Below are 144,179 nucleotides of genomic sequence, written 5' to 3' on the forward strand. Positions count from 1 at the left end.
AGCTTCCTGTGACTGAGAAGCAATTAGATAAGTGTAGCGTGAGTTTAAAAAAAATTGTTTCTCACACTAACACATGATGTCAACACAATCACATTTGGATGATCAACTTCCACTCAAGCAGACGGACGCACTTTGCCATTTATTAGGCCCATAGAGCCAAATTGTCGATGAAAATTTTCCAAAAAGCAAACTTTCTTTGCGCTGCAGAATTTCTCGTCCAGTGTGAATGGAACAACTTATCCCGGTTAAGTTTGGGTGAGGTAGGGTACAACCTAGACTGTTTGCTAAACAATTGCAGAGCGCATATAGACAAACAACCATTGATACTCACATTCACACCTATGGACAACATCAATGAACCTATCATGCATGTTTTGGGGAGTTAAGCCAGAGAACCCAACACACACACACAAACATGGAGAGAACATACAAACTTCATGCAGGAAGGCCTGAGCTAAGATTCTAACCCAGAACCTCTAGTCTGTAAATCAACCAAATTAAGCAGCTGCCAAAACAATACAACCATTTTCCACAAAATATCAGAAAGAAGTTGGGGTAAGAGCCCTGGAGGAAGCCATGAAATATTGTTGCAGATCTCGAAAAAACTTTGATTATGACTTTCCGCCATTGAAGTCACTATAGTGTGATTTCTACAGTAACAATGCCACATAAGAATGTAGGTGACCCCGGGGAGATGTTAATGAGGAAGCCGGTTGCTAACTAAGAAGGGTGGACAAACAAATGCTTTCCCCCCCGCTTTTGTTGATACAGTGGAAATTATACAGCTAAAGGGCCTTGAAGTTGTTCAATTTAGAATTTGATCCAAGGTTTACTTTTGGCTTTTGTTGTGATAATCGTAGAAACGGAAATGAAAAACTACGTCTTTAGTAATCTTTTTTTTAAATTTTACTCATTGTTATATCTATGATGATTAAGAATGTTGAAATTTTATTCTTTAAATTCCTTAAATTTTTACTCATTTTAACCTCTACCATACTCTTATCAACAATTTCTATATACTCTTAAACACCTCTTAAACACTTAAACATACAGTAATGCTCAATAGGACTGTACACTATGTACTTTATTAAATGTTTTTCTTTTTTTCCTTAGGTTTTTGTTTTTGTTTACAGTTTTAATGTTTTAGGCTATGAGGTGTTTATTTTAACCCCCCCCCCCCCCCCCCAAAAAAAAGAATCATTACAGCAGACACTCATAATTATGCGCGATATGAATATGAAAAACAAATCCACAATGCACTGAATCCGCAATAGTTGAACCGTGATATAGCCAGGGAACACTGTATTGCCGTCTTTTTCTTAATGCTTGTGCTCATTAGGATTGCGGGGCGAGCAGGAACTTGTCCTTGTGGACTTTGGACAATAGGTGGGGTACATCCTAACCCTCTGAAATGAAAAGCATGTTTTTGGAATATGCCAGAAACCCAGAGTACCCAGAGAAAACCTACACGAGCACAGGCAGAACATGGAAACTCCTCACAGCAAGGCCATAGCCAAGATTCAAATCCAGAATGCAGAACAATGAAGCAGACTTGCTAATCATCAGGCCATCGTTTCCACCATTTCCATTATTTCCTATAGGAACAATGGCATCTAATTTCAAAGAAAGTTGTAAATCTGTCGGTGTCCCAAAACCGCCTAAAAGGTTCCACTACAGTTCAGTTTTTATATTAGTTACCATGGTAGCAATAATGCCCATACGACCACGGTCTGTCAAGAGGGGTGGGCGATGGGCATATATTAGTGGGTCAAAATGAAGTAAACTTGAGGTTAGACTCGGGCAAAAAACTTGAACAAAGAGCCATTGTGAAGTCAAAGCATGCACTGAGCCTCAAGTGTAGGTTCATGGTAGGTCAGCGTGTGATTGACAGACCATCAGATATGCCTCTGCTGGGGCACATCGGGACCACCGCTATCTTGCCTTTACCCTTCTCACTCTACCTCTCTAGTGACTCCTCAGTGGCCCGAGCCTGTTTCATAGTGTCCGCTACAGGCAACCTTCAGAGCCGACGTTTAGGGAGCGAGACCGGACAGAGAGATATAGAGGAAGAGATCCAGGGTGTGGAACAAAACAGGATAGGTGAAAAATCCAATAGAGATTTGAACGCCGGCCAGAAAAAAACATCAAGAGTTACCAAGTAAAAACACATTATGTACCTCACAGAAAGCGAACACCTCTGCAATGCACTAAATGAAATCATGCATCCAGGTTACATTACATGGTGTCTCCATCTTTAGCTCCTGAGTTTTTACACCACCACTAACATCTGGTATGGTCTCACCATGAGACTTGATATAGAAGATATGAGTTAATAACAAAATAAATGACTTATCACAGCAAAAAAAAAAAAAAAGTGGTAGACAATAATTTACAGCAGTCGGGGGTGGCAATAGGAGATCAATAAGGAAAATTAAGAAATTCTATCATTTTGCAGCACGGTGGAGCAGTGCTTAGCACGTCTGTGCTTGAATCTCGGCTCCAGCCCACCTCCACATTCCCAAAACCTGTCTATAGGTATAAATTTGAAGGTGGATGGTTGTTCTATCTGTTCCCTTGCGAATGAATGGTTACCGGTCCAGGGTTTACCCCACCTCTCCCCCAAAGCTAGCTGGTACGGGCTCATGCATAACCCTCATGAGGAAAAGCACTACAAAATGGATATATTATATTCTTTACCCTACTGTCAGTTTACCTGTGGCCAGATCGCAACAGTCCTCATTTATCCGAGCCAAGTGAGAAAAATATATGCAGCACAACAGTTAATTAAATAAAAAAGGCCTATACAACTCATGTATCGAACAAGGGGAGGTGTATACTATACATACACGTAATTCTCATCCATTCATCCATCCATCCATCTTTAGTACTGCTTATTCTCACAAGGGTCACAGGATTGCTGGAGTCTATCCCAGCTAACTTCGGAGGAGAGGCCGGATACAACCTGGACTGGTCAACAGCCAATCTTAGGGCACATATAGACAAACAAATATTTACACTTATATTTACACTTACATTTACTATTACCCTGTCACACGAGATAGCCAGAGCCAGATTTGAACATCAAACCACAGAAATGTGAGGCGGATGTGCTGAATACACCACGTATAATTCTGCAACGTATCAATTGCACAGTCATCCACTTTGGCAAGGAGATTGTTTTTATGATAAACACCCACACTCACCATCCACATATAAAGTACAACCTCCCGATCTAAAAATAGCAAAGATAATTACACTTGCGAGCAGCAATGAATAGGCCTTCACACCTAAATGCCCTTTGGGAACATATAGGTGGCTATGGCTATTTTGAAGGGACAGACTTAAGCTATGCACAATGTGTTGTGTTCACTAATACACTGAAATATAGAATGCACAGTATGATAAAATGTATAAAACACAATAGATTGATTAAAAACAAATCACTAGTGTTAAAAATGTGCTAACAGCTATATAGTACATACTAGAGTATAACTGGGTGTTAAAAGAAATTATTTTAACTTGAAGTCTGGCAGGACTATTAAACTGCTAACTACAGTAAATTTAAATCCAGGTACCCCTCAGTATACCTCTGTGCTCAACTGGACATAGTGTATTTTCTACTAAAGCTATTATAAACTGTTTAAACAAGAAATCAGAGAGAAATAAGTGCTGGTTTTCATGTCTGTTTTATTTTTGCCTGTATTTTCTTTCATATCGCAAGATATATCTCAAGGTTAGAAAAATCCCAATGCCATTTTTTTTCCCAATATCGTTCAGCCCTAGCTGGAAGGAAATCGCAGCATCAAGGAGTGGAGCCGCAGCGCTATTGAAGGTGAGTCATCAATCATTTCTGTCATGCTACATCTTAAAACACAAAGTGTTCACAATTTAGTTTCCCCTAGCTCTCTCGTTTATGTAGTTAAAATTTGCTAGCAATGGAACAGAATCTCGAGGAAAAATTAGTTTTTGAATTGGAAAAGCCCAAAATGATCCTAAATTACATAATTCAAACCAAAACGTCAGACCTCCCATGTCTTTTCGGGTGTGTGTTTTTCAGGCATTTTTGTTGCTCTACCTATGATAGATATGGCTACCAAATTTCTTTTTGCACTGTGAAACTGGCTTTGGGAGCTTACTTTTCTTATTATTTTGGGTAGCATGACTGAGGCAATTTTTGAGGTTCCTGCCTGCATTCACAAATAAAATAAACTTTTCTCCAAAATGAACACGCCTGCAAGATTTGGTGAGCTTTCAAAATGACGACTTATTCGGCCTGACAATAATAACTACTAATAAGTATAAAATAAATAATTTCAAGAGCAACTTCATACCACATGCTTGAGCCCTACCGATGCCCATTTTTGATTGACACTTTCAAAGTGTATTACTGTTGAGCTACATGACGAGGACAAACCATCAGGAACACCTTACAGCATAATGCACTGGAGTTCTGCACTTGTGGTATGTGGCATTGCACTCCCACTTGAGCTAATTCATGCAGACACAGCATACAAAACATTGCCATTTCATTGCTGCCAAGGTTTTAAAAGCAAGCTGGGTCAAAACTAGGGCTAACCCGGCAGGACATTAGGAGCAGCTGAGCTAAATGAGCAGGAGGGAGCACATTACCATACACGCTGTCCTACTGCTCACTGGAGACTGCTAAAATACATGGTCAGTAGGTTCACAGTCAATATAAAGGTCAGTAACGATGTAAAGCCAAAGAAATAAACTTCTAGGTGTTGTACTACCACTAGAGTTGTTATTTTAATGAGCCTTTCATGGTGGTAATTTGGACAAAAATAACTATTAGGAGAGGTGCAGTATTACACCAATAATAAAAAACTGAACCTATTTAGAAAGAAACCATTAGCGAGGATCTGCTGCAGGGACATGAATTTATTTTCATTGTCAATACGGCAACAATACCCCCACAATAATAATAGTTCCATATTTCTGGTCATCATCCTCATGAACTAGGAAATAGCCTTCCAACTAACAATTGGACAAAGAAACACATATCAGAGCCTCGGCCACATATTTTTTTTATTCTTTTGTTAACGGTTCAGCTTTGGTGAAGGTCTGACCTCTTCTGAGTGAGATTCTACTAATATATTATTCGTATCACGGTCGTTAACATTGCTCAGAAAAAAATAGTAATCTAATTGAGGTTCAAGACACTTCAAACAACTCAAACTACAAATGACAAATTTCTTTGGTCTTAATATACATTTCATTGGCCTTAATGGTTCCTTTAATGATTTAATTATTTAATTCCATCCATCCATCCATTTTCTGAACCGCTCATCCTCACTCGGGTGGCGGTTGTGCTCGCGCCTATCTAAGCTGACTTCGGGCAAGAGGCCCACACTGAACACATATAGACAAAGAACAACTCGTGATCACGAAGCAACTTATGTTTAGTTTAAGTGTGACAGCGACTGCTGTGTTAGTATACCGCATTCAGAGTGTTGACACTGTACAATCTCTCCTCCTCGTGAGGAATTAACTATAAATAAAACATTTGTGTTCCCCAGTGTTGATAACAATAATATACAGTTTATTGTATTTTCTGTCTGGGGCGTTAAAAATGTTACTATTTTACTTACAGTTCCAATTAAAGTGTTTACGTTACGCAATAAGAAATGTGTGTTAAAACCATGACCCTGTGTACATCAATAAGGTTCCTTCATTGTCAAATAGTCATAATAAATAATATTTAAACTTCAGGTATCTTGGATCATTCAAAAATCAAAGGTGAGCCAGCGCTCTAAAAGGAAACTACACAATGTAGCTTGCGCATAAATAACTGATTATCTAATTAATACTGTATTTTTGTTATGTATTTTAGCCATTGTTATAGGATGGGTTTGGTTTCGACACCCTTCTTCTTTATGCTTGTTGGAAATAGATTTTAAATTTTTGTGTTTTGGTTTCTGCCAAATGGATATCCATCGATCCATTTTCAACACCGCTTATTCTGGTTAGGGTCGCAGGACGCTGGAGCCTATCCCAGCTGACTTCGGGCGAAAGGCAGACTACACCTTGAATTGGTCGCCAGTCAGTCGCAGGGCACATATAGACACGGACAACCATTCGCAGTTCACACTGAGTGGGAACTGAACCCACGCTGCCTGCACCAAAGTCAGGCGAGTGTACCACTACACCATCAGTGAGCCAAATGGATATGTCAGGGCTAACTACAATCCATGCAACAACAGAAGCTGTGCAATAACGGCTGTTTTTGTGTGCAGCCAAAATTTTGGAGTGCGCAGTGGTACAAAGAAGTTACATAACCAGCCTGAAGTAGATAAGTGGAGAAAAACATCTAAATGTGTGATTTGGTATCATATATGCACTAATTTGTGTATGACATTTACAAAAAAGTGTCTGTCACCATGTGGAATTAAAGATCAGCCCATGATCTGCATTATTCTCACACAGCAGTCTGTGTGCACCAGCCAGCGACAGCAACATGTTTCTAAAAATAACTTAAAGATATATTGTTGCTCAGCCTTCACCGTCTGCAGTGATGTGAGTCACAGAGCATTCTGCTGAAACATTCTCATTCTCAAATAGCTGTTTCCTTTATGACCCAGAATGACGCGGTTCTGTTCTGAAAGGGATGTTGAATGGCATCCTAATAGCAGCCAAGTAAATAAATTAAATGGCTCCTTCTCTGACGGTGCACTTTAAAAGACTTTCAATCACACCAACAAGAGTTGATAGTCAGGGTGTCAGTAAACTGTTGTTTGAAGATTGTCCCTTGTGATAATCCTTGATTGTTGTATTGATTGTATTGTTGTAAGCATCTGGCTACAAACCTTTTACTGTAGCTGGAATGAGGTAATTGTGTCTGCATTGCACAAGGAAAACAAAAATGCACAGTAATTGTGTCTACTGACAATAATAATAATAATTGGATTCCAAAATCCACTACAGAAAATACAAATAGAAATAGAATAAATCCTTAACAACAATCATGTTCTGTGTTTGCATTCACCACATAGACAGATCGACAGTATCCTTGAGTGAAAATACAATCTTTTTTTTTTTTTTTCTTTATGGGAGCTCATGCAGGCGGCACGGTGGTCGACTGGTTAGAGCGTCTACCTCACAGTTCTGAGGACTGGGGTTCAATCCCCGGCCCCGCCTGTGCAGAGTTTGCATGTTCTCCCCGTGCCTGCGTGGGTTTTTTCAAGGTGCTCCAGTTTCTTCCCACATCCCAAAAACATGCATGGTAGGTTAATTGACAACTCTAAATAGCCCGTAGGAATGTGAGTGTGAATGGTTGTTTGTTTGTATGAGCCCTGTGATTGGCTGGCAACCAGTTCAGGGTGTACCCCGCCTCCTGCCCGATGATAGCTGGGATAGGCTCCAGCATGCCCGTGACCCTAGTGAGGAGAAGTGGCTCAGAAAATGGATGGAGCTTGTGCACTTCACAGTGCACACTCATTTTTTAGACATGTGGTTCAACAAATAGCCCAACCCCTTGTTGTCATGGAAACAAAATCCATACATTTGCTCAGCACTCAAGAGGTGTGGGCGGGGGGTGAGCAGTGGTTGTCCTATTCAAAAGTTGTCACACAGGAATTTAGTATGTAATTGTATGAAAAGTTAGAATAATAACTATATACTTCAATAACCTTTGTTATCATTGTGTGATACAATGAAGCAATACATCTCAGAGCTGCAAAGTATCAAATCAAAACAACATTGCAAATAAAGTAAATAGAAGCTATTAATGTGTTTTGTGTTTACACAGGTTTTGGTAAGAACTGGAATTGGAAAAATCCAAACGTAAGAAACACTTTCCACTAATATGGGCAATGTAGCACATAAGCAATACATTCTGGAAAAAAAAAAAAAAGATATATATGTATAGATTTTTGTTTTTTTACATAATTTCAAAGGCATTTGATTTTCATGACTTTTTTTGTCAGTTTGTCTAAACTTTTATGAAACCTAAAAACCTAAAAACCTAAAAAAAGTCAGTTTACTACTAATTTCATGCACCTTCCACAAAATTCTACTTTTTTTAAAAGCACTGTGGCAGTATTTTCATCACCATTCAATGGCAATGTCATGATCCATTAGATTTGCAATACAAATCCTATTAAACAAATTACTTTAATATTTTGGCATCTATGTTATGTATACACCTGGAGCACCTATTACCCCGTATAACCCTCTAACTACCTTCCCTGCTAATTGCACCACTATTGTTATTTGGCATTCATATGTAATCCATACTCTCTGCATCAGTGACTTTGGACTCAGTTGCGGTTTATTTTCGATAAAGCCGGGACACTGAGGAGCGTGGCAACAATACAACATAAATGTTGAAGCTGAAAGCAAAACTGGCTGTAATCTACCTTTGGGAGGGGAGATTATACATGCTTCACATCAAGCAGAAAAAATTCAACAAAAAGACGCTGTGAAAGCGGCCGGCTACATTTCAGCTCTAAACTTAGAGGATAGGTTAGCTGCTGGCAGCCACTTCACAGAGATCAGTTTTGCACGCAGAAGTGCAGAGAATTGGGATGACTGAATATTTATGTCAAAACAACAAAAGGCATTTTTTTAGCACCATTTGAACATTTAACATTATAATTCGTTAGCCATTAAACATACTGTAAGAAGCAACATGACTTTATAGAGAAACATTATATCAAATTGCAAAAATAATTAGCAACATTGCTATGACCTTCAATACTAGCATAAACTAATAAAAGTGCATGACAGAAGGCCCAAAAAGGGATTGATTAAGTAGTTTGTGTCCCTCTACAGGTTCACAAAAGGGTTTTTGATGACCTACATATAAACAATTTCAGTTGTACAGTATTCACATGGTAAATGGTTATTTTGCTGCAAGAACATCCAAGCTGTCGTGCTCTGAACACAACATGAAGTGCATAAAACCACTGTGAACTTGCAAGAGGTCACCGTGTCCCAGATTTGGGAAAAACACAGCATGCTATCTTGCAGGATCGAATTCAAGGAGATATTTGGCAAGAAAATATTGTGTTAAGTAGGACAAGCTGCAGCATATAAAGAGGACCAGAGGTGTTACTTTACATGAGCTTGATCGAGAGACCCTTAAAAACACTGCATAATGTTACTAGACAGGACGATCTTAAATTAAACTCACTAAATATGAAAATTACAATGTGATGCTAAAAAGTGGTACGGTATTGCATTAGACTTGCAACCAAAGCCCAACGATACCGATGAGGATAAGAAAATTACAATAAATAACAGTTTTGCAAAAAAGAGTGAGATTATGGACAGAATTTAAAAAGCTTCGACAATAAATAATGCAGATGATGACCACAATGTATCCCACTGGACATTGTCCAATTTCTTAAGATACTTTATATGTATATCGGCCAATCCAACAAATCAATGCCATTTGCATCCCCAGTAAATGAAATGTATAAATGCATGATAAAGTTAATTGTAAAATATATTGTCTTAGGAAGCAAATTCTAAGCAATTAAATTGGCCACTGCCTAATCAATCCATAGGGATAAAAAGTCATAACTTCATCAACATTTGAACATGATCCAACTGAAATTATAATAATAATTAATAAAGCAAAATTATATTGAAATGTATCCCCAGTGAGAGTAATTGATGCCATGGCATTGCCTACACTAATCACATGACTTTAAATTCCTTCGAGCAAGCGCCACAAGAGCACAGTTGTCAAACTCAAGGCCTGGGGGCCTGATCCAGCCCACCACATCATTTCATGTGGTCCTGGAAAGCAAATCATGCGTGTCATCTTCAGTGACTCTTGCTAAAATCTGTACCAAAATTTCAAATTGTCATATGTAAATAATGTAATAAATAATAACGTTGAGATATTTCAAGCATTTCTATCTTAGCACTGTCTCTCAAGCAAGTTCTACAAAAATTTAAATATATTATCCCCATAAAGTTCCTCACTTGGTCTTATATATAGTGTGTATGTTGAAATCAATCTGTCCAGTTACTCTTTTTAAAGAGTAAAAGTCAAGCATAAAGAGTATAGATCTCGTCCTCATCGGATAAAAATCATTTTAAAAAGTGTGTCTTGTTTTCGCCTCCACTATTGTTTGTGGGTTCAGCTTGCAAGGTTACCTCACACCATGTTGAATGCCAGCCTGATTCTCGTATCTAACAGTGCTTACAGTAGATCATTGTGCTGTCACAACTTGACACTAACAAAGTGGGGCTGTGACAGCATATGTGTGGGCTGTAAAACTGGGCTTATAGTGAAGCTGGGCATATGTGTTATCAGTCACATTAATATAGATCATTTGTAGCTTATGCTCTCTACCAACCCATCACTCATTGATTTTTATCCAAAGATGACACATCATATCATCCCAGCCAGAACTTGCATGTGCCATTCTGCCCATGCAAGCAATACGCTTGGTGAACGATTAATATTGGGAGTTTTTGGGCAGACGAGCTAGAAAATGAGCCACGGTAATAGCAGAGCTGTCACAAGCCACAATGCACCTAATCGGTTTGATTAAAGAATGAAAAGCCTGGATGATTTGGATCAGACCTTCTGTCATTTATACTTATGCACACCGGCGCCAGATGCTTTTGTTTACTTCGGATATATTAATGAGGTTTGACTACCATTAATCAGGTATCCTTGTGGAGTTGTAAAAAAGCCCCTCTGCTGTTTGTCTGTGTCTTGAACCCATACAAAAGAAGCTTCATGGAGGTGAGTGCATGAGAGCACAGGTGCACCTTTAATATGGGGACGTGCCAATTTGGCTCATATGTGGCCGGTGACTATTGAAGCAAAGAAATTGAATTTGACATCTCTCTCTTGCTGTCTGTGTTCGTGCATCAGACTAACAAAAAATAAAATGAGCAACAGACTGTTGCAATGATATTAACTGTTTTCCCTGCATTGTCAGAATGCATGTTTGTTTTTATTAAGAACAAACAACTAATGCATGGTATTAATAAAAAAAATGTGTCCTGAGAATGTAGTAAGCAGCTAAAGACTTAAAATGTAATATTATGGAGAATAAAGTTGTATTTTTTTTTGGAGGGGGGAAATAATAATGATTGATATTAGAGTCAAAACTTCATAACACATGTTTAAATAGAATTTTTAACATTACAGGTTGATGACCTGACTTCTCTGTCTTTTTTTCTCTGCAGCGCATTTACATCATTGCTTCAGACGTTGCAATATCAAGTATCAGTATTTGGTATTGGTAAGTACAGAAAAAGTGGCATCAGTACATCCCTCATAATAATGCACGACCCTCCTTTAATAATTAGTAGAATATAGACTAACTAACCTTTAAATCAACAGGAGGTTTTGAGAAAAAATAATTTTGGATTTGTATTTATCACCCAGCACATGTATCATTTCCACCATTTTTCTGAAGGCCTTAAAAAGCTGTCACAAACATAAGTTTCTTTGTGCCTCACTTTACTGCATTTTTGCCAAATTCCCAACATAGCCTAAACTATTTCAATTACTAAAGTGTGTCTTCTGTTTACCCTGCGCAAACACATTCATTTGCTGAGGTAGCCGGAGAATGCAAATGCTAAAAAGTGCTGTATTGTATATTCAATCTTGCAAGATGCCACTCTTCATACTTTATTTACAGGGAGAGCGCTAGTTTACTTTGAGCGGTGCTGCATGTTTAATGAAGCATCTGTCGGGCACTTTAAGATGATTTACCTCCCCTCATTTGCAACCAATAAACACGTGGCGGGGGTTCAAATCAAGCGCAACCTCATCTCGCATGCATAACACACTTATTGTACTGTAGGTGGCGACAGCTGCAGTTACTTTTGTTTTCCCATTTCCAATGCTTTAAAAAATGGTGCAATTGTGACTAAATGAGTTTGTGAGTTGTTACGCTTATGGAATAGACATAGCAACCGCCTCGTGGGACAATAAAAGCAATAGTCTGTCAAGTGAACTGCATGTATGCCTAGAACAATAAATGTTGTAAGTAGAAATTGAGCTAACACACCGTACGAAGACGACTATGCCAACACCTGCTTGTTTAGCGTGCACCTGCCTCTCTCTATGGTGCCTTTGTCTTTTTATTTTCTATTTTTTTAGTTTGCGGGCTTTCAGGTTTTGCTCTTCTGAAAAAACAAAAATAATCTAAATTATCTAGCACAAAATGTATTCTCTTAAGGAAAGCATTACCATGAGGGTTTTTTTTAACAATTTATGAGCAGACTATAAGCTATATATTTCCTTATTTATTTCCCTGCTCAACGTTTGATATTCTATGCATCATTCTATCCATGTAAACGTTGCATATAGAAAGCAGGAAAGTTAATTTCTAATATATATCGTAAGTATATGCTCCCTCCAGCCATTAACACACTCCCTCAAGAGCCACTGTAGAGGTTACACCTAATCAAAGTGGCAGCATTTGTATATTTTACAGCAGTAGGGCTAATATGGTAAGGGGCAATGCAAGAATATGTTACAGAGCTGCAATACTTTTTCAAAGTTGTTGAAAGTGCATTTATTCCAAAGTGGAGTCATTTACATTTCTATCCATACCAACCTTACTGATCAGCTTAAGCAACATAACTGTTATCAAACTCATAGACATGTAGACATATTGGCGGCACGTTAGCACATCTGCTTCACAGTTCTGAGGACCCAGGTTCAAATCTGACCTCGCCTGTGTGGAGTTTGCATGTTCTCCCCGTGTCTACGTGGGTTTTCTCAGGGTACTCCGGTTTCCTCCCACATCCCAAAAACATGGATGGTAGGTTAATTGAAGACTTTAAATTGCCAGAGGGTGTGAATGTGAGTGCGAATGGTTGTTTGTTTATAAGTGCCCTGCGATTGGTTGGCGACCAGCTCAGGATGTCCCCCGCCTCTCGCCCAAATATAGCTGGGATAGGCTCCAGCATGCCCGTGACCCTAGTGAGGATAAGCGACACGGAAAATGAATGAATGAATGTAGACATATTACACAAAACATAGTATACAGAATAAAAAACAATCATCCCGCTGTTTGTAAAATGCTTTCCCCCTAATTGGAACAATACAATGCAGTGCACTACAACACTAATCAAAATAGTAAACAAATTGTAAAATCAAAAATACTTGAGCATTATTTAAGCATTATTATCTTTATAAAGGTAAACAGATTGGATCTAATTAGATTGTGCTGGTGTACATATCATGTCGTGTCCATCCATCCATCCATTTTCTTCCGCTTATCCGAGGTCGGGTTGTAGGGGCAGCAGCTTTAGCAGGGACACCCAGACTTCCCTCTCCCACTTCCTCCATCTCTTCTGTGGGGATCCCGAGGTGCTCCGAGGCCAGCTGGGAGACGTAGTCTCTCCAGCGTGTCCTGGGCTGTCCCCGGGGTCTCCTCCCGGTTGGACCCGCCCAGAACACCTCACCAGGTAGGCGTCCGGGTAGCATCCGAATCAGATGCCCCAGCCACCTCATCTGGCTCCTCTCGATGTGGAGGAGCAGCAGCTCTACTCTGAGCTCCTCCCGGATGACCCAGCTTCTCACCCCTTCTCTAAGGGAGGCCCCCGACTCATTTCGGCCGCTTGTATCCGGGATTTTGTTCTTTTGGTCATGGCCCACAGCATACATGTTTTTAGAAAGCCAAAGTACCCGGATAAAACCCACAAAGGCATGGGGGAAACATGCAAACTCCACACAAGAAGGCGAGGGCCAAAATTCAAACCGTGAACCTCAGAACTGTGAGACAGACATGCTAACCACTAGTCCACCACCCTGCCCTTTAAATTGTTTCTTATGGGAACATTTGCTTTGACATCATCGGCATGAAAGGCTCCACTCTAGAAAAAAAAAACGATAAAGAACTGCCCATGGTGAAAAAAAAAGGCTGCATGTGGAGTGAATAGGGGGGCTCAGGGGCTTGAGAGCATTAATGCATTCAGTGTTCAGGATCTCCAATGACCATGAGACAAACATTAACTCTCTCTCTCTCTCTTTCATATTTATGATGTGGTGGCGGTCACACAGTTTGGTATAAGCCACAGGGGACCAAGGTTTGATTCCTACCATGGCTCAAAGGTATTTCATATTAGAAATGTGACTTGGGTCAGAGGAGAGATCCCAGTTCGCTTTGTAAGCACTCCCAGTGTGTGGCAAAACTCAGATACACAATTTCTTTACTGGCATATTTTGCTTGGTTGTAACTTAAGTGAGTGTGATAAATAAATCGAAAAAAAAAAAACTAATATCTGGCTACAAAACAGATCGAACAATGAAAGTTCATTATGATGTACGATGAGTGTCCATCCATTCCAGTTTTTGTCAATTGCTAAGACACATTTCTTGAAACTCTCCATTGATTTCTCTAAACTGTAAAAAAAATAAATAAAATTTCAAGCTACATTCAGACTCAGTGCTCAAAACCAAAAATTGTTGTTAAATCAGACCCCAAGTCAATCAAAATGAAAAACACCACTGAACAGTCATTATACACAACATAGAACAAAGGAAAACACGATGATCCGATCATAAAGCTGCATGAAATCTTTATTGCTCAAAATGGGAATGCTTTTTGCACAAAAAAAAAAAAAAACATCTGTTTTGCACTTGTCATTAAAAAAAATAGGAAACAGTATCATAGGCCTACAAGTATAATGGAAAATCGTTGTGTAGAAACACCTTGATGTGTACAGCACTGTATAGATTCATACTGTAAACATGTTTTGTACATAAGGGAAAAAAGCAATTGTCTTCATGTCTCTGAATCTTCAGAATATGGTGGACACTATGGTGGAATCTACTTGGGATGCGCTGCATTCTGCGTCTCTCATTATCAAACCGTGTACATGGTCTACGAATGATGCCTGTATTTCATCTATAAGAGTAATTGTTCTTCGTCTTGTAGTGTAACTCTTCTCTCTCCTCGACCACCTCCTACTTTTACTCTGACTCTGTGATTGTCTCTAATCCTTAGTTAAATTTCAACAACCAGGGCTCCCTGAACTGGCTTATATTGGTTTCTTCACATCAAGAGCCACAAGATTGGTCAGTTTACTGTATGTTAAGACATCTGTGCTATAATTTAGTTTCACTTTTGCTACCTGTGCTGACCATTATGCAATGCAAGTGCATCTGAGGGCAACTCCCCGCCATACAAAGAGATGTATCACTTCAATATACTTGTTGGATGCCAATGTATGATGCTCCTACTGAGATAGAGCTTTGGCACCATCAACCGTATGAACTTTAAATGTCTGCAATGTCTATATTTAACACAAGACATTGATATTTACAGATATCATATTTCTATAAATAAATTATATATATGTATTTAACTTTTGTCCAAAAACACCAGCCATAAAGAAAACATCATTTTAGCAAGTTCAGCTTCAAACAACCTGTTCAACTAATCTGATTTCCGGGTTTGGTCACGTGACCTTTCGCATATAACTAGCAGATTGCTGGTGATAGGTTCCGCAAAAATTTTTAACAAAAATCGGAGAATTTGACTAGTGCACCACCATTATTACTGTACAGTTATTATTATGTAAGAAAAAAAGGAACTGTTTCTGGTCCTGATTGGTAATATGGGTAACATGTGCCGCTAAAGGAACTGTCCAGGGTGCTGATGGAAGCATAAACTCATTCAGCGTGTTCAGCCTCTCCAGTCCAGTCAAATGCTCTCGAGAACCATATATGACCCAGGGGTTGAAGGTTTCTCACCTTTGCACAAGCGCAGTTAATGCAAGAATATAAATTGTCCAGATCTAATAGTGACATTTGTCTGTGCAATATGGTCTCAAATACTTCCTACACCTTCAGTCAACCAAGGTATATATTATTATTTCTTGTAGCATGCGGCTAATGATGCTGTGGATGGAGCGTGTGTGTGTGCGTGGTGAAATCACGTGCGTGTAGATCCGCGCTGCAGCAATGTGCCTCTGCTCAGCCCGCAGCCTTCTTCTCAATTTGCATTCACACGGAGGCTGCTTTCACGTCCCACGAGGTGTGTAATTCTAGGGCCCTGCTCGACTATAACGCAAAATAGGAAAGTTTTTTTTTTTTTTAAGGCAGGGGTTTTTGGACTCGCTTTCTCTTAACCCTTCTTATTTGTTTGCTTTGGACAATCTCTCGCCTGGCTGGGCTCCTCGCGTGAAAAAAGCAAAAAAAAAAAGCAAAAAAAAAAGCTGCGCGATGCATCGTGGGCTGGGAAGCCACTAAACAAGACGGACATCTGCACCAGGCGAGGAGACGAGGATGACGAGGGCGGCGACGGCTTCACCAAATTTAGCCTCCAAGTGCTCGACGGCCATGGCTTCCCCTAAGCTGTTCCTCTGGCTCTTCATCGCCCTCAACCTCCCCACCAGGTGAGCGAGCTCGCCTCCGAAACTGTTATTATTCCCTCTCGCAGTAAGCTAGCGTTAGCCTCCGCCTAGCCGACGATGCTACCACCAAATTGTGCTAAATGTCACATCGTCGTTCTCGTTCGTGTTGTTTTCGTCACCCGTAAGACACCCCCACACTGTCCGATAATGTGTTATATGAGTATTATAATGAATTTAAAAGCGAGAGAGAGAGAGAAATGAGCTATTAGAGCCCTCCTGGGGTGTCATAATTAATATTGAAGGGCTATTTTCATGATTCTAGGCTGCTGTTAAAATAGCCCAGGCGAGCTAAAGTGATGCTACATGTAGTGTGCGCTAAGCCGTTTGTAAGGATCAAGTGTATATAAGTCAAAAAGCCCCACGGCTCTTAAGGTTCATACAACAGTGTGTGATGACGGCTACAGAAGAAGTGAGCAGATTGTGGACGACCTTTGAAATAATTATTGTATGTATTTTTACTATTTCAAAATGGCAGACGGTTACATAGAGAAGTAAAGGCACAGCACATATGCGCAAATCTTTCTTGCAGCTCGTACTATGAATTCACTGCACGCTTTTCCATTGCTGATGTGCCTGTTAGAACATTATTTATGATTATCGTTAAACTGGAGAACGACAGAACGGATGGTTAGTCGTCTGTTCCCAGCTGGATAGAGATAAGGGGGAAAAATGGAGTCATAAAAATTACAGGTCATTTCATTAAGTACACATGAACGATACATTCAGTACAAGAGCTGTCGCAAAGATTGCCTTTATGAAGATAGTACAGTTTGTCATGCTCCATTTTTGTGTTTATTCTTGTAGTGAAATGCATTACCGTATTAAGTATGTCCGTCTGTCCGTCATTTATTACAGCGTGCTGCATGAAAACAAACGTTAGAAACGGTTTTGTTATACTCAAATATAAATACAGTACAGCAGTTCCTCAAATAGTGGCCTACACTCAAGTAGAGCCACTTAATTAATTAACGAGCGTCATCCACTTCAAGAAAAAACGGCAGACCTCAAATAGATGTCACGTGATACCACATTACGAGGTTTGCGTAATTTGCGTAAAAGAATACGTGGACATGCGGCACATGAAGGCACGCTTAGTTAGCGCTAAGGATTTTTCGTTTGATTGTTTTATATTTATGGCCTACACATTTTTCATAATATTATGACAGAATATTTACTGTATTCATCAGAATCAGAATCAGAATCATCTAGACTTTACAACGATCTGATCGGCCTGATCGGTATCGGCCGATTTTTAGCTTTTTATGCTGATCGGCTTTAATGTTATAATTCGCCGTTGAGTCAGACTACTGTAATAAAATCTTATATTCCGGACCACCGCATCCCATTTTTTACGATCATTGGGCTTTATCTTGTCAACTCAAATGCGACCTGATACACTCGTTACCATGGTGACGACAACAAGAGTGGCTCGCGCTGACTGTATTATAAGAACAAAATGAGGAAAAACGTGTGCTGGTGGTCACCGGTGCTCAGGAGAGGACGTTCGTTTAAGGCTTGCTTGAGGTATGTTCACGTACTTTTAATACGATACGGCTTGCAAGCAGGCAACAAAACCTTATGTAGCCTAGCAAGCTAGTGCTAGCACAAACGGTTGTGCATAAACATGCTGCCGTTCTGTCGAATCATGCTCTATAATGTTTTGGTGTGTGTGAAGTAATTTAATTACAATAAAGTAATTTAATTACAGTAAGTTAGCACTGTGTTGTAATGTTGGTTTGACCTGACTGATTAGAATACATGACCTGACTAGAGCAATGATTTCCAACCTTTATGGAGCCAAGGAACATATTTTACAATTTAAAAATCTCATGGCACACCAACAAACAAAAATGTCACAAAAAGTGGATACATTAATTACTGTATGTACTTCCTGCCATGTAATAGAAGACCATTCATTTGTTCTGTCTGTCACAATGCCTCACTGGCATAAATAGATGAGGAAGGATACATTATTTATTGTAAATATAATGTTTTGAGCGATTAAGTACACAAGTATATACAGTAAATGAACAGGTCATTTAAAGAGAGACATTGCTCCATCTTGTGATAGGATCGGTGATCGGTTATCGTTCTTTTTAAACTCGCTGGTCGGTGATCAGCCCCAAAAATCCTGATTGTGTAAAGCCTAGTAATTGTGTGAATACTCATGCATTCACACATATGTTATTCTACATTTATTTTTATCTTTATTTTTATTATTCTGCCGTGTTTTTTGACGGCCATTCGCCATTTTACATCCGATTCACTCCGTTCCAACTTTGACATGTTCGAAAAATTCACGCGACACGTGCTACTACTCATCTGAGCCGCAACATTTTCACATTACCCACAATTCCACATTTTACACCCAAATAATTCCCCTTCATTCCCAATGACACTTTCAACAAAATACCTTCACATCATTCTCTTTCACTTTGAAAACAATCAGCTCATTTAGAACTTCTTCAACACACATTTCTGCATTCCTCACATTCCCAGATCACCCACATTCCACATTTTCACCCACATTTTACTGTTAAAACACCCACATTCTCCCCCATTCCACTCTATTCTGCCTTCTTCCCCCCTGCTTCCACATTTCATCACAAATTCAAACCATTCCACTTACTACATGTTTTCCACATTACCCACATTCTGCACTGTGCAACACAAAAATACCCGCATTTTAGCCACAATAAGACAAATTAAAAAATGTTTGTTACAGTTTCCTTATTTCTCAACGGAGTCGCACCATTCCTACTTCTGCGTGTTCAGCCCATTCAAGTGCATTGCAGCATTCACACGCAATTTCTACAGGAATTGCACCTTCTCGTTACCTCTATGATATAGGCTACATTTCCAGCATTCATTCCTCTTAGAAAGGTATTTCACAGTATGTTTATTATTGTGGTTGGCAGTAGTGTAGAACTGCCATGCATCGTACATATGGCTATTATTTCAGTTAACATACTGAGCTACATCGGACTTCATATGACTAAAGTTAAAGTATATTCAACACAGTAATAAATTCATGGGGCCTTGGTTTACGAATGAGTTCCATTCCTATGGCGGTGATGTAACCTGAATTTGTATGAAAGTCAGAACATCTAGAAGTCTTACCACTAACCTATGCCAACGAGATAGTGTAGTCCTAATTACCGTACATATTAATATATATATAAAAAAAAAACACTTCTAGGCCATGACTATAAAACAACCACATGAAAAGTATTGAGTAAGGTGGTAATTGAACACATACATACATACTCGTTCCTTACGCTTTTTTCGTCACCTCGATATGTCGGGATCATGGAAATCTAATTAGACCTGCCAACCTATAAAAATTCACTTCCGGAACAATTTGTCCAAATTTGTCGGAATTTCCATCTTTTCAAATTTTGTCAAGAACATTATCGTGGGACCATCATAATCATTAATAGCTTATGGCTTCAATATTTGTCATTTTAATGTTTTTATTACATCAACCTTGTAATGGTAGACGCAGTTGCCGCCTGAATTAAAATACCAGTATATGAGGTTTTGACATGCCATCATCAAAAATATTTTTCTATGGATTCATTTGCTTTTGCCAATTCTGTTTTAAGCCCTGGTAACAAAAAAAAAAAAGCAAGTCTATTAAATTAGATTAATCAGATCTCAAACATCAAAATTAAAACTCAGCACTCTTTGCTAACAAACAAATAACATTAGTGATAGATTGAATTGGATAGTTTAAGTATGGACAGTAGTTTTGGTTTTTATTTTGTGGAATGTACTTCGAGTAAATCTTCTCTTGCATGCTATTTATATTTCATATTTCTATGTGCTATATCCACAATTGCTGCTAAAATGATGCAAATGTTCCCATGTGGGACAACTAAAGGTTATTTTATTTTACAAATATTTAACAATAATAATAATAATATACTTCTAACCAGCACACGTTCTGAAGTGACGTGTGCAGTGACGTACTAATTATTTACCTGTTCAGACGCAGGGTCCTGTTTGAAGGTGTATTACCGTATTTTATTTTTAGATCTCTAAACATGTATGAATTGGCCTGTTATTTTGTCGTTCAAAGTTGGTCACTCTCCGCAAAAACGTGGTTCCAGCCAGACCTATGTAACAAGTGTACTGTATCAGCAAATCACTTATTTCCATGTTTTGCGACAACATGTAACAATAGCTTAGCAATTAGCATAGCTTTGACATCGTATTCGCCTATCCACTCCTTGTCTTCCCTTCGTGGCACTTGTAAGAAGCATGGTAAGAAGTTTATCTTATTCACTACCATGGAGGCGATGATCAGTGATTTACAATGCGATGAAACCGGACGCAAAGAGAACTTTCGCCTCTGTGGCTTGGCAGCAAGGGTGCGTAATAAAATACCGTGCAGCAAGTAGCTGTTCAATGTGGACATGCCGGTAATGTCAGACGCTTGATTATTATTATTTTTTTCCAATATCCGGAACAATCAGTGTTACGGCTGTAACGAGTTACCGTTTAGTGATTTGCGTAACAAAATACGGCCGTTCCATAACATTTGACAGCTCTGGTGTGGTCAGTAGAGTTTCTAGGATGGTCTAAAATATTTGGTAACGCTTTAGTTAACACACACTACGATCACATTTGTAATGATTAATTTTGTTTTGTTTATTTTGTTTTGTGATATGGGATTTAGGCGGCACGGACAGCACTGGTTGGAGCATCTGCCTCGCAGTTCTGAGGACCGGGGTTCAATCCCCGGCCCCCCCCTGTGTGGAGTTTGCATGTTCTCCCCGTGTCTGCGTGGGTTTTCTCCGGGCACTCCGGTTTCCTCCCACATCCCAAAAACATGCATGGTAGGCTAATTGATGTCTCTAAATTGCCCCTAGGTGTGAATGTGAGTGCAAATGGTTGTTTGTTTATGTGTGCCCTGTGATTGCCTGGCAACCAGTTCAGGGTGTACCCCGCCTCCTGCCCGATGATAGCTGTGATAGGCTCCAGCACTCCCGCGACCCTTGTGAGGATAAGCGGCTCAGAAAATGGATGGATGGATGGATATGGGATTAATTCTGTTAGTGTTGTCACATTGTAATGACAAGTTGTTACTCTAAAAAGTTTTATATTTGAGTAAAATGTGTGCAATTGTGATGAAAATTTGTTTCACCACAGTTGCAAGACGTAATGACATTGTCAAGTAACGATACTTGTTATCGGTAAGTATTCAATTGTATGTACTTATTCTGTGGTAATAGTGTATCCCTGTAAAACGGTATTTAACACAATTATAAATATATGGCCTCATATAGTGGCCTCTGCTGTAATACACAACCCAATTAAATGTTGAGTATGTTGTCCACCACACTAACGCAGTAGGTAACTTATATTTACAGTAAATATTTGACTGAAAAATACTTTAAGGGCATGAATATAAAACAGAAAAAAAACATATGGCAGTAACTGAAAATGTCAGGAGTCAGGACGAACGTTAAACCGAGGACCCTCGATTTTAAGAGGTGTTTAAGTTTCATTTAGGATTATTGTGATTTGCAGTGGCGTACAACTTCACTGTATCGTACTGAGAGGAGTTTGTACTATTTTAACCCTCAGGTTGGTAACACAAAACATGTGTATTGAAGTTTACGTACTACACCACCATTAGTTAAAACAACATTAATAAGCATAATGCTAATACCAGTCTGCCAGTGTCAATCAAAAATGTGCATTGTTTCCTTTGCAAGGGAAGATTTTCATTGGATCTCATTAGATTGTGCAGGCGTACCAAATGCTGTGGCCTGTGGGCGTGGATCAGCTATTGTGCCGATTACTTCCTTGCTGCTGTTATTGTTTGAATGAGTTGTGATTTTCGAGAGCAATTACGAACCATTGCAATGTTTAGTGATTGTACTAGTTAATAAGTTAATTAGTCTAGTGTGGGTAACTATTGTCATGTAATCAAACGGCATGTGTGTTTTCAGTAACAGCATTGAAAATCTGAATCTGTGATACACTGCATGATATGCTTACATAAGACATCTTTTTCGAGGCCCAGGGCCCACTTTCAGTAATATGCTTCTTTGTGACTCATTGGCAGTTACTATATATTGTGATGTCTGTGTGATTGTGATGTCATCACACAGTACGAAACTACACAATGGGCATGTTTCACAGCAAAGTGACCACATGGTCCAATTTGGGAACGCATGAGGTCCTTTTGTGACGCAGACACTAAAGAAGGCATCAGATGTGGTGCTGTGACATTATTGTTGTTTGGAAATCATCTATAAACTGTCATTAATACCAAGAAAATACTACTTCGAACATCTGTTCCAAGACAGTGGTTGATTTTAGATTTGTTTGCATTAGAATCAGTTAGTCATAGTTGGAAATAAAGGAAATGTAATCAATCTGTTATAGTGTGCAACTTTAGAGTAGTGTATTAAAAAAATAAACAATAATACGCTGTATGACCAAAGGGACATTTTGTACTTAGCACAATCTAACATATACAGTGGAATTTCCAGTCAAACCATGATTGTACCATGATTCTGGTTGACATCCAAGACAAATGTTCCCATAGGAAACACTCTAAAGTAATGAAAATGCTTTTGTTCGTCTCCAACTGTCACTGTATTAGTAATTTTAAGTAACATTTTAACATTCCAAACTGTGATACCAGTGTAAAGCAAAGTTAACCACTGTATAATAACATAAAACTAACTTATATCTTACTGTTACTTGGATAACTATGGCAATTGTAGAGCTAATACATAACACTGAATGAAATAGACCCTGCACCTCAATTTATTTTTTAAACAGAGTCCATCTTAAAAAGAAGTAAGCAATGGTGTGATAACGTATCACTTCAGTTGTCCTGCCAGTTTTAGAACAAATATTCCTGGTGTTACATTCAACATTTAAGTGAAAAGTGCCGAAAGATTGTTGGATGTTAAAACGTCAGTAATGACAAGTTGTTTCTCTAAAAATTGTTATCCTTGAGTGAAATGTATGCCACAATCAGGAAAGGTATATTTTGTGTTTTTGTAAAAATATTTGAATAAAATACAGTACAAGACACTATCATCGCAATTGTAAGATGTAATGACATTATAAAGTATTAGCACTTTCTATCAGTGAGTACTCAAATGCAAGAACTGCTTCTCTGTCTAAAAAACATGTCGGTGCATCCCTTGCAGCTATGGTGTAGTCCCATTTATTCTCTTGAATGAGAAACCCAAAAGTGGTCTGTTATTATCACTTGAAAAGTTGTGTCAAGATACACAATTTTGAAACGATTATTATGTCTCCGTAATGATCACTATTGTTATGTCTCAACTCTCAGTATGTAGATGTCAGGTTTCCCATTTCTTCCTTTTCTCAATGTTGAGCATTTGACTGGACCAGAAGGGAGGTAAAGCTGACAGTTTCATTTCAGAGAGTCTGTTGTATTCATCACCAAGGTATTGAGGTCAGTCATTTCAGATTTGAGGGTCAGAAGTGGCCGTGGCGATGATGACCGGCGTTTACGCACCCGAGTTGGCATGGCGATAAAGTCAAAGTGAGACAAGAGGAGGCGCTTGCATGTCACATGCTTTGTTTTCTCACTTGTGTCAGTCCCTGCTGTCTCTGGTCCTCTTAGTTCTGTCTTTGAGTTTAGGAGAAGATGCAAATACAAATACTGAAGATCTCTTTGATAGACCATCTAGACTAGTTTAGGAGAAGATGCAAATACAAATACTGAAGATCTCTTTGATAGACCATCTAGACTAATGTTGTTCTCCACCATCAGAACAAAAATGTTAATTGATTTGAAATTGTATAACAGCAATGCAGAATGCTCAGATGTCATGTCCTAAGTGCTGTTTGCCTGGTATCTGTGGCTTTAATTTTGGCTGTGTGGTAGCATTCTTCAGCAATTCCAACAGATCAATTTCTATAGTGCAAAGTCAAACACAATCCATTCTGTGATGGTGGTTAACGTCTAAGTTCTTTGAATGTAAAACCACACAAAGTTAAACTGTCGCCTTCATAAAATCTTTTTTAACTGTTCAGGCAGTGTTGAACTTTTTACAAATCCCAGAGAATTGACTTTCCTTTCTGGCAGTGTAGTCCTACATCACTACAAACTATATAGTAAACTCTCTCGTATTCTTTATATGCTCTTGTTTTGGATTTCATTATGTTGTGCAGGTGTACTCAATAAAGTGTCAGTTGAATGCATATGATCTGGCTTAAGTTGAACCCATAAATAGTCCAGCTTTCCCTGCCACGGGTCAGTTAAGAGTATAACGGCACTGACCTACTTGAAGTGATGTCTTCGCCAACTTGTGCATGGTCACTCAAGTAGCATTAGATGGATTTCGATTTTTGTTTGTAACTAAAAAGTGACAAATGGCATCGTGTAGGAGGACTGTGGTCACAATGTGACAACCAAAGCGGGGGCTGTTGTTTTGCTGCATGGGCGTAGAACTAATTTCATGTTGAGCAGTGATAAGCACAAAGATTCATTTCAGTTTGGGCCGTTGAATAGCCACAGTCCGAGTGAAACAGGCAAACACATGCTTGTATTCTCTCGCTGAGGAGTTTAATGTAGATGGTGATGTAAGACACTGATATCATGATCTTATAGGTTTACTGATGCTAAACATGGCACTCGCATTGGGTGAGATTAGCTTTGTGTGTTTCAAAGTGCCACATCCAAAGCAAATGCACTTATTTTTGGGTATGCAATGAGAATTACGGAATGCTTTGAACGTGATATTTCACCCCAGCACTGTTCATTGAGTGCAAACACGGACGTGGACATGCATATGCATGAAAAACAAACTTTGGCTCAGGCGTCTCAACGGACCTTCAGGTGCTCAATTAGCAGGCAAGACCACAGATCTGCTTGTGCCGAAGAACACATGGCTCTTCCGTTTGATGTATTTGGAGCTTTTCCATGTACACTAAGATAGTGTACAACCGCTAATGTCGAGCTCCCCTGTGGATGTACACCACTGTGGTTGTACAATTCAGAATTGAACTAACAATATGGTAATTGAAAACAAACATCAATAAACTTGCACAAAACATCCAAGTTTTTACCAGATGTGAGACATCGGTTCCGTAGGCATCAAAGGATTATGTATGCATGCGTTTTTCTTTTTCTTTGGCTTTTCTTGTGACACTCATTCCTAAAAAGAGCCAGCCCTAAAAAGGGGTGCTGAGAGAATAACATGAGAACAAAACAACAAGTCACAAAGTATTTATAGTACAGTATACAGTACGATGACAATAAATAAAGTCGAAAGCATTACATAAAAAAAAAAAAAAAGTTACAGCACATCTGATAAAGCATGACAACAAAAAAAGAATCATATTAAAGGTACACTAGAAGCGTTCTTTCTTAATCAGATATGTTTGAAATTCTTTTAAAAATTATTAACACTTTGGAGCAAGTGCCGAAAAAACTGTCTGACTTACCTGAATCATTATCTTATTTTTGCACTTACAAATCCAAACATAGGCTGCAAGACCCTTCCTTTATACAACTGGACTAAACATTTTTAAAAGGGGCCAACTGAGTAATATAATGAAGATTTAATGTTTCGGCCCGGGTGTCCAAGTGGAAATGGATGCCACATGATGGCTCTTAAGGCAATCCAAGGAAAAGTGCAGGTCAAACTGTTATTCCTGGCTCTCAGCCTCGGAACATAAGAACGCTATCAGATCTGTTACTCTGCCCCCCTTTTTCAATACTTTATTATTTCATCCAGAAGCCTTGTTCCATCTCATCGCCCCCAAAGCCTTGCTAAGAGAAAGCTCAGAGCTTGTTCAAGGTTGCTCTTGTGTGCTGCGGGCCATCTCCCCAATCTCATCCGATGCTTACTGCAGGTGCAACATCTTTGCACTATACTGAAATTCTATTTCTGTTAAATCTGTGTGTGCGCGCGTGAGTGTGTACGCATGTGTATATGTGTTTGTTTGTCAATCTGCCCACATTTTTCTGCTGTGGCCTTGCTATTGTGTTGGCCGTGTGCATTCAATTTGAATATAAACAATGAAAAACAGAACCTCTTGCAAACATGTAATTTATCAACATCATGCCTGTCCATGAAAGAACAATACTTTTATTTATTTATTTATTTTATCTTTTTTATAAACACCTGTGCGGCACGGTGGACGACTGGTTTGAGCGTCAACCTCACAGTTCTGAGGACCCCGGTTCAATCCCCGGTCCAGCCTGTGTGGAGTTTGCATGTTCTCCCTGTGCCTGCGTGGGTTTTCTCCGGGCACTCCGGTTTCCTCCCACATCCCAAAAACATGCATTAATTGGAGACTCTAAATTGCCCGTAGGTGTGAATGTGAGTGCGAATGGTTGTTTGTTTGTATATGCCCTGCAATTGGCTGGCAACCAGTTCGGGGTGTACCCCGCCTCCTGCCCGATGACGGCTGGGATGGGCTCCAGCACGCCCACGACCCTAGTGAGGAGAAGCGGCTCAGAAAATGGATGGATGGATAAACAAACACCTGTGCCTTGGTGACATATGTGGTTAAGGGCTGTTGAGATGTTATTACCTTTTCATTCACCAAGATGAAGAGGTGTATTTGAGAATAAAATTATTCTGTAGGACTCCCAGAAGCCTGGAATGGCACAAAGCATCATTAGGATATAACCAAGATTTCAGCCACATATTCGAATAGAGTCATTTATGTGTACATTATAAATTATACCATTTGGCATCAAACTATAGGGTGCATGGGGCTATTGCAATTGACCAGTGTCCAGTTTAGAGTACTTATATGGTAGCTTTTTGAAACTCTAGAGGTCCTCATACATCATCATAATTATAACCTTCATAAAGAAAATCATAAGAAAGCGATTGTCCTCTTTTAAAAAAATAAAAAATAAAAAAATGAGTTCATGTATTCATCTCCTCTTCGCAGCTCCTTTCAGACTGATGATGACGACGAGGTGGCCAACAAGACGTGGGTGCTGACCCCAAAGGTGTACGAGAGTGATGTCACGCACATCCTCAATGGCCTACTAGACGGATACGACAACAAACTGAGGCCCGACATTGGAGGTAGGCACTGATTTTTCATGGCAGAACCGTTTTAGTCAAATAATCAAACACCCACTTTTAGGCTTCTAGGGACAATTTGGCCCTAGAAGCAGGTACCCAGGAACCTACAATCACACCTAGCTAATCAAGTTGTGATAGGTACTGCAGTATTACAGTATGGTGTAGCGATCATGTATGTATAAATAAGAATTGCAATTAATTTAGGATAAAGTAATAAGCCGGGAGCGACGTTTGCGTTACTTCCGCTTTATCATAAATTTGATTTGATTGTTAAAATCAAACTAATGTCTCGAAAAGGGCACCACGTCAAATTTTTCAAGTTTAACTTTAGGCGAAATGATGACACACCTTTTTAAATCAGTCTCATGATTTGTAGGTTGCTACACTCTATGACATTTTGAGTCCTAGGTTACAGAGATTTACTCAAATTCAGAACACACACAAAATACGACCACGAGTGGGATTTTATGGTATATTTAATGAAACACACAACTACAACAAACAAATAACACAAAGGGTAAACGAAAGAAAGAAAATCAGGCGTACGAAAATGGAAAGGAGGACATCGTGTGTGGTCGCTGGGCTAAACTAAATGAGCGTGTCAGCGTTTAATGCGTTGAGTCAGAGTGAGAGAAGGAAAAGTTGGGATTTCGTATGAAGCTAGTAATTTCCCCACAATTATTACGCACTGATGTTGTACATCATAGTAAGGATTGCAGTGTCGACTCACGAACGCAGATCAGCTGGTCTTTGGGGTGGTCTTCCGTCTGACCTCAGGCGGGAAAGAAGCAGGTTGGGTTGAAGAAAAACCAGATGCACAAAAATAAAAAGAACTAGGAAAGAAAAATTGTTGTCCCATTTGGGATGTGCTCATAACTTCCCTGCCGGTTGACCTGATGGCGGGCTGAGCTCTGGCCCTCAGAGGTTTGCGGGATCCGTCCGGGATGCCGGCAGTTGCTCGTCAAGGCCCCGCCGACCGATCGTGGCTAGGGAAAGCGATCGGAGCCGCATAGTCGACTTCTTCGATCGAAAATGCCGCCAGCTTGATTGCGGTGGGCGTTCGCGTATGTGGTGGTACCAGTAGGTGCCCGAGGACAAAAAGGGAACAAAAGAAAGGGGGAAGGGTGGCCAGAGGCCACCCAGCTGGCGAGCTGCCAGCACAGGTACGAGGAGAAGGAAAAAAGAAGCCTCAACTCAAGTCAACGCAACTCTGAGAAAGGTGTGAGTATAGAGTTAAATACCCCATGGCCGGGGCGTAGGAAGAGTGGGTGGCGACTTGGAGAAGACCACGCCCACCAGCCTTAATGTTGTCTACAAATTTGAGTAAATGGGTTTTAAAATAATATTAATCTCAAACACTCCCAACTTTGTACTCTCACTCATAGAATCATTGTTTAAACTTTGGTTGTGGCAGATCGGTTGCTTATTGTTCAATACAACATTTCGTTCTGTTTGATTTCAAATAATGAACAGCTTTCAAAATCTTGCAGAGGACCTGTCAAAGTGATAATGGGGACACAGACACCAAGGCATACATTTGGAATATTTCTACCGAGTTTGCAAGATATAAAAACGGGCATTTTGTCTTCCGTTAACAAACATCTAAGGCACGTCCACAAGTTCTTCCGCTTGCAGTTCCTCTCAACGCCAGTGAGTGGAGCCTCACGCGCATGGGTGAATATTTAGCACATAGTCTTCCCCAACCATTTGGTCAGGGAAGGGGTCTTTTGAAGACAGGAATCAAGATTTGATGGGAAGCTGCTAATTAGGTTAAGGTCCACTTGACGTACGCCAGGCCCTGTCCTAGTCGCCGTCTCACAGCAGGGCAGCTTGGAGGAGAGGGGGTTCTCAGGTGGTCGCGAGTCTCTGTGGCGCCTCAAAGTTGCGGCGCGGATGTCCGCTACAAAGGTATTTCTTTTTATGCTAAGGGTAGTAATTAGGTTTTACACGATCAGGATTTTTGGGGCCGATCACCGATCAGCGGGTTTAAAAAAACGATAACTGATCACTGATCCGATCACAAGATGGAGGAATGTGTCTATTTAAATGACCTGTTCATTTACTGTATATACTTGTGTACTTAATTGCTCAAATAATTATATTTACAATAAATAATGTATCTTTGTTCCTGTATTTATGCCAGTGAGGCATAGTGACAGACAGAACAAATGAATGGTCTTCTATTAGATGGCAGGAAGTAAATAGAGTCATTAATGTATCCACTTTTTGTGACATTTTTGTTTGTTGGTGTGCCGTGAGATTTTTCAATTTTAAAATATGTTCCTTAGCTCCATAAAGGTTGGAAATCACTGCTCTAGTCAGATTGTGTCTTCTAATCAGTCAGGTCAAACCAACATTAATACATGACAAAAATAATGGGTGCTAACTTACTGTAATTCAATTACTATATTTTTAATTAAATGACTTCACCCACACCGAAACTTTAGAGCATGATTCGACGGAACGGCGGCATGTTTACGTACAACCGTGAATGCTAGCAATAGCTTGCTAGGCTACATAACGTTTTTGTTGCCTGCTTGCGAGCCGTATCGTATTAAAAGTACGTGAACATACCTCAAGCAACCCTTAAACGAACGTCCTCTCCTGTCCTCAGCACCGGTGACCACCAACACACGTTTATCCTCATTTTCTCCTTATAATACAAAGTCGGCGCGTTCCACTCTTGTTGTCATCGCCACGGTAACGAGTGTATCCGGTCGCATTTGAGTTGACAAGATAAAGCCCAATGATTGTAAAAAACGGGATGCGGTGGTATCGGAATACAAGATTTTCTTGCAGTATTCTGACAAAGTGCAATCTTGAAAGAGCTAATTTGTCTTGTAGTCTGATCCGGGGATTATGTGTTGTCTGTCTCAGACGTCTTGTCTGTTCCACACTGCCGACATCAGTCCGACACCACTGTGTTACATCACCTTTTCTTTTAACAACATTCAATAAGGAACTGAGGACACTAATTGTTGAATCTTCGTGGGTGGAATTAGTTCCCGTTCTTGCTTGATGTACAGCTTCAGCTGTTCAACAGTCAGGGGTCTCTGTTGTCGTATTTTACGCTTCATATTGTGCCACACATTTTCAAGGGGAAACAGGTCTGGACTGTAGGTAGGCCAGTCTAGTACCCGCACTCTTTTACTACGAAGCTACGCTGTTGTAACACATGCAGAATGTGGTTTGGCATTGTCTTGCTGAAATAAGCAGGGGCGTCCATGAAAAAGAAGTGGCATATGTTTCTCCAAAACCTTTATGTACCTTTCAGCATTAATGGTGCCTTCATAGATGTGTAAGTTACCCATGCCATTGGGACTAACACAGCCCCGTACCATCACAGATGCTGGCTTTTGAACTTTGTGTCCATAACAGTGGTGGATGGTTCTTTTCCTCTTTGGCACGACGTCCACAATTTCCAAAAACAATTTGAAATTTGGACTCGTCGGACCACAGAATACTTTTCCACTTTGCATCAGTCCATCTTAGATGAGCTCGGCCCAGAGAAGCCGTCGGCGTTTCTGGTTGTTGTTGATAAATGGCTTTTGCTTTACATAGTGGAGTTTCAAGTTGCACTTATGGATGTAGCGCCGAACTGTATTTTCTTACATTGGTTTTCTGAAGTTCTCCTGAGCCCATGTGGTGATATCCTTTATACATTGATGTCGGTTTTTGATGCAGTGCCGCCTGAGGGATCGAAGGTCACGGGCATTCAATGTTGGTTTTCGGCCTTGCCGCTTACATGCAGTGATTTCTCCAGATTCTCTGAACCTTTTGATGACATTATGGACCGCAGATGATGAAATCCCTAAAGTCCTTGCAATTGTATGTTGAGGAACATTGTCCTTAAACTGTTCGACTATTTTCTCACGCACTTGTTCACAAAGAGGTGAACCTCGCCCCATCTTTGCTTGTGAATGACTGAGCAATTCAGGGAAGCTCCTTTTATACCCAATCATGGCACCCACTGGGAAGAAAATTAGCCTGTTCACCTGTGGTATGTTCCAAACAGGTGTTTGATGAGTATTCCTCAACTTTCTCAGTGTATTTTGCCACCTGTCCCAGCCTTTTTAGAACGTGTTGCAGCCATAAAATTCTAAGTTAATGATTATTTGTTAAAAACAATATAGTTTATCAGTTTGAACATTAAATATCTTGTCTTTGTAGTGTATTAAATTAAATATAGGTTGAACAAGATTTGCAAATCATTGTATTCTGTTTTTATTCATGTTTAACACAACGTCCCAACTTAATTGGAATTGGGGTTGTAAATTAACCCTGCACCTGAGATCCCGATCTGTGCATGATCAGGAAAAAAGGACAATGAGCAACGTAATGAAGAAATAAATATTTTCTGAATGTGAATTTGCACATTGAATTGGAGGTGCGCAAGAACATCCTCTTTGGGATGATGTCCTCTGGCGTTAACAACTCGCGAAAGAGGAGTGACTGAGACAGCGTGTGTGCGGCTGTCAATGCTGTGGGGTCGGAACAGCGCACGCACGCTCAACTAAAAAAGAAGTGGTCAGACATTAAGGTGGATGTGAAGCAGAGCACAGCACAGTGTGGCCAAAACAGGCGGAAGAACTGGCGCGGAGGGCCTCACCCCGTTCGAGGAGAGAATCACTGCGATCATGGGTGACACTACTCTTTCGGATGATGGGAGCACATGTGGCTGACTCTAATCACCCCACAAGGTTAATACCATCTATTTCTATAACTCATAACAAATGTGTTCATACAGTAACCTACACTCAGCCCTGTGAGATAAAGGTTCATGCGTAAATGTTGTATGCATGGTATTTGTAATAAATCTTTTGAATTCTAATAGAAGCACATGAAAGAGGATATCAAAAACTTTGACTCCTTTTTGATTACTCAATTTATTATTTTAATACACAGGAGAGGACACGCAAATTACATAATTTACCCCTCTTTTTTTAGGAGAAGAGGGGTAAATTATGTAATTTCAACACATTTCAATCATGTGCAACCGATGTACATGTTCAAATTAAGTAAATTCAAAGGACTCTTTTATGTGCAGTCGCAGCCACGCGCTACATGTTTGGGGATTCGTCCACTGTCCCTGTTGTCTCCTCCAGCATCCCCAGGGTCTCCGACACAATTACGCTCCAACAACCTGCTGCTGCTGCACCCGTGCAGACTGATAAAAAGAGTCCTTTGAATTGACTTAATTTGAACATGTACATTGGTTTGCAAGTGATTAAAATGTGTTAAAATTACATAATTTACCCCTCTACTCCCAAAAAATGTCATTTGAACACATTTTAATCATGTGCAACCAATGTACATGTTCAAATTAAGTCAATTCAAAGGACTATTTTTTTCAGTGCATGTGCTGGAGTCCCAAGAAGCGATTGTAAGGGCAATAGGCAGCATAAATGATTGCCTTGATCAATTAATAGGTGTCCTCACAAGTATCAGTGATTCATTAAATACACTGGTTAACAAATGAATTCTGAGTCCTTGCCTCAATTACATTGTTGAAATCAAATGTTGCCGGGCATTAATTGTTCTTCAGTGCTAATTGTTCATGCCTGTCTGAAGTGCAGATTTATGATAACAGTTTCCCATCATCACCTCTAAGTGTCGCCAAAGCACCAAAAGCTGTAGAAACGTGTGGACGCCAGCCATGCAGTTGGCGTGAGGCACCGCACATTTCCACAGTCATTTCACTCTTGATACATCTGACCTTTGCCGTGAAAAAAAAGAACATACGCCACGTTATTGTGCGTCCGCATCTTTTCTACATGAGGCCCCTGGTGAGGCTGATGGAGGATCTAGCTAGCTCGACCTATGGCCACATCGTAAGTAAACATTTCACTAGCTCGTCACCGATCACCCACTGCTTTACTCATATAAATTCTATTAGCAATACCAGTTGCTAAACATGTCAACAGGAATAAAAAAAAGATTCTGCTGTCACGAAGTCACCTATCGTCATCGTTACAGGTAACTAGTAACTGTATCGCAATACATTTCTGAAGTAACCCACACAACCCTGAGTATGAGGAATATGTAAAACTTTGCATTTCCACAAGCACGACTACCATTAAAGAAAAGATAAATCTGCACAACACAACCAGAAAACCCTCGCCGAGTCATTTAGCAAACACGTACCATATGAAAAAGCAAGCAAACATTGGCAAGACATAAATAATACAAAAATATATCGAGATTTTTTTTTTTGCCCATATCGCCCACTCCTAAAGGCAAGTGTCTTTCTTCCTTCACAATTACAGCTCGGTTAGGACTCTCCTATCCACAAGTATACATACTGTGCATCACCTTGTCATCTAAACGGGTCAGAATAGGCAGCTGCTCAGTACCCTAAAACACATGATTGATGGCCTCCTATATACTGCAATGTACTTTTCTGTATCGTAGCTGGACTGCATACACATGTAAATACATGTAAATAATTTCCTTTCAATAGCTTGTATACGAATGTACACATTTTATAATATCAACAGCAGTGCGAAGAAATGAATGGATTGCCCCAACATGAGCCTCCTGAAGTGCTACTTTGAGCTATTAACATGCAGATTTGCCCAATAAATCTTTAGTCTCAATGAGATGGCAGATATATGATGCTATTTGTCATTCTGTAGGAGCTTTCCAAAGACAGTGTTGTAAATGAATGCTAATAAGCTAGTATGGGGAGAGAGGGAAAAAGAATATGCCACCGCTCTCGAATCCAGTGCTTACGAAAGTGTAAGAACTAATCTTTGAAAAACAAGCAATTGCTTCCTTGTTATATGCATGATGCCATAATCAAACAAACTAAGTACAGTATTAACTATGTTGGGCCTTAGGCATCCAGGGAGGCTTGTTCTATACGATTTGTTGCGTAAGTTGAGCTCTGATTTATCTGAGCTCTGATTTATCTGAAAGACTAAGGTGGTCAATATGTTGGCCAAAATGACGAACACAACCAATCAATCTACGGCTATGGTCACACTGCAGGTCCATTTTATTTTATTTTTTTCAATGTGACATGTATCAGATTTTTTCATGTTAATGTGAACAGTACAAATCCAATATATATTTCATATCCGACCCAGGCCTCTTTCATATGTGGATATAAATCGGATAGGTATCCGACGCAAGTACAGTATGGACGCTCACGGGGCACACACCCGACCTATGCGTCATCAAACGGCGACAAACATGACAATTGTTTGACAAAACAGACACACCACAAAACGGCAACAGTGTACTTAGGAGCAGAAAACAGCCAGTGGCAAAAAGAAAAGAAGAAAATGTTGCTTCCGGATGCCCAAAATCCTTAAAATCGCTAGAAATGTGTTATGGCAAGACCTACCCGAGGGGCCGTATTTACTTCCGTCAACACTCGTGGTTGTGCGCAAGCGTAATGTGACGTCCTGGTTTGTGTGCATGTGTGAGAGGTCAAGGACACAGTAGAAGCCGCAGTTGTTTTTGTAATGTGAACGACTACATAAAAATGCAAAAAAATGCAATACTCGGGAAGAAAAACTTCCAGTAACCAGTCCCCAAAGCCCATATTTTTTGGTCTGTTGTGGGATTTCAAACAGCCACACCAATCCACTTACAGACTGAGCAACTGTAGCTTTGGCATCCCATTAAACAGGTGCACCATCTTGCTTTCACCCCTGAAACGGCTATAACAATTTTGCACGGTGTCAACATCTTTGTGAAATGGTCATATATAGATTTCACCTGGCTGATTTTATTGAAAATTTTATGTACAGTTCGCTGACAGATTTAAAAAAAAAAAAAAACACTCTTGGGTGTGACAGATTTCATGAAGGCCATAATCTTTTTTTTTTCAGACTTTGTCGGTGCTTCTGCTTTAAATTCACGAGCATGTCAGACCTGCTCTGAGTGGCTGCATCAGCCCACACCAACACATGCAGTCGCTTTGCGGCCGGCTGCCACTGCCATCCCCAAGCGTCATCTTCAAACGAGCTCTGATCTCCCTCTCACAAATTTCGCTATTCCAAAGTCTGCTGTCAAAATTTAACAGATACTGGTGGGTTTTAATGAACCGGCTATACTGTCGTCTGAACCGCAAACCACCAATCAAATAACCAGCCATACCACATTGAGCAAAGATTTTCTTACCCAACCATCTACTGCATCAAAATGGTGTGGATTGAATTCAATCCCTAATTACGGCTCAGTCTTCCTTTGAAGTATATTAGGGTGTTTTAGGCTCAGTGGGTCTACAGAAGAGCTAGAGAGGACTTTAATGGCCTTTAAATGTACCCAACCAAATACTCCAAGTGTTGTGTCAGCTCTAGCTTTGTTATTGTACTCACCACCCTCTTTCAGTTGTTGTTTGTTATCTGTTTTGTATGCAAAGCGTCTTTGAGTGTCTAGACAAGCGCTATATAAATTCTATATAATTATTATTATTATTATTGTAAACTTGAAAAACTAAACTTTTACTGAATAAAACAAACAAAAATGTTTCATAAATTGCCTTATCTTTACATACAGCATTTATTTCAAACCGTCTGTGTCCAATATCCAATAATTAAGCTTGTCAACAAATGCAGCTTGTCAACACTGTCCGTTTACAATTTTGTGTTAAAAGAATTAAAACAACTTTGTGTCCCCGTGCCTGCGTGGGTTTTCTCCGGGGACTCCGGTTTCCTCCCACATCCCAAAAACATGCATGAATTGGAGACTTTAAATTGCCCGTAGGTGTGAATGTGAGTGCGAATGGTTGTTTTGTTTGTATGTGCCCTGCGATTGGCTGGCAACCAGTTCAGGGTGTACCCCGCCTCCTGCCCGATGATAGCTGGGATAGGTTCCAGCACGCCCGCGACCCTAGTGAGGAGAAGGGGCTCAGAAAATGGATGGATGGATGGATGGATAGTTTATCTATCCATTATAAGGGTTATAGTCATTGCACTTAGTCTCCAGTGCATATAAAATGCTACTGGGTAAAAAATAGGGAAAGGCAAATTTTAATTTGACTACACAAGTAATGCGTCTGGCCAGTATGTTGGCTGGCCAGCATGTTGGAAAGGGGTTAGTACAGCCGCATCACAGTTCTGAGGTCATTAGTTTCAGGCTGCAGCCCCTCTGTGTGGAGTTTGCATTTTCTCCCTGTGTTTGCGTGGATTTTCTCCCGGTACTGCGGTTTCCTCCCGCATTCCAAAAACATGCATTTTAGGTTAATTGAAGGCTATAAATTGTGAATGGGTGGGAATGTGAGTGTGAATGGTTGTTCATCTACGTGCCCTGCGATTGGCTGGCTACTAGTCCATGGTGTACCTCGCCTGTTGCCCAAAATCAGCTGGGATAGGCTCCAGCACACCTGCGACCCTAATCAGGGTATGTGGTTTGGATGGATGGATGGATGGATGGATGGATGGAATGCTTCTACTATACATGTCTAGTTCAATCTGCCCTCAAGTATTTGCTTTCGAATTGGCTCTTCTTACATAAGAAATGCACATTTATGACCACTCATGACCAGCCCGAGGTAACGTCAATATTTGGTGGACCTACATGACTAATCAATCTTATGCAATGGGGGACATAATTTTCACAGTCACTCATGGACATAAGACACAATATGTGAGAACAGAAGTCACAGAAGACACATGGTGTGCGATCATGCATAACGTTATACACTTGTGTGTCCTGCCATGCACTTGACGTGTCTGCCTGGGAGTGACATGAAAAATGGATTTGAACCTGCAACACTCAATATATCCTGCATGTCGGCCAAGAAAGCAGCCTGTGTCTTAACCTGAACGCTCTTAGACATTACGTTTAGGCAGCCGTACAAGTTCAATAGCACTGTATGGCAACACTGACTCACATCATCTGATGACACTAACATGTCTTGTTTTGTCATGTCTGACATGTCCACAAATCGACAGGCTGCTTGCGTCCATGTGTCTCACTGGGCTGAGCAGATGGAATTTAGTGTTCTGATATACTCAGAATATAAGGTCCACCTATGCATAAAGAGCTGTATGAAACATTCTGAAAATAGTGTTGCATTTTAACACTGTCTGTCAAGTATTACATTTTAAAATGTTTATTATGCAAGGTATAATTTGTAGTGCTTCACAGAACTGCCCATGAATGTTGTTACATATAAAAGGGTGCTTCTGATATTGTGGTTAACTTCATTAGCTAGAGCGGCACATACAAACAGCTCAGTTTACTTAAAGGAGCTACAGGGTCATAATGGTCCAAATTTCACGAACAAGTTGATTTTACATCTTTTTTTTTGCTCAACCAAATGAAACTGGCACTCATTTAAAATATTATCTTTTGGTGTGACGTCAGATGCAGAAGTGGAGACCAAATTTACTGTACAGTCACTGTGGAAAAGGAATGTACTACTGTATACTATAAAGTGGAAGTATGTAGTCATATTTTATATTATTTTCACTGTTGAGCAGAATCCCCCCCATCTCCAAAATGAAAACTTTTCAGGAAATTGAAAAAACAAAACAACACAACAACAACAAAAAACACAACTTGAGACACTGCATAGGTGTGGGAAAAGGACTGTACTACTGTATACTATAAAGTGGCACTATTTAGTCATAGTTTATATATTATCATGATAATTTGTAAGTCAAGAACTATAAAATAAGTGCCAATGTTGACAGCATTAGAAAGTCCCTATATTATTAATTGTTTTCATAACTTTAGTGATTAAACGGGACTTTTGCATAAAAAGCCAAACATAGTTGAACTTATAGAGGGGTGGTGTTAGCGTGATGTATTTTATTTTCAATACGTTCCTTAATTTCTCAGTCAGTAATGCATTAATATGTGCAGGTTTAATAGGTTTCCTCGGAACAGTAACTGACAGTAGTTTCTCAGGTATCTGATGTGCTACAGTATCTCATGCAGCATTCATCTAAAATATTTATGGGGCACGTTCGCCCTAAAAGTGCATCTCTACATGGGAGTAGTGAGGCAAAGACCTGCACCATTCCACATCACGGCTACCTCTTGGGGCTCACGCATGGTGGCACAAGAAGAGGAAGAGAGTGCATGTTGCAGAGGGCAGAAGTCAGGAGTTTAGCTTTTAATAAATACTACTGTTCTCTGACATCGCCAAAATGCTCTTTTTACAATGTGCTCCCATTTTATCATGCTGTACAGTAAATACAAACCAATGCTATGTATCAGGGGGTTCGGTATCAGGGGGTTCGGTCCCTGTACGACCGGAGTCAGAGTTTGGTCCGCATATCCTGCAGTAAGTCGGACTCGTTTCCGGTGAGGGTTGGACTCCGCCAAGGCTGCATTTTGTCACCGATTCTGTTCATAACTTTTATGGACAGAATTTCTAGACGCAGCCGAGGAATAGAGGGGGTACGGTTTGGTGGCCTCAGTATCTCTGCTTTTTGCAGATGATGTGGTTCTGTTGGCTTCATCAAGCCGTGACCTCCAACTCTCAATGGAGCAGTACGCAGCCGAGTGTGAAGCGGCTGTGATGAGAATCAGCACCGCCAAATCTGAGACCATGGTCCTCAGTCGGAAAAGGGTGGAGTGCCCTCTCCAGGTCGGGAATGAGATCCTGCCCCAAGTGGAGGAGTTCAAGTATCTTGGGGTCTTGTTCACGAGTGAGGGAAGAATGGAACGGGAGATCGTCAGGCGGATCGGTGCAGTGTCTGCAGTGATGCAGACTTTGTATCGATCCGTTGTGGTAAAGAAGGAGCTAAGCCGAAAGGCGAAGCTCTCGATTTACCGGTCGATCTACGTTCCTACCCTCACATATGGTCACGAAACGGCCGAAATGAGTTTCCTCCGCAGGGTGTCCGGGCTCTCCCTTAGAGATAGGGTGAGAAGCTCGGTCATCCGGGAGGATCTCAGAGTAGAGCCGCTGCTCCTTCACATCAAGAGGAGCCAGATGAGGTGGCTGGGGCATCTGATTTGGATGCCTCCCGGACGCCTCCCTGGTGAGGTGTTCCGGGCACGTCCCACCGAGAGGAGACCCCGGGGACGACCCAGGACACGCTGGAGAGACTACATCCTTCCGCTGGCCTGGGAACGCCTCGGGATCCCGCCGGAAGAGATGGACAAAGTGGCTGGGGAGAGGGAAGTCTGGGCGTCCCTGCTAAAGCTACTGCCCCCGCGACCCGACCTCGGATAAGCGGTAGAAAATGGATGGATGGATGGATGGAATGCTATGTACTTTAACATTGTTGCTTAAGTAAGTGTAATTACTCATCTTAACAATCGTTGTGCTTTTTCTTGCAGTTAAACCCACAGTGATCCACACTGACATGTTTGTCAACAGCATTGGTCCAGTGAATGCCATCAATATGGTAAGTAACCTCGAATGTGCTGTTAATGTCAGTGCTGTGATTGAACTGTCTAATCTGGTGTTTAGGAAGAATATCAATTACTTAATGTGTGTTCAACTTGTCTCCGCCTTGGGGAGGCGAGAGCCTAATTTTTGGTCTCTGTGCAGCTGGCAGGCATTCAATGTGTTGATCCAGCACACCTTAGTATCACAGCTGCTGGCTTTCATGGCTTTTATTCTCATCTTTATGCCACACAACGACACAGCTTCGGTGTCGCTCAGCGGCTGAAACAGCTGCAGCAGCCTTTGCACCATAAACTACAGTATTTAGTGAGTCTCACTGCAACCAGTTTATAACACCTCATCTGGACAGAGCTGGCTGCCGATTATTAAATAGCATCGTCGCAAAAGGTGTTCATGGATCGTTTGGTAAATTACCAATCATTTCAATCAATATTTTGGAAAAAAATTCCTTAATTTTGATAACCACGAAACAAATGCGTATTGTGCTTGACTGACCATAAGTATTGACATCAAGCAGAGCACAGCTGCTTTAACCAAGGTTGAACTGTTAACAAAGAAAAAAAATCACATAGCACTGTATTTTTGTTGGTTAGTCTGTCCATGGTTAATGCAATGGTTAATGCAGCCCTATGGGGGGCACAAGTCAGTGCAAACTGTAGGCCGGTCCCAAGCCCGGATAAATGCAGAGGGTTGCGTCAGGAAGGGCATCCGGCAAGGGCATCCGGCTTAAAAATTTGCCAAACAAATATGAGCGTACATCCAAAGAATTCCATACCGGATCGGTCATGGATTATGATGATGATTAGGAGAAAGGTTGATATATTGTGTGTCCAGGAGACCAGGTGGAAAGGCAGTAAGGCTAGAAGTTTCGGGGAAGGGTTTAAATTATTTTACCATGGTGTAGATGGGAAGAGAAATGGAGTCGGGGTTATTTTAAAATAAGAGTTGGCTAAGAATGTCTTGGAGGTGAAAAGAGTATCAGATCGAGTGATGAGGCTGAAACTTGAAATTGAGGGTGTTATGTGTAATGTGATTAGTGGCTATGCCCCACAGGTAGGATGCGACCTAGAGGTGAAAGAGAAATTCTGGAAGGAGCTAGACGAAGTAGTTCTGAGCATCCCAGACAGAGAGAGAGTCGTAATTGGTGCAGATTGTAATGGACATGTTGGCGAAGGTAATAGGGGTGATGAAGAAGTGATGGGTAAGTACGGTATCCAGGAAAGGAACTTGGAGGGACAGATGGTGGCTGACTTTGCAACAAGGATGCAAATGGCTGTAGTGAACACTTTTTTTCCAGAAGAGGCATGAACATAGGGTGACCTACAAGAGCGGAGGTAGAAGCACGCAGGTGGATTACATCTTGTGCAGACGATGTAATCTGAAGGAGGTTACCAACCTACCAAGGTAGTGGTAGGGGAGAGTGTGGCTAGACAGCATAGGATGGTGGTGTGTAAGATGACTCTGGTGGTGGGGAGAAATATTAGGAAGACAAAGGCAGAGAAGAGAACCATGTGGTGGAAGCTGAGACAGGACGAGTGCTGTGCAGCTTTTCGGGAAGAGGTGAGACAGGCTCTCGGTGGACGGGAAGAGCTTCCAGAAGACTGGACCACTGCAGCCAAGGTGATCAGAGAGGCAGGCAGGAGAGTACTTAGTGTAACTTCTGGCAAGAAAGGAGAGAAGGAGACTTGGTGGTGGAACCTCACAGTCCAGGAAATCATACAAGGAAAAAGGTTAGCTAAGAAGAAGTGGGACACTGAGAGGACCGAGGAGAGGCGAAAGGAATACATTGAGATGCGACACGGCAAAAGTAGAGGTGGCAAAGGCCAAACAAGAGGCATATGATGACATGTATGGCAGGTTGGACACTAAAGAAGGAGAAAATGATCTATACAGGCTGGCCAGACAGAGGGATAGAGATGGGAATGATGTGCAGCAGGTTAGGGTGATTTAGGATAGAGATGGAAATATGTTGACTGGTCCCAGCAGTGTGCTAGCTAGATGGAAAGAATACTTCGAGGAGTTGATGAATGAGGAAAATGAGAGAGAAGGGAGAGTAGAAGAGGCAAGTGTGGTGGACCAGGAAGTGGCAATGATTAGTAAGGAGAAGTTAGAAACGCATTAAAGAGGATGAAAAATGGAAAGGCAGTTGGTCCTGATGACATTCCTGGGGAGGTATGGAAGCATCTAGGAGAGGTGGCTGTGGAGTTTTTGACCAGCTTGTTCAATAGAATTCTAGCCCGTGAGAAGATGCCTGAGGAATGGTTGAAAAGTGTCGTGCCCATTTTTAAGAACAAAGGTGATGTGCAGAGCTGTGGGAACTATAGAGGAATAAAGTTGATGAGCCACACAATGAAGTTATGGGAAAGAGTAGTGGAGGCTAGACTCAGGACAGAAGTGAGTATTTGCGAGAAACAGTATGGATTCATGCCAAGAAAGTTTATCAGTTTATTTTTGAAAGGGGACAATGCAATTTCATAAAACACATGAAGTACACATGGTTAAAAAAGCCAGAATTAGCCAGAAGGCTAGTTTTCATCTGCAGTCCCCTGGCCATGATGTAAAAAAGCAGTAAAATACATCTACAAGACAATATAATACAGGATACATTATCAAACTATACTATTAATATATAGAATACCACATATATTATATAGAGTAATATATAGAGTACCACAGATGGATTATTTGCCTTAAGGATGTTGATGGAAAAGTCCAGAGAAGGTCAGAAGGAGCTACATTGTGTCTTTGTAGATCGAAGAGAAAGCCTATGACAGAGTACCCAGAGAGGAACTGTGGTACTGCATGCGGAAGTCTGGAGTGGCAGAGAAGTATGTTAGAATAATACAGGACATGTACGAGGGCAGCAGAACAGCGGTGAGGTGTGCTGTAGGTGTGACAGACGAATTTAAGGTGGACGTGGGACTGTATCAGGGATCAGCCCTGAGCCCCTTCCTTTTTGCAGTGGTGATGGATAGGCTGAAAGATGAGGTTAGACTGGAATCCCCGTGGACCATGATGTTTGCAGATGACATTGTGATCTGCAGTGAAAGCAGGGAGCAGCTGGAGGAACAGTTAGAAAGATGGAGGCATGCATTGGAAAGAAGAGCAATGAAGATTAGCCGAAGTAAAACAGAATATATGTGCATGAATGAGAAGGGTGGTGGGGGAAGAGTGAGGCTACAGGGAGAAGAGATATCAAGGGTGGAGGACTTTAAATACTTGGGTCAACCGTCCAGAGGAATGGTGAGTGTGGTCAGGAAGTGAAGAAACGGGTCCAAGCAGGTTGGAACGGGTGGAGGAAGGTGTCAGGTGTGTTATGTGACAGAAGAGTCTCTGCTAGGATGAAGGCCAAAGTTTATAAAACAGTGGTGAGGCCAGCCATGATGTACGGATTAGAGACAGTGGCACTGAAGAGACAACAGGAAGCAGAGTTGGAGGTGGCGGAAATTAAGATGTTGCGTTTCGCTCTCGGAGTGACCAGGTTGGATAAAATTAGAAATGAGCTCATCAGAGGGACAACCAAGGTTCGATGTTCTGGAGACAAAGTTAGAGAGATCAGACTTCGATGGTTTGGACACGTCCAGAGAAATAGTGAGTATATTGGTAGAAGGATGATGAGATTGGAGCTGCCAGGCAAGAGAGCTAGAGGAAGACCAAAGAGAAGGTTGATGGATGTCGTGAGGGAAGACATGATGGTAGTTGGTGTTCGAGAGGAGTATGCAAGAGATAGGCTTACATGGAAAAGGATGACGCGCTGTGGCGACCCCTAACGGGACAAGCCGAAAGGAAAAGAAGAAGTCTGTCCATGGTTCTAGGATGATGTAAGTAAGCGGGAGTCTTTTTTTTATTGTGCAATTGGATGGATATGGATATCTGTACTGTGAAGGGGGCACTTAGAGACCACCCCCACCCTCGATCGTTCTGTGCCAGCCAGTGGGATGATGTAAAAAAATTAAATAAATAAAAAATAAAAAAATAATAATAATAATGCATTCAATTAATTTGATGCTCGCTGTTGATATATTTATGAATGTATTACGTCTGACATCCACCACACATATCTGCAGAGCTCAGAATATGTCTGCCTGTGCCCCAATCATCCATCCGTCTTCCGTACCGCTTATCCTCACAGGGGTCGCAAATTCACCAAAATTGCGTTAAACGAGAAGTCTACCTATTACGCTGGACTTAGACATGGTCCCAGCAGGTGTAATTTAGACCGACTTCCTGCCACCAAATAGTCAATGCGCCAGGCACATTTGTTGCGCCAGTACGCCAAGCTTGTTGCAGACCGATCTGCCAAATTGGCAAAGACACGCAGCGAACCTTGCACTTGCGCAAAAATAAAGATACGCCAGTTTTTGCCCTCCACCGCAGATGCGGCATCCATGAAAATCGAGCTCACTGTCTCAATGGCAGCAGTCACAGTGAGGTATTGATTTGGATGGGTTGTATTATAACTTGCCATTTGTGTTCGCATCAGGGAATCTGTGTGTGTGTGTGTTTGTGTGTGTGTGTGTGAGGGCACTGCGCTGAAACGAAAGGTTGATGGATTGCCTCACATTCATATGTAATCAGCCACGGGGCCTTTTGTTCACACTGTAACATGACAAATGTGGGCGCTTTGTAGGTATTGTGAAGCACAGCGAATAGACAGATGACACGGGGGTACACATCTAAGCACTATTGTGATGTCATAATTCTTAAATATGCAATGGGAATCTAGAAAATATGACAAAAACACTTGCTATCTGAGGATGAGCGCTGTAAAGGATGGGAGGGTCGAAAAGAAGGCTTTGTCGACAGTAAAGCTTCCCTTCCATAATCTTAAATTTGTGAAGCTATAGAAGTGCAGTATGTATGTACTGGTATGCACTTTGAAATTTTTGGGTGTGAATCTGCATTTAATGTAAAGCCTTTTATATTTGCTGAAATTAATGGAAAAATTATCTGATCCAGTTTGCCAGGACTTAGTTTGTGCCAGGACTTCTGAACCTTTTTTTAAAATGTTCAAAAAGGATGCGATTTGTGATAGAGATGGGCATAAGGATCTGTTAAAATGATTGTGCAACTGATGTGTGCCGTAATTTCCCGTGTATAACCTATGTAAAATATGTTTTTACAATGCATGATTTTGCTTCTACCTACATGATCAAAGGATGAAGTATTATCTGTTTTGTTAGTTTTTTCAAAGAAATATTCTGAAGACGTAATACTTTTTTTTTATTTAATTGCTCTTATTTTGAAATTCACAGCCCTACTTTTATTTAGTAAATGAGAAAACACACAGTTGTGCTCATATGTTTGATTACCCAGGCAGAATTTGTAAGATTGGTACAATTCTTTAAAGAAAACATGAAGGGCCAGGGGTCACACATTTAATTTTATTTTAATGGCCGGGCCTGCACCCATGGGGCCCGGCCGGGCACAACTCAAAAGGGTAACGTGGGTCCCCGTTCCCATGGGCTCACTACCTGTGGGAGGGGCCATAGGGGTCGGGTGCAGTGGGAGCTAGCGCTGGCCGAAGGCGGGAACCTTAGCGATCCGATCCCGGGCTACAGAAGCTGGCTCTAGGGACGTGGAATGTCACCTCTCTGGCAGGGAAGCAGCCCGAGCTGGTGTGTGAGGTCGAGAAGTTCCGACTCTATATAGTCGGACTCGCCTCCACGCACAGCTTGGGCTCTGGTACCAGTCCTCTCGAGAAGGGTTGGACTCTCTTCCACTCTGGAGTTGCCCAAGGTGGGAGGCGCCGAGCAGGTGTGGGTATTCTTATTGCTCCCCGGCTCGGCGCCTGTATGTTGGAGTTCACCCTGGTGGACGAGAAGGTAGCCTGCCTCCGCCTTCGGGTGGGGGGACGGGTCCTGACAGTTGTTTGTGCCTATGCACCAAACATCAGTTCAGAGTACCCACCCTTTTTGGAGTCCTTGGAGGGGGTGCTGGAGAGCGCCCCCGCTGGGGACTCCATTGTTCTGCTGGGGGACTTCAATGCTCACGTGGGCAATGACAGTGAGACCGGAAGGGCGTGATTGGGAGGAACGGCCCCCCCCGATCAGAACCCGAGCAGTGTTCTGTTATTGGACTTCTGACTTATCACGGATTGTCCATAACGAACACCATGTTCAAGCATAAGGTTATCCACACGTGCACTTGGCGCCAGGACACCCTAGGTCGCAGTTTGATGATCGACTTTGTGGTCATGTCATCGGACTTGCGGCCGCATGTCCGATGACACCCCTCTCTTCACACTCGGGTGAAGAGAGGGGCGGAGCTGTCAACTGATCACCAACTGGTGGTGAGTTGGCTCCGATGGTGGGGGAAGATACCGGTCCGTCGTGGCAGGCCCAAACGTATTGTGAGGGTCTGCTGGGAACGTCTGGCGGAATCCCCTGTCAGAAGGAGTTTCAACTCCCACCTCCGACAGAACTTTGCTCATGTTCCGGGGGTGGCGGGGGACATCGAGTCCGAGTGGACCATGTTCCGCGCCTCCATCGCTGAGGCGGCCGACCGGAGCTGTGGCTGTAAGGTGGTTGGTGCCTGTCGTGGCGGCAATCCCCGAACTCGTTGGTGGACACCAACGGTGAGGGATGCCGTCAAGCTGAAGAAAGAGTCCTATCAGGCCTTTTTGGCCTGTGGGACTCCTGAGGCAGCTGATGGGTACCGGCTGGCCAAGCGGAATGCAGCTTTGGTGGTCACTGAAGCAAAAACAGCATGGGACGAGTTCGGTGAGGCCATGGAGAATGACTTCAGGATGGCTTCGAGGAAATTCTAATCCACTATCCGGCGTCTCAGGAGGGGGAAGCAGTGCACCATCAACACTGTGTATAGTGGGGATGGGGCGCTGCTGACCTCGACTCGGGACGTTGTGAGCCGGTGGGGCGAACAATTCGAAGACCTCCTCAATTCCTACAATATGCCTTCCCATGAGGGAGCAGAGTCTGGGTTCTCTGACGCGGGCTCTCCTATCTCTGGGGTTGAGGTCACCGAGGTGGTTAAAAAGCTCCTCAGTGGCAAGGCCCCGAGGGTGGATGAGATTCGCCCGGAGTTCTTCAAGGCTCTGGATGTTGTAGGGCTGTCCTGGTTAACACGCCTCTGCAAGATCGCGTGGACATCGGAGACAGTGCCTCTGGATTGGCAGACTGGGGTGGTGGCCCCCCATTTTAAGAAGGGGGACCGGAGGGTGTGTTCCAACTACAGGGGGATCACACTCCTCAGCCTCCCTGGTAAGGTCTATTCAGGAGAGCTGGGTCCATCGGGAAGTTGAATCTCAGAACACTCAGAGAAATTCTCCCATTCGATTAATAATAATTTTGTTTAAGTATTGATCATTGTCGTTGGTATAGCATCACATTATGGAAAATCCAGGTATATCCAAAACTGAGGCCACTTGCTCACCCAGAAAGCAGAGGCACCAGTAATTAAACTTCATGGCAATTGCAGGGAGCTCAAAAGTGAGACAAAAGTCTACTGGGTGAATAGCAATGATGCCTTGTGAAAAAACTGTTTTTTATGGAAGTATTTGAATGGATTTGGGCTTTATAGTTGGGTTCAGCTTTGTCACAAAGTTAATGCCTTTATGACCTCTTGCACACAAGTGCCCCATTTTTCTCCTGCTGTACTTTACTTGAAACCTCAGGGCTCAACCAGTCCAAGTAACTAAATAAGTAAGAAAAGATCGATGGTTGCATCTCAATAGTTGCCTCCACTTTTATTCCCCCATTACGCCCAGGATTCTGTCATCTGGGTTTTCAGTCATCTCATGTCTTTACATTCTTAGCCTGCTCTCAAAAGGACTGAAGGCAAGACACTAGATTTTGGTCTAGCTGGTAATGAGGTTTGATAATACTTGAGCCAAAAAATGAGAGGCATTAGTTGATCATTGGCCCATTCATTTTAAGGTTGAGTGAGTCAAAATGTTCTTTTTCAGCAGTGGGGATTAAAAAAAATCCATTGATTTGAGCACACTTATTCTTGGGTCTAAGAAAAAAAAAAAGACTGACTGACTGATAGCTCACAAAAATCCACCATCAAGAAATTCCAGGCAGGTTAAAGATACCTTCAGTATCCAGAAGTCAAGCTACTACTTTTTGAGACAATCTACCATTTTGTTTTGTTGTCACCAGGAATACACCATCGACATCTTTTTTGCCCAGACCTGGTACGACAGAAGGCTAAAATTCAACAGTACGATGAAGGTTCTACGTCTCAACAGCAACATGGTCGGAAAGATCTGGATCCCAGACACGTTTTTCCGCAACTCGAAGAAGGCCGACGCCCACTGGATCACTACACCCAATCGCATGCTTCGGATCTGGAATGACGGGCGAATTCTCTACACGCTCAGGTAGGAAGTCACGGGTAATCATGGTGAGTTATTAGGTGATCGTAGTGACTTATTAGCTATGTATCATCTCATTTCGATCAATATATGATTAAAATGAATGTTATGGTGTCAAAAATTATTCTCTTAAATACTAGCATCATGTCATCAAATTAGAACATCCATCCATCCATCCATTTTCTGAGCCGCCTCTCCTCACAAGGGTCGCGGGCGTGCTGGAACCTATCCCAACTATCATCGGGCAGGAGGCGGGGTACACCTGAACTGGTTGCCAGCCAATCGCAGCAAATTAGAACAGTGCTTTGAAAAAAATTATGTGATGTTGATTGAGCGTATTATCACTTTTCATAAATGCATCAGATGTTTTCTATCAACACCACAATACATCTTGGGAGATAAAAACAAAAACTAAAGTCCATCCGACTCAATGAAGTCGTGATGGATGTTCCTCTATGCAGAACACTGGCTCGCCACTTCATTAATTTGGAGTAACTCGTAATGCAAGCGCTAGTTAATTAGGATGACCGACAATGATACATGGCAATAGTGTCTGTGCGGATAGGCAAAGTCACTTAAGGTCATTCCCTTATTAACGGTAAGTTTAATGACTTTAATGACTTCAAAGTCCCTCAAGTGTGAAAAGTGGCAACAAGACGCGTGTGCTGCGGTGAAAATAAACATCATTTTGTTTTTGACAAACAGCTCTTTGACATCTGTACTGCTGTGTGAGTGTTTTTTTAAATTTATTTTATTTTATTTATTTTTTGTTAACCAAATTCGTGTTGTGTCTGCAGGTTGACCATCGATGCCGAATGCCAGCTGAAATTGAACAACTTCCCAATGGACGAGCACTCATGTCCCCTGGAGTTTTCAAGCTGTAAGTGTGGACATTTAGTAGCCTGGTCATTGGTCTCATGACTACTTGTCAAATACATTAGTAATGTAAAAGCACTACACAGTATAAGCATCTCAGCAGTCACTATGCAACAGCTAAATGAAAGGCTCAAGGAGTGGTATTGTCCAGTGTTTTATAGTTAGGAGGCTACTTACTAGTTTATGGAAGATGACATAAGGAACTGAGGGCCATTTTGATTTTGAGCTGGACTATACAATTAATAAAATAGTGACTAAAGCAAGTGGCAATACATTCTGCAAACTGAATACTTAGTAATAGTCTAGTTCTGCATCAAAATAATCAATAGACTGGTTTACGTAGAGCATTGTATTCCAGTTAGAAATCGGTTAAAAGCCCAAACCGAATGAAAATGCTCAATATAAAGACCACAGTCGGGAAAAAACAGGCTAAATCCGAAATTCCGTTTCAAAGGGGTGTAATATTCCTTCTCCCAAAAGGATCCAAAGTCATGTATACTGTTTAATTGGAACAGCCAGGCTGTATACAGTCTGCACATGCTCTGTCTTGACTTAAATGTGCAGGGACATCGTCATTTACGCACTTGCAAATAGATCTTCAATCGGAATGATTTCAATTAGAATGACAAAATATTCTGCAGGTAAACCCGGCCAATGTATTTTTCCTTGGGCTATGTGGCATACTGCCATGGATTTAACGTAATCCAGTTAACCAACCCGCCTAATAGCAAATAATTTATAATTTAAAAGTTATAACATTGTCAATGCATCCAGTTGTTAAAATGCAGATTTCATTGTAAAATTTTAAGTTCATCCATATGGAGCTGCAGCTTCGAAGTGATCACGAGTTAGTAGGGATGGACATGTGATTAAATTTCCATGATTTATTAGAAAGAAAATTATCAAAACAAAATTAATTTATTACGGTGGACGAGTGGTTAGTACATCTGCCTCACATTTCTGAGTCCCCAGGTTCAAATCCGGCCTCGCCTATGTGGAGTTTGCATGTTCTCCCCATGCCTGCGTGGGTTTTCTCCGGGTACTCCGGTTTCCTCACACATCCCAAAAACATGTATGGTAGGTTAATTGAGGAGTATAAATTGCCCGTAGGTGTGAATGTGAGTGTGAATGGTTGTTTGTTTTTATGCGATTGGCTGGGGATCAGTTCATGGTGTACCCCGCCTCTCGCCCAAAGATAGCTGGGATAGGCTCCAGCATGTCCGTGACCTGAGTGAGGATAAGCGGTACGGAAAATGAATGAATGAATTCATTGATTAAATTATCTCTCTTGGAATGTTCTGAATTCATGTTTGCTTCCCAGTGTCATATTAGCCAAATAAAGTTCCCCGGAGGATTTGCTATAGCGTGAACGAAGCAATTGATCAAATGGTACGCTCAGTTGATCGAGTTTGATAAGTCTCCAGGGAAAAGCCTTTGTAAATAGCTCCAAAAGCAAAAAGAAACAGAAATCAGTGTGTACCTAAATATGGAACAGACTGTCCTTCATTTAAATTGGATGAAGCCTATGGATTTTTTAAATAAATCTTTTCGCACCTATAATGGACGGTCAGGGCCAGCAAAGCCTTCTCAGTTGGTCTAAACCAGTGATTTCCAACCTTTAGGGAGCCAAGGCACATATTTTGAAATTGAAAAATCTTACGGCACACCGATAAAAATGTCACAAAAAGTACTGTATGTACTTCCTGCCATCGAATAGAAGACCATTTTGTTGTTATGTTTGTCACTATGCATCACTGGCATAAATAGATAATAAAGATACATTATTTCTTGGAAATATATATTTTTTTGAGCAATTAAGTCAAATTTGATAATATCCCACGGCACACCTGAAGAACATTCAAGGCACACTAATGTGCACACTGGTTGAGAATCCCTGGTCTAAACACTATCAGAAGCATTGACCTACATTTGCAAACAAAAGTCTAATATTTGTTCCACATAACTGTATTAGTTCACTCCCAAAAGTTTGTTCTCTTCATTGTTTTTCTTGCCTGCAGAGCTTGTGTCCAATCAGATTTCAGCCCCTATGTGCTGGCATGTGATGGTCCCTTCAGAATCAGTAGTGCTGTTTGATGTAACTTAAACTAGCAGTGAGACTCTTTCTTTAACCAAACAGATTTAAAATTTGTCCTCACAGGGCTGGCAGGCCGTTAAGGACATCCATCCTCTGATTGGTTGGTCAGATTAAAACAGCCAGCTCTGACTAGCAATTAAGTATTATTTTTTTTGTTTAATGTTTGTGTCCTGTTATTACAACCCCAATTCCAATGAAGTTGTGTTAAACATAAATAAAAACAGAATACAATGATTTGCAAATCATGGACCACCTATATTTAATTGAATACACTACAAAGACAAGATATTTAATGTTCAAACTGATAAACTTTATTGTTTTTAGCAAATAATCATTAACTTAGAATTTTGCAACATGTTCCAAAAAAGTTGGGATAGGTGGCAAAAAAGACTGAGAAAGTTGAGGAATGCTCATCAAACACCTGTTTGGAACATCCCACAGGTGAACAGGCTAATTGGGAACAGGTGGTTGCCATGATTGGGTATAAAAGGAGCTTCCCTGAATTGCTCAGTCATTCACAAGTAAACATGGGGGTGAGGTTCACCTCTTTGTGAACAAGTGCATGAGAAAATCGTCGAACAGTTTCAGGACAATGTTCCTCAATGTACAATTGCAAGGAATTTTGGGATTTCATTATCTACGGTCCATAATATCATCAAAAGCTTCAGAGAATCTGGAGAAATCACTGCATCTAAGCGGCAAAGCCGAAAACCAACATTGAATGCCCGTGACCTTCGATCCCTCAGCCGGCACTGCATCAAAAACCGACATCAATGTGTAAAGGATATCACCACATGGGCTCAGGAACACTTCAGAAAACCAATGTCAGTAAATACAGTTTGGCGCTACATCCGTAAGTGCAACTTGAAACTATAATATGCAAAGCAAAAGCCATTTATCAACAACACCCAGAAATGTCGCCGGCTTCTCTGGGCCCGAGCTCATCTAATGCTGACTGATGCAAAGTGGAAAAGTGTTCTGTGGTCCGACAAGTCCACATTTCAAATTTTTTGGGGAAATTGTGGACGTCGTGTCCTCCAGGGCAAAGAGGAAAATAACCATCCGGACTGTTATGGATGCAAAGTTAAAAAACCAGCATCTGTGAGGGTATGGGGTATGTTAGTGCCAATGGCAGGGGTAACTTACACATCTGTGAAGGTACCATTAATGCTGAAAGGTACATACAGGTTTTGGAGAAACATATGCTGTCATCCAAGCAACTTTTTTTTCATGGACACCCGTGCTTATTTCAGCAAGACAATGGCAAACCACATTCTGCACGTGTTACAACAGTGCGGCTTCGTAGTAAAAGAGTGCGGGTACTAGACTGGCCTGCCTGCAGTCCAGACCTGTCTCCCATTGAAAATGTGTGCCGCATTATGAAGCGTAAAATACGTCAACGGAGACCCCGGTTAAAAGAAAAGGTGATGTAACACAGTGGTAAACATGACCCTGTCCCAGCTTTTTTGCAATGTGTTTCATCCATAAAAATTCTAAGTTAATGATTATTTGCTAAAAATAATAAAGTTTATCAGTTTGAGCATTAAATATCTTGTCTTTGTAGTGTATTCAATTAAATATAGATCGAACATGATTTGCAAATCATTGTATTCTGTTTTTATTTATGTTTAAAACAACGTCCCAACTTCAATGGAATTGGGGTTGTAGATAAATATTGATTCTGAACTGTTCCAGATGATATACATTGCATAGTCGTGTGCTGTTACATTGCATTTTTGGATAGTATTGATGGTTCCATCCATTTTTTGAGCCGCTTCTCCTCACTAAGGTCGTGGGCGTGCTGGAGCCTATCCCAGCTATCATCGAGCTGAGGCGGTGTACACCCTGAACTGGTTGTCAGCCAATCGCAGGGCACATACAAACAAACAAACAACCATTCGCACTCACATTCACACTTATGGGCAATTTAGAGTTGTCAATTTACCTACCATACATGTTTTTGGGATGTGGGAGGAAACCGGAGTGCCCGGAGAAAACCCACGCAGGCACGGGGAGAACATACAAACTCCACACAGGCGGGGCCGGGGATTGAACCCCGGTCCTCCGAACTGTGAGGCAGACGCTGTAACCAGTCGTTCACCGTGCCACCCAAACATAAGTATCGATGATATTTGAGAATCAATCTTCTGGTATCCAAGCCATCGACATTTCAGACAATCACTGTCGTAGGTATTTGTGTGTAGTTTCACCTGGAAACACCACTCCATGTTGGGCAAAGCCTACGTGCGGTCACCAGGATCTTGTGAGTATGTGAGATTATGCTGCGAAAAAACCAATTACAGAACGACTGTATAATGTACAGTATATGGCTGTAAAAGAGTCATGTCCACCATTAATATAAGACTACAATACCACGTCAGTGTCCCAATTCACTGCATACTGCTATGGGACTCATACTGTATATTGACCAGGTAAGTTCTTCATTAAAGTAATTTGGAAATGTTTCCAACTAAAGTATTTAGTTCAAATTTTATGTATTGCATGTTTTGAAATCAGCTATATTGTTCCCAAAGATCAAGATCTGCTCCTTTGTTAACAAATAAGCATTTTATATTCAAATCACACTTTTTTTCCCCCTTAACCAAGCCCCCAATGTATCCAGATATTAAGTTAAAGTTATGCTGGTGGTACATTACGAATTTAAATGCAGCATTTGTGAGAAGCAAAAAAACAAAACAAAACAAAATATGTAAACACATGCATACCCGTTGTTATGTTTAGCTTTTTTTTGGGGAAACATTTTTTTTAATTGTCTTTTAGAATAATATAAAATAATTACCTGTTTTGTCAACCACTGCTTGTTGCAAACAAACTTCACAGTGAAATCAGATTTAACTCAAGTCATTGTCAATGTTTATTTTATACGACGTTGTAGTATACCAATTATGAAAGACTACATCATGCATGGTTATGCAGTGCCCCCCCTTGCACGGGGCGCCAGTACACACACACATTCTGTTATTCCATTGGCATATTTGACAACAAACAAGTAAAAAGAAGTGAACAGTAAATCAATCATCATTGCCATCTTAGGAACAGATCGCCTGCCGGGCTGGCTTTAATGTGGCAACTGGGCACATCCACCCATCTCACAGTATCACTGCTGGCTGATATCACTTTACTCATGAAGCTATTTCATCAATTTTACCCTGAGAAAAGTCCATGTGCTGCACTGAGGCCACCAGCCTGAGGGCAGCCTCTGATGGAAATTTTAAGAGAATTGTTATGTGAATGTGATTTTAATTAACCTTGGATTATGTGCAGATGATGTTATGTAATAGGCCTTTTTTTGAGAGTGTTTTGTAAGCTTGCAGACTTAGATATGAAGATCATGAGTACTTTGGCTTTATATTGAATTGGAAGTGAGCAACTCTATAGAGGGAACTCCTGTAAGGGATGAATTGTTTGTTGTGCGCTGTTATAGCACACCTCAGCTAATCCCCTGTGCTTCTCGTCCTTTTCCTCATCTCTCTGCACAGATGGCTACCCCAGGGAGGAGATTGTGTACAAGTGGAAGAGGAGCTCAGTAGAGGTTGGAGACATCCGCTCCTGGAGGCTTTACCAGTTCTCCTTTGTGGGCCTGAGGAACACCTCGGAGATTGTCAGGACCGTCTCAGGTAAGACCATTTCTGAGCAAGCCCTTTCTTTTATATTTACTATTATTTTGTTATTAAAAACTTTGTTTAACAAACCCCAATGCCAAAGAAGTTGGGATGTTGTGTAATACATACATTTGAAAATCCTTTTCAGCCTATATTTAATTGAATACACCCCAAATGTGGGGTGATGTGGTACAGAGGATAAGTATGCCCTCCAACCAGAGGGTCTCCAGTTCGTATCCCCGCCTGAGGGCATGTCGTTGTGTCCCTGGGGAAGACACTTAACCCACATTGCCTATTAATGAATTGGCTGGTTGGTGTTGGTCGAAGGGGCCATAGGTGCAGAATGGCAGCTATGCTTCTGTCAGACTGCCCACGGCAGCTGTGGCTACACAAGTAGGTTATTACCACTAGGGTGTGACTGTTGAATGAGTGAATAATGTGTGCAATTGTAAAGCGTCTTTAAGTGCCTTGAAAAGTGCTATATACATATATAGTGCTATATGCGTTATTATTATTATTACAAAGACAAGGTGGGTCCCCCTTCCCATGGGCTCACCACCTGTGGGAGGGCCCATAGGGGTCGGGTGCAGTGCGAGCTGGGCGGTGGCCGAAGGCGGGGACCTTGGCGATCCAATCCCCGGCTACGTGGAATGTCACCTCTCTGGCAGGGAAGGAGCCCGAGCTGGTGTGTGAGGTCGAGAAGTTCCGACTAGATATAGTCGGACTCGCCTCCACGCACAGCTTGGCCTCTGCTACCAGTCCTATCAAGAGGGGTTGGACTCTCTTCCACTCTGGAGTTGCCCACGGTGAGAGGCGTCGAGCAGGTGTGGGTATTCTTATGGCTCCCCGGCTCGGCGCCTGTACGTTGGGGTTCACCCCGGTGGACGAGAGGGTAGCCTCCCTCCGCCTTCGGGTGGGGGGACGGGTCCTGACTGTTGTTTGTGCCTATGCACCAAACACCAGTTCAGAGTACCCACCCTTTTTGGAGTCCTGCTCCCACTGGTGACTCCATTGTTCTGCTGGGGGACTTCAATGCTCACGTGGGCAATGACAGTGAGACCTGGAAGGGCGTGATTGGGAGGAACGGCCCCCCCGATCAGAACCCGAGCGGTGTTCTGTTATTGGACTTCTGTGCTCATCACAGATTGTCCATAACGAACGATCCCGCCGGAAGAGATGGATGAAGTGGCTGGGGAAAGGGAAGTCTGGGCGTCCCTGCTAAAGCTACTGCCCCCACGACCCGACCTCGGATAAGCGGTAGAAGATGGATGGATGGACAAAGACAAGATATTTAATGTTCAAACAGATCAACTTTTGTTTTGTTGTTGTTTTTTGCAAAGATTCACACATTTTTAATTTGATGCCTGCAACACATTTCAAAAAAGATGGGACAGGGGCATGTTTAACACTGTGTTACATCACCTTTCCTTTTAACAATACTTTAAGTGTTTGGGAACTGAGGACACTAATTGTAGAAGCTTTGTAGGTGGAATTTCTTTACAGTTACTTGGAACAGACTAACAGAGCATTAAATTTTTGGGGGGATAATGAGCCACATTCTACTTTACCAAGTATAAGACAAAGATATTTTTATTCTATCACATGTAGCAGCCTGTTCTGGTAAATTTCCATTTGTTTTTTGTGTTTAAAATTACGGCCTGCAAATATGTGATGCATGTTTATCCAATTTAAGCCTCTGCAGTTCCCCCAAAAATCTTTGCACATATAATTGTCTGTGTATGTGTGCATGTACAGTGGCGTGGAAAGCAGAATCTCAATGTGTTATTGAATATCAGGTAAAGTGATGATTGTTTGGAGGTTAGGAAATTAGATTAAATCTAAAATGTGAGCATACAGTGTGTGCCATAACCCCCTTGCAATTAATTAGTACGAATTTGAGAAAAAAAACACCACAAAAGTTTATATAGAGGTCTGGGAGTAATTTTGCTTTAGCTTATAATGCTAATTGAGTTGAACAGCACTCTTTTATGTGTATTCCCTCAAGAGGTTGATTGCGGTTATGCCTGTCAGATAGTCCAGTGCTACGCATATAATGGCGGTGTACAAAAATTTACAAACCTTAAATCATCAGCTTCTATACATATTTACATCCAGGTTTGGTGATGCAATGGAGCATGCTTAAATTAAGATGTGAGTTGTGAAAAAAAACTTCAAACTTTTCATTTTAATCAAAGCATTTCCAAGTGACATCATGAAAAGGCAATCTGCGTAGGCGGATTAGATGCGGTGAAGACTTCGTGGCATGTCTCTCTGATCTGGTTTGTTATTTCCGCCAACAGCCAAACCGCCATCTGCTCTCTTGTCAGTGCAGAGAACCTTGACTGTGGTTGAGAGACCCCTTGTCTCATTTTGCAGTCACTTTGGGTTTCTGACCTGCTGCCAGTTGAGCGAGCACATCTGCCTGAACGAACAGTCTGTTGAGACAGAGTATGGGCACAAAGTGCACCCTATGCATTTGACGAGAGCTGAAATTATTATTAAAATGTGTATTTTACGGACAGAATGCAAAATGTGTCTGAGTACCAGGTTTTTTCTTTCAGATGAGTATTGAAGGGCAAGTTAAATGTTTAAAGACTTCCTATTCAGGATCTTTGCTGTGTTAAAATGGGTCACGTAAGGCAACTGGAAATAACATTAATCCTAGCAGACAGGCGTGCAGGTGAACTGGCTTCAGCCAGAGGACGTTATTCTGTTTCATTGTCAGAGAAAGCTACCTGACTGTGACCAGATTAGTTCTCAAATAAAAAAGGGATAACAACGAGGCATGCTTTAAAAAAATTGATTTTACAATGAAATAGGTGCTCGGGGTTTGCACGCTATCTGCTGCTCTTGTTGAAGCTTTTAATAAAGGTGGCGTCTGTTTATATTTGCTTCCCCACTTGCCCAGCTCAGCCAGTGTCCAAAGACTTCGTCTCTTGACATGTCACTTCGCATCAAGACTGCCTGCATTGCCTGCTAGCCTATACCTGCATTTATCAACACGCTTGCTCACATTCTCTCAGATTTACAAGGGAAGACAAGCTAACAAATGATAGGGGATGCAAAAAGAATTAGATAAAAGACAAACGATTTAGTCAAAACGTATCCCATTATAAAAACCTTAAAATATACGGAAAGATCATACGTTGTAGTTAGTCACATATCCACCTGCTATTACTGTTGCAAGGTATTGGTTAGCAATATATGGTGTCGTGAAAACTTCGTCGTTGTTGTATGGAGTAATATTACTATTTACGGACGTTGTCAAAGTATTTGATATGACTGCAAGTCCTTTTTTGGGAAGAAGCTAATGTTAACTTTCCTAGTTTATGGAGTGAGCGCAAAATTGTTGTACAGTATATGTACACAACTACATGAGTATTCTTTTAAACCACAGTCAAATGTTGAACAACTGAAGCCATCCCCCTCATAGATTATGTTATGCTAGTGTGTAAATACTGTGCAAAAAGGATGGCATTATAGACTTAAAAAATGGTGGAGCTTTATTTATAGTGCATTAATGTTATGCTTCCATTGCTCAGATCCACAGAGAGATGTCACCATGTCTGTGAGTCATAGTTCCAGCACAAATTAGCTAAAAAATATATATATCTTAGATAGATGTCCTGAAGGCTTTTTCGACCAAGCATTAAGGCTAGCCATGTAATTTCCCAACTGATTGTCTCGTTCGGTAGCTATTCTAGCTTCTCTTTGCAATGAGTCACGTAAAGTTTTAATTTAAGCAGCACGATGGAATGAGAAACCATGTACCGGTACATACATACATAGGTACATATACATACACATCTGTGTGTGGATGAGTTTAAAGTGCGTCATAGAATAATGCATGTTTCAAAGAGTCTATTTGTCTGCTTGTGATGTATGGAAACCTATTCTGAGATTGACCGTCCAAAAGCCATGCCGTGCAGCCCTGTTGTCTGTGTGCGCCCGCCTGTGTGATTCAGCTTGAGTGGAGAAAGCCGCGAGACACATCAGTGGCCCTGTCCCGATTACGGAGCGCCACAGTTTACAGATGATTTGTTGATGGGGCAAATCAGGGGGGTCGTGCATTGAGCTCGAGAAAACAAGCAAACAACTAACCCATGGAAAGAAAATGCATTCCCTCTTATAGCGTGAGCAAGCATATCCTTGTTCTATCTTTAGGCCCTTGTAGATGCAAATAGAGACATAGACCTTAATCCACAAAGACATACTCATACAACTACAGTATTTACAGTTCTGCTGCCACAAGATAACAATAATACCAAAGCCCATATATAATATCCTCCGAGGGTGAAAATGTGTCTATTCATTCGTGTGCAACATCCTGATACAGTTTTACTTCCATCCATCCATTTTCCGAGCCGTTTTCTCCTCATTAGGGTCGCGGGCTTGCTGGAGCCTATCCCAGCTATCATCGGGCAGGAGGCGGGGTACACCCTGAACTGGTTGCCAGCCAATCGCAGGGCACATAAAAACAAACAACCATTCGCACCTATGGGAAATTTAGAGCCTCCAATTCATGCATGTTTTTGGGAAGTGGGAGGAAACCGGAGTGCCCGGAGAAAACCCACGCAGGCACGGGCAGAACATGCAAACTCCACACAGGCAGGGCCGGGGATTGAATCCCGGTCCTCAGAACTGTGAGGCTGACGCTCTATCCAGTCGGCCACCGTGGCGCCACAGTTTTGCTCAAGAACACCAATTTGAATTGGTGTTTGCATGTAATGTTAGTGACTCCACACATTGACACATTTATTAAGCATAACATTTTATTTATTACTGTCAAATGATGTTATTGTGAATGTAATGCAGTTTGCACATTTAGCAGCAATTAAAATTATTTCTATGAAATTTCACCTGATTAAACTGTCATATGTTGTATTTATGTTAGTAGGATGTTATTCAATGTTAGCTTGGATCAAGAGGAAATTATGGATGAGCATATGACACCATTAATCAGTTGATTTTGTGATATTAGTTGTATGGATTAATTGTGTTCGAGTGGATTTATTCGATGCAACCAGCATGGGTTCTGTTGATGTAATTCCTGTAATTTCCACTATTTTGTGGCCTGAAGAAGAACAGAATGACGTCAGCTAAGCCTTACATCTACAAACTCTGACCTCGATAATGGTTTTGATTCAAGAGTTCATAACATTCAGAGAGATTATCGCAACCTATTAAAATATTTGAAAAACAACAGTTAACAGATTAAATGATTGTTAGTTGATTAAGGATTTTTTTTATTTACTTTAAAATCACATTCCTAATCTGATTGATCTCGTTTGACTGATCAGCAATCAATTTCTTCATGGTCTTTGCGGGTGACAGTTTTTTTAGATGCAGTGATAAGTAAACGAATATGAGTAGAATTATTGACACAGAAACAGTTTATCACATACGTAAGGGGGAAAAAAGAGCTTTAAAATGTGTTTTATTGCTTTCCGTTTCCTAACCACTTTCATGATTAAACTAAGCAGCCGTTGGCAACCTTGCCTCCGCAGTTATTTTTTTCCCTTATGTATGTGATGGTTTATTGTTACCGAGACATTGTAGCTCAGATTGATAATACAGTAAAACCTTGCCATAAAGTAGCAGAAGAGTAGCTGGTGTAAAGCTCACATCACAGTGATGAGTCAATCCTGTAACCAACCAAAAAGTATAAAAATTAGACATTGAGAACTGACACATTATACATGTCCTGTGTTGCTTTCATAGACAAGGAACACAATATATCCATCCATCCATTTTCTGAGCCACTTCTCCTCACTAGGGTCGCGGGCGTGCTGGAGCCTATCCCAACTGTCATCGGGGAGAAGGCGGGGTACACCCTGAACTGGTTGCGAGCCAATCGCAGGGCACATACAAACAAACAACCATTCGCACTCACATTCACACCTACGGGTAATTTAGAGTCTCCAATTAATGCATGTTTTTGGGATGTGGGAGGAAGCCGGAGTGCCCGGAGAAAACCCACGCAGGCACGGGGAGAACATGCAAACTCCACACAGGCGGGGCCAGGGATTGAACCCAGGTCCTCAGAACTGTGAGGCTGACGCTCTAACCAATCGTCCACCGTGCTGCCGGAACACAATCTATAAGAGTAAATGAATGACTGTAAAAATATGCTGCAGCTCTTTAATCAGATGATGATCACCCAGTGTTTATTAAGAGAAAGGAGGTCAAAGAGTGCCGAAACAATCCATTAGCCACAGTGAGATGCCACTCCTATAATAGCTGCTCATTCTTAATCTCTTCCTCCAGTCATCCACTCCTCTTCCCTCGCTCTCACTCTCTGCTGGTGACACTTGTGATGGGCAGGATAAATGAATCCTCATTTTGTCAAGTTAAATATTAATTTACGCTGCACGACATCCCCCGACACACATTCCTACCTGCCCTTACCCGATGCAATATTCACATAACATTAAATCTGATTTACAACTCGGAACTTTTCGTTTAAGCATTACTCAAATCATCTGTTTTAAAATGCATTACCGATGTAGCTCTTAATTTTGTCTCGATGAGACAAATCTAGAGAAAGTGGAGTAAAGCCAGCAGAGATGTTGCTTGCTCTAATTTAAATAAGACATTTTGTCCTGTCCCAATAAAATTGCTACATGGTAAAATAGTTGCTAAAGTCCTTGAGGCCCACTTTTATTTCTAAGCTTGCAGTTTTGCTCTGCAGACTTTTAAACAACTGTTGGGCAATTGACAAAAGTCCTTGTACTTGGCTACGGGGTTAATAAATTAATGGAATCGAATGTTCTGTCCCCTCCTGGAAGCCATCACCTTATCGTGGTGGAGGGGTTTGTGTGTCCCAATGATCCTAGGAGTTAAGTTGTCTGGGGCTCCACGCCCCTGGTAGGGTCACCCATGGCAAACAGGTCCTAGGTGAGGGACCAGACAAAGCGCGGCTAAGAGACCCCTATGATGAAAAATATTAATGTATTTAGGTTTCCCTTGCCCGGACGCGGGTCACCGGGGCCCCCCTCTGAAGCCAGGCCTGGAGGTGGGGCTCGAAGGCAAGTGCCTGGTGTCCGGGCCTGTACCCACGGGGCCCGGTCGGGCACAGCCCGAAAGGGTAACGTGGGCCCCCCTTCCCATGGGCTCACTACCTGTGGGAGGGGCCATAGGGGTCGGGTGCAGTGCGAGCTAGCGGTGGCCGAAGGCAGGGACATTGGCGATCCGATGCCCGGCTATAGAAGCAGGCTCCAGGGACGTGGAATGTCACCTCTCTGGCAGGGAAGGAGCCCGAGCTGGTTTGTGAGGTCGAGAAGTTCCGACGAGATATAGTCGGGCTCGCCTCCACACACGGCTTGGGCTCTGGTACCAGTCCTCTTGAGAGAGTTTGGACTCTCTTCCACTCTGGAGTTGCCCACAGTGAGAGGCGCCGAGCAGGTGTGGGTATACTTATTGCCCCCCCAGCTCGGCACCTGTACGTTGGGGTTCACCCCAGTGGACGAGAGTGGAGCCTCTCTCCGCCTTCAGGTGGTGGGACGGGACTGTTGTTTGTGCCCATTTACCAAACAGCAATTCAGAGTACCCACCCTTTTTGGAGTCCTTGGAGGGGGTGGTGGAGAGCGCCCCCGCTCGGGACTCCATCGTTCTGCTGGGGGACTTCAATGTTCACGTGGGCAATGAAAGTGACACTCCTGATCAAAACCTGAGCTGTGTTCTGTTATTGGAATTCTGTGCTCATCACAGATTGTCCATAACGAACACCATTTTCAAGCATAAGGGTGTCCACACGTGCACTTGGCACCAGGACACCCTAGGTTGCAGTTCGATGATCGACTTTGTGGTCGTGTCTTGGACACTCGGGTGAAGAGAGGGGCAGAGCTGTCAACTGATCACCACCAGGTGGTGAATTGGCTCCGATGGTGGGGGAAGATGCCGGTCCGACGTGGCAGGCTCAAACGTATTGTGAGGGTCTTCTGGGAACGTCTGGCAGAATCCCCTGTCAGAAGGAGTTTCAACTCCCACCTCCGACAGAACTTTGCTCATATTCCGGTAGAGGTGGGGGGATATTGAGTCCGAGTGGACCATGTTCCAAGCCTCCATTGCTAAGGCGGCCGACCGGAGCTATGGCCGTAAGGTGGTCAGTGCCCGTCATGGCGACAATCCCCCAACCCGTTGGTGGACACCAACAGTGAGGGATGCCTTCAAGCTAAAGGAGTCCTATATGGGCTTTCTGACCTATGGGACTCCTGAGTCAGCAGATGGGTACCGGCTGGCCAAGCGGAATGCAGCTTTTGTGGTCACTGTACCATCAACACTGTGTATAGTGGGGATGGGGCGCTGCTGACCTCGACTCGGGACGTTGTGAGTCGGTGGGGAGAATACTTCAAAGACCTCCTCAATTCCACCAACACGCCAATCTTTGGGGTTGAGGTCACCGAGGTGGTTAAAAAGCTCATCTGTGGCATTAGATTCGCTCTGGATGCTGTCCTGGTTGACACGCCTCTGCAACATTGCGTGGACATCGGGGACAGTGCCTCTGGATTGGCAAACTGGGGTGGTGGTCCCCCTTTTTAAGAAGGGGGACCGGAGGGTGTGTTACAACTGCAGGGGGATCACACTCCTCAGCCTCCCTGGTAAGGTCTATTCATGGGTGCTGGAGAGAAGGGTCCATCAGGAAGTCGAATCTCAGATTCAGGAGGAGCTGTGCGGTTTTCGCCCTGGCCGTGAAACAGTGGACCAGCTCTACACCCTCGGCAGGGTCTTCGAGGGTAAATGGGAGTTCGCCCAACCAGTCTACATGTCTTTTGTGGAATTGGAGAAGGCGTTCGACCGTGTCCCTCGGGGAATCCTGTGGCGGGTGCTTCGGGCGTATGGGGTAGCGAACCCCTTGATACGGGCTGTTCGGTCCCTGTACGACCAGTTTCAAGAGTTTGGTCCGCATTGCCGGCCGAGTCGGACTCGTTTCTGGTGAGGGTTGGACTCCGCCAAAGCTGCCCTTTCTCACCGATTCTGTTCATATCTTTTATAGACAGAATTTCTAGGCTCAGACGTGGCATAGAGGGGGTCCGGTTTGGTCGCCTCAGTATTGCATCTCTGCTTTTTGCAGATGATGTGGTTCTGTTGGCTTCATCAAGTCGGGATCTCCAACTCTCAGTGGAGCGGTTCGCAGCCGAGTGTGAAGCGGCTGGGATGAAAATCAGCACCTCCAAATCTGAGACCATCATCCTAAATTGGAAAAGGGTGGAGTGCCCTTTCCAGGTCGGGGATGAGATCCTGCCCGAAGTGAAGGAGTTCAAGTATCTTGGGGTCTTGTTCACGAGTGAGGGAAGAATGGAACAGGAGATCGACAGGTGGATCGGTGCAGCGTCTGCAGTGATGCAGACTTTGTATCGGTCCGTTGTGGTAAAGAAGGAGCTAAGCCGAAAGGCGGAGGTCTCAATTTACCAGTCGATCTACGTTCCTACCCTCACCTATGGACCCTCACAAGCTTTGGGTTTCGACCGAAAGAACAAGATCCCGGATACAAGCGGCCAAAATGAGTTTCCTCTGCAGAGTGTCTGGGCTCTCCCTTAGAGATAGGGTGAGAAGTTCGGTCATCCGGGAGGAGCTCAGAGTAGAGCCTCTGCTCCTCCACATTGCGAGGAGCCAGATGAGGTGGCTCGGGCATCTGATAAGGATGCCTCCCGGACGCCTCCCTGGTGAGGTGTTCCGGGCATGTCCCACCGGGCGTAGACCCTGGGGACACCCCAGGACACGCTGGAGAGACTGTCTCCCAGCTGGCCTGGGAACGCCTCGGGATCCCACCGGAAGAGCTGGATGAAGTGGCTGGGGAAAAGGAAGTCTGGGCGTCCCAGCTAAAGCTACTGCCCCCGAGACCCCACCTCGGATAAGCGGAAGAATATGGATGGATGGAATGTTCTGTACTCCTGCTTCAATGCCATTATTTTATTGGTCAGACTAGTGCTTTCCAGAGCAATTGTTATAGCATAGTTTTTTATAGATGTAACTTGTCTTCCCTGACGCCTTGTTGTTGTTCTTGTTGTTTTGATGGACTCAGTAGCATCTCTGCTGCAGTTGCCACAGAATCTTCAGATGGATAAAGTAGGACACACGAATACATTGCCACCCAAATGAAAATTATTTTGCGAATGGATAAAAAGTATTGAGGTTGTTTTTCAGTTGAGATGCTGGTAGGCATGGATGAAGGTCATAGAATAGAGGGAAGCAAGGGTATTAAAAAAGGAGGGGGAGGGTGCTGAGCCAAAAAACAAAAACAGGCCAACGGTGTCAGAGCTATTGTTCATGGAGATGTTTGCCTTTCATGTGGACTTGCACGTGAAGTTGCTAGCCCTGACAAAGTTTTGACAATATTATACACTTGGGGGTAAATAATTGTGAACTATTTGAGTGTCTGTCTTAAACTCTTCTCCCAGTCCCTACTTAACTGATTCATAGGTAAGTAAGGGTTCCAGGTTTATAGAATCCAATAGTTTTTTGTTTTTTTCTCTGTCATTGTGTTAAAAAAAATCCACCCTGAACCAACAGTCACATCCCCTTAGCTGTCCTGTGGCTTCCCAAAGTTTTAGATGAAGAGTGGCATGTTTTATCTTGGTGTATTATGCTAATGAGTATCACCGATAGATAGCGTAATGTATCAAGGGTGTTTATTAGCATTAACCTTTGCAGAGGATACAGTGGAATTCAGTTTGAAGACATAGAAGCTTGGACTGTGTTCACTATTTACTAAGAGGATTAACCTGCCTTCATTCAAATGTGTTATCGGTACAGCTGTCTGAATTTCTGTGAGGCGATATTTTGTCAATATTCCACTGAAATAGTTGGACTTAAGCACAAAGGGTATATTTATGAAAAGGTTCATTGAAAAGAAAACTGCATTTTATTTAAATATATATATATATATATTTGACAAACGTCTGTGGTTTCTAAAGTAGTTAATAGGCAGATTCCTTTTTGTGTAGTCCTACTGTAACAAACACAGGGATACACCAAGAGTTGTCTGTCCTTGCAAGAAAGAGCCCAATGAGCAACGTGCTTTGTCTACAGACAAAGACATTGTCTGATCACATGTTGCAGCCAATTCTGATACATGAAGTATGACTGACGTGGTTGCAATGATGACACAGTAAACCAGGATACATTTCAAGACAAAGAAATGTCAGTGACTTTTAGGCTTCCAAATTTTACCCATCTATTATCTATTAAATGGCTTTATAGCTATTGTAAAGACCAATCTATTATGTCATTGTGAGACATAAGAGGTCATAGCATGTTGTATTAGAAATGAAAATGAGACTGGGATGAGGTGGGATATCAAGAGAAAGAGAGAAGGGTGAGTGTTGAATTTAAGAATGCGCTTAAGTTTACATAACAGGTTTGAATCACGTCTCTGCTCAGTGTGCGAAAAAGAAATAATGAAGCCATTTTTAGACAAGGTTAGCTGGAACTAAACGCAGAAACAGACTGAGAGGTGCAAAACGAAACACTGGATACATTCTTTGGTGGAGTTTTGCATTACTGTGTTGGGAAAATTATCATTTATAGTCGGGTACAAATCACCAATGTGATGAGCATTGCTTGAAATACACTAGAACCTCACAATTCGAACACCACTAAGAGGTTGAATCATTACCATATCTGATGTCAGCTCAATGAGGATCTGAAAGATAACCTTTCTACATTTTCTTTGGCTTTTACTGTGATATCTTTTAATGCCATACAAAAAACTACAACTAAAAGTGATGGCAAAAAAGAAAAGTATGTTGACTACAGAATTTTAAATGGGAGTTCTTGCAACACATTGGTTATATCACGACAAAAGTGGTATTCCTGTCTCTCTACTCTGGCTGCTCAGTGGAATATGGATAAAAAGGCCCTAAATTATACATAATAATGAAAGAAAAATGTGACACAAAATTTAGCTTCATTTAGTCTTAATGTGAAGACACTCCCTCCCAGACACACATCATAATCCTCCCCTGTGCAGATTAGTTTTACAATGAAACCTTCAACTTATTTTTGCATTTGTGAGATTTACAATTATTAACCAAAAAAAAACACCAGCAGTTCTCCCTTTCTACTTTCTTAAACACTACATCTCTGTCACACTGCAAATGGTGAGTATTTTTTTTTCTTAGTTTACTTTTATAAATCAATATACAGCAGTTAACTTATTGTTACCTAACAGACAATTACGGAAAAAATAACTTAACTCGTGTGTTCGTTTGAAAAAGGTTTTATGATGGCAACAATTTCACCCTTGAATAGATAATTCAGATGTCCAATATTTCCTAGTTACTTTCAAATCAGGTTGATAGTCTATAATCTTAGGCTGTGTTATAGAGTGTGCTGTTATATGGTAGAAAAATGTTTAAAAAATAACTTGACCATACATTATTGTCTTGACACCCAGTGGCAGGTATGAAAATAGCCGCGGCAGTCTGCGGGTGTACAATCCAGCAACATGGCAAGTGGTTCATTGCTCGTACTCTACCATTTGTCATGTCACCAAAAAGTGATGAGCTAGCATTCTGGCTAAGTTCCGTTGACCATGGCAAGTAGCCATGGCATAACCCCGGTCATTAGCAAGCTTCCTGTCTTTCAGTCAAACGTGGACATTAGCATACGCTATCACCGCTTACTTCCACAAGCGTTGAGGACGGCTTGTCAGCAGCCTCGTATTGGATGGCCATGGGCATGTGCCTCGGGCCGCTGCTGCCCGTCCATATCTTCACCAATTTACAACCCTTCTGCCAGCAAAATGACTATGATATTTACATGTGACTGTTCTTTTTGTTTTTTGTTTTTTTTCCCTCATCTGGTCAGCATTCACAAATTGGTATGCCAGGATTCGTTCCTGCCATGTCCCCGGTGGCCGTTCCGCACTAATGTTCTCAACTATCATACTCGGATAAGAATTGTAACTCAGGTATAATAATTAACCAAATCTCTTATATATATCCATCCATCCATTTTCTACCGCTTATCCCAGGTCGGGTCGTGGGGGCAGTAGCTTTAGCAGGGCTGCCCAGACATACATATATATAAGAGCTGTATGAAGTGGCTGTGGATATATATATATACATATATAGCACACTAGAAGGCTCAGGCTGAAAGAATTATTGTTCATTCCCATCGCTCTCACTCTGATTCTGTTAAATCTGTTGCCTCTGAGGCCTTGAACAATAAAGCGCTGATTTCTGATGAATGATCAGGCCCGCCAAGTTTTTTTATTGCTTACTGTAGATTACATCAGTTTGAAGTAAATGTGGGATCTTCAATAAAAAAAAGAATACCTCCGATGGCAGGTTTGTGCTGCTGTCAGTATTTTTGCATGGTTTGGGTCAGCAAAATTGTCCCTGTCTAGATAGAAACTGATTGACTTAAAAGCAATGTAATTACAGCGATGGATGATAAGTTCACTTTATTAACGGTGGGCAAGGAGCGTTGCATAGTACGCCTTCATTGTACTGATCTGCAATCTTTGTGTTCTTGTTACAGGAGAAATTAGCACTTTGGATCAGATGATTGTTAGCAAGATAGGGATGGAGCTGAAGATGTGGGCGGTGCCGGATACATGTGAAAGGCTGTGTGATCATAGAATCACATATATCTGCTTCAATACTTTTGCTGCTGGTCCACTGGGTGTATACTGTATTGGACCTCTCAGTGGTGATGGTCATGAGTAAGAGAGAATGTTAGATTGTGAAAGCTCTACAACAGGGGTCGTTGTACTTGCTATGCAGCCTCTTCCCAGTTTCAGAATCCCAGTACAAAGCCTGAAAATTAAATTCAACTGAAAAAACTATGCCCGCATTAGAGCTGTCAAAGTTAAAGCATTAAGTCATGATTAAATGTTTATTCCAGTTTCTACCCAAAAACAAAAGCTTCGTGCACTTTGAGGACAAAGAATACTGCAATAACTTGTACTGTAAATGTGAGTTTGTTTATATATACCCTGCGATTGGCTGACGACCAGTTTAGGGTGTACCCCGCCTCTCATCTGCAGTTAGCTGGGATAGGTTTCAGCACGCCCCGACCCTAGTGAGGAAAGGCGGTACAGAAAATGGATGGATCTATGTTTTTGGAGGCACCACTGGCTATAATACCAAGTGCAGGACCAAAAACCAAAAAGGTGTATTTAGATATACTGCGGAGTGACAGAGAATCAGTAGAACATTCGAACAAAAAAATAGCCTAGGTTGACTTTCCAAGAAGAAAGAAAACTAAATGCTGAATTTCCTCCATTGTTCTTGTTCATGATGTTGCGGTCCTTCTGTGCTGAATTCATTGGTGGGTTACACTGTGTCATGGTGCAATGCAACGGTGGAAATTCAGCTTCTGTGGGTCGAAGACGAAGGAGAGGTGGAAAGCAGGTTCTTCGGCAGAAAGAGAAGAGGAAAGCACAGAGCCTAGAATTTAATGTGGGGACTTTGAATCTTGGGACTATGACAGGAAAATCTCAAGAGTTGGTTGACATGATGATTAGGAGAAAGGTTGACATATTGTGTGTACAGTAGACCAGGTGAAAAGGCAGTAAGGCTAGAAGTTTAGGGGCAGGGTTTAAATTATTTTACCATGGTGTAGATGGGAAGAGAAATAGAGTAGGGATTATTTTAAAGAAAGAGTTAGCTAAGAATGTCTTGGAGGTGAAAAGAGTATCAGATTGAGTAATGAGGCTGAAACTTGAAATTGAGTGTGTTATGTATAATGTGATTAGCGGCTATGCCCCACAGGTAGGATTAGGCTTTACACGATTAGGATTTTTGGGGCCGATCACCGATCAGCAAGTTTTAAAAAAACGATAACCGATCACCGATCCGATCACAAGATGGCGCAATGTGTCTATTTACATGACTTATTCATTTATTGTATATACTTGTGTACTCTATACTGTATCCATCCATCCATTTTCTGTACAGCTTATCCTCACAAGGGTTGCGGTAGTGCTGGAGCCCATCCAAGCTCAAATTATTCTCTAGCATTTTAGACAAAAGTTAAAACACCAATGACATCTAGGGGACATTCAAGGATTGGCCACTGACATAAATTTAGGTCAAATCAACATTACATGACAGAATTAATGGGTGCTAATTTACTGTAAGGAATTTACTTTATTGCAATTAAATTACTTTAATAAATACTGTTAATGACATGCTAACTCTAACTTTCTCACTGTCCCAGCTATATGGACGGGTGTTGTCCAGAGTTAAAGTCTGTTAGACTTTTTTTTTACCCCACCACACCCCCCCACGCTGCATTTCTTGAACGCGGCATGCGTTCAAGAAATGTGTTCATTCTTCAGGTGCTCGATCAAATTTGTTGTGTTGAAGCATTTAGATGACGTTCCCCACAACTTACTTCAGTTGTGCACAGACTGCAAATAACTTACATGCTGTTTGTCTGAGACACCGCAAAATAGTCCCACACCGACGATGTTTTTTTTCACCGACAAGATTGAAAAAACTTTATTGGCCGTCAGATAGTTAAGAGTACTGCCCTACAAGACACGTGAGAAGGCTACAAATAAACGGGACGAAGACGCGGAGTTAAATGTCTTGTGTGGAGCCGATCGATGATGTCATGGATCGTATCAGCGACTTATGACATGAAAGCCAATCTGCATAAAATGCTAATTATCGTCCGATACCGATAACACCGATCAGATCGGCGTAAAGTCTAGGTAGCATGTGACTTAGAGGTGAAAGAGAAATTCTGGAAGGAGCTAGACGAAGTAGTTCTGAGCATCCCAGACAGAGAGAGAGAGTCGTGATTGGTGCCGATTGTAATGGACATGTTGGTGAAGGAAACGGGTGATGAAAAAGTGATTGGTAGGTACGGCATCTAGGAAAGGAACTTGGAGGGACAGATGGTGGTAGACTTTGCAACAAGGATGCAAATGGCTATAGTGAACACTTTTTTTCCAGAAGAGGCAGGAACATAGGGTGACCTACAAGAGCGGAGGTAGAAGCACGCCAGTGGATTACATCTTGTGCAGACAATGTAATCTGAAGGAGGTTACCGACTGTAAGGTAGTGGAAGGGGAGAGTGTGGCTGGACAGCATATGATGGTGGTGTGTAAATTGACTCTGGTGGTGGGGAGGAAGATTAAGAAGACAAAGGCAGAGCAGAGAGCAGGAAGAGTGTTGTGCGGCTTTTCGGGAAGAGGTGAGACAGGCTCTCGGTGGACAGGAGGAGCTTCTAGAAGACTGGACCACTACAGCCAAAGTGATCAGAGAAACAGGCAGGAGAGTGTATCTTTTGGCAGTGACCGAGAGAAGGAGACTTGGTGGTGGAACCTCACAGTACAGGATATCATACGAGGAAAGAGGTTAGCTAAGAAAAAGTGGGACACTGAGAAGACCAAGGAGAGGAGAAAAAAATACATTGAGATGTGACGTAGGGCAAAGGTAGAGGTGGCAAAGGCCAAACAAGAGGCATATGATGACATGTATGCCAGGTTGATCTTTGAAATGATCTCAGGTTGGCCAGACAGAGGCATAGAGATGGGAAGGGTGTGCAGCAGGTTGGGGTGATTAAGGATAGTGATGGGAATGTGTTGACTGGTGCCAGTAGTGTGCTGGACAGATGGAAAGAATACTTCGAGGAGTTGATGAATGAGGAAAATAAGAGAGAAGGGAGAGTAGAAGAGGCAAGTGTGGTGGACCAGGAAGTGGCAATGATTAGTAAGGGAGAAGTTAGAAACGCATTAAAGAGGATGAAAAATGGAAAGGCAGTTGGTCCTGATGACATTCCTGTGGAGGTATGGAAGCATCTAGGAGAGGTGGCTGTGGAGTTTTTGACCAGCTTGTTCAACAGAATTCTAGCGGATGAGAAGGTATCTGAGGAATGGAAGAAAAGTGTGCTGGTGCCCATTTTTAAGAACAAGGGTGATGTGCAGAGCTGTGGGCACTATGGAGGAATGAAGTGTATGAGCCACACAATGAAGTTATGGGAAAGAGTAGTGGATGCTAGTCTCAGGACAGAAGTGAGTATTTGCGAGCAACAGTATGTTTTCATGCCTAGAAAGAGCACCACAGATGCATTATTTGCCTTGAGGATGTTGATGGAAAAGTACAGAGAAGGTCAGAAGGAGCTACATTGTGTCTTTGTGGATCTAGAGCAAGCCTATGACAGAGTACCCAGAGAGGAACTGTGGTACTGCATGCGGAAGTCTGGAGTGGCAGAGAAGTATGTTAGAATAATACCGGACATGTACGAGGGCAGCAGAACAGTGGTGAGGTGTGCTGTAGGTGTGACAGAGAAATTTAAGGTGGATGTGGGACTGCATCAGGGATCAGCCCTGAGCCCCTTCCCGTTTGCAGTGGTGATGGATTAGCTGACAGATGAAGTTAGACTGGAATCCCAGTGGACCATGATGTTTGCAGATGACATTGTGATCTGCAGTGAAACCAGGGAGCAGGTGGAGAAACAGTTAGAAAGATGGAGGCATGCACTGGAAAGCAGAGGAATGAAGATTAGCTGAAGTAAGACAGAATATATGTGCATGAATTAGAGGGGTGGAGGGAGAAGAGTGGGGCTAAAAGGAGAAGAGATAGCAAGGGTGGAGGACTTTAAATACTTGGGGTCAACAATCCAGGGCAATGGTGAGTGTGGTCAGGAAGTGAAGAAACGGGTCCAAGCAAGTTGGAACGGGTGGAGGAAGGTGTCAGGTGTGTTTTGTGACGGAAGAGTCTCTGCTAGGATGAAGGGCAAAGTTTATTAAACAGTGGTGAGGCCAGCCATGATGTATGGATTCGAGACAGTGGCACTGAAGAGACAACAGGAAGCAGAGCTGGAGGTGGCGGAAATGAAGATGTTGAGGTTCGCTTTAGGAGTGACCAGGTTGGATAAAATTTGAAATGAGCTCATCAGAGGGACAGCCAAGGTTGGATGTTTAGGAGACAAAGTTAGAGAGAGCAGACTTTGATGGTTTGGACACGTCCAGAGGAGAGATAGTGAGTATATTGGTAGAAGGGTGATGAGGATGGAGCTGCCAGGCAAGAGAGCCAGAGGAAGACCAAAGAGAAGGTTGATGGATGTCGTGAGGGAAGACATGAGGGCAGTTGGTGTTAGAGAGGAGGATGCAAGAGATAGGCTTACATGGAAAAGGATGACACGCTGTGGCGACCCCTAACGGGACAAGCCGTAAGTCCTCTGTTAACAGTGCTGGCAAGAGCTGAGCTGAGGTAGACTATGTTGATAAAGTATCACCAAGTGAACCAAATGGAGAGCGAGGGTGGTGAGTCTGTTCCACCTACATTCCCTATATTGCTTATCCTGTTCAGGGTCATGGTGGATCATTGAGCATGGTCCAGCTGTTGCAGGTTGAGATGCTCCATGGTTGACACACAGACAAAGACGAACCTTCACTCACTGTCAAATTCACACCGAGAAGTAATATAGTCTTAAGTTAACTTGTCATACATGTTTTTGTACTGTTAAGATTAAACTGAACTGAACTATAATACTCATGACTAAGCTCACTCCACTTAACCTCTTCAGGTTTGACAGTGCATCAGTGCTAAAGCCCCTCTCAACTTTAGCTGACTTTCAATGTACCTGTCTGTATCTGTTGGCTCGTCTTAGTTAAATGGCAGCTCAGTGTCGGCCGCCAGCTCGGTCGCTTGACTGCTAATTGATTAACATCAAACTGTTAGCAATGTCGGAAACCTCCTCTGGCCTCTCGCTATGGCTTGTAACCTGCAGGGGACAAGCTTCCTCTGTCTCAGTCATTTTTGTGTGTGTGTGTGTGTGTGTGTGTGCGTGTGTGCGTGTGTGTGTGTATGTTTGTGTGTGCGTGTGTGTGTGTGTGTGTGTGTGTGTGCGTGCGTGTCAGTGTGTGAGTGAGAGATAGTTCGATGGCTGCCGGCACTTCGCAATAGACTAACTGCAGCTGGGGTACGAACAGCTGGTTAATAATTTTCCTCACGCGAAAGGGCGCACCACAGTTCATTACGAAAGGGGCGACATATGTGTGTTTTCTCGCTTGTGCTAATGAGCGACAGAGAGAGAAAGACGCGAGACCGTCCGTGTTTGTTATTTCGCTGCGCTCAGCGCCAGCGACTTCTTGTAGCATCTGGACGGGGACCAAGTCTGGGCAATCTGTCCCAGCACGCACTACTGTTCACCAAACCATTAAAAGTGTCATTTGATAAACAAAGTGCAGTGACCCCTACAGCATAGCCATAACTGTTCATATCACCGTATGTGTTTTCTGTTGATGCAGGTTGGTGTGTGGCGTATGATTTTTAAGCGACACAGGACTTGAGTGCCTGACAGAGCACTAGATGTTTGAATATTAGCAGTACATTGGCAATAACCCCTAAACCAAGATCTCTTGCAGCTGGTTAATAAATATGTACTGGCTTTGTCAGCAGCACAAAGCTTTTCTGCACTTTTAAAAACAATGGTCTTTACAACATAACTGGAATTGGAAGGCGTCGCACCCTATTTCCATATGCTTGGGTTCATCCATTCACCAGTTTCATTACAGGCCACAGCACTTGCCAACAGGACATCTTGTGGAGGCGTTATCGACCCGTGCCCTCCACTGTGGCAAGCTGATGCATCAGTATCAGCCCGCCTGCTATTAGAGCATAGGGGTAATGCATTAGTTTGTTAATTACTCCCTGATTGCACTTTAAAACCTAATATTTTCAAGGCTCAGGTGTGTGGATGATATTACACAATGTTCATGTATGAATAAAAAGCACGTTTGGACTCTTTTGGTGTATTCTGCTTGATGTGAATTTTAAAGTTTGTTACTTTTTTATGTTTTCATGTTTTTTTTTTCAACATGATATTGCAGAAAATGGATGGATGGATGGAAATTGTAAAGCAGAATAGTTTTGCTGCACATTCATTGGTTCAGCTTCTTTAGCTTCTAAACATTTGTTGCATCTATTCTCTTCAAATAAATACTTTATTCATCCCATTAGGGAAATAGAAAATTAAAGAATAACATGACGGGTATCAGCTTGTAAAAATGTAAACAGTAACAGCTTAATAATACAACCCCAATTTCAAGGAAGTTGGGACGTTGTGTTAAACATAAATAAAAGAATACAATGTTTTGCAAATCATGTTCAACCTATATTTAATTGAATACAGTACAAAGACAAGATGATTAATGTTCAAACTGATAAACTTTATTGTTTTGAGCAAATAATCATGAACTTAGAATTTTATGGCTGCAACATGTTCCAAAAAAGCTTCAAAAAAGCAGGGTCATGTTTACCACTATGTCACCTTTTCTTTTAACATTCAAATAAACGTTTGGGAACTGAGGGCACTAATTGTTGAAGCTTTGTAGGTGGAATTCTTCCCATTCTTGCTTGATGTACAGCTTCATCTGTTCAACAGTCCGGGGTCTCCGTTGTCGTATTTTACGCTTCATAATGCGGCACACATTTTCAATGGGAGACAGGTCTGGACTGCAGGCAGGCCAGTCTAGTACCCGCACTCTTTTACTACGAAGCCACGCTATTGTAACACGTGGAGAATGTGGTTTGGCATTGTCTTGGTGAAATAAGCAGGGGCGTCCATGAAAAACACGTTGCTTGGATGAAAGCATATGTTTCTTCAAAACCTGTATGTACCTTTCAGCATTACACAGATGTGTCAGTTACCCATGCCATTGGCACTAACGAAGCCCCATACCATCACAAATGCTGGCTTTTGAACTTTGCGTCCATAAAAGGCGTTTCTGGGTGTTGTTGATAAATGGCTTTTGCTATGCATAGTAGAGTTTCAAGTTGCACTTATGGATGTAGCGCCGAACTGTATTTACTGACATTGGTTTTCGGACGTGTTCCTGAGCCCATGTGGTGATATCCTTTACACATTGATGTCGGTTTTTGATGCAGTGCCGCCTGAGGGATCGAAGGTCACGGGCATTTAATGTCGGTTTTCGGCCTTCCCGCTTACATGCAGTGATTTCTCCAGATTCTCTGAACCTTTTGATGATATCATGGACCGTAGATGATGAAATCCCTAAATTTCTTGCAATTGTACGTTGAGGAACATTGTCCTGAAAGGGTTCGACTATTTTCTCACGCACTTGTTCACAAAGAGATGTACCTCGCCCCCATCTTTGCTTGTGTATGACTGAGCAATTCAGGGAAGCTCCTTTTATACTCAATCATGGCACCCACCTGTTCCGAATTAGCCTGTTCACCTGTGAGATGTTCCAAACAGGTGTTTGATGAGCATTCCTCAACTTTCTCAGTCCACCTGTCGCAGCTTTTTTGGAACGTGTTGCAGCCATAAAATTCTAAGTGAATGATTATTTGCTAAAAACAATGAAGGTTATCAGTTTGAACATTAAATATCTTGTCTTTGTAGTGTATTCAATTAAATATAGGTTGAACATGATTTTCCAATCATTGTATTGTGTTTTTATTTATATTTAACACAACGTCCCAACTTCATTGGAATTGGGTTTGTGGTACACCTTTCAACTGAGAGGGAGCCCTGGCTCTAAAAAATATATATATATTTAAACTCGTGCAGACATCTGCCAAAAGTATATATACCCACTTTCAGGTTTTCAGGACCCTAACCCTTACCCAATGATACATACATCTCATCCTGTAATGTATACTGGCTAGGGCTGTCAATTGATAAAAAAAAGAAAGTCAGATTAATCTCACTTGTGAATTTTGATTAATCATAATTAATCACAGGCGCAAAATATACCACACAGTACCACATTTTGCTTTGAGATAGTATTTTACTTGTGCTTTGATTAAAACAGAGTTCAGCGCTGCACTATATATGCAAATTACCTTATTATTATTTTTTTTTTCGTAAGTCCCATCAGGTAACCTTTGAGCACACCATGTAGAGTCTCCTCACTTATCTTTGCACTTGCATAAGCAATGACCCGATCACTGATCATATAACAACCTGCACCGCATTTCAGCTAACCAATACCCGGTTAAGGTAAAGGAGCATGTGCTTTCAAAATAAATTGTGTGATTAATCTGAGTTAATACATGATTAGTGCGATAATTTCTTGTGATTAACTCATGGACGCTGATGTACAAAGTTTAGGCATTAAAAGCAAGACCAAAAGAAGACTTTTTAATCACGTTTACATTTTGATTGTACTAGGTTTCTTCAGCAAACATATTTTGGTTACACAGCATTATATATTCATCATCTGACTTGAGTTTGTTTAATGTTTGCTGTTGACAGCTGTGTTTGATCATAATGTGTTAATACAGCATGATTCAATAGAGAGAGTACTGTAGAGTACTCTGCAGCATGTTTTTGTGTCAACTGTCTGATAAGGACAGAACAACAACATTAGTTTATGTTTATCAAGTGAAACAATCTGACCCATTTTTGTCCTCTTTCCCTCTCTTTTAGGTGACTATGTGGTGTTGGCAGTCTTCTTTGACCTGAGTAGGAGAATGGGCTACTTCACCATCCAAACCTACATCCCATGCACTCTCATTGTTGTCCTCTCCTGGGTCTCATTCTGGATCAACAAGGATGCTGTACCAGCCAGGACATCATTAGGTAATCTTGCACATTTTGAATACTTGCAATCGAAATTCAAATAATCTGTAATTGGACATTGATACTAGCCCACACACCATGTCACTTTAATTCATTAACAAGAATGCTTGTGAAACGTATCAAGAACTCTTGTGTGGTGACACTTAACCTCATATTGAAGAGCAGTCTACTGATCCGTCCTCTTTCCTTTCTCCTCTTCCCATGCTTCCTCCACCTCCTCTTTCCCTCTGAGACAGGCACGGAATCTAGTCCATCTTGATTAGAAGACCCAATCCTGGCACATGTTTTCACGCATGCTTTAATGAGACATTCATTATGCAGTACAGCAGCAGTGATTCCGTGATGCAGCCTCAGCACAATAATAATAGAGGCTGCTGGGGCTTCAATCAATGCAAAGGAAAAGGACACAACTAAAACGAGAGCAAAAGTTTAAATATCAACAAAACATGTCAGGCTTTGAACTTCCTGCACCTGCAGGAGACATCCTTGGCAATTAATGTGTTTTTTAGCCATGTAGCTTTCTCCTCGTCAGCTTTCTTTTTGGACCCGTAAGGCTGGAAGTCTTGACCTGGAATCCATGTGATGTGATCATTATCTGGCATAACTGAATAATCAGCCAGGAAAGAAACGTTCCTCCTCTTTCTGTGTCGTCATTACTTTGTCTGCCATCAATCTCTAAAAATAGATGTTGTTCTTGAGCGTCAGCGAATTCCAACATGATTTGCTGTGGAAATGCTAACACGTCAAATCCCTGCTAAAATTATAACAAGGAACGAATATCCAAATTTCGTCTTTGAAAGATTATAAGGGCAGTACAAGCAGCCAGGTGGTTGTGGAGTGGATTAATGCAGTTGACACAATTCTTAATCCCTCAATGCCACCCAGAAATAAACCAATTCACTCACAATCCTGAAATATTAATCTTTAAGCAGACGGATGTCTTTTGGTCCACACCAAATATAGACTACCACAGTACGCCAATGCAAGCCTCCCTATTTAGTGAAAAGGAGTGTGGCGTCTTTATTTGTATTCAGAAGGTATTATGCTTCTGATAGCAGTGCTAATCTGTAGTATCAGTGATCATATAAACCATTTCCATGTGCCTCATCATTAGAGCAAGAGCAAGACAACCATACAGGGAGAGGGACTACCAGATGGTGTTTATTGGAATATAGTGTCAGTTTTGGTGGTCAATGGCAGATGAACCATAACCCATATGGATCACAGGGAGTGAAAAACAGCTGTTTATGCATCTCCCCTGGGGATCGAACTAGTAAGAGCACATAATCAAACAGCCACCGCTAATCCTGGTTTTGCATCAATTAACCGCTGCAAAATTTCCACACTGCATTGCTTGACTTCATTAACAGCCTTGTGAATTAGTATTTTTTATTTATTTATTTTATTTTTTTTTGCAAGCAATCTTTTTCAAAGCCATTCCTTAATTTGTATTGTCGCTTATAGATTCAATTTTGAAGGATATGTACAAGGATCGAAGAAAAAGTAGTGATGCCATTAAAGATAGCAGTTTGATGGAGGTTCACTGGATAATGCTGTTTATTGCATATTTCTATCTACTTTAAAAATGGAAAACAGCGTTGCTTGGCGGCATCTCGGCCAAGCGTTCATAGCAAGGTCACGTGACGCCCTTGAACGGTGATCCTGTAAAGGCTGCACATATACAGTATATTGTACTTTAGTACTTTTTTAAACCATAAAGATAGAGAGACAGAGTACCAATAATGAGGAAGGAGTAATTCCTACACAGGATGTGGTCATTAAATCAAGAAATCACTCACTCAAGATCATTCACGGTGTGCCCCTTGCAAGACGCTCTTTTCGCGCACATTTTGGTGATGACTGCAAGCTTTTACTATTTAATCCACAATTATAAATAATAAAAATATCAATGATAAATGATACGGATAGTTAATTATTGTTGTAAAATACAACACATGTATGCTTTTATATACTGTATTTGCATGGCTTGGCAGTGGCCACCCGGCTGGTCATTCGCACAAAACCCAGAAATACACTTCCAGCAGTGTGTGAAAGCTTATTTTTATGAAGTCAGCCTCCACGAACTGCACCTGACCACAACACAATTCTGGTTTTGAAATGCTCAGGAATTTGTAACCAAAATAAATGGAAGCCATTTATTCCTCAGCTCCTGAGTTTTGCAGGTGATGCAACGCTTCGCACAAGTCACAGCCCCGTTGTCGCCTAGCCATTTTTCCTGAGATAAGTGGACAGGCACTTGAATATTTAGTAACTCTCTCTGTCACAAACACACTTAATCTGATCAGGTCGTTTTGAAATCCTTTCACCGTTTATCATCTTTTGTATTCAATCAACAATTCGCATAGACGTCAAACTTAAACCAGGTCACAGACCCATTTTGACCAATGTTATACATTTAAAGTTAAAAATGTTTCATTTTGATGGAAGGGGACCTTCAATGCTACAATCTTACTATTATATTACAATTTGATAAGCCAAACTGGAACTTAAAACCACAGTAAAATAATCAAACAATTATGGAGAAATGCAGCTCAACCAATCCGAAAAAGACTGGGCAGAACAAAATCGTAGCTTCCCGGTACATAAACATGGACACACACAACATTGTGGAGCCATCACTACAGGAATGCTAATTGTCATAAGACATCATCTCAACATACAGTTAACAATGCTGTGCAGGGATATCGATTTCCAATATATGATAAATATCCATAATTCCATTTATTTACTTGTTTTGGTTACCAGCAGACTTCAAATGGGCCCAGCAGCTTCCTTTTGTGTAAACAATAGCATTTATGAGCTGTGAAAATAGCTTTTTTTGTGATGGGAAAGGGGAGGAATTTATTTTAGATTCTGATTCTTGTCATAACTGTAGCCACAATTACAAAAGTTGGAAATTTAGTATACAACCTTTGTCTGTTATGTCATTACCAGGCATCACCACAGTGCTGACCATGACCACGCTGAGTACCATAGCAAGGAAGTCTCTTCCTAAAGTCTCCTATGTGACAGCCATGGACCTGTTTGTGTCCGTCTGCTTCATCTTTGTCTTCGCTGCACTAATAGAGTATGGCACGTTGCACTACTTTGTAAGCAATAGAAAGCCAAGTGCCAAAAAAGACAAGAAGAAGAAAAACCCGGTGAGTGCCGTTCTAAATCTAAAAAAGGTCGTTTTATTATTTATTTTGGATTCGTTTGGAACGAAACAGGGTGTGTAACTTATAATGTACCTTGTATTATTTACATACGATGGACATAAAAAATCTACACATCCCTGTTTGAATGCCAGGAATTTGTGAAAAAAAAAATTTGACTAAGATAAGGCGTTTAAAAACTTTTTTCCATAATTAATATGACTTTTGACCTGTACAACTCAGTTGAAAATAAAAATATTTCAAGGGAAGTAAAAAAAAAAACAACTGAGATAATGTTGTTGCACAAGTGTGCACACCCGCTGATAACTGGGGATGTGGCTGTATTCATAATTAACCAGTCACATTCAAGCTCATGTTAAATTGCTTTCAGCACATAACTGTTACCCATTTAAAGGGCCTCTAATTAACCCAGAATAAAGTTCAGGTGTTCTAGCAGGCTTTCCCTAACATTTTTGTGCTTTCTAGCAAAAGCCTGAAGGGTTTGTGCTAACAATGACTGGTATTTAGAACTGTTCGATATTCCATCCACCTTGACTAAGGCCCTAGCAAGCAAAACTGAAGCAAAACAGCCCCAAAGCAAGACGCTTCTACCACCATCCTTCACTGTACATATTGTGTTCTTTTGGTGATGAAGCAGTGTTGTATTTGTGCCAAACATAACTTTTGGAATTGAATTACGGCCAAAACAACATTGGGATCATTACACTTTTCCCACATGCTTTGGGAGATGTCAAGTGAGGGTTTTTTCTTTGTAAGATATAGCTTCTGTCTTGTCACCCTCTCCCATAGCCCACACATATGAAGCATACGGACGATTGTTGTCACGTGTACTAAACAGCCAGCACTTGCCAGAAACTCCTGCAGCTCATTCAATGTTGCTGTCAACCTTTTGGCAGCCTCTCTGACCAGTTTTCTTTTCATAAATTTTTGATGAACGTCCAGTTCTACGTAATGAAACACAAAAACTGTAGTGCCATATTATCTTCGCTTGATCATTATTTTGGTAATTGTGATTCATGGTATATTTATGCCTTGGAAATTATATTTTTTTTCACCTTTGAATGAGATTCCTCTGATGCTGTGGAAGCTCTGTGCGGACCATGGCTTATGCTGTAAGATGTGACTACAAAAATGGCAAGAAAGGTTTACTAGAACAGCTTAGATTTGGGGTTAATCAAAGGCACTTTAAATGGTGGCAAGTGTTTGCTGTCTCCCATTTAACATGAATTTAAATGTGATTGCAGCCACATCCCTAGTTATAAGAGGCTATTCACACTAGTGCAACCATATCTCAGTTTTTTATTTTTACTCCGCCTCTCAAAAGGATTTGTTCATTGTTGTACAGGTTATAGGTCACCTTAAAAGTGAAAAAAAGTTTTGAAATGATTTGTTGTGATCTTGTACTTTATATCACAATATATATATATATATATATATATATATATATATATATATATATATATATTATTATTATTATTATTATTATCCACTTATATATATATATATATATATATATATATATCCACTATAGGTTAAGGTTCAATGACATACTCATTGTCCCTCCCCCAAAGTATTACACTAAAGTTAATTCTCATGGGGAAAAAAAAGAAAAGCTTAGTATCCCTAAGGGAGCATCTTCCCAATCACTGTCACCTCGACTCAGTGAGTGAGGCCTTAAACTCAAACTGTAGCCTAATCCTTCGCACATCTGTTACAGTTGTAATTTAGACCCATGACACATGTCAGGACGCTGGCTTTAGCCTAGCCTTGAATCCATCAAGAGATCATGTAGCTCGGCTGAAAGGCCAGCCAACCTCTCCCACCAAATACTTGTTGATTCTGAACAGAGAAGAAATATGAGTCATTGTTGACTGGCTTAATTTTTTTACATACGATTGATTAATCACGGTGACATTCATGACATACATCAGACCTCTTTTACAGCTTTTGCTATTGATGATTTTGGTATACATTGTTCTATGGCTAAAGCAGTTAGTATCAATGCCAATACCCCTTTTCCACTGCACAGTAGCTGGTCAACCAGGGTTACCAAGCATGCCAAGCTGGTACCGTATAGCTAAACTACTACTGGTCGCTCATTTTTCCAACCCATCCGTCATTGCCCAAAAGTCTCAACTTTGGTGCAAATGGTCCATTTGCTTGTTGCCGTGTCACCTTTTGGATACAGTTTGCTGCCTTACTGTGGCCAATAGCCAAATGCCTAGAAGTAAATAAATTAGACCATCATTCTCCTCCAATTTTATGTTTGTTTGAGTTCCGACTGATATGATCAATGCAGTGTGAATTATGTTTTTAAGAGCCACTACTGTGTAATGGAAAAGTGTATTATATGAAAGTACTTTGGAACATATATTCCACAATGCGTTCCCCCATGTGTTGCCATACTATGTATGTCTTTCTATGGTATCTCCTCACTTTCCATTCTGACTCGTGCAGAATTTGTTATTTTCATGCATTATCTTGTGTTTTCTTTTGAAGTCTGGTTATTGATGTCTCCTTTTCTGTTTCTTGTTGTATATTCTCTTATTCAATTCCTCACATTCTTTGTTTCCTGTCTGGACAAAAGCTCCTCCGGCTCTTTTCCTCCAAGGTATATTGCCTGTGTCTAACTGCATGCTTCTGCTGCATTTTTTGGCTCTTTCATCCCTCAAGCACCACACTGCTTTTCTGTCTGTTCTACAGCGAAATATCCATCGGTTCCCTCTTTATCTTACCTGCATTTTTATTATACACCTCCTCATTTGATGAACAGGTTTCAGAAAAATGACATTAAAGGTGCTCTCTACTGTGCACAGTGCGGAGGCAGCCAGCCAGCTAGACTTGAGCGTTTTTTTTTACAATCCAAATGAGCATCCCACTGATCCTGTACCCAATGGAACATTAAGTCCAGGCTCAGCTCGGACTTCTGGCTCCCTCTGTTCTGTTTCACTAGTGTCGTCTTAACCACAGAGCGCGGCTGCAAAAGCTTCCTCTTTTTTCCCCCACCTCTCGTCATGCCAGTGAAACTTTACCTCTGTGTTCGTTGGGCTTGTCAACCTGACACTTCCTACAGAGTCAGCAGAGCCTTAACAGACTGAAAAAGACAACCCCCACAATGTGTTGAGTCTAATTAGAGGTGCTTTTAAACATCAGGTAAGCCACCAAAAAGCATCCAAGGTGGAAGGGAGCAAGCAACAATCCAAATTTACACATGCACTATATGGACAGTGGTCTTAGAGATAGGGTAAGATCAGATGCCCTGCAAAGGAAGCACATTTGAGGCTCCAAACTGTATGTGATTGTGTCCTTTTCGTAACATGAAGCTTGTTACCATAGGTTAGGGTAAGAATGTAGATCGACCACTAAACTGAGAGCTTTTCCTTTTGACTCATCTTTCTCTTCACTAATACAGTGTGATGCAGTGATAGCATTACTGCAGACACTGAAAATAATCCATGTTTTCCTCACTTGAATGTGAACAAGGCCCCATGATACTTGAACTCCTCCAGATGAGGCAGTACTTCTTCCCCAACCCAAATGGGACAGTTCACCCTTTTCCGATCTCAGATTTGGAGGTGCAGATTCCTAATCCAAAAGCTTTGCACAGTTGCAAAGCTTTTAGTTCCCCTTGATCATCCGTAATTCTTAATTTTAACAAGTCATTAGGGAGAATTCTATGCTTCATACTTTACAGAAACACTGTGAGGACCAGGCCTTTTATTTTATTTATTTTTTTGTTCCAGGATGACCTCCCAAATGTTCTTCTGGATGATTCAAGAATGACCATATTGTCTACATTCCAAAATCTGGTAGAAAGTCATAAAAAGTACATTCACAAAAGGGCAGCCAGTTCCTTAGTTTTTGTAATGGAAAACCGTTTTCCAGTATGCCAACACTTGTGTCCATATAGTGTACAATTCTGCTCTTCTGAGTTGAGGTTTGCACCATTAATTTGGTTTGGAGCTTAATTTCAGCCAAAATGAGCGGGAATCTAACCTCAAGGATTCATTGTCAAAAGGGTCGTAGTATATAGTTTAACCAGCTTGTTTTCTGAGAGGTTGTCTTCTCTTCAGTCAGTTAAAGTTGCCAACGCCACTGTGTCTTTCCTTTGTTTTGGGTTGTTTTTGTTTTTTTGTTTGCTAACACCAACCCAGCACAGCTCGGCGTGAGCGGGACGTCGCTAATGCTCCTTCTGCTTGAGCTTCTACTCATTACGCCGCCTCCGGTAAAAACCAATCCCCTTTGAGAACTGAGTCATAACCTGCTCTTTCTTAATCCCCTCATTAACTCAACATACTGTCCGTTTATTCGGACCCCACAAAAATTACAAAGTGCTGAAAGCGATCTGTATGTTGTTTTTCATTTGGGGTTATGTGTCGTTTTCAAAAGGGACAACGGGTTTGTGCACAAGTGCTGGGATAAATGAGGCTGTAGGGAATGCACTGTTGAGTCAAGTTTCAGTATTCTAAGATTGTTTAAGGACGCATGCTAACAGCAGATTATGATATGTTCTAATAACAAGCAATGTTTCTTATGTTGCTGTCATCATGGCCTATGATAGACATGCGTAAAACATTATCAATAATCATTTTTAAAATCTTTTGCAGAGATTATTTTCAGAATGTTTTTTTCTAGTTTCATCACTAGAGAACATAAAGAACAAAATCAAAGAAAACAAGTGACACTTTTTTAAGGGAAGCCATGATGTGAAATTCTTGTTGAACTTGTTAGGATGCTCGACACGCCGAGTCTTTCTAGAAGACAGGTTTGACACTTCAGTTTATCTGCAAAGTTGAGGATCCTTCAAATGCTGCCAAAGCACTTAATCTGCCAAACAGCTAGAATCCCAATTTATGCAAAAGAAAGTGGCATGACTTTTAAAATAAAAAGTGGATGAAAACAACACATTTGAATAATTATTTTCTCGCTTTAGAATGACACACCGACATTTTTGTCCTACCCCATTTCCCCACATAGTGACAGAGGTCTCTTGTATTAAAGTAAGGTCCAGAGAGGATCAGTTGTCGATTAGAGGGGGTAAAGCATTTAAAACAAGAAATGCATTTTTACCGACATATAAATTAGAATGCTTTGTAAAGAACATGAAAGTTTGAAACAAAACAGAAACACGTACTATTACAGGGCGTTCTTGATTTACGACGCAGTTCTCTTTCTTAGGTTGTGATGTATCTTTTTTAATTTGTAAGTTGGAACCTATGCTAATGCAATTGCAAAATCATAATTTCAGTAAATATTTGTATGTAAAATACTTTATATAAATAAAAAACAATCAAATGAAATTAGGTATAGCTATAACTGAGCGTGCCGCGTACCAACATACATTACAACTTGTTTTTTGCACGCCTTTCGTAACCTCAGAACCTTGTTTGTTGGGACCGTCGTAAACCAAGGTTCCCCCTGTTTTTGTGAAGCGTTTGCATGCCTCAGTATGTGCTGCTCTTTTGGTTAGCAGTTGAGTTATTAGGAAGGGAGCTCAGATTGCACAAAAGTGTCTTTAAACTAAGGTAATTTTAGATATTAACAGTTTTATTTGAATTGAGGAAAAGAGGCACACAGCGATTATTTCAGAACAGTGATTCCCAGCCATTACCCCATAAGAGATCATCAGGTGTTCCATTGGAAGTTATCATATTTCACTCAGTTGGTCCAAAAAGTATTTTTTCCAACAACTAATATACCTTTGTCCATCTATCTTTGCCAGAAACGTAAAGTGACTGGCAAAATAATTAATGCTCTTCCACGCGATTGAGAGAAGTTTCGACTAATCTGTGTATCAACCTGTTACATACAGAACAAAATAATAGCTTTCTGTTCAAATAAACATTAACACTGATAGAGGAGGCGTCTCGAAGCTGTCTTTGCAAACAAAGGCATTTGTACATAGTATTAAATAAATACCAGTTGGCGGGTTCAATACTTTTCCCCTGTGTCATTTCACATTATTACACACAACTTAATTTGTGAGCTTATTTCTTTTTATGTATGGATTACTTGGGTTGTTCCCAACATCTCCTGAAATCTTCATGTCAATAGCACCTTTGGAAATGTAGTTTGTGAGAAAAATGGTGACGTTTTAAATACTTATTTCAACTGCTGTGTGTGTGTGTGTGTGTATATATATATATATATATATATACACAACCCCAATTCCAATGAAGTTGGGACGTTGTGTTAAACATAAATAAAAACAGAATACAATGATTTGAAAATCATGTTCAACCTATATTTAATTGAATACACCACAAAGACACAATATTTAATGTTCAAAATGATAAACTGTTTTGTTTTTAGCAAACAATCAGTAACTTAGAATTTTATGGCTACAACACGTTCCAAAAAAGCTGGGACAGGTGGCAAAAAAGACTGAGAAAGTAGAGGAATGCTCATCAAACATCTGTTTGGAAGATCCCACAGGTGAACAGGCTAATTTGGAACAGGTGGGTGCCATTATTGGGTATAAAAGGAGCTTCCCTGAATTGCTCAGTCATTCACAAGCCAAGATGGGGGGGTACAGCTCTTTGTGAACAAGTGCGTGAGAAAATAGTCGAACAGTTCAAGGACAATGTTCCTCAACGTACAATTGCAAGGACTTTAAAGATTTCATCATCTACGGTCCATAATATCATCAAAAAGTTCAGAGAATCTGGAGAAATCACTGCATGTAAGTGGCAAGGCCGAAAACCAACATTGAATGCCCGTGACCTTCAATCCCTCAGGCGGCGCTGCATCAAAAACCGACATCAATGTGTAAATAATATCACCACATGGGCTCAGGAACACTTCAGAAAACCAATGTCAGTAAATACAGTTCGGCGATACATCCGTATGTGCAACTTAAAACCCTACTACGCAACGCAAAAGCCATTTATCAACAACCACCAGAAACACCGCCGGCTTCTCTGGGCCCGAGCTCATCTCAGATGGACTGATGCAAAGTGGAAAACTGTTCGACGAGTCCACATTTCAAATTGTTTTTGGAAATTGTGGATGTCGTGTCTTCCGGGCCAAAGAGGAAAAGAACCATCCGGACTGTTATGGACGCAAAGTTCAAAAGCCAGCATCTGTGATGTAATGGGGCTGTGTTACTGCCAATGGCATGGGTAACTTACACATCTGTGAAGGCACCATTAATGCTGAAAGGTAGATACAGGTTTTGTAGAAACATATGCTGCCATCCAAGCAACGTCTTTTTCATGGACGCCCCTGCTTACTTCCGCAAGACAATGCCAAACCACATTCTGCATGTGTTACAACAGCGTGGCTTCTTAGTGCGGGTACTAGACTGGCCTGCCTGCAGTCCAGACCTGTCTCCCATTGAAAATGTGTGGCGCATTATGAAGTGTAAAATATGACAACGGAAACCCCGGACGTTTGAACAGCTGAAGGTGTACATCAAGCAAGAATGGGAAATAATTCCACCTACAAAGCTTCAACAATTCGTGTCCTCAGTTCCCAAACATTTATTGAATGTTGTTAAAAGAAAAGGTGATGTAACACAGTGGTAAACATGACCCTGTCCAAGCTTTTTTGGAACGTGTTGCAGCCATAAAATTCTAAGTTAATGATTATTTGCTAAAAACAATAAAGTTGATCAATTTCAACATTAAATATCTTGTCTTTTTAGTGTATTCAATGAAATATAGGTTGAACATGATTTGCAAATCATTGTATTCTGTTTTTATTTATGTTTAACACAATGTCCCAACTTCATTGGAATTGGGGTTGTGTGTGTGTGTGTATATATATATATATATATATATATAGAGAGAGAGAGAGAGAGAGAGAGAGAGAGAGAGAGAGAGAGAGAGAGAGAGAGAGAGAGAGAGCCCATAAGGTGGCATTTGCATTAGGGTCTCCACAGAGAATGACCCATTGTCACTTTCGACCCAGCTAATTAAAAAGCACGTAATTATCTCTGTGTTTGTGTTTTCTTTACATTAAAAGGCTTGATTATGCACATAGAAGGTGCTAATTACATTTTGCTGACTAACAGCACCATACGAAGTGGCCGCTCAATGAGGTCCCCCCCATCCCCACCCGTCAGGTCTCACCGAGGTCTCGGAAGCAGCGCTGTGTTCCGCGCGCTAATTGTTGGCTTCCTGTTTAAAAGCAGACGCCCACGGTGGACATCCGCCCACGCTCAGCCACGGCCATCCAGATGAACAACGCCACGCACATGCAGGAGCGCGACGAGGAGTACGGCTATGAGTGTCTGGACGGGAAGGACTGCACCAGCTTCTTCTGCTGCTTCGAGGACTGCCGCTCGGGGGCGTGGCGACACGGCCGCTTGCACATCCGCATCGCAAAGATTGACTCGTACGCGCGCATCTTCTTCCCCACTGCGTTCGGTCTCTTCAACCTGGTCTACTGGGTCTCCTATCTCTATCTCTAAGAGCGCTTATGCAGCCTTATAAGCGTGCTCTTTACGTTGTGTGGGACATTCCTTCAAGATGGGGGACGCCACCATTTTTTATTTGAGCACTTCCCTCATTTACAGTCTTCATTGGATCGGATTCATAAGTGTAGGCACGGTAGAAGTCGCAAATCCTGTAGCATTACTTTTAAGCGACATGAAGAGATCGATAAACGCTGATTAAAATGATTCCTCTGCGTGTTAATCTGTTCACTGTGCCAATGCCTCATTTGGTTTGTTTTTAGTTTACGGGTGGACAAATGGAAGTGACCCACTGTTTGTCGCTATTACATATCCAAATAGAGTGGTACCTTGACTTACAAATGCAACAACTTACAAGAACCTCGTAAGTCAAATTACCACTGGACTACAAAGTGTCAAGCACATTAATAAAGTTATAATTAGGGATGGGCATTTGATTACATTTTATACGGGGCAATGAACTATCAATGAATCGATTATTTTTTGTTTTTATTGGAGAAGCTCTCCCTATATGTTCTGAACTCCTGTTTACATCCCTGTGTTGTTCTGAGTAGGATTGTTGAGTGGTTTCTATGCAGGAGGTCTGCGTGGATTGGAGCTCACATTTCCATAGTTGACGTCATGTTTTCTTCTTTAAACAGCAAACTGGTTGGGACAAAATCAACAGTGCAGCCAAGTTGAGTGCTCCGTTTTTAAGACAGGATTACTTAATCAGCTGACCAAATTCTTCAAGGCTTCAAGGAGTTTAATTGTCAAACCAACACACACATGATAGGGCACGAAATTTGATACCGAAGGTCCCAGATTAGCCCAGTGAGTCTCCTGACTTGTGAAATATGAACATAATAAGAAAATGAAAAAAACATTTTAAAAGATAAAACATACTTATTTGCAGTTGTCAATGTATGCAAAGGTGAAAATGCAACAAGGATTTGGATGCAGCAGAAATCCAAATGCCAGAAGCTTGAATTTGAAAAGGCTACGGAGCACTGTTCAAGTTTAACAGTCTGACAGCTTGCGGAAAGAAGCTGTTCCTCAGCCTGGTGGCCCTGCACTGGATGCTCTTTTGCCTTCTGCCTGAGGGGAGAGGGGGGGAAGAGAGTGTGTGTGGGATGGGTTGAGTCTTTGATAATGCAGAGAGCCCTCTTTCTGCACCTGCTGGTGAAGATGTCTGTAGTGGTAGGAAGGCAATTCTCCACCTCTTACTGTCTTACGTTTACTGTCTTTTGTGTACTTTTCCATGTTTCCATGAGTGTTACAGAGATGTGTACTTCCCATAAGTCTTTTTTTTTTTTACTTCTTGAGACAGCAAACTAGTTGCGATCGACTCAACAGCGCCTGTGCTAGCCGATGCCAGGTAGCACACTCAATTTTACAGCAGCTGCTTCAAATCCACATAATTCTTAACAACCAATTAATCGATTATGATGCCCATCCCTAATTGAAATGTTTTAATTTGGCTGATGTGATAGCGCAAGTAATTGTCTAACATTTTTGTGTAGTCAAAAGCGATGATGATGATGATGACGACGCCGTTCATGGATAACTGTACAGATACTGTAAATCTTTTACGCATTGTGTGTTTATATTTATTGCATGCACCTTTCAAGGCCAGAAAAAAATACATGCATTTCTTTTGTCAACTACTGCTGGGTATCATTCAAGGTTCAATTCCAGACAATTTAAAAATATCTTTACATGCTGGTGGAAAGGTCAGCCCCAAGAATTTATGTTCCCGACAGCTTTCAACGTATTTACTATTAAAAGCGAGCATTTTCATAATGCGTTGTCTGTATGCAAGAGACGAAAGGAAAGGTACTTTACAATATGACTGTGTGCTTGTGCTTCACTGCTTGAGAAAACTGCAGCCATCTCAAAGAAAACCTTGTTACTAATCAACATTCCAAAGGGGATGTCAGTGCAGATACCGGTAGATCATTTGTGGAGCTCACTTCTTCTAAGACGACACAAAACTCAAAAGTTTAACCATTTTCATTTACATATTCATTTATTTTTACGAGCAGTTGTGCAAGCCTTATTATTCTCACTTCATGTTTGGTTGCGCCGAAAGTCATGAATGTTCATTTCCTCCAATCTTTTTCCTTTGAATGGTGGTGTGTTGAGAAAGGACACTACAAAAGTGTTGTAAATGTCGTGTATATTGTCGTGTAATATATGACGCACATAAGACACGGATGGGGAAAAAAACATGAGCGTTTTTGATAAATGACATCAATGTCACAAAAAAGTGTGTGTATAAATCACATTCTGATGTACATAAATTAGGAAAAGAAGAAAACCCTTGGGATTTTCTAAAAAAAAACAAAGGGTCTATATAAATATATATATTTTGTAATTTCAGCTTGTCACATTATATCAAATTACAGTATATTAGACTTATTTATTGCCCTAGAATAATCCAAGGGTGTGGGATATTTATTATTTATTTAAGGGATTTATTTCATGGAAATAAATTGTACTTTATGTTCATATAGTCTTCAAACAAAAAAAAACAAAAAAAAAACTGCATTCATATCAAGGGTGCATTTTTTAGTCAGTATGTCAATGGAGCTTTAGCCTGACTTCTCTTGTGTTCTTTCTATATTGTGGTCGATGTTCTCACCGACGTCTGTCCAACTGTTGTTTGTTCAAATGTGACTTTGCTTTTATGGAGTTTCAAAATACTTTGACTGGAGAGGAAAAAAACAACAACACAAGTTTCGAAGAACATCGTTCAAGTGATAATTTTTATCAGGCATTTGTCAACCTCAAGAACTAGGTTGGGGAACCTTTTTTCCTGTCAGCGGCCAGTTATGTTTTTATAAAGTCCTTCAAGGGCCATACAGAGTTTATAAAAAAAATAAAAAATGCAATTATTGAGCAGATGTTCATCATTATATTTCATGAGCATTTGCAGATTAAATAGTTCTGAGGTTTTGTTGTTGTTTTTTATTTTCATTGCACGCCAGGTAGAATCAAATGCTCTTACTTGCCTGTTCTAGAAGCGTCTTTTGAAGCAAAAATTTTGCTAGCCACCAGTCACCACCAGTTTCCTGTACGTTTTGAATCAAACGTTGTTCCTCTTATGTTCACAAGCTGCCACACTAGTGTCATTTTTGTCACATCTTCACATGACTGTTCTTCCTCTGTGTTTTCTACTTACAGTGCTACAGACTTAAATGCCAACCTGATACATTGTTAAAGAGAAAAGTAAACTACATATCACTTTTGTGGGCAGGTTCAAATCTAAATGAAGACAATGACATGTGACCGTGCACTGCAACTAGTCTATGTGTATATTCATATCATAATCCTTATATCCTAAATCTGAGAACCTACAACGGTACAGATGACAAAAAAAAAAAGTACCGTCATTTCTCGAGTATAATGCGCATTTATTTCCCGAAAAAATGGCCGAAAGTCAATAGTGCGCATTATACATAGGTGCAGGGGCAAGGGGGGGGGGGGGGAATCAAATTTTATAAATGTATGCTCCCATCTTGTGGTTGTGAAAAAGCTGTACAGTTTCATTCCAAAATGCCACCACCACCTAGTGGTTATGAGAGAGGTTTACACTTTCATTCTAATATGCCACCACCACCTAGTGGTTATAAAAAAATGTGTAGCGTACACTTTCATTCCAATATGACGGGAGTAGTATGACTGCATATATGTACAGTTGTGCTCACAAGTTTACATACCTGGCAGAATCTGTGAAATATTTTTTTGTTTTTTAAATATGACTGAACAGCAACCATCATTAATTTCTTTATGGTTATGTTTTGTTTAATGATAATGCTTTTCTGAAATGCTTGACCGTTAAATTTGAATTCCATTAAAATAAAATTAAATGTGTTTCACCTGGTCCTTCATCCATCCATCCATCCATTTTCTTCACTGCTTATCCTCACTAGGGTCGCGGGCTGCTGTAGCCTGTCCCAGGTATCTTCGGGCCAGAGGCAGGGTACACCCTGAACCGGTCGCCAGCCAATCGCAGGGCACATAGAAACAAACAACCAGTCGCACTCACACCTACGGGCAATTTTAGAGTCTTCAATCAACCTACCGCGCATGTTTTTGCGATGTGGGAGGAAACCGGAGTGCCTGGAGAAAACTCACCCAGGCACGGGGAGAACATGTAAACTCCACACAGGGGGGGGGCAGGATTTGAACCCCGGTCCCCAGAACTGTGAGGCAGACATGCTAACCAGTTGGCCTGGTCCTTTATGTTTTCTTTAAATGATTGTACCCATCTTACAAATTCTGCGTGGGTAATTAAATATATGAGCACAGCTGTGTTTTCTAATTTACTAAATAAAAGTAGGGCTGTGAATTTCAAAATAAGAGCAAGTAAATAAAGTATTCCGTGTTCAAATAAAGTGCTTAACTTCAGAATAATTCTAAAAAACTAACAAAATACAGATAATACTTCATATTTTGATCATATGGGTAGAAGCAAAATCATGCATTATAAAAATGCATGATACATAGGTAGAAGGGTTTTCCAGAACTTTGAGGTCAACTTTGGGGGATGCGTATTATACACAGGAAATGACGGTATTTGTTAACTATTCTACATTTGTTGTAGTTTATTCATCATGTGTCAAATGTAAAGAAGTGGGGACTGCAATGAAGTGTGTGCATGTTGAATGTTTAGTTTCACATTAAGCATTAAGTTTGCAAAATAGGACCAAATCAATTAGTTTTTGTAACTTCACTGTATTTATTTTGTGATTCTTATTTATTTTAGGAGGCGGAAATACAGCATACAAAACATTTTCTACAGCTATCTATGTTGAAAAAATATGTAAAATAAAATCAAGCATCATAAGAGGTCAGAATGGATTAAATTCTCCTGCTTACATTAGTTGTTTGGTATCTATGTAATTCTTGAGTTCTGTGTACAAAAAGGGAGAACGGCGTCTGCATAGTATCCAAACATACTTTTTCATAAGGGAAATTGCACATATCTGTGAAATTTTACAATAAAATTGGTGCATTTATCTTTGTGTGTGTTCAAGTTTTTTTTATGGTGGAGATTATGTAGTGAGGCGGCACGGTGAACGACTGGTTAGAGCGTCTGCCTCACAGTTCTGAGGTCAATCCCCGGCTCTGCCTGTGTGCCGTTTGCATGTTCTCCCCGTGCCTGCGTGGGTTTTCTCCGGGTACTCCGGTTTCCTCCCACATCCCAAAAACATGCATGCTCGGTTAATTGACGACTCTAAATTGCCCGTAGGTGTGAATGTGAGTGCCAATGGTTGTTTGTTTGTATGTGCCCTGCGATTGGCTGGCAACCAGTTCAGGGTGTACCCCGCCTCCTGCCCAATGATAGCTGGGATAGGCTCCAGCACGCCCGCGACCCTAGTGAGGAGAAGCGGCTCAGAAAATGGATGGATTATGTAGTAAATACGTATTTAAAGCAATCCTTTGTGTGGGTTGTACCCACTCTGGCGTAAAATCAAACATTTTGTATCAACATCAGGGGTCAAAAATGATTCATCCATCCATCCATTTTCTGAGCTGCTTATCCTCACAAGGGTTGCGGGGGTCCTGGAGCCAATCCCAGCTATCATTGGGCAGGAGGCAGAGTACACCCTGAACTGGTTGCCAGCCAATCGCATGGCACATATAAGCAAACAACCATTCGCACTCAGATTCACACCTACGGGGAATTTAGAGTCTTCAATTAACCTACCATGCATGTTTTTGGGATGTGGGAGGAAACCGGAGTGCCCAGAGAAAACCCACGCAGGCACGGGGAGAACATGCAAACTCCACACAGGCGGGCATGGGATTTGAACCCCGGTCCTCAGAACTGTGAGGCAGACGCTCTCACCAGTCGCCCACTGTGCCGCCAAAAATTATTCAAGATTTGTCATTCAGATTCACACACATTCACAAGATATCAAGAAAATAGTGCTGCTACAAACCAAAGCCATGAGGCACGTTCAATTGTAGCAAATCAGAAGTAGCCAAAAAAAGTAATTTCTGGCAAAGCCACAGCTACTGCAAATCGAGGAAAAAGCTAATGATACTGCTTGAACCCTTACAATCAATACATCCATCCATCCATTTTCTGAGCCGCTTCTCCTCAATAGGGTCGCGGGCGTGCAGGAGCCTATCCCAGCTATCATCGGGCAGGAGGAGGGGTACACCCTGAACTGGTTGCCGGGCAATTGCAGGGCACATACAAACAAACAACCATTTGCACTCTCATTCACACCTATGGGCAATTTATAGAGTTGTCAAATACACTAGCATGCATGTTTTTGGGGTGTGGGAGGAAACCGGAGTGCCCGGAGAAAACCCATGCAGGCACGGGGAGAACATGCAAACTCCACAAAGGCGGGCCCGGGATCTGAACCCCCGTCCTCAGAACTGTGAGGCAGACGCTCTTACCAGTCAGCCGCCAAAAATGATTCAAGATTTGTCATTCAGATGAACACACATTCACAAGATATCAAAAAAAGTGCTGCTATAAACCAAAGCCATGAGGGACGTTCAATTGTAGCAAATCAGAAGTAGCCAAAAGAAAGTAATTTTGGGAAAGCCACAACTACTGCAAATCGAGGAAAAAGCTAATGATACTGCTGAACCCTTATAATCAACACAATCAGATGAAAATAATGCTCATGTAAGGACATGACAACACACTGTTACATCATATAAAGATTGTTTTTTTAAGGCTAAATCACACTGAAAACAAACATTTTAAAAAGTACCAATGATCATGAAACCCACTATATTGTGCAGCATAGGGTTCAAAAGAAGGTACAAGCAAGTCCAAATTTCGAGTTAAACACCTTTAGTGTAGTACCAGGTTGTGTCGCAACGTGTCAGGCAGCAGTGAGGTCTACTATCAGAGATGCAATTTAATTAAGGGATGTCATTTAGAGCAAGAAGAAGTCACAGTCAATTTCCCCCCAGAGCACGAAGGCTATATGCCTCTGTGTAATGTTGTATGCTCTGTTTGTATGTGTTGCTGCTTCATGTGTGTTCAAGTAGCAGTTATTTATAATTACTGTAGCATATATGCTTATTTCCATTAGCCAGTATATAGCGTATTGCATTATATGTTAGCATTATGCTAGTGGCCTTTCAGTAGATTAAATTAAAGTACTGTACATGACATGGTTTTACAGTTGTTTTGACAAAATTACTTACATAACCTTTTAATGTGTTCTTTTATGGTTCTATAACTCGGTTACAAGTGTAACTTTGCAAAGTGTAACTTTACAAGTGTAACTTTGCAAAGACAGGCATCCTGTGTGTGTAGCAGCCTATTGTTATGTTTATAAAACAGCTGCACTGCTGCACCAGCAAGTGTATACTCATGGAAAATTACATGATCTGATGAACTGAAGGTCTTCTTAATCTGTTTTTGACCACTCTAGCTCAGAGTGCGCTTGGAAAGCGGGCGAGTAGGATTTCGGCCTGCTCTGCTCTGCTCTCTCTCTCTCTCTCCCTCTCTCTCTCTCTCTCTCTCTCTCTCTCTCTCTCTCTCTCTCTCTCTCTCTGTGTGTGTAATTTATATGAAAATAGCTCTGTATTTAAAAAAAACAATAAAGACAAGATTGCTTCCTTAATTATTGTGCAAAAAGAGGAATTTGCAACACAGTAAAAGATATCCATCCATTTTCTGAGCCGCTTCTCCTGACTAGGGTCGCGGGCGTGCTGGAGCCTATCCCAGCTGTCATCGGGCAGGAGGCGGGGTACATCCTGAACTGGTTGCCAGCCAATCGCAGCAGTAAAATATAGTAAATTGTAAATTGCTTGTACCCTTCTTTGGTGACGTCATCAAAAAAAAAAAATTATGTGTTCAAGTGTGATATCGAAAGCTCTTTAGAAGGTGAGTTTTTACATAGAAACAGCTCATTGTCATTCCGTCCTGTTCAGGGAATTCTGTTCAAGAAAGGAAACTCAAACTAGTGTCCCACAGTCCCCTATGCCCCTGCAGAACAGGCACTTGTGCCTCGGCTGGGCTGGGCGGCAGCTGCAGAGGATGGCCAATGAAGCGCCCGCATCACAGCGTCCTTTCATCGACTCAACTTCTTCACCAGGCGGCTGAGTGCAGAGATTGCGAGCGTATGATTAATAATGCATCCTGCGCATGAATCATCTCTCTGGGCTTTGTTGTCACGCTTTCATCACCATGTGTGTCTTTACACAGAATGAGCCGACTGAATATTGGTGTCGTGGTCCCCTAATGCTTGAGAAAAGAAAATCTCATGTAACACAGGCCGTCTCTTGGATGAACTCAGGTAAACTAATTGAACTTTATGCCATAATAATGTAGATAACATAGATTTATTCAATTTGCCTTTAAGTTATTGGTATATATATAATTTAAACTGTATAAACAAACAACTGAGCACATACATTTGGAATTAAATCATACAAAAATCCACATAAAAAATCATAAAACGTCCATGATCTCATCTAAGACATTTTTGCCCAGGGGAGAATGTTTTGTAGATTTTATAATGCTTAACTTCTTTTTACGCAAGTGAGAATGTTGTTATAGTTAAATTGGCCAATGGTGGCTTTGCACACGTGCCATTCGTTTGTCTGGATGTGCAGGGCTGAACATCTGCTCTCCAAATTTTGTGACTTTTCTTTTTATCCGCAATACTTTTTTTTTTCTCACACAATTTGGAAATTCATGGTTTTTTTTCTTGGTTTTTTTGTCTTTAATCTAAAGCACGAAGAAAACCATGTTTGTTGTTTTTCAGACTAAAGTAATAATCTCATTAAATGTGGAGTTACATGATTTTTATAAGACAGCGAAGAAATACATTTTTGTCAATACCAGGATAACATTGATGGTGATCTTAATTAAACGTCAGTACCACACTGAAGCTACCGACCGCCCTGGTCCGTCAACACGTAACACGTTTCATTAGAGTTGACATTTATTAACTGTTGATTTGCTCACTTGATGACACTCATGTTAAAATGTCACCCGTAAGATAATTTGACCTTCCTCGGACATAAGGGCTGGTGCATGTGATGTTTACAACCAAAGTTAATATTTTTGCTCGATGTGTTTAACCGTTAACTGCTTTAATGTAATCCGCCGTGGCTCAGTAACACTGAGATGGTCTAGGTTGCACAAGTTCCCCTTCCCTTAGCCAAAGACATGACATAAACATGGTTTAATTACCGCGGTTTAACTGTCAAGACGCACCAATCCCCAATCGCCACAAGCAGATGATGAATAGGATGCTTATTGCACTGGGACCTCTGAGCTTATACATAAACACACTGCAAAGCACGTCACATTAGCAGCTATCCCTAGGGACTCACACAAACCTTAAGTACTACTCGCATCACTATAATCCTCAACATGTCCTCACCTTAAGAATCAATGAAGAACATTAATGGGGCCTTTATATATCCTCTTAATATGCAGCATGTTCCCCTGAGAATTTGACAGAATTCCGTACAATAGAATGACACGCTTAAGTTAAAATGTAAATTTAAAAGCGGACTATGTCAACAAAGCTTTTACTAGAAGAGGTGTGAACCAAACACATTCATCGCGGGGGATACTTTCCAGACTCACCTGCTATATAGAGAGACTATATTACCAAAAAAAAGATTGTTTCTAGTTTTACCTCTCCCACACACTTTATACAGATTTACACTTATTTAAACATACTTTTTTTTGAAAAACATTGTAGATATCTCTCCTTTTAATGAACAGTTGCGACGCTTTCAGATGGGAACTTCATTTTATTTGCTGATTGGTATAATTAGTCATCTAACAAAGTGCAAAACATTCCTTTTTCCATCCATCCATTTTCTTTTACCGCTTCTCCTCACTAGGGTCGCGGGCGTGCTGGAGCCTATCCCAGCTGTCATCGGGCAGGAAGCAGGGTACACCCTGAACTGGTTGCCAGCCAATCGCAGGGCACATAGAAACAAACAACCATTAGCACTCACAGTCATGCCTACGGGCAATTTAGAGTCTCCAATTAATGCATGTTTTTGGGATGTGGGAGGAAACCGGAGTGCCCGGAGAAAACATGCAAACTCCACACAGGCAGGGCCGGGGATTGAACCCGGGTCCTCAGAACTGTGAGGCTGACTCTCTAACCAGTCGGCCACCGTGCCGCCACGTTCGTTTTTATAAAATACAAAGAAAATGGCCTTGTTCAGCTTGCTAGTGTGTCTTATCCAAGATTCAACAGTTCAGTTTCTCGAGCTTTGGTTTGGTCTTGTTTGAAATTCAGGACTTATGTGTGCTCGTCCTAAACCTTCAGACCATTTAGCCCAATCGTATGTATTATTGCATTGACAGAGTATACAATATGTCATCTAAACGATGTGTGACATTACATTTACAAACATCCATTCATCCATCCATTTTCTGGACTGCTTTTCCTGACTAGGTTCACGGCGGTCGTGCTGGAACCTATCCCAGCTGGGTGAGAAGCGGGGTACATCCTAAACTGGTCCCCAGCCAATCGCAGGGCACATCCATACATTTTCTTTTACCGCTTATCCTCACTAGGGTCGCGGGCGTGCCGGAGCCTATTCCAACTGTCTTCGGGAGAGAGTACACCCTGAAACGGTCGCCAGCCAATTGCAGGGCACATAGAAACAAACAACCATTCGCACTCACATTCACACCTACGGGTAATGTAGACTCTTCAATCAACTTACCCTGCATGTTTTTGGGATGTGAGAGGAAACCGGAGTGCGTGGAGAAAACCCACCCAGACACGGGGAGAATTTACAAACTCCACACAGGTGGGGCCGGATTTTAATCCCGGTCCTCAGAACTGTGAGTCAGATGTGCTATCCAATCGTCCACCGTGCCACATTTACAAACATTGTTAAATGGATTTACAACAAAAATTGCAAGCATAGAATGGATAGAAAATACTGTACGTTAATTGTAGTGTCAGTGTGTTGTCTTTAAAAGAGGCGGGATCTCGTTGGGTGGCGTGTGACGTTCATGAGTCTGCGTGTGCGTGTCTAGAAGTGAGCTGTTGGCAACAGGAGCTCCGGTATGATGTGCTCATTGTGTTTATGTTCTCCCAGCGTTCAGCTAACAGCTGTGCAGTGCATCGGCGACTCGCTCTCCTTTCCCATATTACCGCATTACACTTAGTATACTGTAAAACATATAAAAACATTGTTTCCATAAAGCTGTGATTTAGCAGCAGGTACGTAAACCACAATATAGAGGGGAAAAGTTGTATATTCATTAAATCAGATTACAAATTTCAGATGGCATGTAAGCACCATTTTTATAGTGGTACATTGACGAATTAGTTTTATTCATTCCGTGATTGACCTTGTAACTCTATTTATTCCCAAAATATGAGTGAGACGTGGGATGCTGGGCGGTTATTGTCGCGTTCTCTACCGTAATTCGTAAATTGGTACACATGTAATTCAAGGTGGCACTGCAGCTGTAAAAGGAATGGATAACGTAATTTACATGTACCAAATGTAAACAACATGACGGTGAACCTTCTGCCTGAAATTCTTCCCTCCCCCCCAGTTTGTAGAAGGGCAGCTGATGAAGCTGTGTGATTATTACACAATATGTGTGCACACACATTACCACGCAGTGTGCCTTCAAAGCACAACCCTCAGTAAGCCAAGCATTTATTATACATAAAGCCTGTGCGTGGCTCAGTTTTTTAGAACTTCAACTCTTCATGGCGTACATCGTGAAAATAACACATGTATTGGCACAGTCACAATATTGAAAAGATGAAATGTTACATTAAAAAATGGAAATGTTATTACCTCAGAGGCATTCTGATTATGGTCTTGCTTTATTGATTTGTGACATGAGCACTTACCAAGGATCTTAGGTGAACATTGGATTTCGTTCGAACCAAGTCTTTGAGAAAAATCCTTGGGTACCTTGTATCACTTGTGTACATCAGAAAAGCTGTGTCCACACCAGTTCGGTACCCTGGTCCAGACCAAAGCACTTGGTCATGGTTAAAACTGGACCAAAGGCTGCCGATTAAAAAGTGTATGAACGAACAAAGACCATATTCTGCAACACTGCTTGGTCTTGGTCCGGTATGGTGCACAAAAAGGTTAAGATGATAGTGTTCATAAAAAACGTAACAAGACACTACAGCCACATTTACTTGAGAAAAATCCAAGTCATTGGGACACCTAACGGGTAGGTGCAACCCCGAGGGTGCCTACAGAGATAGAAGGCTATTGTCGGGGTAGGATCAACAATCAGTCGCCATGTTGAAACTGAAACAGAATACGGGAAAACTTATCGGTTCCGAGAAAGTGGAATTTTTCAGAATTATGAACAGAAAAGGAAGTTGCCTTGTGGGTGCTGAACATCGCTTTACTTCTCAAATACATAATACAGGGACTCCTGTATTAGTATAGTTGAGAAGTATTGAGTTCTGTTCCTGTGGTGGTGAAAAAGTCGTAACTTGTTGTATCACTAACCTACTTTGTCGAAGTAGTAAAGTCATAATTATGGTAAATATTTGTATGAAACACAGTTCTAGGCCATAGATTCTGGGTGTCACAAAAGTCCCTATTCAGTTCCGTTTTACTATTTCATTGCAGGTGTCACTCGGACAGTTGTGAGGGTGTCAGCATTTGACAGCTTGGGCTTTGTAATTTTTGTAAGCATATCATTCCCTTGACCATGGATTGGCAACTGACAATGTACGGGGTTGCAGCTGTCCCCGCTGCTGTGTGACTGCTGTGCTGTGTGTTGAGAAGCTTTATGGTCATCACACTGCTCCACAGCATACTACAAACTATTCTAAACTATTCAAGTTTCTTGAAACTGGACCTGTTCTTGATAAATTATGGGGCAGAAGGTCTGCTACTACCGGCAATGATGAAAATACCAAACTCCATGGAGCAGGCGTTAGTGCAAAGCCTATATGTAGCGCTGCACGGGAACCTAGCATCCACAAAAGTTAAATAAGGAAAATAAAAACTCTGGGGAACAGAAATATGCACATTTTTTCAAAATATGTCAACGGTATATATATCATAGATGCATGGCTGACTGGCTTGGACCAATTTCAAACAGACTTTCAGGTATTTATGCATGCGTGTCACAGGTGCAGGTTGCTTTGAAGACACAGTTGACCAACTCATAAAAACATTTCTAACCTATTTATTGTGACCAATATGCTTGAATAGCCAGGCATTCTTTGTGGTATCATCTAAATATCATAAAGATGTTTTTACAAAAGAAAGGTCATTCATCTGGAGCATTTTCATATGAGACACCGTCTGACATTGGTGAAGGATAGATGTCGTTAAAACTCAGTGAAAAGACATTAAAATAAAATATAGTGGTCTTTATGGCCGCCAGCAGACCTGTCAGATGTCATTTACACTTTTCTACAGCAATCACTTTAGAAAGATTGGTAGCCGTGAGGCAGTAAAGGGGCAAAAAAAGTTTGTAACAACCCTTCAGGGAATCACTGATGTCGACTGTGCGCTCTCTTGCGATGAGTATTAGCATGCGAGACAAGGCTTCAGGTATATAAAAAAAAAAAAAATGATTTTAATCTCTCACAGATTTGCTTCTTCACGGTGAAATTAGCGGATGCTTTGGGTAATTCCACAGATAAAAGTCACAGATGTTGATAAACCCCCCTTGAAAACTGTAGCAGTATTCCTTTTTTAGAAACTACTTTGCATCTAATATTTAAAAAAAAAAATGCATGTAATGCCATCGGTTGCGATAATGGAGGTTATGAGTTATTGAGGCAATGATTGTCCACCATTTAGGTTATTTAGACTGCGCCATGAAGCATCATGGATGTGGTAAATGCTACATTTATGGGCATGGTAGTGTTTGATGGACATAAACTTCAAACTGCCATACTGCGTCCAGCACAATGGAGACACTCATCAACCGAATAGCTGGGGCTTGACATTCCTCCAGGGATCTTTAAAACACTGAGCCGCTCATTCAAACACTTCATCTGATAATTCTCTGAACGCTTAATGAGATGTTTTAAAAAACTAATACATTAAAATACTGTAACCTCTCTTAAGTAGATTCATTCCTTTTACAAAAAAAACATTAACTGATTATCTCAGTTAATAGATGACACATGAATAAATGATCATATGAATCGTCAAAGAATGATTGACTCAACATTGGTCCGTGTGTGTACAATATATATTTTTAAAAGGACCAAGCAATAAAAGTAGCAAAATAAAATGCATGCAACCGATGACATTTGATTTCATGGATGATGCCGGTTTAATTTCAATGTTCTACATGACTGTTTTCTTTTGCTTGAATTACGGATTGGACTTTGGGGGCGTTCAATTTAAGAGATTTCGCTGTAAAATGTTGCTGTTTGCTGTACCATAAGCCCACAAAATCAACTAATATCTGAAGAGTATTCCAAATATACTTGGAATATGGAATAAAAATAACTTTCCAATGTGTTCCTGTGTTTGAGGCGTGCCACCTACCCATCTTAATTTAGTGGGATTGCATTTTGAGTGCCTGAATGATCAGAAAATAAGAAATTATCTTTATTTGTACGTAGTGTATCGATAATTTACCACAAGAGATGTGATACGTTTCTGTATTGATATTTTGTCCCTCCCCTGGTGTATCCAGCTACGTGTTAACACTTGAGGGGTGTTACTGTACGACTGCTTTTAGATCACACTTCAGCACATTTCCTTTGACACTTGCTCGCGCTCTCTTTCCACACGACTGCGTCTGCCCGGTTTCCCTGAGGTGACTCCAGCAGGAGCAGACATGTCTCGTTGGTAAAGTGGATCCTCACTTCCCACCGGGGGCTGAAGGGCCAACGCTTGCATGAGTTGTTGCCTGACTGTCCGGTGCCCTCAGCTCGTAATGACTCACCCAAACACACAGCTGAATAACTCACAGAGACAGAATATATCGCACATTTGCGCATATAGCCCCGTGTTCTCCCATGCGCGCAAGAGGGAAAAGGCGAACAGCTGCACACTTTTGTAGTTGAACTGTTTCTCCCATCGACTTAAGTCTCTCATTTAGGCACCTTCATTCCAAAAATGCATCCTGGGTGCACAGTCCCTAAAATATGGGAGTTCTCTGTCAAATCTGACTTTCTGAATACTCTCCGATCAATTTAAGCGCTTTTTCTCTTTCGCACTTCTGAAGATGGATGAAGTCAAGGGCCCCCGGAAGGTGAAACATCGTATTGCACTCAAAGTTTGGATGCAGTTACAATTTACGCCCCCAGCAATTTAAATTAAGCGGAGGTGCTGGTGGGCCACCTCCAGTCCTGTGTGTTTGATGAGCAAAGATTTTGTTTTTCATCGAAGTCCGTTGTCTCTCCATTTGTGCTTCAGTGCCATGGACGCCTCCTCATGGCAGTGCTTTGAGTGCTCCCTGCCCAAACTACTTTTACTTTTGACACATTAAACCAGCACCTCCACCTTGAAATTCGGCTTCCTTTTTGACATCATTATGTTCATATTCCATATTCATATTCATCCATATTCCATAGGAATGTTATCATATTCCTGAGCTTTGATCCCACCTAACACTGTTTAAAACTTAGGAACCCCCAAAACTACCCTGGGGGAGGGCAGCACCAGAACCTGTCACAGTCTGCTAAAATGCTGCTTTACATACATAACTGAATGGACGATATATCCCAAAAAAATTTAAATCATTTAAAAAATGTGTACACGAGCAGAAAAGATAAATTTTCCCCATCACCTGTCAATTTGCCTGTGCCTCCTTATTGTCATGGTTGTACACAGCAGTGCTGGTTTGCGCCAGCCATTCAGTCGTGGAATTGAAAGACCCAAAATTAGCTATTGCAATTCATCTCAGGTTTGACAAGTCACATGAACATGCTAAATTAATAAAGATTCTGCTTTGGTGGTAAAATAAGTTTATATTTCCCACCTTTATACCACATTGTAAACCAGACCACATTGTACACTGAAAAGCTGCAGCAATTACACCAATGCGGCATTATGGCCTTTTACGACCCCAATTTCAATGAATTTGGGACTGAGAAAGTTGAGGAATGCTCATCAGACACCTATTTCGAACATCCCACAGGTGAACAGGCTAATTGGGAACAGGTGTGTGCCATGATTAGGTACAAAAGGAGCTTCCCTGAATTGCTCAGTCATTCACAAGCAAAGATGGGGTAAGGTTCACCTCTTTGTGAACAAGTGCGTGAGAAAATAGTCGAACAGTTTAAGGACAATGTTCCTCAACATACAATTGCAAGGAATTTAGGGATTTCATCATCTACGGTCCATAATATCATCAAAAGGTTCAGAGAATCTGGAGAAATCACTGCATGTAAGTGGCAAGGCCGAAAACCAACATTGAATGCCCGTGACCTTCGATCCCTCATCAAAAACCGACATCAATGTGTAAAGGATATCACCACATGGGCTCAGGAACACTTCAAAAAACCAATGTCAGTAAATACAGTTCGGCGCTACAGCCGTACATGCAACTTTACTATGCAAAGCAAAAGCCATTTATCAACAACACCCAGAAACGCCGCCGGCTCCTCTGGGCACGAGCTCATCTAAGATGGACTGATGCAAAGTGGAAAAGTGTTCTGTGGTCCAACGAGTCCACATTTCAAATTGTTTTTGGTAATTGTGGACGTCGTGGCCCCCGGGCCAAAGAGGAAAAGAACCATCCGGACTGTTATGGACGCAACGTTCAAAAGCCATCATGTGCGATGGTATGGGGCTGTGTTAGTGCCAATGGCATTGGTAACTTACACATCTGTGAAGGCACCATTAATGCTGAAAGGTACATACATGTTTTGGAGAAACATACGCTGCCATCCAAGCAACATCTTTTTCATGGACACCCCTGCTTATTTCAGCAAGACAATGCCAAACCACATTCTGCACGTGTTACAATAGCATGGCTTCGTAGTAAAAGAGCACGGGTACAAGACTGGCCTGCCTGCAGTCCAGACCTGTCTCCCATTGAAAATGTGTGGCGCATTATGAAGCGTAAAATACGACAACGGAGACCCCCGATTGTGGAACAGCTGAAGCTGTACATCTAGCAAGAATGGGAAAGAATTCCACCTACAAAGCTTCAACAATTAGTGTCCTCTGTTCCCAAACGTTTATTGAATGTTAAAAGAAAAGGTGATGTAACACAGAGGTAAACATGACCCTGTCCCAGCTTTTTTGGAAGTGTTGCAGCCATAAAATTCTAAGTTAATGATAATTTGCTAAAAACAATGAAGTTGATCAGTTTGAACAATAAATGTCTTGTCTTTGTAGTGTATTCAATTAAATATAGGTTGAACATGATTTGCAAATCATTGTATTCTGTTTTTATTTATGTTTAACACAACGTCCCAACTTCATTGGAATTGGGGTTGTAATATCCTCTCAGAAAAAAATAAACATTATTATTGTGGACAGAAAATATTGTACACTCCTAGTTAACCCAAGTTGACACTCCGAACTTGATCTGCCGTTTATGTGATCACGTTGCAGTGGATAGACTTCCTCTAAGGACTTCATTAATGACAAAATTTTTCCCCACAAGGTGACTTAGAGTAAACTCGGTTTGCTTGCTTCTCAGTTGTATGATCTTAAAACAACTCCTGAGGCAAAAAGTTCAAGCTGCAGCCCACTCACGTCTCCCAACACCCTTTTCGACTCCATTCAGTGCAACAGAGCAGCAGCTCTGCTCCGAGCATCTCTAATGAGCTTCATGGTTGGTTGAGCCTCTCTTTTCCCCCAGCAACCTTTTGTACCTTTCCCAAGGAGATTGAACACTGAAACTGGCCAAAAATGAAACAAAACAAAACAAAAAAAAATGCAAAAAACAAGGATTTTAAAAAAACATTTAAATGATGACTGACTGAAAAACCATAGGTCTGACTAAATCATTGATAAGTATAAAATCTCAATGGTGGGCTGCGGTCATTGCCTTCAAATGACATTGTTAAGTCACGATGAATCACATGTATTGACAAAACGTCAAGGGGTTGTGTCTATATAAAATCATATGCACCCTAAAAATACATCTGGAGAGTCCTCAGGTATGCGCTGCCCTTTGAGAAAACACCCAGGGATGTGGCATTGATTGATGAAATCTCTCTGAATGCTAATGTGACTTTAATCTCTCTCTCTCTCTCTCTCTCTCTCTATCTCTCTCTCGAACTCTCTCGAACTCTCGAGCTCTCTCGAGCTCTCGAGAACTCTCTCTCGAACTCTCTCCATACCATAATGTCAAAGAGCATGACTTTCAGCTCAACCACACAAATTGAAGAGGACAATGAGGCCCGATTGAAAACAATCATTTGAAAATATCGAAACGGAATACCACGGCTCTTTTGTATTCAATGAATAATTATAATCAGTTAAACCCCTATTTGGAATGGGTATCTGACTGAATTTCCTCTGACTCGACCATGAGGAAAATCAAGGCGTCAATGTATTGTAATATTTTCTTGTCATATTATATACATGGGCTGTGTTAATTTCTCCAAGTGTTCTTGACCCTTATTTCAATAGAGTTGTTCCAGAGCCAGGTCTGCGTAGATGTACAGAAACTCAACCTCTAATGTTCTTCTTTACTACTAGTTACTATTTTCTTTGGTAATAGGGATGGGCAATAATGGATGTTTGAGAATTGTATGTAATTGATAGTTGATTAATAATGTCTGGAAGAAGCACCCTGCAAGTGAGCTGTTGATTTCGAACTAGTTTGCTGTCTGAATAAGAGCAGGGAGATTCAGCCACATACTGTACAGTACGTCTACACTGTGGCAACGCCTTTGGGCAGCATTAAACTAATTAATATATTACTGTCATGAAAACAGGCATTCAGAACATGCACAGAGATTTTCCAATCTCGTTAAAAACAAGTCACTTAAGAATGCTGTCGATTGTGTGGAATTTAATATTGATTAATGGTGTCTTGAAGCCTCAATGGCTTCAAAACAACAATTAATGAAGAACTGACTGCACAAAAATGAACAAATTCTAAATGATCAGTTTGAAGCCCGTCCCTATCCCCATTGTAAACAACAATGTTTTATGCATTTTGACAATCTAAAATGAAACGTAAACTAATATAAGTGGAGAAAGAAAACTAAAGATCCAACCACTTTCAGCCAGACAGACTGTCTGTCCTAAACGAGGGTGATTAGTGAACAATGTCTGGCCTCATGAGCATGACAATGAAACAGCAAAAAAAAAAAAAAAAAAAAAAAAAAAAAAAAAAGGGGGAGACAACGAAGCCAAAAATAAGTTTGATGAAAATGGAACGAGCCAGCTGTTAAAGCATGTTTTGTCATGCACAAAGCGTAAAAGCATTAGACTTCAGCTCCTGTTTGCACTACAACCCAAATGAATATTACATGCAACATTATGTAAGAAAGGATCGCATAATCCTGCCGATAGACGGAGGATGTTGACTGAGTGTGCCTGCTTGCTTTTCATGCCAATTCCTAATTTTGCACACAATCATCAGCCACTGCACAACTCGATGCGTCTCTCATTCGTTTGGCTCCCCATCCGTGCCCCCCGAGGGACATTTCAGTCATGCTGGGGTTTGGACCCTCAGGTATAGCCTAACAGAAGCTACATTTTAATGTTCTGCAGTCTAATGTATTCTTTTTATTGTGCCTAACCTCTCTGAGGGAGGCTTACCCGAATTGGATTTGACTTGTTCCAACAGAAGTTTCATCGAACAACTGAATATGAACTTTTAAAAAACTACAGGGGTTCCTCGGTTTAAGACAGTGCCAATATGCAAGGTTTCATGGCATAAGAATACACACAAGAAGGCACATTTAGTTACTGCCATACTTACTGCTTCTCATGTGATTGTTTCATATTTAAAGCCTATAAGTGTTTTTCATACAAATGTTTAGTGTAATTAGACTACCACTGCATTAGTGAGAGACTACAGCACGTTCCCACCTTTGAAATTCAAATTTGGGTTACGTCATTACCGTGGGAACAGTCAGTTGTAATGTATGAAGCCCCATACATATATTATGCTAATGTGATTTTGGAGGTCATGGATCATAGTAACAACATAGTTCGAAGACCCTCAATGAATAAAAATAAATAAATAAATTCATAATCCTAGGTTTAGTTTAGGTCATTGGCTTTTGGTGCATTTTAATTCAATGCAATTTCTTGTGGGACCAATCAAGTCAACCGGTCTGTCCGGTTCCAAATGAACTCTATTGAGTTGTGGTTATAAAGCAGTCAGAAATTGACCTGCCCCCACTTGTCAATCAACCAATCGGGTTTTGAAAGATAAAAGGCATAATGGGGATGTGAATACAGTTCAGAAACAGATAAGACCCATACCAACTAAAATCAACTAATTCATACCATATAAAATGGACAATAAGTGATCACTTTATGCTCTGTACACAGAGAATTCAATACTTCGGTTTGCTAAGAAGGAGCTACTTTTACAGTTTGAACTCTGGGACCATCTGCTCTATAGATAGCGCTTGTCCTCAGTGCAGTCACGGGCGAGCTGGTGCCTATTCCAGCTGACTGGATGCGAGGCAGGGTGCAGACTGTCGCACGGCCCATAAACAATCCCAATTCCAATGAAGTTGGGACGTTGTGTTAAACATAAATAAAAACAGAATACAATGATTTGCAAATCATGTTCAGCCTATATTTAATTGAATACACTACAAAGACCAGATATTTAATGTTGAAATTGATCAACTTTATTGTTTTTAGCAAATAATCATTAACTGAGAATTGTTTACCACTGTGTTAAATCACCTTTTCTTTTAACAACATTCAATAAATGTTTGGAAACTGAGGACACTAATTGTTGAAGCTTTGTAGGTGGAATTCTTTCCTATTCTTGCTTGATGTACAGCTTCAGCTGTTCAACAGTCTGGGTTCTCTGTTGTCGTATTTTACGCTTCATAATGCGCCACACATTTTCAATTGGAGACAGGTCTGGACTGCAGGCAGGCCATTCGAGTACCCGCACTCTTTTACGACGAAGCCGCGCTGTTGTAACACGTGCAGAATGTGGTTTGGCATTGTCTTGCTGAAATAAGCAGGGGCGTCCATCAATAAGACGTTAATTGCATGGCAGCATATGCTTCTCCAAAACCTGTATATACCTTTCAGCATTAATGGTGCCTTCACAGATGTGTAAGTTATCCATGCCATGGCACTAACACAGCCTCATACCATCACAGATGCTGGCTTTTGAACTTTGCATCCATAACAGTCCGGATGGTTCTTTTCCTCTTTGGCCCGGAGGACATGACGTCCATCATTTCCAAAAACAATTTGAAATGTGGACTCGTCGACCACAGAACACTTTTCCACTTTGCATCAGTCCATCTTAGATGAGCTCGGGCCCAGAGAAGCCGGCGGCGTTTCTGGGTGTTGTTGTTGTTAAATGGCTTTTGCTTTGCATATTAGAGTTTCAAATTGCACTTACGGATGTAGCGCCAAGCTGTATTTACTGACATTGGTTTTCTGAAGTGTTCCTGAGCCCATGTGGTGATATCCTTTACACACTGATGTCAGTTTTTGATGCAGTGCCGCCAGAGGGATCGAAGGTCACGGGCATTCAATGTTGATTTTCAGCCTTGGCGCTTACATGCATTGATTTTGTCCAGATTCTCTGAACATTTTGATGATATTATGGACCGTAGATGATGAAATCCCTAAATTCCATGCAATTGTACGTTGAGGAACATTGTCCTTAAACTGTTGGACTATTTTCTCACGCACTCACAAAGAGGTGAACCTTGTCCCATCTTTGCTTGTGAATGACTGAGCAATTCAGGGAAGCTCCTTTTATACCCAATCATGGCACCCACTTGTTCCCAATTAGCCTGTTCACCTGTGGGATGTTCCAAACAGGTGTTTGATGAGCATTCCTCAACTTTCTCAGTCTTTTTTGCCACCTGTCCCAGCTTTTTTGGAATGTGTTGCAGCCATGAAATCCTAAGTTAATGATTATTTGCGACAACAATACAATAACAATAAAGTTTATCAGTTTGAACATATATCTTGTCTTTTTAGTGTAGTCAATTAAATATAGGTTGAACATGATTTGCAAATCATTGTATCCATCCATCCATCCATCCATTTTCTACCGCTTATCCGAGGTCGGGTCGCGGGGGCAGTAGCTTTAGCAGGGACGCCCAGACTTCCCTCTCCCCAGCCACTTCCTCCAGCTCTTCCGGGGAGATCTTCCGTTCCCAGGCCAGCCGAAGGACGTAGTCTCTCCAGCGTGTCCTGGGTCGTCCCCGGGGTCTCCTCCCGGTGGATCGTGCCCGGAACACCTCACCGGGAAGGCATCCGGGAGGCACCCGAATCAGATGCCCCACCCACCTCATCTGGCTCCTCTCAATGTGAAGGAGCAGCGGCTCTACTGTGAGATCCTCCCGGATGACCGAGCTTCTCACCCTATCTCTAAGAGAGAGCCCGGACACCCTGCGGAGGAAACTCATTTCGGCCGCTTGTATCCTGGATGTTGTTCTTTCAGTCACGACCCACAGCTCGTGACTATAGGCGAGGGAAGGAATGCAGATGGACCAGTAAATCGAGAGCTTCGCCTTTCGGCTTAGCTCCTTCTTTACCACAACGGATCGATACAAAGTCCGCATCACTGCAGACGCTGCACCGATCTGCCAGGCACAGCCCAAAAGGGTAACGTGGGTCCCCCTTCCCATGGGCTCACCATCTGTGGGAGGGGGCATAGGGGTCGGGTGCAGTGCGAGCTGGGCGGTGGCCGAAGGCGGGGACCTTGGCGATCCGATCCCCGGCTACAGAAGCTGGCTCTAGGGACGTAGAATGTCACGTCTCTGGTAGGGAAGGAGCCCAAGCTGGTGTGTGAGGGCGAGAAGTTCCGACTAGATATAGTCTTACTCGCCTCCACGCATAGCTTGGGCTCTGGTACCAGTCCTCTCGAGAGGGGTTGGACTCTCTTCCACTCTGGAGTTGCTCCCCTGCTCGGCCCCTGTACGTTGGGGTTCCATCGTTCTGCTGGGGGACTTCAATGCTTACGTGGGCAATGACAGTGAGACCTGGAAGGGCGTGATTGGGAGGAACGGCCCCCCCGATCAGAACCCGAGCGGTGTTCTGTTATTGGACTTCTGTGCTCATCATGGATTGTCCATAACGAACACCATGTTCAAGCATAAGGGTGTCCACACGTGCACTTGGCACCAGGACACCCTAGGTCGCAGTTTGATGATCGACTTTGTGGTCGTGTCATTGGACTTGCGGCCGCATGGGGGGGGCTGTCAACTGATCACCACCTGGTGGTGAGTTGGCTCCGATGGTGGGGGAAGATGACGGTCTGACGTGGCAGGCCCAAACGTATTGTGATGGTCTGCTGGGAACGTGTGGCGGAATCCCCTGTCAGAAGGAGTTTCAACTCCCACCTCCGACAGAACTTTGCTCATGTTCCGGAGGAGGCGGGGGACATTGAGTCCGAGTGGACCATGTTCCGCGCCTCCATTGCTGAGGCGGCCGACCGGAGCTGTGGCCGTAAGGTGGTCGGTGCCTGTCATGGCGGCAATCCCCGAACCCGTTGGTGGACACCAACGGTGAGGGATGCCTTCAAGCTAAAGGAGTCCTATAGGGGCTTTCTGAACTATGGGACTCCTGAGTCAGCAGATGGGTACCGGCTGGCCAAGCGGAATGCAGCTTTTGTGGTCACTGTAGCAAAAACGGCATGGGAGGAGTTTGGTGAGGCCATGGAGAAAGACTTTTGGACAGCTTCGAGGAAATTCTGGTCCACCATCCGGCGTCTCAGGAGGGGGAAGCAGTGCACCATCAACACTGTGTATTGTGGGGATGGGGGCGCTTCTGACCTCAACTCGGGACGTTGTGAGCCGGTGGGGAGAATACTTCGAAGACCTCCTCAATTCCACCGACACGCCTCCCCATGCGGAAGCAGAGTGTGGGTTCTCTTATCGCTGGGGTTGAGGTCACCGAGGTGGTTAAAAAGCTCCTCGGTGGCAAGGCCCCGGGGGGTGGATGAGATTCGCCCGGAGTTCCTCAAGGCTCTGGATGTTTTAGGGCTATCTTGGTTGACACGCCTCTACAACATCGCATGGACATCGGGGACAGTGCCTCTGGATTGGCAAACTGGGGTGGTGGTCCCCCTTTTTAAGAAGGGGGACCGGAGGGTGTGTTCCAACTACAGGGGGATCACACTCCTCAGCCTCCCTGGTAAGGTCTATTCAGGGGTGCTGGAGAGGAGGGTCCGTCGGGAAGTTGAATCTCAGATTCAGGAGGAGCAGTGTGGTTTTCGTCCTTGCCGTGGAACAGTGGACCAGCTCTACACCCTTGGCAGGGTCCTCGAGGGTGCATGGGAGTTCGCCCAACCATGTGTTTTGTGGACTTGGAGAAGGCGTTCGACCGTGTCCCTCGGGGGTCTTACAACCGGAGTCAGAGTTTGGTGCGACTCGTTTCCGGTGAGGGTTGGACTCCGCCAAGGCTGCCCTTTGTCACCGATTCTGTTCATAACTTTTATGGACAGAATTTCTAGGTGCAGCCGAGGCGTAGAGGGCGTCCGGTTTGGTGGCCTCAGTATTGCATCTCTGCTTTTTGCTGATGATGTGCTTCTGTTGGCTTCATCAAGCCGTGACCTCCAACTCTCACTGGAGCAGTTCGCAGCCGAGTGTGAAGCGGCTGGGATGAGAATCAGCACCTCCAAATCTGAGACGATGGTCCTCAGTCGGAAAAGGGTGGCGTGCCCTCTCCAGGTCGGCGATGAGATCTTGCCCCAAGTGGAGGAGTTCAAGTATCAAATCATTGTATTATGTTTTTATTTATGTTTAACACAACATCCCAACTTCATTGGAATTGCATGTTTTGGAATTTGGGAGGAAGCCAGAGTACCAGGAGAAAATCAGTCCAGAAGAGCCTTCTGCCCTAAACTAATTACCGACCCAAAAGTAACTGAACTCAATTGGAAATTGTAGATTGCAGTTCTTTGCTCATATTATAAGATGAGATACCCCTGCAGGGAAAGTCATTTGTAGGCCAATAAGTTTTGGCAAATAATGTCATCGGCACCTCTCAACATTTCCTCACACTGAAACCTTAAAGGTGAACAAAGCTCAATTAGGCGCTGTCATATATGCTATTAATATTGGCTTTACAGCTCCATCTGGACAGGAATAGTCCATTTGACGTCATAACTTTGCAAGTTTGCACAGAAAAATAAGTGTGTGAACCTTGTTAACTAGCGTATGGCTACACACAGTCACATACCACCTGTCATGGCCTCAAGCTAAAACCAACGAGCATGGAGTGCTGATGTTCATTGAGCTGTCAGGCGCTTTACTCCAACCAGCAGATGTGGAAAAAGTCTGTGTGTGCGTGTGTGTGTGTGTGCACTCAGCTGCTGGTGGTTTGGTTTGTAATTTGCAGCAGGAAAGTAAAACCCAAAGAACAATAACTTGACAATGACGGAATGGCGATTGTGTCCAGCCAACAGTCCCATAACAAGGTCTCTTCTCGCACGTGGTGTGTTGGCCCTGTTTTATCCGTCCATCAGACACCATACCCTTCCTCACCTCATCAAGTGCTCTTTCTTATCGAACTCGTGTTCTCCCCATGAGCCATTTGCTCTCTTTCATCCTTTTCACTATTGTCCGAGTGTGGACAAGGATCCAATAGATATAGGTTAACCAAAAGCAACTCAATCTGTGGGGAGCTTTTGTCATATGGATATGGTATCCACTGCTTCGAATTTACATGACGCTATGGGTGGTGATGATGGTGCAGATTTGGTTCCTTGAAATTCGAACGCCCAAATGTTGTGCAGTTAAGAGTTTGACCAAAATCTTCCTAGAAAATATTCCACTAGATTTTTGGAGTTCAAACCGTCATCATAGCTATACAATGGCTCCTTGGTTTACAATAGTCTACAACATATTACACACCCCTTCCAGCCAACAACAGGAGTACACGTAAGGAGTTGTTTCATTTTTCATTGTTACTGTTTTTTTATTTGATCATTTTATACCCATGGCCTTGAAGTCGCAGCACGGAAGATAAGTGTCATGTCTGCATCACAATTCTGATGTTTGGGATTCAAATCCGGGCTTCCTGTGAGAGGTTTGCATGGTCTGTTCTCTGGGTACTAAGGCGTCCTCTCACATTCATAAAGCATGCATGTTAGGTTCATCTAATACTCTAAATTGTCCATAGGTGTGAATGTTAGTTTGAATTTGTTTGTCAATATATTCCCTGTGATTGCCTGGTGACCAGTCCAGGGTGTAACCCACCCTTAGTTATTTAGTGATAGAGACTACGGTTTATTCAGATTTACGTACAAAATCAAGTTATTGTCTGTGATTTAGGACGGAAACTCAGTCGTAAACAGAGGATCCCTTGTACTTGAATGAAAATTTAAGAATTTGAAAATGTAATGTAAAACATTGCCTGTACAAGTTCATGAATATGATGGCAATTTGGACTTTGGAGCAAATATTTGGGACTGGGACTCTTTCACTGGGTGTGGGGCCACTCACTCATAACTCATGAATATGCGAATTGCTTGTGTATCCCCTCACTTATACTCTCGTCCTATAGATTTATAATTTACATAGTTAATCCCACCACACTTCAGTTGTACAGTCGGGTTCACGACTCTTGTCCTGCATGCTCCTTCTCCTGTCCTTGTCCTGTTCTATCTTGTCCTGTCCTTCCCTCACAGGGTGTGGCACTACAGCCCCATGCAACACTCATATTTAATGTTTCATTGTTGTAGATAATGTAATGATTGACTTCTCTCATCCTGTTTACAATTAGTGCTTTCTCTTTTGTCTTTGTTTTTCTCTCCTGTCTAGAAACTTTGTTCTGTTCGACTGATCGACTCTGATTCTCAATAAACTTCAATTATAATACTAAGAAACCACAGCAGAAGTTTAAAACTCCAGCGTGACACAGTAAAACTGTTCTGGCATAAAAGGGATACAGATCTTCCCTTCTGCTTGACCTAACAGCCGAGCAGGACAAAAAAAAAAAAAGAACGATAACAGAATTGAAGTTTGATCAGTGTCACAAAACCAATTGTGGCTGAACTTCCATCATAAATACAACTTAATGGAATTCTATTACTGGTGGCAGGTTATATGTTATGTTGCTGCTATGTTAGAATTGGAGCCACATATTGTTCCCCCTTCATCATTTAGTGAAGCTCCATGTAAGTGTCATGGGTGTGTGTTATAGTTGTTGTCTTCCCCCTGTCTCGTACACACCTGCTCCTGAGAGCATCTTCCCCACCTGTGCCTCGTTTACCCTAATTACACCATGCATTTAACCTTGTGTCTCATTCTTTCTGGTCGCCAGTATGTTGTACCTTGTTGTCACGTTCCAGCATTCCTTGTTTCCATGTCACCGACTCATAGTAAGCCTAGACCATGTTCTGATTATTAACCTTGCCTTTTTGCCTCACGTTTTTTTTGGATACTGTTGCCTTAGCGGATTGCTTGGCTGTGCACTGACCTCTACCCGTTTATTAAACCTCTCTTTTTGATACTGTCCATTTGAATTGGAGTCGTGCATTTTGGGTCCTGTCCTTTGTTCCGTGCATGACAGTAAATTTACGTTGCACTGCTCCCAAAAGCCATATCACGAAACGGGCAGACTACAGAAGGCGCTTCCATGTACCGTACCGCAAATGCTCATTGATTTTACTTCTTGTCAAAACCTAATACTGAAATATTGATAAGAGGCACATGTGCCAGCACTAAGACCAAAGTCGTTGCATCAAAGATGTTTTTTTTTAAGCAAATCCGCATTGGCCTTCAGACTCACCCCTTTCAACTAGAAACATGCGTGCAAGAATGGGTAAGGATGCTGTACAAGTAATGGTTGACAAAAGTTCAGAGGAATGTCTAAGAACTCCCTCAAGCCACGAGAATGTCTTGAAATATAAGGGATTTTATTCTGTGATTTAGTTCTTTGAATGAAAACCACAAAGCGGAGACTACTTGTAGATGTGAGGTGGAGAACGATTTCCCTGTCTGGGGCCATTTCAGTTTTTATAAAGATGAAAACAAATATGGCATTTTTTTCTCTTGTATTGTGCATTAAAAACAAAAAATAATGTCCCTTCATTTTTTGATATTCAATTGCTGACTGAAAATGGAAATAATGAATGTTACATGGAGTCACTGATGGTGTAGTGGTACACTCGCCTGACTTTGGTGCAGGCAGCGTGGGTTTAGTTCCCACTCAGTGACGGTGTGAATGTGAGTGCGAATGGTTGTCTGTGTCTATATGTGCCCTGTGACTGACTGGCGAGGATGGATGTAGTCCGCCTTTCGCCCGAAGTCAGCTGGGATAGGCTCCAGCGTCCCGCGACCCTAACCAGGATAAGCGGTGTTGAAAATGGATGGATGAATGGAATGTTACATGGATTCTTCCACCATGGCATATTTAAGTGATGGTTTTCTTCCATTGTCATTGGTTTGACAGGACTTCTCTTAGCCAGTTTTAAGCAGCTTTTTGTGAACGAAGTACTCAGATCTTGATGTTTCGATAATGTGTGACTGGTCTGGTGTCATGCATTTAAGTCTATCCACTTGTGCTGTTTGACAAGGAGAGTGAAAATGTAGACTAATAAGCCAGCTTTTCATGCTAGCCTGTAGCTTGTTTGATATTTTAGACACCAGAAGTAATTATTAGGCTCTTATGATAGCGAGGGATTTGGTTTTGCGAGAGCCTTTATGGCATTTGGCCACTGACAACATGGGGACCATTTGATATGCAACAGAGGATGAAATTATCTTAAAATACATTTTGGCCACACATTATTGGTGTATCAGTAACACATGACAGGATTTCGTCTGTGTGTGTGTGTGTGTGAGAGAGAGAGAGAGAGAGAGAGAGAGAGAGAGAGAGAAGCAAGGTATTATAATTCTCACTCAAACTATATCTGTAAAACTGTGAATCATAGACTATGATGACGCTACGTCGATGCATATCATTTTGTTTTTGGGGGGGTTTCACATCCGCAGTGTTCATGTTTTGAGATTGATAGCACTTGGAGAGGAACAAAGCAATCTACATGTAAATGCTTTTGAGGGATTGTAACTGCATTTAAAAAAAAAAAAAAACATTAACAACACCATAAAGGTTAATTGACGGATAGGGTTGTGGCTTTCATTCATTTCCAAAAGGTAAGGTGATTGGATTGTCTGTCAAAAGGAGTCTTTTTCGTGGCTTAAAGAGCTGCAGGTAATAAATCCCAATTAAAAGATCCTTTATTAGAAAGGGAAACAGCTCAAAGTATCCCACATCCCTATTGATCCTTGCTGCTAAGGATTGTCAAGCATGACCTCTGCTTATCTGGGCAAAGCAGATTCATCCCATCCCAAAAACAGATATCCTTACGAACACATACCAAGTCACAGGCACTTTTATTCTGTTGAATCCCAACTGAGCTATGGCCAAACACTGCTCATATATTTTCAGTCTCTTAAGAACAAGATCGTCGGCCAAAAGCTTTCTTTAACTAATCAGGTTGCACTTAAACACATGAAAGTAGCAATGAATTCTTCCAAACATTGTCTCTTATATTTAATTAGCTCATACCCAAAGTGCATCGAGCTAGCTGCAATGAAAATATTCTCCTTAAAAGAGCTAATTAATCCAAGAATACTGTCAACATCAATACACCAGCAAACGTAATGTTAATTGAGCTAAAGAATGAGTTACAACACAATGGCTGTATAGAGATGGTACTGCTGCTATTTTCGATACCAGTGAAAAGTTTCTTAAAGTTCTTCACTGACTGACTGTCAAAAGGAGAGTTCTCTTTATATTTGTCTATGTCTTGAGACTTTGACAGATAGAACCACCGAACGATGGATCACAACGCTTTAATTCTCAGTGTCTGCATTGAGAGGTAGAGATGAAACCTTCAAATGTATGGATCGACAAAGCAGCATGCAAAGCAGCAGAGAAGAGAAGGATTGAGACAAGGACATGATTAAGACCAACGATTGACCTCTTGATGTTGCAATTCAATAGTATGGTCAATGATTTTTGTCAATTTTTAAAGTTTTGTTCAGTTTCCAAAGCTCAAAGCTAGCCCAATTAATTGCGGAATTCCTGAATTGGAAAACCACAGAAACTGATGTAATTACAGTACATTCAGTTGTGTGACCATGTCACACAACTGAATGTCATTGACAGTAATGGCACAATATGTGTTTACAATTTGTCTGTTGCTATTTTTGAATTGTGTACCTTGTCATTGCTTAATAAAAACCCACTAAGGATGGCTGATGTTTCAACATTTTGTATTTAACTTTTTACGTCATTGTCTCGCGCAATGTCTTCCCATTTGCTTTATTTTTCTCGATCCTGGGACTTTTCTCTTACTTTTTGTGTCAGGTATCTGTCAGAATCGTTTCTGTAGAGCAATGTCACCTCTTACCGATGGCTTGGATGATGCCCGCAACCTTTGAGCCATGAAGGAACAGTCATGCAACATCGGGTTTATTTGAAGATCGCCCAGCGCGAGGAAACGAGATGAAGTGAGGTGGTAACTTGTGAAATCCAATGATTGATAGAAAGTGAGAACAATGTCTCCAAATATTAGTCCTGAAAAGAATCTACCTTTAACTTCAAAAACAGAATAAACGGTTACCAAGACAGATGATACAAATACCATATTTTCAGCAAATGATGGCCAGGGGTGTAACTAATTATTCTAAATGCAATTGATCTCTTTGAGAACATTTGTTGTGATGATAACCAAATGATGTTTTATTTGTTTTTAGCGTTAAGTGGATAATGCACGTGTCCAGACGCTCTTGATTAATCAAATCTAGTTTATGTGGAAGTTCTTGGAGTTTCTCTTTGAGCTAATCATCTAAGCATAGTTTTTTCATTAGGGTATCAAATGACTGCTTGCTTGTCCTGCTGCGAAATTTCGCCTACTAGTTGCCAGATTCCTCAAGAATATTCACCCCCCTGGAGTGTTTGAGGGGTTGACCTGGTTGTGACTATTCACCTGCTGTTTGCGCATTGGTGATGAATTAAAGCAATCTATCTTGAGCCCCACGGGGTGGGCGCAAAGGTGAGCGGCTAAAGGAGCCAATGCCCTCGAAAATTAATTCTTACCAAATTCTGTAATAGTTTTTTTAAATAAACAATATACTGTAATACTAGAAAAAAAGGCTTGCTTTGTTTTTACTAATTTGAGTTGATAAAAATATTTAAAATGATGTTACTGTGTTATTGTGCAACATTTTCCTCTTAAAGTTGTAAAAATGCAACTTTTTGTTACTGTATCGGTGTGAGTGATGTAATTTGTGTATGTACATGGTGCGTATGCGGTTTGCCTCTCCTAATCCCTTTTTACTAATTTCCTGCCACAGTGACTGCAAATGTGATTTAGCAATAGTCTAGCTACAATCTGGTACAAAGCATTTCTACTCTATTCTGTTTTACTATACAATTTCTCACAAATAAAAAATAAAAAACAATCAAATTGAAGCACGTATAGTAAAATAGAAAACAACACAGAAGTTGCAGGTTTTGAACCAATGACTGCGGGTAGCCATAAGAAATGTCTTAAAAGCGAGGCATTAATTTTTATTTTGGACAAGACTTTGGGTAATGGAGCGAGAAAGTGAACAATTTCAGTGTCATGAGACAAAGATCTTTCACATTTATAGGCAACGAAAACTAGAAGCCATACGAAATATCCTCACGGCAAGGCAATAAAAGGATGAGATAGCTACCACTGCAAATCACTCGTAATTCCTTCTCGCTGTTCATTGGAATTCAGCTCAGCCCTGAGAACACCGTGACAACGCTGAATTCAATTGCTTTGCAGTGTTAAAAATAATATTAATGTTTTAATCGCTCAAAGTGATGGAATGCCCTGTACACTACATGATTTAAACCCGTCATTGCTTGTCCATATCAATAACAAATTGCCCCACTTGTAATATCTTCCCACACTGCTGAAGCCCTAAAGCTCATGGCTCCAAAAGACCATAGGGAACAGCCCGGCGTGTAATCCTGCTAGGGTAGGCAATTTATCAGGTGATATTGCCTCTGTGTAGAGTGGGGGTCCCTAAGCCCCTCTCTAGCAAAGCACTATTGGGTTTGGACCAGAGGCAGAGTGTGGGGGAGGTGTCCTCCCTGATCTGATCTGTGGTCCACCACAATGAATCTTCACGGCGATCCCAGAGCTTCAATGAGCACAGCAACATAGAGAGTCTAATAAAGGCCTCCTGCAGCAAAGCAACATGTTTATCTCCGTCATGGCATGTCAGTTTAAAGATAGTTTAGTGGATTGATAACTTGGCCTGTGTTAGGTACGCCTTCACCAATTGGTTCACCTAGTTTACACACATTGGAATAGTTGTTTACTACTTCCATCCATCCATCCATCCATTTTTCAGCCATACACAACAGTGGTACAGTATATACAGGGAGGTGGTGTTTAACCTTACTTAACTTTACCATGATTTGAAATATTAAGATTTAGAGGTCCTCTCTATTGCTGTGAATTTTGGCACTTATTCCATAATTCTGGGCCTAACTCCCCCAAATTAGACTTGTTTTCTGATTACATATTTGATTTTCAGTAAGATTTTGGCCCACCCACATTTTGGTCGGAAGCAACATGCATGTGATGTCAGCAGCACACGATGAGGACATTTCCACATTAAACCCCTCCGTGTTCTGCGGTGTAACTGTAACCTATATTGAAAGTGTGGCTGTTTGTATTAAATGAGACAGTTGAGCTTTGTGTTGCCTATTTTTGTTGTGCGAAGTAGTTTTTGGTATGTTTTTCTCTCATACAATTGGAATATAAGGGAATAAGTGGCATGGTGCTTGTGGTGTGGAAATATCAGTACAGTAGCAGTTTGTTCATTCTGTTAACTTCTAATTGGCTCATAGTGCTGCTGATGCTGCTCAGTTCGCAGCATCATCTCGCAGCCTTTCAGCGGTCGTTAGAAGCGTCTCATATCCCGGTAGCCAAGTGTCAGGATGTAATGTACTTCCTCTAAATTACTGCACACAAGTCTCCGAGGTACACCTGCTTTGCTTTTTCCCAATTCAGTTAATTATTGAAAGCGCTTTACCAATGCATTGTGTGGTATTACAACATTGTTACACTAGCAAACTATGGGTAAGTAGGCAAGTGAAGGAAAAAGGCGGTCTTCCAGGTTTTGAGGCTTTATCTGAACTCTAGAATGGTTTCATTTGAAAGTGTTTCTTTCTCTTCTTCTGTCTTATTGTCTTCACTTCCAATGGCTGAACCACACGTGCACGGGGGGTGAAATTTGAACACTTTTAAAACCGTCAGATCCTCCCCTGTAGTGTCCAAAGCTATTATATCACAGTGACACATGGAAATGAGGTCATCTATTCTCTGTGGGCCAATCCTTATTCGTAGTTCTATAACTTCTCCTCGGTAGGAGAGCGGAATGCCAGAGTGAGATCATTAATGTGAGGAAAAAAGTACTGACCAACTCAGACTTTCATGCCCTTTGCATCATGACAAAAGGCTCGGAATATAGATCTAAAAGACCTGCCAGAAAATATATATTTTTTAAATATTTTTAACTCTTCTAAGCATATGTTCTTAATTGAATTTGTGGGGAAAAAAATCATTTAATTTATTCATTGTTACTGTTTTATTGATATTTTTATTTTTTATTATTTACTTTTAATGTAAATATGAATGCATTTCATTTGGGTTAGGGTTATCGTTTGTAATTTATCATTTGATAATTGTTTTGATATTCAACAATTTCCCACATAATGCATATTAGTATCCTTATTTTTAACAATCATAAATTTTGCTCCAAACTATTTGATATTGAAACAACAGAGCCTCTGAGGGTTGCAGCCAAGTCGTGTACTCCATTTTTCCTCATTTGTTAAAGACATGATTAATCAACAATTAATTAATCAACTTTACAAAATCGAGTCGAAGATTGATTTCTTACTCAGCGGGATGCACGTCAAAGAAACTCTTGTCTTTTAAAACGGTGGTTGGGAAGGTCAGGTTCACACGAGATCTCTGTTTTCCTCATCAGTCCCCCAGAGCTCAACATTGTGTGGGAACATTTATCATCTGAACATTCTCAAACATAATGGAATATTTATGAACGTGATTTTCACCTGCCCGAGTTGAAATTAAGTCGACCGAACAGTGATGTCTGCAGGGTGTGTGTGCCACTAATGGAAGTTACCGTATATGCAGTGTGTGTTTGTGACAGCGAGATGGAATATATTTGCCAACATCTTAAATATATATATTTACAGAGTGTAGTAATAACAGTTTTGCAGTTTTTTTAATAATGAATACGTGGGCAGCCTTTGCCTCGATTTCTGAGATTGTGAATTTAGATGGTTGTCTATATGTCCCCCGCAACCAGCGTTATAAAAATGGATGGATGGATGTTAGTACGTAAGTGGTAGGCTATTGTTATGAAAATATTACATTAACTACATTACTACATTAACTCTAATAAACATTGGAATAACACAGATTCATTTATTTCTGGCACGATAGAGAATACTGTAAGTTGTACAGCGCTTACTCACAGAATGTAGTATACGTCTTCTGTCAAACACTGCTGCTGTTGTCTCACTTATACTAAACAATAAGCCAACTCGTGATTACAAACATACAATTGTTCACTTACTTGAAACAGAGCATTGAACTATTGTAAGCATGTTTTGCCCCTTTTACAGTTACTTGAACAATAGTTGAACAAAGCATTATCATTAACTTCTAATTTCAAAACTAGTTATCCATCAATTTGTTGTCTATGTATAATCATATGATGAGGCGATTAAACATTGATATGCTTTTACAATCATAATGGCCCTCTGAGGAAAAGCATATCTACAATGTGGCCCGTGACAAAAATTAGTTTGACACCGCTGACCTACATGCTGCATACCCACGTCTAAATACAAAGGCATTATCGGCTGATCTCATGTACTGTAAAATCCTGTTCTGGTAAATAGATATAATAGTAATACAAGCTAACCTGCGGCATGGTGGCCAACTGGTTAGAGCGTCTGCCTCACAGTTCTGAGGACCGAGGTTCAATCCCCAGCCCCGCCTGTGTGGAGTTTGCATGTTTTCCCCATGCCTGCGTGGGTTTTCTCCGGGCACTCCGGTTTCCTCCCACATCCCAAAAACATGCGTGGTAGGTTAATTGGCAACTCTAAAATGCCCGTAATTGTGAATGTGAGTGTGAATGGTTGTTTGTTTGTATGTGCCCTGCGATTGGCTGGCAACCAGTTCAGGGTGTACCCTGCCTCCTGCCCCATGATAGCTGGGATAGGCTCCAGCGTGCCCGCGACCCTAGTGAGGAGAAGCGGCTCAGAAAATGGATGGATGGACAAGCTAACCTACAAGACTGTTAGCACCCTTACATCCAGATTTTGACCCTCACTGCTTTAAGGAAGCCAGAAATTGGTTTTAGACTACCAGATTGTATTGCACCAAGTCTCCTCCAATGGATTGTAAAACCGTTTTTTTTTTTCATAAATGTTCGGCTCAAACAAAACTGTTTACTTTTTAACTACAATGATTCATTGAGGGTGAAAAAAAGTTATTTTCATCTAAATTGAAGAACGATAACTATTATGGGCACATATTGAGATCTGAAGTGCTGCTACAGATATGCAAATATTTAACTTAATCCAAAGAAAACTGTTACCTATGTTCCGTGTACAAAAATCTTCATGATCTCCTGAGCAGGGTGCAGTGGAAATGTTTCCAGTCTCAAAATGGGTCTTAGATTGGGAATACAGTGCTCCCAGTTTCACATGAAGCTACCGAATGAATGAAATCACTGTGAAGTTGACCCGCTGTCAAAACCATCCAGAATAAGTATGTAAAACTAAGTCCAACTATATGACTGCCTCTTAATCTTAAAAAAAAAAAAAAAAGTAGCACTGCACACCTATCAAACAATGTAAAGAGGCTCTGAGTTCAAATCATGAACTTAACCTCGCTGTACACTTATCTTCAAGTCTTTCTTTCTGTAATATTCATGGTGAATACATTAAGAGACAAAAGCTTTGGTTCTTGCGTCTGACCAGATCATGTTGGGCTCTGCTGATTGTTGCAGCAGTTTTAAGTCGGTGTGACATTGGCCTCCAGGACTGTGACACACACAGTCTTCCTCAAAGGCCACAAACCGGTGAGGAGACATCGGCTTTGGCCGCTGGCTACAGTTCATCTACTGACGTGTACTTTGCTACATGAATGTAGACGTACATAAACACTCTGAATGTGCACACACAAACACCTGAAATGAGTCATGGCGCAGCGTGAAAGGACAACTCAATCTTCAGGTGTGTGTGTATGTGGCTGTCATGGCTACAAAATCGGCAACGAGTCAAAGCACTCGCCAGGTTCGCTTTAAATCTCATCAAAACAGGCCAACCATCTCTAAAGCCTTTAATGGGTTGATCATGTGGTTAACCTCAACTATAAAAACACCGGGCTACAACAATAGTACATATGTATTACCTCCGCTTATCATCTTCCAAAGATTAGATGGTTGTAGCTACTGTAGATAGCCCTTAATCACAAAAGAAACTAAGAGGGCTTCACCGTCCCACAATTCACAAAATCAATGACGTCTCATGGTCTCGATCCTCCCATCCGGGCAAGGAAACACTCAGAGAAAACCCACTTATGGGAAAAAGAACGAAGAAACCTTGAGGGGATCACAGATTCTTCCAGGATGACCAGGCTGCAATACAATGTTAGTTAAAACAGCATGAGAGTCCATTTAATGAAATGAAGCACCGCAAATAGACTCCTCCGGGGATGTGGTTCTCCTCAGGACCTGTCCCTGTCGGTCGATGCAGAATCCTCCAGAGCAATGTCTCTGGGGAATTGGTCCTCCCCAGATTTGGTCCCGGTAGGTCAATGCACAATCCTTTATAGCAACAGCCTCACCTGCATCATCTCCACCTTGGCCCCTTTTCCGTGCTTGACAGAGGATTCCTAGACTATCCGAATATAGTCTCCCATCCACAATTAGAAACACTGAAAATGAGAAACTGAAATTATTTCGCTAGAATTTGCTGTTGACAAAAGGAGAACAAACTGTCTTCCGTCCTTACTGAGTCTTTGTTGGAGGCGGCTAGTAAGCCCTGCATTTCAAATGCAATCAATTAACCAATTCAGTGTTTCTCTAAGCAACGGCAGCCTGACAAAAGTCACACACCTACAAACACACTTGTACACAGACACACACCGCTGCTGACTCAGTGGAAGCACTAATCCAAAATACTTGCCAGGATTCAATCAATGCACCTTAGAACTGATGGAAATGGGCTCCTGATAGGAATCTAATGAGGCCTCACTTGAGCAATTTATACTTTAACATGCTATTACATGCTTCTCCTGTGATAGCAGCACTTTACCAGGAGACAGCTTATTACAGATTCATGTATGAACTCCTCACCTCCAATGAACAAGGTGGAGTCCTTCACAGAACAAGTGAACTTTTAATGTGTAGCCTAAGTCATCACTATCCAGACTTTCGGGGCTTACATTCATTACAATCTCAATTTAACATGTCGCTATTTGACAATTACTTACAAGTCCATGTCTTGGTTTTGTGTCGCAAAAAGAATGAATGAAGGCATGCATTATACAGTGTAACATTTCTTTAGCATCTCCATCGGCCACCATGAATGTCTTTCAAACACCTCATGCCACACCTCCCCAATTAAAATGTAATCACAAAACCCAGCAAAGAAATTACGTCTCTTTACCCAACCAGCTGAGTGGGGCAGACGCAGGATGGGATAAACTGGTGGAGAGTGTCTGGTGCACTAAAAAAAGTCTGCATTGTCAGCACTTAACCAGGAAACAGCCTATTATAGCTTCTCGTACCAACTCTCCACACCCATGAACCAAGTGGAATTCTTCGGAGAAGAAAGGAGCTGAAGTCATCACCATCTGCAAGAACATTCACTCCAAAAGCTCACCTATCCAGATGTCAACAAAGGACTCGAGCATACAAGAGCAGCATTCAATTTGTATATATTGTCGAGTGAGAATCCCATGACAAAAGCCAGGCTCCCATCGAGATACACAGTTTTCTTCACTACGATTCTGCCGTAGCTTGACGATGAGGATTCTCTGTTGGCCAATCAAAAGACGCACATTGATGCTGAAAAGAAGTTTCAGCCAGACAAAATTAAGAGATTTTTGTTCCATTAGTAAGAGAAGAAACAAGGATCTGGGACAAGCAGAGAACTCTAACAAAATAGACCCAAGTAAATACATTTGGGGTTAAGGAGTAAGGCTCAGTGTCTGAAAAAAAACCGAAAAACATGGACAGTAAATTCTTGATATTCTATGAACCGTCATACTGCCGCCCGTCTCACCACAAGCTGCATTTACGCATTTTGCAAAGTCTTGGAAAGGATGAACCCTATTTACAAAGGGCCAGATGTGGGAAAAGGCATGGAAAAGCTCTGAAAAAGCCTGCATTTGAAGATAGTGTAGGAGAGTAACACACTGCCTTTCAAATCATCTGCTGGTTTGTACGCAAACTATACAAGAAAAGACTCCAATTTTCCAATGAGCAAAATAAATGCTCAGGAGCTGCAAGGCAGGCTCGCCTCCCAAGACAAAAAGTGGACTGGGGAAGAGTGATGGGAGGAGAGGAAGCTGACAGCCTCGAAATAAATGACTCGACTTCAAAACACCTCACATCTTCCATATCCCTGCAGACTCCACACCAACAAAACAAGCAAGCAGTGGAACAAAAACACTGCGCTCTTCACTGCCGACGCTGTTCATTAACAGCTAGCTGGTGCTTTTATGGCATCCTACGTTTCAAAGCTGCGTCTGACTCCTCCTGCCATCGTGAGGAGAGAGAAAATAAGCCTTTTGTCAGGGGAGGTGGATGACATCCATTAGTTACAATTTTGGGTAACAAGCCAGCTGGTGTTGCAAATCCTTAAACCCAAACAGACCTTACAGTGTAATGAAATGCTGACTCAAGACAGGAGGGCCAATTAGTGGAACACTCAAGTCACCAACAAGTCACCAAAATCACAAATATTTCAAGTCAATGCTAATTTTAAGCAGACAGAGCATACAGAGGCTAATGTATTACATTTGGGGAGGTGGTGTGGAGGTGAGGTCTTCATTTGTACATTTGCATTTTTTTTTTCTTTTTGTTTTTGATAAGATTAAAAAAAATTACAGGTATATGACAAATTGACAAATGTATGTGTATGTAAGTATGTGAACAATAGCATTGATTAAATGAGATAAATAGAGTTACATTTTGTTCTGATCGGAAAAGGGAGGTGCTTTTTTGTTTTTTGTCTAATGTCGAAGATGCACTGCTAAAGAGTCCCTTACTGATTCAGGCAAACTAAGATTACAATAAGACTGTACAGATTAACATTTGGCACATTGTGACAATAATGTGTGCCAATTTTGAGTAAATACGGTAGGTAAAGTATGCCGCAACGCTTTCCCACTGTTGATAAATGTTCCGTTGCAGGCATCAAGAGAGCCTCTTCCAGATGGTTGGAGACACAGGTGGCCAAACAAATACCGATGGCCCGAGATATGCAGACGCACTTGGGAAGAACGACAGCTTCACACCTCACGAAGAGCAACAATCTCTTCACCTCTCTTGACTTCATCAGCTTGAGGTGACCTCGAAAGGTTGACAGCATCGAGCAGATGCTGGCCAGCGGGGAACTGGCTGGTTGCGGTTGTCAAGGTTACGGTAATGTTAACAAGTGAGGCTATTAAAGTGGATGTAGGAAACAGTCCGAGACACATTTTGTGCTTTCAAGCAAGACAGAAATTATGCCTGCTCGCGTTTCGCTGTTCACAAATTCACATTTATGATTTTTTGGTATTTTCATTTTTGTATTTTTTATTTTATTTTATTTTTCTATAACACTGAGATTACCCAAGCCCTGGATAATAGGAGAGTTGTAATTGGTGAAAAGGAAGTATCTTTCAGTGATACGTTTCGATTGAGAGACGAATGTCAGGAAGTTTAGCCTGGGTTGTTAGTCCAGGTATGGACAGTCTTTGGCACATGCATAGATTTTTTTCGAAATCAAATCATCTGTAAAACTATTATTTTCATGGGTAGTCTTATAATAGAAGTTTGAAATTATATTAAGGTCTTTCAAATCATAGTTTGCAGTATACATTATTTACGGTATGAAACTATAAATATAGGCAATAATAAACATTTTTAGGGGGACCTTAATTACTCACAGTTTTTTGCTGTTAGCGGCAGGGCTCGGCCTCTATATACACAGTATATAAAAGTGTATGAACTCGATACATTATATTTAGAAGAATTACTTCTCCCAAGCAGAAGCAGCAGGGAAGGGTATGGTAATTGATCAAATTAAGAATTCTGTACTTTGGAATTGATTGTTAATCACAACTTTAATCAACTGAGGCAGCATCGAGTGCTCGTTTTGCTCTGTTGATTCTCACTCAATTAGTTTGTTGTCCTTAATTCACCATCGTTGATCAAGGACATTCATGCCCCTCCACTACTGTCACATGCAGGTCATGTTTACGTGACTATGGATTAAGTTATCTGTTTGTGTTCAAGATTGCATAAAATCATAGCCTTCAAGCTTTCTAGTGATTCCCACAAACGTTTGTCAAGGATCGGTGCATGGAATATGCAGTAAGTAAATCTCGTGATCTTAATAAATGTTCCAAATTTCTCTTTATCCTTTTTCCACTTTTAAGAACTTGGCCTCAGCTGAGGTCATTCTTAATTACTTTAGAGAATTACTAGTTTATGATAAATGCTGTGCTGTACTCAAAAACCTGGTGGCCTCTGTGAGATTTTTTTTAAGTGCTTGAATTCCTGCGAGCTGTGTTAGACTTTTAAGATACCAACATCTTCTAATCGTCCACTTAAGAAGCTTATCTGGAGCATAAAATCTGATCTACGGTCGTTCTATTTTTTGATGAGTAAATAATTACAACCATTTACCACCATCAAAGAGGTTTCATGCAAATCATCAAAAGGTTGATGTGTTATTTCTGCTTTTTGTGGATTAGTGAGTCCTCTATTGAAATCTTTCAGGTGCGCAGATCCTTTTAAAGATGTCTTTCGACATATTTTTCACAGTATTGACAGACATGCGCCGATGATGTGGTTTTGGCTAATTGGCTGTTTTGTAAAGATGAGGATGAAATAAAGCGGGATAGGATTTGCTGTAAAGAGAAGGGATGTTGTGATATTGTTTCCAAAATAGAGCCTAATGCTACGTTTGGTGCGCAGACAACATAGATTGCCTGTCAGGGATCATCCCAGCTCACATCAATACTGCTTAACGTGTATTTGTTTGTCCAGGAGGGATAACGGTTGCCACTATTAGCCGTACTTAAACTCCCCCAAAACAAAAGCGGATCACTTTTAAAATCACATCTATCGTATTTTGGCAAATAGTGGTCGAGAGCATTCATTTGCTCAAATGCAGATGCGTCTCATAGGGCATTTTTGGAATAATCGTAAACAATAATAAAGTGGATAATGCACCCGATAGTCACTTGGGACACACTGTCTATTAGAGCAGTGTTTCCCAACCTTTACTGAGCTATGGTCAGTGTTGTTTTCATGGGAGGGAGGGGGGGGGAGGGGGGGGGGGCAGTCACGGGCAAAGACCCCCAAATGAGTTCATGTGCCACCCAGCCCCCAGCTGGCCAAACATTATGATTTTAATTCATGCGTAAATGGGTTTATTTAGGCCAACTAACAGCAGGGGTTAATAAAAAAAATTTTTTTAAATGAATAAAAATAAGAAATAGTGTTGATCTTTTGCATATGGTCGTGTTTTATCTTGTGTCAAAGTACAGTACAATATATACACGCATCTGATGGCCATGCCATCAAGCTAAGTGTTAAGTGAGCTGACCGCTTTTAAACCTGGACTTACATTTGGCGCCTCCACAGCAGTAAAATTCAGTTTTGATTGAGGGTCAATGAAGTTCAGTATTCATTTAACAACACATTTGTTATCGTGGTTTTCATTGGTGTCATTTAATAAGCAGTATAATAATATAATACACTCATTATGGCTGTCCTATGGCTAATGAGAGGTACTGGATCATTTGTTAGAATGATTTGCTTGTATCCTTCCCGTGGATTTCTAAGGATAATCCGGCGTTGAACTTTTAGATGCATTATGAACCCGAGCAGGCTGTCAAATTGTCAGGTAAAGGCAACGTAAATAAGTTGATGGGATGTGTGAGTGTAGCGAATCACAGGAACATGCTGAATAAATCACCGGGTGCCACTTTTTGAGCGTTTACACGTTGAAGTGTTTACATTTGGGCCCACATCAGATGTGCGTCCTTTTAAGAGTTTTGCATCTGACAAAAAGTTACTTTTGGGATGCATCATTCAAGTGGAGAACAAACAAATGTTTAACAAAATGAAATACTCTTTTCTCTTCGTCTCTTAAAAGTTTCACTTCTATTGTGTCTCATGTGAAAAATGCATAAGGAAGCAACTCTAATGTATCGCTTTAGAAAAAAATTCCCTAGTCAGCAACAAATAAAAGTAGGATACCTCTGATTTACCCTGAGTGTTAAAAATAACTTAAGGCAATGGTGTGTTTCCTTCACATGAGTGAAATCCAATCTTCAAGTCAAAAGTTTATACAGAGACAATGTTTAAATCCTCTTTTTTATTTTTTATTATTGTCTGTTATTATTCATAGACAGTGGTGCCTTGTGATATGTGTGTACCAAGCTCATAACTGAAAAAACTTGTATCTCAAACCATCTTTCCCCATTGAATTTTTGTGATGTGATTTTAATTAGAAAAACAGGACTTTATAACAGGTCACTGTTGGTGTAGTGGTACACTCGCCTGACTTTGGTGCAGCCAGCGTGGGTTTCACACCGTCCCACTCAGTGACGGTGTGAATGTGAGTGTGAATGGTTGTCCGTGTCTATATGTGCCCTGCGACTGACTGGCGACCAGTTCAGGGTGTAGTCCGCCTTTCGCCCGAAGTAAGCTGGGATAGGCTCCAGCGTCCCGCGACCCTAACTAGGATAAGCGGTGTTGAAAATGGATGGATGGATGGACTTTATAACATTTTACTTTATAAAAACTATGTAAATACATAATAGTAATGGCAATTAAATGTAATGGAAGGAAATGAGCAGTTTTTGCCACCTATTTTGCTTCAGTTCAATGTACATTGTACTGCTCCTGCACGCCTTTGCCACCTGGGTGCAGTGTAATACAGACATACATATATACATGGAGGTGCTCAGTACCTCACGTCACCTCACGGTCCTCAGTAAGTTGCTACATTAGTCGTTTTTGGAGAATACAAAGAATATATGCTTGCAATTATTGTTATATTATCTATTTCCATCTGTAATTTGTTCTATTTTGTCAGAGGATCTTTAAAAATGAAATGTGCTTTAATTTCGGGTTTTGTTTCGCAACAGTCTAGACGTCCGTACGTGAACTCCAGTGTGAATCTGGACCCAGACCTACAGTTTAAAAAATACAGGCTGCTTGTATAGAGATTTACAGTACCTTCTGTGGTTATTATGGTAGTGAATATATGGTTTATTTCAACCCCCTTTGTGAGTGGGAGAGAATGAGGCAGAAAAGTGTTGAAGTTAGAGATAGAAAGTTGAGTGTCCACAGTTAATATGCTTTAAAACAAGAAACTTGTGAAGGAAAAGGCTTTGTTATTATTATTACTTCTAATTATTTAGAAATACTTGTGTAAATGTACCTTATCAAGAAAGCATGCAGTCAAACTCAAAGCTTTTTCTTTGTTATTCTTTGATATTAAATACAGTGATTTAATAGTGCTCCATTTTCAGGCACTTTAGGATGCCTCATTCAAAAGCACTTTACATTTCAACAAAAATTTTAACAAATGTAAGAAATTATTTATTTCTTCTTCAAGTTCTAGCATGAAAATGAACAATACATATGTACGTTGGCATTCTATCTGTATCTGTAACAACTGTGTAGCGTTTGTGTTAATGCATTTGTTTTGTCTTCTTCTTTTCTTTAATTTACTTATTGTCTTTCCATTGACGCTTTTTCCAGAAGAGAAAAGGACCCTTCACAAGGCACGCCAATCAGACAATAATGAATAGAGCAATTTGGGGGTGATTATTAAGTGTTTTGTACCGTTCCCTTTGTGCGTAATTCATCAGGCAAGCGTTTTGAATGCACTAGGAATGGATGTGATAAATAATTATGACAGGCTGTCGGATAAACATATACTCTTAGAAGAATCTCGGGGGTTGCCTATGGGAAGGATTAAGGCAGGGGTGGACAAACCCTCCATATCAGAGGCCATTTCAGTTTTTACAGTACTTTGAACAACCATTGATACATTTATTTAAAAAAACATGAATAACTAATGATTACTGTGATATATTATGGACATTTGTGGGTTAAATGTTTTGGGGATTTTTGTAACAGTACCTTTTGTGAGGCCTATGAATGGATGGATACATCAGACAGATGATGCTAAATTGCTAAATACAAGATTTCTTTTTTTTTTTTTTTTGCTCGTGGTGGTTATGGCAAGGCAGCGAAGATCAGACAAGACCTGTTTTTACAGAAATATTGATTAGAAAATGCTCTAGATGATGTACTTGTGTTTTATTGCATTTCTGTATTGATGGTTCCTGTAATTGAGACATGATAGTGGTGGTATCAAGGGGTGGATTAAGTCGGGTAAATCGGGTGCAGGTACCAAAAGCATGGCCCACCACTTTTATTGTGTAACTGCATGCTTGAATCTTCAGACTGGTGCGCTCAGTGAACGTGTGCCGATTGAGTATCAAACGCTCTTGCGCGGCATACACTGTATGGCTCTACTACTGTTTAGGCCGAGCTATAAAATCCACAGATGTTTTATTGAGAACGTGATCAAAGTCCAAGTAAACGAAAGAAAACCTATTTCAAGGGATACATGGAGCTTGTTGATGACAATGTATGTTTTCAATGAACTCTAATACTGATTCAGTCATACTTGTCACGTCGTGCACGGGTTATTACATCACTCAAAAGCAACGAAAACGTGGCTTTTTTTCTTTCCGAGGACGTCAAGGTTGTTTCGTGTGACCCACAAGTGCTATCCTTAAAAAAATAACGGGACGTACTCCAAAGAATGACTGACATCCCTAATTCCCCTTGTCAAATTTAACTTTGTTCCACATTTGTTGTAAAACGTGGAAGGAAAAACTTTGAGAAGTGATTAGGATGCAACATCGAGATGAAGTTGGTCATTAATCAAACGTCTGGCAGGGACTCATCAAACTAATCGTTTATAAAACTGCCTCGTTAGTGATATGCGTTAAAATGCAACAGTTTATTGAAAACCTTTCAAAGAGACACCGAGTTGCCCCGGCAGACCGTTGATAAGAAGCTTCACAAAAACGACCCATTCCACGAGATAATGATTTTGACGCCGAGCCAAGTCATAGAGGAGCTTATTTTCATTTTGCTGGCTGAATGACTCTCTTAAATGAGACAGAAGTCACCCTGCCTTCATTCTAACCAGTCAATTCCATTTGTCTTCATAGGCTTTCATTGTGCCGCGATAAGCACGAACAGTGTGTTTGGAGTGTCGACGAAACCAGGCAGAATGATCAAATTAACATACTTAAAATAAAAAGTTGATGATTAATAATCTACACAGTGTGAGTGATCATTTCGGAATGCTGTATCTTTGAGGAATTTGCCTCAATTTTCAACCAACACTGTACATAATGGCACAAATTAAAACTTGTTTTGATTCGATAGTTGCATTGTCGAAATTTGCCAATGTGGAAGTCTGCGTGGATGTACCTCAACTTTGCATATCTGATGTCATGTTGGTCTTCTTTAGACGGCGTGAATCAACAGTGCCTCTGCTGGTTGCAGTTGTGCCATTTTGTCGACATTTCCTCAAGACATTTAATCAACAATTCCCCCCACATTAATGTAAGCACATTAACATTCTCTTGGAGCCTTAAAAGCAACTTTCAAGTTTCTTGGTTCGCTAGGCTCAAGTCCAGATGAGAGACTGTGATACTTTCCATGCATACTACTAATTATTATTACATTTTTCTCAATGCGTTCAAATGATTTTTTTCTTCTTAAGGTTCAGTGCAAATCATCCAACTTTGACTTTAACTCTGGTGGGCATAGATATGTATTAATAATAAATCTGGAATCATCATTCTTATTGCCTCTGCGGGGAATTTGCATATATATTAGATTATCATTAGATTATCAACACAGCATGCATAATATATAAGTAAAGAGAGTGCTGAAAATTGCCTGACACTAGGCAACAGATACTAGTTGAATTAGGAGGGCAGTTAACGATAATACCTGTATATAATACAGTATACTTTATGTATCTACAGTATATACTTTTTGGTTTGAAGATGACCTGTTCAGATTTAACATAATTTAGTTTGCTCATCAGAATATCACCAGTTCATGAGAAAACCAGTGCTGATTCCCAGTGCTGTGAAAATTTAATAATCTCCAGAGACAGTAAATGAGAAAGCTAAAGACAGCATTAAAACATCAAAACCTGATGTCCCAGGACCTCCTAATCCTGAAAGATTATGACTCACTATTAATTCAGGTCACCGCAAATTCAACTGTGAATTAACAGCGACTTCACTAGGAAGATACTTCATCTGAACCTGGGGCTGACGTTTGCAAACCAGAGTAGCATCAAATGCGCTCTTCTGCAACAAAGTCAGCAAAATATTCAAACATATTTAGGAGGGCAGTTGCAATTTGAATTTTGAATCGTGTTACTGATAAGGTTTGATTTTACATGGAATTGGCAAAAAATGCTTTTTACACAAACCCCTTTTAGTTGTTGTTTGCTGGTTTTCACAGAATTCCTATTGGCACTCGAGCACGGTTCACCTGATGCGAAAGCCATCACACCTCAATCGGGCCCAACCTAAATTTTTACCTTAAACGTCTCTATTGCTGCCTCCTCAATTGTATTCTGTGATGCTGTGTGCGCGCAATACAGCAGCTAACATGATGAAGTGTATGACAAGCGGATTTAACATTTAAAAGCTAAATTTGACTATCCAGAATTAACATTGTAGATATCAACGTCTTTCTGACTAGTCGAGTCGTAATTACATTTTGAATAGTTGGAATTTTCCTTGCCGGCAGGGTGGGCGACTGGTTAGCACATTCGCCTCACAGTTCTGGGGACCGGTGTTCAAATCCCGGCCCCGCCTGTGTGGAATTTGCATGCTCTCCCCGTGCCTGAGTGGGGTTTCTCCGGGCCCTCCAGTTTCCTCCCACATCCCAAAAACATGCGTGGTAGGTTGATCGGAGACTCTAAATTGCCCGTAGGTGTGATTGTGAGTACGAATGGTTGTTTGTTTCGCGTGCCCTGCGATTAGCTGGCGACCAGTTCAGGGTGTACCCCGCCTCTCGCCCGAAGATAGCTGGGATAGGCTCCAGCACACGCGTGACCCGTGTGAGGATAAGCGGTAAAGGAAATGGATGGATGGATGGAATTTTCATTCATGATATCTAATGTAATTGTGTGCAATCAAAAGTAAACTGTATGTAAGTCAGTTTTGCATAGTCAAGAGAGATCTAATCAACAGAGATTTGATCCTAACTAGTCATAATTCTAGTTACAGATATCTTCAACTTAATTTCACCTAGTTAAAACTTAATTTAAGATATCTGAAATGGGACAGATACCTTAAATTGAGGTGTATTCAAAATATCTTAAACTGTATTATGACTAGTCAGAATTAAATCTTAGATATCGCAAACTGGAATGACAAATATCTACAATTTATTTGCAAATATCCGTAATTCAACACTGAATTGCAGGTCGCATATGTAATGAGGAGCCCCATACAGCATAAATAGCACAAGTCGTGTCATTTGTCCTAAGTGAAATGACTTTACAGATATCTGAAATGACAATGGTGGATTGGATGAATGTATTTGCAGATATGTGCAATGTTGTTTTTGACTAGGCAAAACTAAATTACAGATATCTGCAACACATATCCAGTTGAGCTGCTAATTGGTAAAAGGGCTTGGCATAGAAGTGAGTTGTCATTGCTATGTTCCCACAATGCTTAAAAATCATTATGGTGATCTGACTTCAGGCAAGATGTAAACAAACTTTGATTTAACGGGTACATCTTTGGTTTAGTATGTTTGCAGTTAGCACCTGCATATGCAGCACATCCACTTTTCATCGTGCAAATGAGGACAATGTGCTGCAGTTGTGGTTTTAAAGTGCACTCAGCTATATGCTGGTGTCTTGTAGCCTGCTATATTGCTCTATTTTGTGTTCTTTTGACGTGTTTTATTCGCTTGTCACTCAATCGTCCATACAGCGCACTTTATTCCTGCTTCATTCTTGTAACCAATAAGAGAAGAGAGCAACATCACATGAGACATTTTAGTATTTTCTTGAATTTTGACCTTGTGAGAACGAACCAAACTAGGGGAACCGGATCAGAAAAAGTGAAAGTGAGTGAAGGTAGGAAAGCACTCTAAATCTGAACAGCAGTGTGGAGATAATTGGATGGAATTTGCAGAAAATGTGTGTTCTTCGTTAACCTTATGGTTATTTATTTTTTAAATATATACAAAAGGGCAGCATGTTGGGCTCGTGGTTAGCACATCTGCCTCACAGTTCTGAGGTTAGGCTTGGAGTTGGGGTCATTAGCCACCCCAAATTGTTTCTCCCACATTCTGCATCATGCCCAAAGTCAGTTAGGATAGACTCCAGCACGACTACTCGAATGAAAAGCAGAATAGAAAATGGATGGACGGATAGCTACACAATGGTTGTGGGAGAACGCTCACATTACACTGTGCTGTAAAGCTAAAAGTGATGAGTCTATACCCCTAAAACTGCAACCTGCAACAAGAAGCAATAGCCTTTTCCCATCTCTTTCAAGACCTGTTTTCTCCTCCTTTTCTACAAGCAAGGTTCATTGAGACAGTGTGACAGAGTGTCAGCAAACATCAAACCCACCGTGTGCTCGTGCGCTGTGTCAACAACACAGACGGATCCCCTCGCCCACAGTGTGTCAAGCGTGACGGAGGGACATCAACCAGCTCAGTGGACGCCGCGTTTGCCGCTCGCCTCGCGTCCGTTTCACCTTCAGTCAGCACTGTGTCCTTTAGCTTGTATTGGCGCACGTGTGCAGCAGTGACACCCGTGCGCTCGGTGTCTGTTACATGCAGGCTAAGAGCACAAATGTGACAGCCGCCATTGTGCTCTATTGTATGAAAAGCCTCAAATGTCAGAAGGACTGCAGCTCTCTGACAATGAGTTAAGTACCCACTGGGAGAGATACATCATACTGCATGTTATCTCTTTCAAACCTGCATGAATAGATGACGCTCACATTGATTTCAATGGCAGATGAGTAAAAGGACCTCTTGTGTTATATAAAAACTTACCTGTGTCACAAACATATTGTGACTCACACGGATCATTATTACCTTTGTAAAGATACTTGTATGTGGATATGCTATATTTCCTCATATACTGTCCTGGGTCATTTATTTCTAATTTTCCATTACATAGAGTACCAGGCGTCCATTTGGGGGTAAGGTGTTTTTAGAGAGTGGTCTTTACATACAATGTTAATGTTGAATGTAATATTGTGTAAAACAAAACAAAACAAATATATATATATATATATATATATATATATATATATATATATATATATATATATATATATATATATTGTAGTTGTTGTTTTATATCCCAAACACAAAGAAACAACATTTTGTTCTTTAGGCTTACTTTTTCACCTCAATGATATATTAATATATAATATGAATAATGTTTATGTATATTACATATTCTGTCACTTCCTGAGTGGTAGTTCTGTCAGGATTGTGTATTTCTGGGGGGATGGAATTCACTCTGGAATGCACGATGCTGCATATAGCAGTACTTTGTCTTTCAAGTCCACTGTAAACATTAGCTTTACAGATGCCATATCTGCAGGCAGTGTGTGTTGCTGTAAATATATGTGCCACATATGGATCATAATGAAGGAAATTACAGCTACTTATGCCGAGATCAGACTACATGATTTTAGCCCCGATATTGACCCGATTAGCTGTCGCGGGAAATTTCCCAGAACGCACCCGACATATTTTGTCAGGAATGACTATATTTCTTGGAGTGTGACATAATCCACGATCAACAATTTGGCCCTACGATAGCCCTATGATGCCAAAATGAAAAGTCTAGCAAGTTTGACTTTTTGGGATATCTTCCGTGTACTGTGACATATTATCGACAACTCTCCGACAGCGCACCTTGACGTCGTCCAATAGGATTGGGTATTGTGACCAGCGCTTCGCTTCCCGTGCTTGATGTTGTCAACATACATGGTCACTGTTGTTAATATTTATTCATGTGCACAAACCAATGTTTACCGAGGCTTTAGGGCATGATTGGACAGAATGTGCTAGCACTAGCTTGCTAGGCTACATAATGTTTTGTTGTCTGCTTGCGAGGCATATCGTATTAAGAGTATGTGAACATACCAAAAGCCCTTCTTGAATGGACAGCCCAAAATGTCATCTCTCCTCTTTTTGTTCTTATATTCCCAACATTGCCGCAGCGATCCATTGTCTGACAACAACTTGTTTTTGCCATGGTAACAATTGATTCTGGTTGCGGTGAAAGGTGACCCCGCCCACCCGACAGTGTTTGATTTGAAAAGATAAAGCCCAGTGATTGTAAAAGACGGGATACGGTGATATCTTAATTCAGTAAATGTCATGTAGTGTTGCCACTGTCTGACCGGGATACAGCAAGATTTTATGGCGCTAGTCTTACATAGTGCAATCATGAAAGAGCACATTTGTCTTGTAGTCTGATCCAGGCATTATTAGCGACATCTAGAGACATCTATTCAAGGTGCGGCTTATGTTTGTCCAAGTGAACACACCCAGTGAATGAGTGAGGCATGGCATCTATTAGAGCGGAGGCCACAATGACAACTGCTACTACTGTAATTTATCCAAAAAGGGTGTATTATTATTATTTGTCAGCTAATTGAGTATGTGCACACCGTGAGGCATGATAGGCGAAGTGCACTAGTAACTCGTTCATTAAAAGCTCAAGTTGCCACAGTCTAAATGATGGAGTTGCCCCATCGTTTATCAACGAGGCCAGCTGCTGCTTGAGTGGGGGCACGTGTATATTTTAACCCCACTCGCCATGAAATTTATGAACCTCATCAAATGGAGCCAATTGGAAATGAACACGCTTTTTATTTATTTATTTATCTTTATTTGTATTTTTTTATTATTATTATAATTTTTGTCCTGTTCGGCTGTTAGGTCAAGCAGAATGGAAAATCTGTATCCCTTTTATGCCGAAACAGTTTTACTGTGTCACAGTGGAGCTTTTAAGGTTCCGCTGTGGTATTATGATTGAGGTTTATTGAGAATCAGACTTGATCAGTCGAACAGAACAAAGTTTCTAGAAGGGAGAGCGAAACAAAGACAAAAGACAAACCACTAATTGTAAACAGGATGAGAGAAGTAAATCATTACATTATCTACAACAATGAAACATTAAATATGAGTGTTGCATAGGGCTGTGGTGCTACACCCTGTGAGGGAAGGACAGGACAAGATAGAACAGGACAAGGACGGGAGAAGAAGCATGCAGGACAAGAACCCAGCTCTACAACTGTAGTGTGGTGGGATTAATTATGTAAATTATAAAAGTCTACAGGACGAGAGTATAAATGAGGGGATACACAAGCGATTTGCATATTCATGGATTATTTGTTGCAGTAAGTGCGTGACCCCACACCCAGTGAAAGAGTCCTCGCGGTGTGTGTCTGCGGATACATGCAAGTGAATGGACACCGTTTTACATGCACAAAGACTGACAGAAGCCTCCTGTAATCGCTGTGGCCACACAGCGGAGGCTGAGGACCCCACCCAATCAATAAAGGGGCGGGATCAGGGTAGCCCAGTGGACGGGACACGTCCCACACCGAGGGACCCAGGGCGGTCCGCCGGCCCCACCGAGGCGCCCCGACAATGAGCACATGAAAATGCACACGCTCTTGATGTACAATGACCTCAAACTATTAAATTGTGTTTTATGTTGACACTGAAGAGCATAAATGCCCTACATCATATGTCAAACACAAGGCCCGGGGGCCAGATCATTTTACGTGGCCCGCAAAAAGCAAATCATGCGTGTCTATTTCATTTTCTTGCTAAAATCTGTTTCAAAATTGCAAATTGTCTTCACTTTTACTCTTTTTGAGTGATTAGATGCATTTTCTTGTGACCAAACTAATTTTTTAAATAAGTTGAACAAAATTTGAACAAAACTTATTTTCCTTGACGTTGTACAACCCAATTCCAATGAAGTTGGGACGTTGTGTTAAACATAAATAAAACCAGAATACAATGATTTTGAAATCATGTTCAACCTATATTTAGTTGAATACACTACAAAGACAAGATATTTGATGTTCAAACTGATAAACTTTATTGTTTTTAGCAAATAATCATTAACTTAGAATTCTATGGCTGCAACACGTTCCAAAATAGCTGGGACAGGGTCATGTTTACTACTGTGTTCCATCACCTTTTCTTGTAACAACATTCAATAAACGTTTGGGAATTGAGGACACTAATTGTAGGGAGAATTCTTTCCCATTCTTGCTTGAAGTACAGCTTCAGTTGATCAACAGTCTGGGGTCTCTGTTGCTGTATTTTAAGCTTCATAATGTGCCACACATTTTCAATGTGACACAGGTCTGGACTGCAGGCAGGCCAGTCTAGTACCTGCACTCTTATACTACGAAGCCACGCTGTTGTAACACATGCAGAATGTGGTTTGGCATTGTCTTGCTGAAATAAGCAGGGGCGTCCATGAAAAAGACGTTGCTTGGATGGCAGCATATGTTTCTCCAAAACCTGTATGTACCTTTCAGCATTAATGGTGCCTTCACAGCTGTGTAAGTTACCAATGCCATTGGCACTAAAACAGCCTCTTTTCCTCTTTGGCCCGAGTCCACATTTAAAATTTAAATGTGGACTCGTCGGACCACAGAACACTTTTCCACTTTGCATCAGTCCATCTTAGATGAGCTTGGGCCCAGAGAAGCCAGCGGGGTTTCTGGGTGTTGTTGATAAATGGCTTTTGCTTTGCATAGTAAAGTTTCAAGTTGCACTTACGGATGTAGCGCCGAACTGTATTTACTGACATTGGTTTTCTGAAGGGTACCTGAGCCCATGTGGTGATATCCTTTACACATTGATGTCGGTTTTTGATGCAGTGCCGCCTGAGGGATCGAAGGTCACGGGCGTTCAATGTTGGTTTTCAGCCTTGCCGCTTACATGCAGTGATTTCTCCAGATTAGATGTAGATGATGAAATCCCTAAATTCCCTGCAATTGTACGAGGAACATTGTCCTTAAACTGTTCGACTATTTTCTCACACACTTGTTCACAAAGAGGTGAACCTCGCCCCATCTTTGCTTGTGAATGACTGAGCAATTCAGGGAAGCTCCTTTTTTTTCCCTTTTTTATCCAATCATGGCACCCACCTGTTCCCAATTAGCCTGTTCGCCTGTGGGATGTTCCACACACCATTCCTCAACTTTCTCAGTCTTTTTTGCCATCTGTACCAGCTTTTGTAGAACGTGTTGCAGCCATAAAATTCTAAGTTAATGATTATTTGCTTAAAAACAATAAACAATTGTTAACAATAAATCAGTTTGAACATTAAATATCTTGTCCTTGTGGTGTATTCAATTAAATATAGGTTGAACATGATTTGCAAATCATTGTATTCTGTTTTTATTTATGTTTAACACAACGTCCCAAGGCGGCACGGTGTGCGACTGGTTAGAGCGTCAGCCTCACAGTTCTGAGGACCCGGGTTCAATCCCTGGCCCCGACTGTGTGGAGTTTGCATGTTCTCCCCGTGCCTGTGTGGGTTTTCTCCGGGCACTCCGGTTTCCTCCCACATCCCAAAAACATGCATAAATTGGAGACTCTAAATTGCCCGTAGGTGTGACTGTGAGTGCGAATGGTTGTCTGTTTGTATGTGCCCTGCGATTGGCTGGCAACCAGTTTACGGTGTACCCCGCCTCCTGCCCGATGACAGCTGGGATAGGCTCCAGCACGCCCGCGACCCTAGTGAGGAGAAGCGGCTCAGAAAATGGATGGATGGATGGACAACGTCCCAACTTCATTGGAATTGGTGTTGTACTTCAGAGCTAGTTATCCATAATTTTCTTTTTGTATATGTAATAATATGAAGAGACAATTGTAGGGTTGGTTTCACAGTCGTAATGGCCCTCTAAGGGAAACCATAACTACAGTGTGCCTCGTAACAAAAATTAGTTTGACCCCCCACTGCAGTTTACATCATCTTAAAATAAATGCAGTAATTCCACTTAAGGATGACTTTGAGTTTTTAATGTGTACATCGATTCTCAGTGTTGTCATACATACCCTGTAGTCCAACAACCAATCAAAACATGTTTTATATTGCCATTTTTTTAACCTATATCTCTATTCACTGCCAGAAATTGGACCTCACCAGACATCCTGCATTCACTTTGTATTAGAGACTGTAGACTACAAAGCCAATCTGTGACTGCCACTTTGTTTTATAGTACCAAGTATCGACAACCTTTGATTATGAGTGTACCTCTTTCAGCAAATTAATTTTAAACAAGATACTGGTATATTTTCAATGATTCAAGTTTGACTGGTGTGTGCTGATCAAAATTGTTTGGCTGATTAAAAAATATATATATATATTATGCTAGTGAGGGTAAGCGGTACAGAAAATGGATGGATGCCTGGATGCTGATTTTGATGTAAAATATTATTATATTGTAAACTTGGTAAAAACATGTCATTTTGCCTAGCAGGACAACACTTTTTCATAGAGAGCCATTATTATGCATTTGTAGTAATTTTGCATGCTTAACATTTTTTTTGGTACCCAATTTAGCTTTTTGTTCTTGCAAAGGGAGGCATGCAAGTAAGCATTTCATTGTATTCGTCTTTTTTACAATGCACACGCCAATAAAAGTCTTGAATCTTGAACAATGGCTGTGAAAACAGTTCATTTATGTTTCTGAAGTCGTTTGTAGTGCTTTTATTAGATACGCAGCTCTAAAAAAAATGCTTCCAAAAACACAAAAGTGACATCAATAATATTTTCACCTCAGATTATGCTCAAAGTTATCAAAATGATGAAGTAATGGGCATCAACCTTTTGAATATTGTGTGAGAATGACTATTTTATAGTATTTAACCGTACTCTATGCCGTGTGGGATGTGATTGGCAACAGTGTCACCATCGGCAGGCTGGAGCTGTTCCATCATGTTCCAGCTGACCTCCT

The 144,179-nt window shown here is 41.3% G+C and overlaps 1 protein-coding gene across 3 annotated transcripts; it reads left to right on the forward strand.

Annotated features, from left to right (window-relative positions):
* The first annotated feature begins 15,923 nt into the window (after positions 1-15,923).
* Positions 15,924-93,768, forward strand: gabrg2 (gamma-aminobutyric acid type A receptor subunit gamma2). 3 transcript variants are annotated; one of them, XM_061702143.1, is made up of 10 exons: positions 15,924-16,344; positions 27,274-27,413; positions 39,663-39,730; positions 47,853-48,073; positions 48,865-48,947; positions 54,539-54,676; positions 77,021-77,173; positions 80,129-80,334; positions 82,937-82,960; positions 88,481-93,768. In XM_061702143.1, the coding sequence occupies exons 1-10, from the start codon at positions 16,235-16,237 to the stop codon at positions 88,760-88,762; spliced, it is 1,425 nt and encodes a 474-aa protein (XP_061558127.1). In that variant the 5' UTR covers positions 15,924-16,234; the 3' UTR covers positions 88,763-93,768. The 3 variants fall into 3 exon arrangements, with proteins under 3 accessions (XP_061558127.1, XP_061558128.1, XP_061558129.1); XM_061702144.1 differs by having other exon boundaries at positions 88,484-93,768; XM_061702145.1 differs by lacking the exon at positions 82,937-82,960 and having other exon boundaries at positions 88,484-93,768.
* Positions 93,769-144,179: the final 50,411 nt, after the last annotated feature.

Source organism: Phycodurus eques, chromosome 17 (genome assembly GCF_024500275.1).
Source record: "Phycodurus eques isolate BA_2022a chromosome 17, UOR_Pequ_1.1, whole genome shotgun sequence".
Classification (NCBI taxonomy): Eukaryota; Metazoa; Chordata; class Actinopteri; order Syngnathiformes; family Syngnathidae; genus Phycodurus; species Phycodurus eques.

Coding starts and splice junctions, on each gene's coding strand:
- gabrg2 (XM_061702143.1), top strand. CDS start 16,235: ATGACGAGGGCGGCGACGGCTTCACCAAATTTAGCCTCCAAGTGCTCG. Junction 48,948..54,538: donor TCCCCTGGAGTTTTCAAGCT/GTAAGTGTGGAC, acceptor CTCTCTGCACAG/ATGGCTACCCCAGGGAGGAG. Junction 82,961..88,480: donor TCCGGCTCTTTTCCTCCAAG/GTATATTGCCTG, acceptor CCTGTTTAAAAG/CAGACGCCCACGGTGGACAT.